This window comes from Lissotriton helveticus, chromosome 2_1 (assembly GCF_964261635.1).
Source record: "Lissotriton helveticus chromosome 2_1, aLisHel1.1, whole genome shotgun sequence".
In the NCBI taxonomy this organism is placed as follows: Eukaryota; Metazoa; Chordata; class Amphibia; order Caudata; family Salamandridae; genus Lissotriton; species Lissotriton helveticus.
This window is the reverse complement of record NC_136059.1, coordinates 251,175,760-251,319,938: the sequence shown is the minus strand read 5'-3', so window position 1 is coordinate 251,319,938 and position 144,179 is coordinate 251,175,760. Positions and strand designations below refer to the sequence as shown.

Sequence of the window (144,179 nt, the reverse complement as noted above, 5' to 3'; positions counted from 1 at the left end):
CCTGCGCGAACGCTGCTGCGCAGCGAACGCCTCCGAAACCTAAAAAGGAATTAAAATACAGTATGGTTGGCACTTTTATCCGCGCCTCTCACTCTATCGCCACCCCACTCACCCCGCCCTAACCCCAGAGACCCTGCCCAGCCCCCCCCCATGCACCCAAGATTCCTATTCCTATACTTTCATGTTTACACTTCGACCACAGGGTGTTTGCAATCCAGTGCTGGAGGTTTCACTGAGGGGGTGATAGAAAGGTTTACAATATACTTTTAAATAAAGGGTTTCCTTCATTGTCAGTCGAGAAAACGTTTAAGAATTTGTTTGAGATACCACATTTGACATGGTCTGCAGCCCAGGGCGATTCAGGGCGATGGTTCTGGAGAGTTCTGTGGAAACTTGGGGGCTGAAAGGACTTCTAAATGCTAATTCGTACACTATAGGTTTACACTGGTTAATGTGCAGTATCAACGGACTTCCTCTCCCATGTGTGCTGAACAAGCAGTTATAAACTTTCCAAATCTTCTAGTAAAAGACCTACTGCTAATACCTAGGAGTCCAGGGTAAATATCACCAGAGTTGTCCAGCTAAATGCAACCTTTACTTCTACAGAACTCAAGATTCTTCCTAAAAGCCTTGTTTTCTCCTGCAAAGTCCATCCTTAGTCAGGGGTCAGCACACCCGTCCTTCAAATCCATTCACTAATCAATACAATGAGTGATCGCAACACTAACTCACAAGTGATGCCTTCGCAAGCGCTTCAGAAGCAACTAATCTGCCCTAAAATCCAGATGGACAAGTGACTTAGAAGAGGGAAAGGAGCTGATACTTAAGGCCTGATTTAGAAGTCAGCGGAGGGAATATTCAGTCAGAAACCTGACGGATATCCCGTCCGCTTTATTACAATCCCCATAGGATAGAATATGATCATAATATGGCGGACGGGATATTCGTCACGTTTGTGACAGAGGGTTCCCCTCCGCCAACTTCTAAATCAGGTCCTTAGGGCCTCATTTAGATCTCGGCGGATGGAATACTCTGTCACAAACCTGACGGATATCCCGTCCACAGTATTATGATCTACATAGGATAGAATATGATTGTAATATGGCAGACAGGATATCCGTCACGTTTGAGACAGAGTGTTCCCCTCCACCAACTTCTAAATCAGGTCCTTAGGGCCTCATTTAGATCTCGGCGGATGGAATACTCTGTCCCAAACCTGACGGATATCCCGTCCGCAGTATTACGATCTACATAGGATAGAATATGATTGTAATATGGCAGACAGGATATCCGTCACATTTGAGACAGAGTGTTCCCCTCCACCAAATTCTAAATCATCCCCTTAGGGCATCATTTAGATCTCGGCGGATGGAATACTCCGTCACAAACCTGCCAGATATCCCGTCCGCAGTATTACGATCTCCATAGGATAGAATAGTATAGTAATATGGCGGACGGGATATCTGTCACGTTTGTGACAGAGTGTTCCCCTCCGCCAACTTCTAAATCAAGCCCGTAGGGCCTCATTTAGATCTTGGCGGATGGAATACTCAGTCACAAAACCTGACAGATATCCCGTCCGCAGTATTGCGATTTCCATAGGATAGAATTTGATCATAATATGGCGGACAGGATATCCGTTATGTTTGAGACAGAATGTTCAACTCTGCCAAGTTCTAAATCAGGTCCTTAGGGCCTCATTTAGATCTCAGCGGATGGAATACTCCGTCACAAACCTGACGTTCATCCCGCCCACAGTATTATGATCTCCGTACGATAGAATATGATCGTAATAGGGCGTATGGGATATCCGTCACATTTGTGCCAGAGTGTTCCCCTATGCCAAGTACTAAATCAGGCCCTTAGGGCCTCATTTAGATATCGCAGATGGAATACTCTGTCACAAACTTGACGGATATCTCGTCCACAGTATTACAATCTCCATAGGATTGTAATATGGGGGATGGGATATCCATCACGTTTGTGACAGAGGGTTCCCCTCCCCCAACATCTAAATCAAACATTTAGGGCCTCATTTAGACCTTGGTGGATGGAATACTCCGTGACAACCCTGGCTGACATCCCGTCCACCGTATTATGATCTCCATAGGATATTAGGGGATCGAAATACGGTGGGCGGGATCTCCGTCACATTTGTGATGGAGTAGTCCCCCCGCCAAGATCTAAATTAGGCCCTTAGTCAGAAACAGCAGTGGTAGCAGCAGAAGACAACAGCCTGCATCACCAACAGTGACACTAACTGGACCCTCCAATGACACTTGGATGCCTGTCTGTTCCAGGACATGCACAAGCTGTAGTGGTATAATGGGGTTTGTATGAGGGTGCTGAGACTCAAGAGCTATAAGCCATGTGTCCTTTTCCTTCACTCTTGATCTGAGAGGATGAAGAAACAACACAGAAAGATGTTCTGCTGAAGGTTGTCGCTAAGGTTCCTGCTTTTACCTTGGTTGTAAAATATGTGGCTCAAATGGAGAATACAGTAAAGTTAACGAAGAATGAAAGCAGATGACTAGCCAAAGTTGAAAGTAGGAGAGAAAATTATCCTACTTCAGAAGACAATCGACCTCAAAACCATATGGACTTGTAGAGGTGGAAAATGTGCCTAGATCCTGGGCAACATTTCTGAGACCTAAAGAGAGCTGATTAAGGGCTATTAACATCCATTAGAAAGGGTCCCGACACACTCTTTTTCCAAAAACTAAATCTACAGAATGAGATCATGCTCAATCAAAGAACTTCAAGATAAAGGTTATGAATTGAACAACTGCCTGAAGTGATTAATGAAATCAAAGGTAAATAAATTAGTCATTTTGAAGAGCACTATTTTGAAAGGGAAACATTTGGAGGCCATTACAGCAACCAAGCCTGTGCATCTGAAATACCTAGGCGATTCCTAATTTCATGATAATGATACACCAATGTGCAACCTCAAAAAGTGCAAGACTCTGTACATGGCATTATGCAACAAGTTTGATACAAGCTTGTTCAGACGGTGCTTCAAACAGAGTACAGATTGAATAAACAGTCACCATTGTTGGACTGGCCTCTCGGACTGTTTCATCAAATATGGGTACAGGATGCACTCCTTATTAATACATTTTTCGATATCTTTATCACATTTCATTGCTTTGCGTGCAGATTGGAAAGTGCAATGCCCAAAAAGCACTCTTTGATGATAACGCCGTAACAGAGGGGTGACATCTCACCCCAACCAATCGCACTGCTTAGTTGTGCCTACATAGGCGACATCTTCATACACATACTCCTTTTTATATTCGTTTTTTTGTTTCAACTTTATACTTGTTCATTTCTATTATTCTTTCTCTCAACTTTACTATAATTCCACACGCGGAGTGAAAATGCTTTTTCCCAAGTTTCTGATGTTCCCACTGTGTCCATCCGGACCTCCTTGAAAGAACACGAATGAGGCATACTTCATTCAGGGCAGTGTTTTATTCACTAAAAAACCCAATGCATTTCGTGCATAAATGCACTTCTTCAGGGGTCACTACAATCAATAGAGAACAATCATCAGTAAATATAATGACTATCACAACTTACATGTTATTGCTTTATGCTTAACCAGTTCGATACATTTTTTATACATTTCGGTTTAAAAATCAACATCAAAAACCCTTTCTCTTCCAAAATCAGCAAAAAATATGTCCTGTGCACATAAATATATCAGTAACAAAACCTTTATTTCCTCCTACTTCTATTACTCTCTGCCTTCAAGCTGGTGCAGATCACGCCTGTCTCTATTTCCTAACAGCCTCAATGTGGTCTATCAAATTTAACAGCTCCCCTCGTGGCCTTAGTTAACGAACCCACTTTAAAACAAACTTCGAACATTGTATAACTTCCCCTTCAAACTTGTATAATCCTCCCACATTTTTTCCATAAACAGGCTCTAGAACCCACTGTCAAGACATACGTGCGCTTTCTAGAGCCTGTTTATGGAAAAAATGTGGGAGGATTATACAAGTTTGAAGGGGAAGTTATACAATGTTCGAAGTTTGTTTTAAAGTGGGTTCGTTAACTAAGGCCACGAGGGGAGCTGTTAAATTTGATAGACCACATTGAGGCTGTTAGGAAATAGAGACAGGCGTGATCTGCACCAGCTTGAAGGCAGAGAGTAATAGAAGTAGGAGGAAATAAAGGTTTTGTTACTGATATATTTATGTGCACAGGACATATTTTTTGCTGATTTTGGAAGAGAAAGGGTTTTTGATGTTGATTTTTAAACCGAAATGTATAAAAAATGTATCGAACTGGTTAAGCATAAAGCAATAACATGTAAGTTGTGATAGTCATTATATTTACTGATGATTGTTCTCTATTGATTGTAGTGACCCCTGAAGAAGTGCATTTATGCACGAAATGCATTGGGTTTTTTAGTGAATAAAACACTGCCCTGAATGAAGTATGCCTCATTCGTGTTCTTTCAAGGAGGTCCGGATGGACACAGTGGGAACATCAGAAACTTGGGAAAAAGCATTTTCACTCCGCGTGTGGAATTATAGTAAAGTTGAGAGAAAGAATAATAGAAATGAACAAGTATAAAGTTGAAACAAAAAAACGAATATAAAAAGGAGTAGGTGTATGAAGATGTCGCCTATGTAGGCACAACTAAGCAGTGCGATTGGTTGGGGTGAGATGTCACCCCTCTGTTATGGCGCTCTCGGACTGTTTGGCAGTGACAGATTGCCAGCCTAAAAGAACCAGTGGGTGTTAGATATTTCTAGTCCCATCATCACCCATGGTACCAAGACAAATGTCACGCATACTAGCCCATTCAAGCGGGCCCATCTGGCAAGGCCTGACTGCCAGTCTGCCCAAAAGGCTAGTCCAACACTGACAACCACCAGAAACAAAGAGAGCTTAAAAAATCCAGATCATAAAACCCTCAGCAGTAAAACCTGAAGAACTAATTATTTATCAACAATCATGTCAATATAGAAATCCTTCCCTGGCTTAACAGACCAGTTGATATATTAGGAAGGCAAAAATCCATAGGTAGCTCTTGTGTGTATTGCATTGTTATTCATTCTTATGAGTTATAGGCCTCTAATCTCACAAAACAATGGAAAATTATGGAGACAGGCTTGAGACATGGTAAATTCTTAATTTATCTATGTGTTCCCTTAAAAAAACACACAGTGACCTGCTTACTACAGTCTGTTCATTTTAGACCTATCTGCCTTAAGGTGATCTTCCCCCAAACAGTTAAAAATTCAGAACAGAAAACACTTATACTTTATAATGTTTGTGAATAAGTGAGCTCCAACCTTCTTACACCACCCTCTAGATTTTGTTCTTTTGAACCACTGGGTTTTAAGATCTCTGCTGTGAGTCTCACTAACCGAGTCTCACTTACTGCAAGCATCTGTACATTTTTATTTAAGTGCAAACTATTAGTGACTGCCTTTCAAAATAAACCCGCCGCAGCACAGCTGGAGCAGGAGGCTCTGTGCTCGTTTACACACAAATGTGCACAAGTGTACGTGCTGAGAGAGTGGCACTATTATCGAATTCAGTCCGATATCAGAGCACATGTAATCTCTCACAGATGAGACTTTTAATAAATGGATTAGAGCCTGTGCAGGCCTATACTTCAATCGGATAATAAATTAGACCAATCCCTCTAATCAAGGGACAGGGTATAAAGACCACATTTAAAAAAAAGCTCCCCGAGGTATTGAGCCACACTAACCAAAAAAGTAACTTACACGCATGCACCCTTTTTTATATCATCCATCGTGTGGACATTGTGAAAACCATATGGATATCATATACATATAAGGATTAATATAAATGTATTACACTTATAATAATTGTTATATAAAAATACAATTCTTTACATCCACAACATCAAGACTTATCATGTTTTTGCTCAATACCCACATTGCCCCTCAACAGTGTTCTTCATAGTATTCCCAGATATTCACAACGTTTTTCTCCACTCTCCACCCATATCTCTCAACTCACACTTGCTGCTATGTAGAGTAGAAGCATCGGGTCTATCACAAATCACCTGACCGTGTCTGGCTTCTATCCCCCTTTTATTTAACCAAAAACATCCCTACATGGGATGTGTCCTGTTTAGAACCCGTGCAATGCTGCAGCATGCCTCTCCATCATTCAAGACTGGATCTACAATCCTTTTGAGTTCAAAATAAGTTTATTAATAGTAAAACAAGGTAATAATACAAAATATAGGTGAAGAGTTATGAGGGAAAACAATAAGGGGATGGGAAGGGAAGGGAAGGGGAATCACAAGAATGATAATCAAAAGACAATGCAAAGTGAAATGAGCAATTCGAAATATAATAAACTAATCATGGGTATCAAAAAGTAAAAAGAAAGGGTACAATAAATATACAATAAAAACAAATGCAAATATAACTATGCAATTAAACATTTTATCAGAACATGAGGAAAGAAAAAGGGTATCAAGGGGGTTTAGAAACCTCCTGCTGAGCAGGTCGTGGACGAAAGGAGCAAGTTGTACAATTATCTAAATACAGCGAAACAGGAAGCCATAAATCAGCACGCTTAGCTGCCAACTGGGCAGGAAAAACAAAAGCAGTATCAAGTCTATGATTGTGACAAACATTATACCACCATGCTTTGAAAGTAATAGTGGACGCAGACTTCCAATTTATAGTAATTTGTTGAAATGCAACAGCCAATAATAAATCAACAATACGAACATTGAGATCAATCTGGTCCCAACAAGGGGAGAGACTACCCAAAAAGATCTGGATAGGGGAGAATGGAATACTAGTGGAAAAAATAACATTAATTTGTGCCCAAACTTGTAGCCAGAAGGCGCGCACCTTCTTGCAAATGAACAACATGTGAAATAAAGTGGCATTAGGAGAGGAGCAAGACCAACATGTATCTAATGTGGTAGGGAAACGTTTGTGAAGGGTAGAAGGAGTGTGTAACAATCGATCATAGATGAAAAATATAGATTGCGTTAAAGATGCAGCCCTAGAAGTTTTACGAATCTTTATCCAAATCTTGTCCCAAAGAGAAGTTGGCCATGATACGGAAAAATCAATCTCCCAATGCTCTTCCACCTTGGATTTGGGTCTGGGAAGTGTATGTGCTTGAAGGTGTTTATAGATGACAGAGGCTTTAGGAAGGGTTTGTAAAGTAGAATGAAGTTGAGTAATAGGATCAGGTAAGATGGAAGAGGGGATAGATTTGGAAAGGTTGTTGTAAGCCTCCATGACTGACGCCTTAAGGAGGAGGTATTTGGGAGCAAAAGAGAGGGGTAAATCAAAAGAGGAAGGAAGAGTGTGGAAGGGCAAGAAGGCGGATTGTGAGAATAACTACGAAATCCAAAGTAAGCATGAGCGCAAAATCCGCTCCGATCGCGGATTTTGCGGATTTTCGGCAAATCCGCGATCCGCGAACTCTCGAGAATTTGCCGAAAATCCGCAATCCGCGATCGGAGCGGATTTTGCGGTCAAAAGTTCAAGCGAGCCTAATTAACGATGGCGCCGGCAAGCTGCCAGCGCCATCCTGCAATAGTTACTTAATTAGCTTCAACAGGAAGCTCTAATAGATAAGATACAGCAGGGGCTCGAGCGCCTGCTTTATTTTAACAGTTGGAGCTTCCTGTTGAAGCTAATTAAGTAACTATTGCAGGATGGCGCTGGCAGCTTGCCGGCGCCATCGTAAATTATTTCAACGGTGGTGTCTTTTGAATAAATATGAAGGGCAGGGTTCATTCGGGCACGACGGTCCTGGCACAAAAAAATAAACCTCAACAGGAAACACTTGCAGATATCAATAAAGCATGTGCCCTAGTTGAAGCTTAAATTCAGTGACTCATTCATCAGCCCAAAAATTAATCTGCTGCTCTGATCGGTCTCTGCCCTTTTATACACACAAGAGGCATGCTCGCATGGACGCCCCGTCCGTTTGGCCCCGCCCACACACTCGAGGTGTGCACCGTCTTCCCGCCATTTACCCACTATGATGGACATTTCACTCAAGGGACCCCTGCGCACTTCGGCGCGATTGCATAGTAACACACACTTGGCCGCTGGAACTAGTTGAAGCGCAAATGCAGTGACTCATTCATCAGCCCAAAAATTAATCTGCTGCTCTGATCGGTCTCTGCCCTTTTATACACACAAGAGGCATGCTCGCATGGACGCCCCGTCCGTTTGGCCCCGCCCACACACTCGAGGTGTGCACCGTCTTCCCGCCATTTACCCACTATGATGGACATTTCACTCAAGGGACCCCTGCGCACTTCGGCGCGATTGCATAGTAACACACACTTGGCCGCTGGAACTAGTTGAAGCGCAAATGCAGTGACTCATTCATCAGCCCAAAAAAAATCGTGAGCGTTGGGAGGCTGGGCAGATGTGCCTTCTTCCCAAATATACCATCGAAAATCCGCTGTGATGCTGCTCTGATCGGTCTCTGACCTTTTAGACACACAAGAGGCATGTGCGCTCGCGTGGAAGCCCCGTCCGTTTGGCCCCGCCCACACACTCGATGAAGCCCCGCCCCCCAATCCGCAAATCCGCTAAATCCGCGGATTTTGCGGATCCACGATCCGTGGATCCGCTAAATCCGCGAATCGTGGATCCGCAAAATCCGCCCATGCTTAATCCAAAGCAAACCTTTGGCTCTCCAAGATTTCCAGAAAATAGGCTTACCCCGGAGTAAAAGGTATTTATTGTGCCAAATAGTGGAGGAAAGGAAGTCAGCAACACATACAGGAGGAGGAGGATTAGAGGATAAGAGGAGTTTGAGAGTGAATTTATGGATAGGAGTAAGAATTGAAGAGGGCTTGCGCGAAAAAGAGATACACTCAGCAAAAGAGAAAGGGAAAAGGAAAAGGCGCTCAACCTTAGTCCACAAAGGGCAAGGGGAATCGGGATCTTGTAGCCAGAAGAAAGATTGACGCAACAAAAAAGCCTTATGATAGGCCAGGAAATCCGGAAAATTGACACCGCCTTCAGAAGCAGGACGGATGAGTTTAGCAAGAGACATTCTGGGTTTATTATTATGCCATAAAAAGGAGGATAAGACTGAATTAATTTTTTTTTAAAACTTAGCTGGAATAGAAATAGGAATATTGGAAAGGGTATAAAGAACAATAGGGGAAAGCATCATTTTGATAGTATCTAAGCGGCCCCACCAAGACAAGTAAAGAGGATGCCACTTAGCCGTAAGGTCGGATAATTTCTGGATACATTTAGTAAGGCAAAGGGAAACAGTATCAGGGATGGAAGGGGTAATATGCAATCCTAAATACTTCATATGGGAAGAGCTCCTGGTGAAATTGGAGGCGCTGAAATCAGGCTTAAAGGTGAATTTTGTCAAGGGCAAGATTTCGCATTTATCATGGTTAAGTTTATAACCAGAAATTGAGGAATAGGTCTGTACTTCCTCCAAAAAAGCAGGGACGGAAACCGCAGGGTTCGAGATGAAAAGTAAGATGTCGTCTGCATAAGCAGCGAGTTTTATGGAAAGATCCCTAGTATGAAAGCCGTGAATATTAGGATTTTGGCGTAGTCTGGACAAAAAGGGTTCTAGGGCCAACACCTCTACCAAGGTCAAAATAAGGAGAAATTTGGCCATTGGCATAAACTGCAGCTCATGGGCGAGAATATAATAACGAAATTAGGGAAGTGAATTTAGGGCCAAACCCAAACCAACTAAGAGCATGAAAGAGGTAAGGCCACTCAACCCTATCAAACGCTTTTTCAGCGTCTAGGGCTATCGCCGCGAGAGGATGTTGGAGATGGGAGGATTTTGTTAAGATGTTAAATAAAAGTCTGGTATTGTCAGTAATGTAACGACCTTTAACAAAGCCTGATTGTTCATCACCTAGAAGGTCAGGAAGCAAATGGTCCAATCTAATCGCTAATTATTTGGCAAAGATTTTATAGTCAATATTAACTAGGGAGATGGGTCTGTAGTTTTTGCAATATTGGACATCTTTCCCGGGTTTGGATATTAAACAAATGTGTGCGTCCGAAAAAGTGCCAGAGGAAGAACCTAATTCAGCAAAAGAGTGGAGAAGGGAGTGAAGTTTTGGAATCAGTAGTTTGGAAAAGGGAAGATAAAACTCAACAGTAAAACCATCCGAGCCAGGAGCTTTGTTGAGTTTAAGACGTTGGAGGGCAGTAAGCAGTTCTTTTTGTGAGATGTCAGATTCTAAGTAGGAGAGGTCAAGAGGGAAATGCGTAGGGGTTTGAATGGTGGAAAAAAGTAAGCAAGAGACTGAGGAGAAGATTGGGTGTCAGAAGTATATAAGGTCTCATAAAAATGGGAAAAAGTAGCAAGAATATCAGCATCCTTATGTTGTAGGCGTGCATTAGTGTCATAAACCGATTCAATGTTCACTTTATTGTGCTTGACCTTTAAGTAATTAGCAAGAATCTTCCCAGCTTTATTCCTACCACCATAAAATTTGGCACTGCATTTAAGCAGATACAAAGAGGCATCTTCAGTAGACTTTTCATAAAATTTAATCTAAGCAGCAACCAGAGATGTCAGACTATCTGAGGAATGTGAAGTGAAATAGGCGTGTTCCAATCTCTTAATGTCATGAAGGAGGGTTTTAGTGAATTGGCGAGCAGTTTTACGTTTCTTAGCGACAAAATTAATAATGAAGTCGCGCGCAGCTGCTTTAAAAGCATCCCAGAGAGTATGTTTTGAGACGGGAGGGACATCATTAAAAAGGAAAAATTCATCAAAAAAGGTCGAGAAGGAATTGGAAAACTTGGGATCTATAAGGAGGGCATTATTAAAACGCCACCTTTTAGGACCATCAATTTTGGGGAGAACCTCAAGACTAATTACTACATGGGCATGATCAGAGAGCAATATTGGACCAATTTCTGCCGCGGTGAGCGTTTGAGCAAGAGCATGGGAGACAAAAATATAATCAAGTCGTGATTGGGAACGGTGATGGGGTGAGTAAAAAGTAAACTCTTGCAAAGTCGGGTTACACAAACGCCAGGAATCAACAAGCTTATGTTGTGAAATAGCTTGAGTAAAGAGTTTATGTGGCTTTGTGGGAATATAAGTGGCGTCAGACTTCCTATCCAAAAAGGGATCAAGAGGGTGATTACAGTCTCCCGCAAGGATGAAATTATCATCCATGAATTGGGTAATGCGGGGAGAAAACTCAGCCCAAAAAGGGGTTCACCGTTTGTGGGACCATAGACATTAAGAAGAGAGATTGGAACACCTCTAAGTGATAGTCTGACATGAGTCCATCTGCCATTAGTATCTGATTCATGGGAAATGACTGTGAAAGGGAGCGACCTGCGACATAAAATAGCAACACCATTGCGCTTGCCATCACCTTGTAAATAGAAGACTTCACCCACCCAACCCCTCTTAAGCTTTTCAAATTCTATATCAGAGAGGTGAGTTTCTTGAAGAAATGCAATGTCAATATTTAGTTTAGCTAGGTGAGATAAAATGTGCTGTCGTTTAATTGGAGAATTAATACCCTTAACATTCCAGGAGATTATATTTAAAGACATAGTTTATACAGTAAGGCAACAGATCGGTGTAATAAGAAATCCAAGATGAAATCAATAAAAGTGAGTAAATCAGGACAGAAGAAAGAAATGATTAGAAGTACAAGAAGAAAAAAGAAAGTGAGTTGAACAAGAAGAGAGCAATATACAAAGAAAATATATGCACGAATAGGAAAAAGACCCAAGATTAAGAAGTAAGAAGTGGAAGGAAGAAAAGCAATGTAGAATAGTGAATGAGAAAGCGAAAAAAAGAAATTAGCAAGAATGAAAGAAGAGGAAATACAACCTGAAAAAAGAAAATCATCATCATTATGCAAAGAAGGAAATTGAGTCATGGGGGGAAGGGAAGAGGACAGGAACAAAAAACAAAGAAGGTACAGAAAACATGAGGGAAACATACCTACAAAAGAGGAAGACGAGAAGAAGTCAAGGGGGGAAGGGGCCAAGTAGGTAAGGCAACACAACTGAGGTCAGCCGGGCAGGGAACCAGGAATACTTCATCAGACAAAGAAGGGTTCCTGTGAAGACAAAGAAGGGGAAAAACAGTAATGTGTTACGAAACATTAATCTATAAAGAGACCGTGAAACGAACCTTTAAGAATACATCGCAAGAGAGAAAACAGTCAAACAAGTAAAAAACGCCAAAAAGGAGTAACCATGACGACAAAACGTAAGAAAAAGACAGAGGCAGGCATAACCATAAATCAGCCAGAAACGTGAAACAAACAGCAACAATGCAATGCAACAGATGGAACAGACGAACAAGCGAAAGAGCACCAGAGAAGAACAAGCATTGAAAATGCAATAGGTCTCGCAATAGAAGAGTTTGACCTTTTGGTTTTGCAAATGGATGAGTGGCGTTGCGTGGATGAGTGGCGTTGCGTGGATGAGTGGCGTTGCGTGGATGCGTTGCGTGTGTGAGTGGCGTTGCGTGTGTGGGTGGCGTTGCGTGTGTGGGTGGCGTTGTGTGGGTGAGTGGCGTTGCGTGGGTGAGTGGTGTTGCGTGGGTGAGTGGCGTTGCGTGTGTGAGTGGCGTTGCGTGTGTGAGTGGCGTTGCGTGTGTGAGTGGCGTTGCGTGTGTGAGTGGCGTTGTGTGTGTGAGTGGCGTTGCGTGTGTGGGTGGCGTTGCATGTGTGGGTGGCGTTGCGTGTGTGAGTGGCGTTGTGTGTGTGAGTGGCGTTGCGTGTGTGGGTGGCGTTGCATGTGTGGGTGGCGTTGCGTGTGTGAGTGGCGTTGCGTGTGTGAGCGGCGTTGCGTGTGTGAGTGGCGTTGCGTGTGTGAGTGGTGTTGCGTGTGTGAGTGGCATTGCGTGTGTGAGTGGCGTTGCGTGTGTGAGTGGCGTTGCGTGTGTGAGTGGCGTTGCGTCAATGAGTGGGGTTGCGTGGATGAGTGGGGTTGCGTGGATGAGTTGCGTGTGTGAGTGGCGTTGCGTGTGAAATCAGCAGTGAAAAACGTGTTTATTTGTGAGCAGCTTAAAAGAAGTAAACTTAAAACTTGTCAAACACCATACATCATAAATTAGGCAAAATAGCTATAACAAGCTGAACTTCTTGCATCCATTATCGTTGCTCGAGTGATGCGCCCAAGATCACACAGATGATTTGTAAACAGGGGGGTTGAACCCATATGCAGTCACTGGGACCTGGGTTAGATAGATACTGAGAGGAAGGGGTCCCAGTGTATAATGGAAATAGTTACATACAATTTCAATAGAATTAATCAACAACAAATAATTTGATCCACACAGTTTAATTCACAGTGGGATACCGTATATCTAATATACATCATGTGGAAAACAATCAACTGTATTTAAAGTCATACAGTGTATATACACGTTTCGACCCTCTTGTGGTTGCAGGATCGTTTAACCTTGCTGTTTGCAACTCGCGTACGGAGCCTTTCAAGTCATTTGTATCGAACTCATCTCGACAGCATATGAAGTCTGAAATTACGGATCCATGAGATTCAACACGACGCTAGTAGTCGATGCAGTACCATTCTTTCTGATTTTAACCATCTGACTTCTAAACCCGAGACCAGCAGGACGCGATCTTTCGGTCCTTTGCCCCAACCTTCCCCCCTTGGTCCTGATGAAGACCCCACAGCAAGGTTAAACGATCCTGCAACCACAAGAGGGTCGAAACGTCGACTGTTTGTTTTTATTGTGGCAACTTCACTCCAACATTTTGTATATACACTGTACCTTGTGTCGTATGCCTTTCTTTCAAAAAAATATTACTATGCGGCATGCAAGTTGTTGCTACTCCGTGGGTAGCATGAATAAGTGCTTAAAAGATTGATTTTACTGTCACTTAATCCCACCACTTCCCGAACTCCTCACTATCACGTTCCTTCTCCCTCCTCGGGGCACTGTATGACTTTAAATGCAGTTGATTGTTTTCCACATGATGTATATTAGATATATGGTATCCCACTGTGAATTAAACTGTGTGGATCAAATTATTTGTTGTTGATTAATTCTATTGAAATTGTATGTAACTATTTCCATTATACACTGGGACCCCTTCCTCTCAGTACAAGATCACACAGAGGCTAGGAGAAAGGGTCGGGTTTGTGGTTAGGATGGTCTAAGACTGCTGGAGAAGGGCACAGTGGGGAAGGATGATGTGAACTTCCAAAGCTTTCCCTAGACCTTTCCGAATGTTGTGAAAAGTAAATTTATTCGAAGCTTTAGAAAAGGAGCTGAGCTCGAGATGCGCCTAGAAGCACCCAAAGTTACTGAGGAAGCCAAGGCGCTGAGGAGGGTTGGAGGGAAGGAGAGAGGCCGAGCTCGAGAAGCGCCTAGAAGGACATTAAGTCACTGAGGAAGCCAAGGCGCTGTGAAGGGAAGGAGAGAGGCTGAGCTCGAGAAGCGCCTAGAAGACGTAAAGTTACTAAGGAAACCAAGGAACTGTGATGGGGTGCTGGAGCGAAAGGAGAGAGGTTGAGCTCGAGAAGCGCCTAGAAGGACATTAAGTCACTGAGGAAGCCAAAGCGCTGTGAAGGGAAGGAGAGAGGCTGAGCTTGAGAAGCGCTTAGAAGGACGTAAAGTCACTGAGGAAACCAAGGCGCTGCGGAGGAGTGGAAGAAAAGGGGAGAACCTGAACTCGAGAAGCGCCTAGTATTAGAGGAATGGAACACAGTGAGAGAGAATGGATGAGAGTAAAAAACAAGAAAGGAAACAAGACGGAGGGCATTGCTGTGGGGAGGGGGGGAGGAGAAATGCACACGGCGGGCAGGGGAGGGGGCGGAGCGGGGAGAGCGGCATGAGGGTGTGAAGCAGCCGGGGCCTTTGAAGTGAAGCTAAGCTTCACTTCAAAGGTGTGGGAGGAGTGCGGCTGAGGGAACAGACGGCGATTTGGTGATGTGCACGCGCATTTTAGGTCAATGCGCTTGCGCATTGACCTAAAAGCCACGGGCACAGCACCAAATCGCCACAGTTAGTTAAACTTTGTTTAAAGCCCTATAGTCTCGCTTCTCTCAATGCGCATGCGCATTGATAGGTCACGAGACCTAAAAACCATGTGATGAAAGAACGAGAACAGTACAAAGACAGGCAAAACTACAATTCAGCAGGGGAAGAGGATGAAGGACCAGAGGCATCCATGGCAGAGGTCTGATGTGCATTAATGAAGCTTTGCAGTCTCACTGGGTCCTTGTAGGCAGTCGTTTTGTTGTTATAGGTGACTTTAAACAAACAGGGATGGTATAAGCCATAACGAGCACCCATAGAGCGAAGGACCTCTCTCATGCCTAGGAAAGCCTTCCAACAATATTTGCTGTTGCTTTTGCATAGTCCTGGGCGAAAAACAACGGAGAGTCAGACCATGTCAATTTAGGAAGAGCCTTGGCAGCTGCTAGGACTTTCAAGAGATCGGTGTACTCCAAGAAGTAGAGAATGATGCCTCTTGGTCGTTGTGACATGGAAAGGGACGTAGGTACGTTGGATGTTGAGAGACATACCCTCTGGTAGGTGGAGCAACTTGGGAAGGAAAGATTTAAAGAAAGCAGGCGGGTCCGAGCCTTCAAGACCCTCCACCAAGCCATAAATGCGAAGGTTGTTACGCCTGCCTCTGTTTTCTAACTCCTCCACTTGCTTCTGAAGAGCGCCCATCTGCGAGGACAGATGTGAAACTGTGGCTTGAGTTTCCTGAAAACATGCGACAGATTGCTCAACTGAAGAAACCCTTGTCTCGATTTGTGACCAATTGTCTGTTAAAACCTGAAGTTTGGCATTGGTTTCCTCCATGAAAGGGCGCAATGTCCCAATTTCCTCAAGAAAAGGGCGAAATGATCGTATCTCTTCCAGCAAAAGTTCCATAGATACAGGTGTCGATGGCTTAGACGGTGAAGGAGGATCTTTTTTCAGTCTTTTAACGGTGGTTTTCCCTGATGTTGGCAGAGAAGACGAATCCATGGCTGCCTCCGATCCAGACGAAGCGAGAGAATCTTCTAATTGGGAGAGAGCCGAAAAAACTTTAGAGTTCTTCACAAAAGCCACCTTTGTAGGCGATTTGGACGGTAAGCGAGACATATGTTTTAGTCGTCCCATAAAAAGAAGCTGAAGAAAGAAAGGGAAAACGTGCAATAAGCGTATTGTAACAGCACGAGACAGCAGAAGAAGGAGGCACTGTTTGTGGCGAAAAAAGTTACTAGAAGGCAAGTCCAGTTACGAGGTACCAATCATGGGTGATATGAGGAAAGGGATTAAGCATGGAGGACAACAAGTACGATTGACGAAAGGAGGAGGCAGTCAAATCGAAAATGCAGACAAGGAGAATTCGCAGACGTAATATAGGTCACGCAAGGAGGACTGCTGAACCAGTAGAAGCAGAAACAGATTGGCAGGGCTCCCAGGATAAAGGCAATGTATAATTTAAATAAAGGCGTGGAAAGAAACCAGCTGAGGCAGAAAGGATACCCAAAAAAGCAAATCCTGCAAGCAAAAGGTAAATAGTTACAGTAAAATCGCCATCCAGTTGAAGAGTAGCCAAGGAGGAAGCCTCTGTGACGCTGAGGTAACTCTCAAGAAAATGCATAAACTAATAAGGACGGCAAGTAGTCTACCGCCTCTGCATTGCATGAAAACGCTGAGTTAAGATAATGAAGTCCCTCAGGATAAAGTAACAAATGAGGCATTATAAGGGTTCAGGCGAAGCCAAAAGGCGCGGGGGAAGTGAAGCAAACATGCCGGCATATAGACAAAAATATATCGAAGTGTACAAAATGGCGGCCGCGCTGGAAACAAAGGTGTGCACTCACTTGTAGACACCTCTTCTAGGGTGTTTCAGTAGGCTCAGATTTCACAAGAGCTGCGAGGGTTTTCCAAGGGTCAAGCAACCGTTAAACAAAGGAAAAGAAGCAAGACACGCTCCTCTTCAGGAGAGGGGCGCTCTGCTTCGGGTCACGCAAAATGGCGGCCGCAAGCGGCAGAGCGCCCTCAGAAGGAAGGCAGTAAAATTCCGTCGTCTCCTTCAGAGATGGAAACTCCTCAAGGGTCCCAGAGCATTGCGGAGTTGTTCCGACGGCAGGTCCGAGCTTCCAACACAGGAACCGGGGATTCTGGAAGGTGAGTCTCCCGGTGTCGCGGCAGAGCCTCACTCCGGCGCCGCCATCACCTACGGGCGCCAAGCCACGCCCCCCCTGGATCTACAATCCTAATGTCTCTCAAGCTCCACAGACGCTGAGGTATCTTGGCACTCTAGCTTATTGCTTATTGTTTGTGATACTCTCTGATGGTCATCATCATGATCCTTATGTATTTGTTTCCTCTTTACACCAGGGTTCTCTAATTGGCAGTAAGTACACCCACTTCTCGTGAAAATTAACGCTTACTCAGTATATTTACTCTCCACTGACTCCTCAGCAAGATCAGAAATGGAAATCAATGTGCCTTGTGGTACTAATCTTATACAAACAAACAAAAAATTAGACCAATAAAACACCACATGTAGCCTCCATTGCCACCAAAACTTCGTTCTTCCATTAATTAACATAATTCACACATTTTTATATTGTGCCCAATAATCACTGTGCTGCTTATCGCATTTCACATTTACTTCCTATTATTTGGGGTTTAATAGAACTTCTGCTCCAGGATGAAACCATGTATACATTTTAGTGCAGCATCATCTTCTTCTATATTTGAAGATTAAAAGGTAAATATGTGTATATATATATATATTGATAGAGCTCTGCCCACTCCGCGCAGAGCGACAAGTTCCGAAAAACGCCACCAGGTGAGGCGGAGCGGAGAGTTTTCTCTCCAATGGCTCACCGATGTTAAGTTGGCGAGCACTTATGAGAAAAAATCACGCGGCAGACCTCTTGGTGCGATTTCTCAATGTGTCCAGTCGTGGCAAATCACGACCGCTGGCGACCACTTTCGTTGAGAAATCTGCTGCTTGTGTTGCGGAGGCTGCAGCTGGCGTAGAATATCTAAGCGAACTGCAGAAAGCAGCAGCTTTCTCTGGCATGATGTGTAGTGCCATTCACACTGATTGTACAGCACAAGACACACTCCTGAAGCTAACAATCAGTGCAATCAGCAGAACTTAACAGACCCTGCAGCTGGCGGAACTCCTCGGAGCGTGGTGGAGTTTTTCTGGCACTTAGCGGAGTTTGCAGAGGCCTACTAAGGACCACGATTCCATAGGAAAAGTGGAGGCTCAGAAAAAGGGGTGTCTAAAAAAGTGCGTTTTCCAATGTTAATTCCCATAGAGTCTGTAGGCACGCCTGCAGCCCGAACCGCTGGATGGATTTGTACCAAATTTGGCAGTAAGGTAGGTTTGGTTACACAGATAGTGCTCTTTGTTATTTGGTCTAAATCTATTCAGTGGTTGTCAAGAAATTTAAGAGAATTCAGTTAGTGATAACTGTTACCGCGACGACATTGCGAAAAATAACAAACTCGTGCAGGGAAATAGAGAGCTCTGATCAGTTGGCAACTGTAGGAATTGGCCTTTTTGGCTAAAGTTCCCTTAACTTTTTTCTTTGCCCCCAGCCCGTTTTCCTAACATAGAGTTGCCAAGGCTTTTATCTCTTATAGGTCACCGTTCTAACTTCAAGGGATTTTTTGACAATTAGCTTTCCTAAAGCATGTTATCTTGTATAGTTCACAGTACTAAGTATGACACCTGTGAGATCTAAACACTCACGATCTGAAGCCCAAAAATATTTTTTAACCTCAGGAGTAGCTCATTATTCTGAAGCAGAGCATGTAACTTCTATGGAATGGGGACGATAGATTGTAGCAGAGACCTAAGCCTGCAAGACCCCTGTACCACAAAAGTAAATGCTTTGCTATCACATGTCTAAGGCTGTAAGATCTTTTTTCTGAAGTCTGAGCCTATGTGATCTGTGTAACCAGATTGATAGTTTTTCTGTCACAGTGGAAACCCTTAGCTTGTGTGATCTTTTCTTAGCCTAATGGATATATTTGCTGCCCAGAGGCTGAGCCTGTGAGATTTGTGGCTGTATGCGGTCAGTCGATTTACTGTCAAATCTGACTGTGTGTATGCATGTGTATATCTGTGTCTGTGTGTGTGTGTTTGTGTCTAACCTGAAGGATAGCTCTGCTCTCATAGCCCAGCGCCTCTGAGAGCTGTATTACACAAGGTTTGTGCTGGGATGGAAAATGGTCCCCTGCATGGCTCTGGAGTGTGTGTGGCCCTTCCTCGACTTCTTCATTGCAAGTTCTGTAGGTTCTTAACTTTTTCTCCTCGGCTCACGCAACAACCATACGTGTGCGGTGATGCCATCTGTGACAGAATGAGACACAAAGCAGAGATTATTTTACTAAACGTGACTATCGTCAGCTTATCAGGCTGCTGGGACAGGCAGTGGTGGCAGCAACGGATTATGGTGACAGGGCATGCTTTATGAACTCTCCCCTGCCAGGGAGAGTCACAGACTGATCTTTCCTGCATTTTAAAATGGGTCTAAAAGTGCCCTGCAACCAGGTCCTTCACTCCATCCAAGCGGTACATGCATAGTGTGCTGATAAGTGTTACTCCTGTGAGTTAAGAAGGCTGAGCATGGGAAGTTTCTGTTTTATGTAGGTGTGGCTACAGAGGAATCCAAACCAAAGCGGTACATAAGAAAGAGGCAGGAGAAGCACCCGGGCTGCAATGTGAATTACATGCAGCACAACCCAAGCATGGCCATTCCACAGCCGATACTGGTGATGTTGATGCTCATTTAACTGGTTACTCAAAATATTAGAGTAAGAATGGGGTGAGTATGTACAGTATTGTACTGTGTGTCTGAAGAACAGTACTTTATTTTAATAAGTAAAAGCATTGGCTGGACCTTGATTGCATTGAATGATCTATTGAGAATTGAGATTCTAACCCACACCAGATACCTGAGTAAGCCTTCGACTGATCAACTTTACAACCCTGAGGGTCACTTACTAAAGGGCTGTACTTGGTGCTCAGTAACTCAAAGCCTTGGGACTCGAGTGATAAAATCCTGTGATTTTCACAAACCCATGGCTATGGTAGGGGCTACCTGTTGTGTCCTTTCACCCCTAGAAACCACGGCCACCAGACTCCTCAGTCCTTTCGTGAACACCAACGTGGTTCGCACAGACTTTGTCAAAACCTAGGCTAGAGATCTACCCAGTCTGCCACCGCCCAAGCAACCACAGCCTCAAAGCCCCCCTAATATGAGCTTGCAAAATCATGGACAGTCAGTTGGCGGCAGAATTCAGCACCACGAAACAATAACTGCAGACAAATGGGTGCTTAAGATTGTTCAGGGGGTTATGCACTACCTTTTATGGAAACCCTGCCACCTATGCCACCATGCTCGGATATGCTGATGAAGAACCACCTTGAGATCTTGCAACAGAAAGCGCAGGCTCTTTTGGTCAAAGGAACCATAGAGAGGGTGCCGACATCAGCAATAGGTCGTGGTTGCTATTCCTGCTACTTTCTGGTGCCAAAAAAGGACGGAGGACTTTGTCCTATTTTAGATCTCAACTACTGCCTGAAAAAGGAAAAGTTCAAAATGCTCTCTATGGGTCAGGTCCTGTCTGACCTAGAACCTGGAGATTGGATGCTAGCAATGGACTGGCAGGACGCATATTTCCATATTCCCATACTGCCAGTCCACAGGCGTTACATGAGGTTTATGGTGGGTCACGACCATTTTCAAATAATTGTGCTCCCTTTCAGCCTTACCAGAACCCTCAGGTGTTCACAAAAGTGATGGCAGTACTCGCAGCCCATCCGCAGAGGTTAGGGGTTCCAGTCTTCCCCTACCTCAATGACTGGCTGTTGAAAACAAGCTCGCCTCAGGCAGTCATCACCTCAGACTACGGTGGACCTCCTGCATTTTCTGGAGTTCTATCAAAATACCCAAGTCGCATCTGATACTCCCCTTCCTCTGAGCCTTCTGAACACATTGCAGTTCTGTGCCTCCCTCCAGAGTGGCAAGTCCAGTATATGGATTTCTGCGAGACTAATTCTGAGGCTGCTGGGCCTCATACCATGATTGTGTCAGCGGTAGACTCCTCTCCCTTCTCCACTCAGAACTCAGTGGTCACAAATGTATCACTCCTGGGTTGAGGTAGCCACTTGGGCAAGGTGGAGATCAGTGTGCTCTGGCCTCCGGTGGAGCCGAAGCACCATAGCAACCTATTGGAGTTGAGAGCGAAGTGCTTGGCATTGCAAGCCTTTCTTTCATCCATCAAGAGAAGGTTAATTCAGTTTCAGGTATTCATGGGACCTGTCCCAGGAGGCGCTGCACCTCTCAACATGGCTAGAACATCAGCACATTTGCCTGGTCACACAACACCTGGCCGGATCTCTGAAGTCCAATGCAGATGAACTCAGCTGTCAATGCCTCACAGATCACGAACAGTGCCTTCACCCAGAGGTGGTGCAAGGCCTCATCCACAACTGGGGAAAACCTTGGTTCGATCTATTCGCCACCACTAAGAATGCAAAATGTCAGCACTACTATGCTTTTGAATTTCCAATGTGGCTCTCACTAAGGGACCCACATCATCTCGAGTGGAGCTCAGGACTCCTGTACGCTTTTCCACCGATACCCCTGCTACCCAAGTTCTCATGAAAGACCAGAACCACCTGGGTTCAAGTCAATTTAGCATCCACAGACTCATTACAAAGAGTATGGTATCCTGAAATCCTGAGCATAGGCTCAGTTCTCCGATCAGGTTGCCTTTTCGGGAAGATCTCCGGTCACAGTAGCAGGGCATGGTCTCTGCACCCGAACCTGCTTACTCTCCACCTGCAGTCATGAAGTTTGAGCGGTGAAAGCGAGGAGCTTTCAATCTGCCTCCTGAAGTATGTGACATCATCTCAGCAGCCAGGAGTCCCTTGACAAAGAATGTGTACACCTATAAATGGGTCCTGCCAAATTGATTGATCCTCTCTCTGCACCATTATCCAAAATGTATTTTGTTTGTATTGTCCCTGACCCGGCAAGGCCTGGCTTTGGGCCCACTTAAAGGGTAACTTTCAGCCATCTCAACTTTCTTGCAGTTGCTGGATCAGCCCTCCCTGTTCAAGTCACCCGGTGTGACATGTTTTCTGAATGGTTTACTACACGCTTCCCCTGCACCTTTCATTATGCCCCCAATGGGACTTCAATTTAGCTCTATTTTTTCTGATGTCTTCATCTTTTAAGCTCATTTACAGCTGTACTCTCAGATTGCTTACCATTAAAACAGTGTTTCCAATAGCTATTACATCAGCCAAAAGGTTTAGTGAACTGCAGATTCTCTCGCAGTCAACCCTCAGTATACCACTTTCTTTCCAGACATATTGGTCCTTCGGATCTGAGTATCATTCCTCCCCAAGTGTGTGACTCCGTTTCACATCGGCCAGAACATTACACTGTCGACCTTCTTTGCTCCACCTCACCCCTCCAAAGACATCCCGGAAGATGATCAACTTTTTGTTTGGTTTGCTGGAGCAAAGAAAAGGAAAGCAGTGCAAATCTCCAGATGGATTGTGCTCTGCATCAACATCTGCCACAACCTGGCAAGAAACAACCCCCTGACAGCTTGTGGTCTCAATCCACCAGAGCCAAAGCTGTGACCACTGCGCTAGTTTACTGAGTCCCAGTCCTGGACATCTGTCAGGCCACATGGGCATTGCTTCAAACATTTGCCAAACCTATTGTCTCAACAGTCAGGTCCAGTGTGAATGCCATTTTGTCCATTCAGCCCTCCAGGACTTTCTAGTATAACTAGTTTGCAGACCCTCCATCAGGGAAGTATTGCTTCAGTATCTATTCTAAGGTAAAGAATCTGCAGATAGAAGTCTCTATCAGCCTAACAAGTTACTTATCTTTGGTAGCACCTTATCTGGTAGAGACTCTCTCTAGCTACAGATCCCTAACTGACCCTCCCATCCTTCCCATTCTGTGAACTTTGATTTCTATAAGAAGTGGTCTATGAGAACTTCACTTTGGCACACTGGCCACAATACCTCAGATTGGCTCTGTGCTTCTGGTGTGGAAAGTAGTCATGAAACTGCGGTCAGCGTGCTAGGGTAGCACCTATATCAGCTTAGTGCATATCGCTTCCAGTGCAGATGGTGCCAATGTGGAGCTGACCTATGGTGCGCAAGGTGACAACTCATAAAAAAATTCTTGATCCAGTCAGATGCCTGTAGAATATTCTAAGATAATTACTTTGTGGCTAGATAGAGTTTCTACCAGATGAGGCATTACCGATGGTAAATAACTTGTTCTTTACAATCTCGATAACTTGAAGAATTGCTTAGCCACTGAAAGCTTGAGTGGGTATGATTTCTGTAACCAGAGTAACAGCTCTATTTTCTAAAGGTTTTACTAAGCATGTGTTCTCAATTAGAGCATGTGACATCCGTGTTGACCCCATCCAGTTCTACCTGAAAAGTGTTTTAGAATCTACCTAGGAAACTTATGAAATATACACAGTCAATATAAATAAAAAAGTTGAATTAAAACCCACATTTTGCTGCAATGAATTTACAAACACTACTTAAAATTTACCATCATTTTCCATCTAATTATGTCGACAGACATTCCAGCTTGTTTTCTATGTTCTCTATTCACGTTTGCAGCCTTTATTATCAGCAAGTTTGTGCAAATTAAAGGATTTATTCCACACCCCAAAATCAGCATGAAGGTGTCTAATTTCCACCATTTATTACAGGAGTCATTCAGTACGGAGGAAAAAAACTATTCTCTTTGCCCAGTCCTCCGTCACTGAGAATCACCAGTAACCTATATTTTAGAATGTCGCTTTGTTTGATGACCTCCAAAAGAAGAGAGTTTCCCAGACATACCAGAAAGGACTGGGTAATATCAGTAAAAACAAAGGAATTCCTTTCTGTGTTGTTCAATCTAGTTTTGACATATCAGCCTACATTCAAAAAACGACTTTCTGACCCCTATAGTGACACCATTGGTTATAGATACACAGACAATTAAATTGATAATTCCTCTCAAGACTTTTTATTCTTAAAGTTTTTTCTTTAGTTTAAAAATTGTTGGTACACATTTAATAAAACATAATACATTTGAATACTCAGATATAGGCGTGTTTTAACAGTTTTTGTTTGAAAAACATTTCATTATAGCACAAATCTCTGAGTAGCCACTCAGTATAGTGCAATAAACAATCTCAAATTAGTACACAAATTACAGTATAAAAGTATAAAAGTGGGTCCTTATGTCGACGCGTTTCGGTGCTTTATTCCTTATCGTATAAACACCTTCCTCAGGACAGAACTTTTAAAAACATGACTTCTTCATTATGAATTGCCTATCTATGGATTCCTCTCATGTAATGGTGGACCTTTCAGTTATTTCCTTGGTCCTCTTCGTGCGACTCTTTATCATGAATTCTGCACACGAGTCCTCTGTTAACAAGGTGAGGCTCTCGGTATTGCCACTTATTCTTTCTGGGTCTTAGTTCTTCTGGACCTTCGCCTTTCCTTATTAGCCCTCTGCAAGGAATTTTATTTTTCAATAGCCCTTCAATTCTTTATTGGCGGGGGTATTTGGACATTCCCTCAGCCTTCTGGGTTCAATCACCTCTTGTTACTCGCAGGTAGTTTTTCTTGGGGTATTTCAATTCTAACCCTCTCTCCAACTGAAACCTGCCTTTATTTTTTCTTGAATACCTGAGGGCGGGATGTGACCGCGGCCAAGTATGACGTCAGCTTGGGTTTTGAAACACATTGTGATATAATTTCCAATATTAGACCTATCTCAATTAACAGTGGCATGCATGCACGTGTCAGTTGTGCAGGATTTCTGGACCAGGGTGCGTGCAGAGCTCCAGCAGCTGCGGTCATGCTGGGAGACAGGACAGACTGGTATGTCATTCTGCACTTTATCAGTTGCACAGAAGGGTTCACAGCTCTGGCCACTTCCATGCTATAAAGGAGTAGGTAGTGCTGGCCCGATCCTTGTCAGTGTAGTGCCCCACTAGATGAGGTGATGAGAATACACCTTGGTGCCATAATAGAGGCACTTGCTGGCTGACTGCAACTGGGCAAAGAACCTCGAGTGCTCCCTGCCCTTTTACTCTAGCTCCACGGCCGTGCCGCGCTCGGGGTGTGTGTGACATCAGAATCACTGATGGGGGTCCCAGATGGCTCACTACAATTCTGTTCAAGTAAATGACATGCAGATTAGTAGTCACTACTAAGATTTGAACATTTTATAGCATTAGTGAGTAAGAATTTTTCAATTCTATTGAGAACACAGAGGCGATGATTGTACATTCTCTTTCGTGCTTAAATCCTACAGTAGCCGCGTTACAATAGTAAAACACTAAGTTCAAAACAAAAGCAAGAACCACAATGACCATGGTTCTTTTGTTTAGAAAAAACAACACGTTCCATCATTATGGTTAGGCATCAATAGCATTGCAGATAAACGTATTAACAGTCTTAACTCTTGTAGCTCCGCCTCTTCTTGCTGTAAGTACTTCATGAAAGTTCACCCCCCTCAGAATATTACTCTTGTTTTTGATCTTCCACTGTAACCAAAGGATAGTAATAATTAAATTGAGGTGAAATAAAGTGACAGTAAATAATAGGTCGGGTAGTAAAAGAATTCATTGCACAAGTGCATAATATATAACCCGAATCTTTAGCAAGATCATCTAATGGAACAAACTATCAAAGCGGAATTATCTTCACCTATGTGTTGTTACCAAAGTTAAAAAAATCTTATTTACAAATTCAATAACATTTTCGATTCTATGACAAGACCGAAGGTTTCAGAATATGCCCGATTAAAGCCCTAATTTCCCATGAAAACATGATTACTTAAGGGTTTATAACAAAATTGTTTGCAGAGTCTGTAGACCAGTCAGCCATTCACATAAGGTCCTGTAGTCTTGCACACCTAACAAACAGGATTTTGAGGCTGCGGCTCCTCTTAGACTGGACCCCAAAAAGGGCGGTGGCAATGCCTGCCTCTGATCAAATTCATTTTACCCACCCTGCGAACATGGGTTTTGCCACAGGAGTGTGAGGACTGACAACAGAAATTAGCAGGTAACCTGGCTGGGCTGATCTGAGATCACTTGTGCTGTTTGATAAACACAAAGACAACAACCCACAGTTTGGCTGTCTTGAAGCAGTTTTTGTTCTTTTGGACAAAAACAAAAGTCACACTATCCAGTGTGAAGAAGCTACCTGTTGGATCCAAGGCTCTAACACCAGAAATTCTCCAGTAAGGGACTGGACAAAGAAAAATGGTAGTATCGCTGACAACTGCTTGCGAGACAGAGCCATTATGTGGCCAGTTTTGCAGGACATCTCAGTACTATAGAAACGTCCTGTAAGACATTGAGGTGTTAATTGAGGAGGATGAACACCCACCTCAAGTAATAACCTCAAACCTTGTTAGGGTATGCCACCAAAGTCACTAATTATACCTGTGCTCAATCCCCAGTTAGCTATGGCATAGAGCAGACAGGCTTAACGTGGAGGCAATGTGTAAAGTATTTACGCAGTATCAAAGCAGTAGAAAAGTCAAAACAAAACACATGAAAAATACCAAACCAATTTAGAACGTTAGAGTCATTTTTAATAAATAAAATTCCCCAAATAAAGGTTGTTAGTGGGCAGGTGACCGCGTATCGTAGTTTATGTCCATCCAGTTCACTGGACTAACAACCTTTCACTTCGAGACCCCAGAGAAGCGTTTTCACCGCGGCACATAGTAAGTTCATAACTTGGCGCACGCCGCTTATACGGCCTGTTATGGCTGTATGCTTCACGGATACTTTACTGCACACCGTATCGGTGTTCGCATTTGAGCACCTTTTTTCGTTTTTCTCGTTACGATGTGCGCACGTCGTCATTAAGTCTTATCAGCAGTTGTCAGACACGCCGCCGCTATTATTGACACACAGGAATATTGGGTATATTTTTAGCGTTTTTTTGTTTCTATTCACCTCTAACGTTCATGCTTTGTTAGCGGACACATTCTGTTTATTTAACACGATACATTCTGATATGTTGCAGAGAGCTACCCGTACTTGTTAGAGTAATTACGGCGATTCTTTTGAGGCACTTCAATTCTTTTTGCATTGAGATTTTTAAGTTTGTACAGTTTTGATTTGACAGTTTCCTTAGATATAGACATATGCTTTAATAGCTTGTTTATTGGTGTGTGTATACTTTTTGGCATCATATGCTGTCTATTGTTTGCAGATTATTCCCCTGATGAAGGGCCTTCCACCCGAAATGCATAGGGAATGGATATTACTGTCAAGATGCTGTGATGACGATGCCTTGATCACTTGCATTTAAAGATTATAATTTTGATCAGCAAGATTGGAAACCATGAATAAATGCCTCTAATTTGGTTCTACCATTTCTTTGAGAAGCTTTTGATTCACTTTGGAATAAACGGATAACACACCACGTTGTGTATTCACATGCTGTGCCAAGGGGGCCGACGCTGAATCCGGTGACGCTACTTACTTATACATTGTTACTAGGATACCCCAGTCAGGGGGTGATACCCCAGGAGTACCCACCAACTCTACAAAACCTGTGTCATCAATTGGTGTGCACACCCAAACCTTTTTATACCTGCATATCTTCCCATTGGAGCAAGATAGAAAATTCAAGTATGGTATCCCTGAACTCAGAATTTAATAACACACCTTTTAGGAAAGATGGTTTTTAAATCCTGTGTTTGAAAACAGCACTTTTAGAAAGTGGCTGTTTTCTTGGCTGACCTTTCTGTGTGCCTGGGCCTGTTTGTGAATTGACTGTCTGGTTTGTGAGTGACAGGGGCTGGGATGGCTCCAAGGAGCTGAGGGAGTCAGCCCAGACTGAATAGCTGCATCTGCATCTTGAGTGGTGGGAGGGGATAGCACCTGGGCCTGAATAGGGCTGTGCCTGCCTTCCACAATGCTGACTCCACCTCCTTCTGGGCGGCTGACGACCATGCCCCTCTCTCTCAAAGGAAGGAAGAAGTCAGGAAAGCAAAGTGCTCCAGGACTGACCAGAACTGGTTTGGACGAGGCCAAGGCCTCTCTGCTCTCATAGAATAAAGAGAATTTTGGCATAAAAAGGGATGCCCAGACCTCAGAAAATTAGATCATCCTGGAATCAAGAAGGAACCTCTGCCAAGGAGAAAGCTGGAAAACTGAAGAGGAAGGACTGTCCAGCTGTGCGCTTGTGGGCTGACCTGCAGTTGCTTTGCTGCCAAGGAGAGGGGAAGGTCTTTGCTGTTGCTGTGTCCCCTTGCTTGAAGAGATCTCCAAGGGCCTGAGAAGAGCTGGCCTCCTGTTAAGAAGTCCCAGGAACAAAAGGACTTCACCCCTAGCTTCCCCCCCTGAACTCTGCTGAGTGAGTTCTGCCCTTCCTAGAAAGCTTGAGCCATTTGTGGGGCCTCTGGAAGTTGTTGCCTGCTGTGTGGGGAGCTGGAAAAGAAGAAGAAGAACAGAAGATCTACAATTTTGCACGCATCGCTGGCTTGCGGAGCGCATCGTCAACAGTGCGAGAAAATTCCCGTCGCCGCGAAGATCGTCGCAGCGCCTATTGCCGCTGCAAGAACCGGCGCATCGTTCACTTGCGGAGCACATCGCCCCGGTGCGGGAAGGTTCCTGTCGCTATGAGTATCGTCGCAGAACCTGTCATCACTGTGAGAAACCATTGCACCGCTTGCTTGCGGATCGCATCTCGTCGCAGCGAACATCATCGCAGAGCCAACGCATCGAGGGGCCACGAGAGTAGAAGATCAACGCTGCGCCGCGCATCGTCGCCGCACCAAAGATCGTCGCCGTCCCGAAGATCGTCGCATCGTACCTGTGCGAGGCGCTTCCTATCGAACCTGCGCACCGGAATCCATACAAGGTATCGCATCACTCCCCATACAGTTCAGATTCAACGCAACCCGCCCGCTGCGTGAAGCAGGGTTGTCGCATCGCCTCCCGAGGGTCTCAGGAGTGACGCATCGCTTGTTTTCCAACGCTGCAGCTTCCATCTACAGGTATTTTTGGGCTTAGAGTGACGCAACTGGATTATGTGAAGCAAACCCTTGAACTCTTTTTACAGGCTTATCTGAAACTGTGTCTGTTGGACTTTTGGCGTTTTGGTCTTGCGTAGTTTAGATAAAGATACTTTATTTTTCTAAACTGGTGTGGACCCCATTTGTGGTGCTTTCATTGTGTTACTGTGAGTGTTGGTACAAATACTTTACACATTGCCTTTGATAAGCCTGTCTGCTCGTGCCAAGCTACCAAGGGGGTGAGCAGGGGTTATCTAAAGAGTGTATCCCCCTTACCCTGACTAGAAGCAAGGGACCCTATTTGGACATTGGTACCTACCTCTGTCAACTAGAGACCCCCATATCTCACAGGTCGAATTTGCACTTTGAAAGTAACCAACCAGGCAACAAATGGTAGGCCTGCGTCATGTTTGCACTGTTACTGCAATAGGTGGCACAATGGGTGCTGCAGTCCACAAGAGACATTTAACTTACAGACCTTGGGTACACTCAGTACCATATACTACGCACTTGTAGGTAAGTTACGTATACTATAAGTTAAATATGCCAATTTGGGGTTTTCTAATTTCATTACATTGAAATGAGAGCACAGGCACTTTACCTCTGGCTAGCAGGAGTAGAGTGTATCGAGTTATACAGCCAACAAAAACAGTCAATGCTAAAATCTTGGGTACACCACACAATAGAGGGTCATTTCATAAATGTTTCTAAGGACACAATACTTGGGTTTAGGGGGAGACGTGAAATATACCCCACAGATAACTTTAATACCAGAGGGTGTTGCCCAATGGAATGTTTTGCCACTGGAATCTGGCCTGCTGAAATGGCAGATTGGTAATAATTAACTGTTTTGTACAACAGACCATTTGCCTCCTGCCTGACTAGGAAGTTGACTATAAAATTCACATCTGCCTCCACGGGATCCAGATTCTGTGAAGTGCATTAGCATTTCCACCTGCCCCAGGGTGGCATACTTCACTTGTGGTCAAAATCTGGCCAGGCTTTGCCAATTAAAAAGAGAACTTTGCTCATAGGTCCTTGCATTTGCCAATGGCCCTAAAAGATCCCATGCTACAAGTTGGAGCTGGTTGTAGTTGACTAGGGATGAGAGTGAGCTGACGGGCCCAAGTGAATATCTGGTAAAGATAGAAGATGGAGAGGCAATTGGCCAGATAGCTCCACTAGGATTGGGAACCTAGGTTGTATTCTCCATAATGGAGTGATATAAATAACTCTGCCAATTGTCCTGTTTCCTGATCTGCCACATGACTCTGGGAATCATAGCAATTTGAGGAAAGGTGTAGGTCCATTTCTAATTCTGAATGAAGGCATCCATTGCTACTGCTAACAGATTTGGCCTCCAGCTGTAAAACAAAGGAATCTGAAAGGTTACTCTGGAAGCAAAACAATCCATCTTGAGGGTCCCGATTTCGCCATCCGTTTCTTAAATAAAGAGGGGAGATGTTCCTTTTCCTTGAATTTTAAAGAAACTGGGAGTTCCAGTCCACTACTTGGTTGTACTTTCCAGGAAATTGACCTGCTAGCACTGAAATGTTATTGGATAGGGAGAACTCCCAAAACTCTCTTGCGATGTGTAGTAGACTGTGGGACCTCTTCCCCACAAATGGTTGGTATGTATGACGCCAGAGATATTGTCCATCCTGAGCAACAGACAACAAAATACAACAGTGTGAATTCCTTGCGGTCAGACATCGAATCGTGACTGACCCTTTCAGAACCTCGAGGCAGTTGATATGAAGTCTCAGTTTGTCGTAGGACCACCTGCATCCTGTAGATATCTCTCCACATCTCACCCCCCAGCTTAAGGGACTTGTGTCCCTTTCAATCACAATGTCTGGTGTTATCTCAAAGATGGCACACACATACAAAGCTTCCATGTGGCTAACCATCATTGGGGTTCTAGTCTCACTTCCAGAGATAGTGGGATCGACTGTGCACATGAGAGTCCCTTGTGACAATGCATTACCTTCAGACATTGTAATGTCATGAAATTTAAGGGCCCTGGCAAAATTGCTTGACGGGGCAGGCAATAGGCTGACCAGACGAACAATCCAAAGCAGAGTCACTTTGCCATTTGCCGGGACTCAAATTTCTTTTGTGATGACTTTGATTTTTAAATCAGAAAATGAGAGAGTTGTCATTAATAAGTCTTTCACAAAGCCCAGAAACTCTATCTGAATGGCTGGGATTTAAGAGAGGTTTGTTTGGCTTACCACAAACCACAAATCCTGGAAAAGGGAGATTGTCATCTGTTGCTGCTTTTGCAGAAGGTCTGGCTCTATTTGCCATTATTGGGATATTATTGAGCTACACTATCAGCTGGATTGCTCTCTGTCTAAGGAATTGAACCACCAGCTACATTAGATTGGTAAAATACCAAGGGGCTGATGATAGTCCATTGGAAGTGTAAGGAATGTGTGAGTTCATGGTTTCCAACTTAACTGCTGTAAACATCGATGGGGCGGGAAAAGTGGAACAGACAAATAAGTGTATTTTAGGTCCAAACATACCATAAAATCTCCTTCTCCAAGAATGTCTCACAGGAGGTGAATGCCCTTTATTTCAAAATGTTTGTAGAGAATCCAGGTATTGAATTTTCTGAGGTTGATGATAAAACAATAACCTCCCCTTTCTTTTCTACCAGGAATACTTTGTTTGTAAAGGCTCCTAGGTGGGGAAAAGTCTCTTGAATTAAGCCGTGGCCGCTGGGGCGTTGGGGCCAGCTGTGGGGGATTTCGAGAGACGACCAAGAGGGAAATTTAATTATTTAATTAATTTTCCCTCGTGGTCGTCTCTCGAATTCCCCACCCCCCCCAACCGGCCCCACCGGTCTTACCTGCCACATCTGCTTGAATTCCTTTCTTCTGATGAAGTGAGAAAATGTCTATGAAATGTTGTTTCTCCAAAGAGAAATCAATTGCTGTTGGATGAGAAGTTAGATGAGATGTGTTAAAAAAATTCCAGATGAAATCCCCTCACTTTCTGGACCACCCAAGCATCCTGAGCAATGACAGCCTAGTTTTGATGAAGTAGTCGAATCATGCCCCCAGTTCTCATGGGTAAAGGAGGAAATGAGGATCTTCCAAGGAAAGGGCACCTCTCCCCAATAGCAGTCATTTCAATGTCTTCACCTTCTGGAAAAGCCTTTATAGGAGGGCTGAAAGGAGATACTGCCAGATGAGCACCCCTGTCTCTGCTGGCCCTAGTAAAAAGGTTTTGGTGGAAAAAGTACTTTAGGGCTACCTGCGCCAGGTCCAAAGGTGAATTCACAGTGCTACAGAAATATTCTTAGACTCGCATTGCTTAATTAACAGATATCTATGTGTCCTACCGCTAAGACATCTGGATCAATCTGAGTTCCTGGTCTTTAGCTGCAACGGCTAAGTCTTTAATCTTAGAAAGAGGACCGGCAAGATCTAATAATTTATCTTGACAGGCCTGTCAGGATCTGTCAAAGCCCTTTTTTGTTTCTTAACATATTTCGTTTTAAACAATGGGAGAGTAAGGGTTTTCTATTGGGCTATACTCCGAGTCCCCTGGAGTTTGAATTCTATAAAACAAATGAAGGAGTATGCCCAGAACGCAATGTCCTAGCAATTAAATCTAAAGAGAAATGGAATGCAAGAAAAAGAAAAAAATATTTTCTTTTTAAAAATCCCTCACTCACCAACCTGGTTGGTGACATGCTTCATTATCGGGGTCCACCCGAGTAAACGAGTGCCACTCAGGTGTGTTTCGATGCCTGCGACTGCAGCGGAGCTGGTGATTTTGTGAGATGTGAAAAGTGAGTTAAAATAGTGTATTACATGTACTCCCTATATTCTTTATTTTGGAGTCATGACTCCAGAAAGAATATAGGGAGTACATGTAGTACACTATTACTCTTTAGATTTAATCACTAGGACATCGCGTCCTGGGGATACTCCTTCGTTTTTTTTCTTAACATATTTCACCAAAAATGTAGACACTTTAGGATGCATTTCTGGGGTAAATGCAATATGACCATACAAAGAAGGGCATGGGCATTCCGCTTTTAAGAGCTTTCTACCTCTTTCGGGAAGGGTGTTCTCAATCTAGCTAGGAAATAGGCTGAGATCCTAGCTGAAGTTACCCAGTCCAAGGAGCGTGGATGCACTATCTCCTCAGAATAAAAAATCATTTTAATAGGTCAGAGGGAAAACTCAAATTAGAAGGGCCTGCATCTAAATCATGGGCATCAAATCTTTGACGCTTGAGCAGCTGGCACAAGGAATGAATTACCTCCTCCTCAGAGGTCTCACCATGATCTTGACTATCTTGATCAGACTGGACATCATAAAAATGCGTCTTCATCAATATCTTGAGAGTCTTTGGGGAGGGAGTCCAAATTGGCCATTTCTACATTCTGCAACAAGACTGTCTTAGAGAGCCTCTTTCTTGGTTTTGAGGGAGGTTTATGGCCTAGAGGGGAGTTCTCCAATCCCAGGCTGGAAAGAAGGGAAGATCAAGCGCTCATAGCAAAGAGAAAAAAGTTAACTTATTGGGTCAAGGGACTCAGGGAGTTAGAAATTGATTTTTGCAGATATCTTTGGATTGTGTAATCCATTGCAAGTCTATCTCTTCCCAGAACATATTCCTCTACACCATTAGGTGTAAGATCAATGGATGGTGTAGTGGGGTAGCGTTGAGACATGTTCCCTAATGGGAAAATGTATAAATTGGCAGATTCAATTAAAGTCCCTGCCACTTCTCCCTTAAAATATTAGAGATTTGCTACTGCCCACCATGTGGTGTGATTTGGGAGGGAAGGACCCTCAGGAATTGTGTTAGATCTGGGGGTCTCTAGTTGGCAATGGTATTCACCTTTGTCCAAATAGGGACCCTTACTTCTACGTCAGGATAAGGCGATTACACTCCTTAATAACCCCTGCTCACCCCCTTGGTAGCTTGGCACGAGCAGACAGGCTTATCTCAGAGGCAGTGTGGTAAGCATTTGTTAATATACACAGTAATACAGTGATAACACTACAGATGGACACAACACAGGTTTTATAAAAAATAGGTATTCTTTATATAGACTTATACACAAGACCACAAATGACAAAATACTACACTTAAGATTACTTAAAAGATGATTAAAGTCTCTTAGTTCAAGTTGTTGATAAATGCGTCAAAGTTCTCAACAAAGTACCTGGATGCGTAACACAAAGTGAACAAAAGGCTTGCAAAAGGGGAGATGCGTCGGTTCCGTGACCCAGGGGAACGGTTGCGTCCTTCCTCAATGCTTGCGCAGAGTAGGGGACTCGTCGTGAGCCTTACTGGTGCGGGGATGATGAACAGATTCTCGGCCTGCGGGCCCGTTGCGGTGCGCAAGATGGCGCCTTGATGAGATGCGATGATCCGGTTGCGATGCGAGAAGATGGCGCCCTTGATGCGGCGATGCGATGACGATGCGAGGATGCCCTGGCAGCTTTGCGACGACTCTGTACTTTGGAGCCGCGACAGGCCCTGCGACACGCTTCTCCGGCGATGCGATGGTGACTCTCTCAATGGCGTCACGCTTCTCCAGTGATGCAACAGCAGGCAGTTTTGATGAACACGCGCTTACAGGGAGATGCGATGAAGGCACGCTTCTCCAGCTTTGCGATGATTTCAGCTGCGGCGGCGACACGCTTCTCCTCGATGCGTCACGCTCCCAGCGGCACGCAAGTGACTGGTGTCAGAATTCCCAGCAAGGGAATTCAGGAGGGAGCTGGAGGTGAAGTCTTTTGTCCCTGAGACTTCAGCAGGAGGCAAGCACAGTTCAAGCCCTTGGAGAATATTCTGTAGATGAAAGTCCTTACAAAGTTCCTTCTCCTTTCCCTTGGCAATGAAGCAACCACTGAAGGCCAACCCAGCAAACAGCACACTGGCAGAGGGGCAGTAAAATTCCTGCAGCTTCCTTGGTTCTTCTCCTTTGCAGAAAGTTTCTTGTTCCAGAAGTGATCTAATTTCTTGGGATCAGGGTTCCAATATGTATACCCCAAAATCCTTTGTTCTCTGAAGGCGGAGAGGCCTCTGCCTAGTCCAAACCAGTTCCTGAGCACTTTGTTTACATGACTCTATTCTTCCTTTCACTGTGCAGGGCAGAGACATCAGCCGCCACACAGGAGGTGGAGCCAGCACAGGGGTGGGAAGATACAGCTCTGGAGCACTCTGTTGACATGATTCCTCCTCTCCTTTCACAGTGCAGGGCAGAGACATCAGACAAGCCACAGGAGGTGGAGCCAGAATTGTAGAGGGAAGGCCCAGCCCTATTCAGGTCCAAGGTGCAACTCCTCCCTCCCATCTAGATGCAGATCTCTCTATTCACCACTGGGCTGTCCCAGCCTGTCTCCTGGAATCCCCCAGCCCTGTCACTCACAAACCCAGACAAGGAATACACAACCCAGCAGAGGTAGGCTCAAATGGTTAGGCAAGCTAATACCTACTTTCTAAAAGTGGTATTTGCAAACACAGAATATTAAAATAAACTTTACTAAAATATGTATTTTATTATTCTGAGTTCAGGCATGCTAAATTCGAATTTCTACCATGTTCCCTGAGTCATTTAGGATTATAAGAATGTAATAATCGAACTGCCCATTCTGGCCTATGAGAACAGGTAGCCTTCAATAGTGGAAAACGTAAATGGCTGTAATTCACTATTAGAACATGCTAAACTCATCAGAGCATGTCCTACCTTATACTTACAATGCACCCTGCCCTTGGGCCTACCATAGGGGTGTCTAATATGAAGGAAAGAGAAGGTTTAGGGACTGGCAAGTGTGTGCACTTGGCCAAGTCGACATGGCAGTGCTAGACTGCACATAGTCCTTGCAATGGCAGGCCTGAGACACACTTTAAAAGCTGCTACTGTGGGTGGCACAACCAGTGCTGCAAGCCAACCAGAAGCATTTGATTTACCAGCCCTGGGCACACATGGTGCACTGTACTAGGGGCTGACAGGTAAATCAAATAACCCAATCATGGAATAACCAATTAGTACATAACTTTAACATAGGGAGCACTTGCACTGTGGCACTGATTAACAGTGGCACAGTGCCCAAAGCATAAATCCAGCAAAAACATATAAAAACAGAGGAGGCAATTCGTCAAAAAAATGGAAGGGAGACTCACGACAATGATGCTAGGTCTAACAAAATGTGATCAAACACTGTGAAAAAATGACTCCCGGGTCCAAAGAACCAATAACCTCTCACATGAGACTGGCGTCAAGAGAGGTTAAATGGTTAATATTTTGTGGGCAGAATAGTGCCACCCACGCACTGCTCTGTGGGCGGGCCCAAGTTCTATGTATAAAGGACTGGACTGAGGGTGAGCGTTGACCCACTCAAGGCAGATCAGGTGAATGAGGAGGTGGTGGTAGTTTAATAAGGAAGAAGGCACTGGAAGGCACAAGGAATGCAACACGCAAGAGACCTCTAGGACGGTCTCTGGTGATCTGGAAAATGGCGCTAGCATGGAGCTAGGAAGAAACAAATCTGATGGGAGGGAGTGAAGGGGAATAAAAATGGTGCGCAGCGTGTGGGGGTCACAGGGCAGTAGGGATAAGCAAGCAGAGAGAATAGGCACCACCGGCAAACATCCACCCGGTGCCGTTCTCGGAAACTGGAATGCTAAAAACGAGAAAGACATATAAACTTACTAAAATGGTTATTGTGACAAGGTACTTATCATGGCCGCCATGTAATAAGAAAGAGGTGGAGCTATGAGTGTTAAGACTGCTTATACCTTTATCTGTAATGCTATTGGTGTTTAGGTATGTGGATGGAATTTACATTTTTGTTTTATCAAAGAACCATGATCATTATAATTCTTTGTTTTGGACTTGGTGCTTTACTATTGTAACATGGCTGTTGTTGGATGTAAGCAGGGAAAGAAAGCATAATCTACTGCAGATGTGGCGGAAGTCTGTCCTCAGTCACAACACTGGATTAGTGAGCCATAAATGAGGTCACATATGTGAGCAGTGCACAGCAATCCTTAAGCCTGGAGTGGGCTAACTCCAAAATAAAAGTATACGACTGGTGCAGAGGAAGGTGGAAAGGCAGAGGAATTTGAACCGAAAATAGCTGTGGGTGTAATAGAGAGGGGCGTGACGGCATAAGTAAACAATGAGTAGCCTAAGACCCACCCCAAACTATAAAAGGTGCCATAAAAATCACCGAGATAAGAGACCGTGCCCGGAAAGTACCAGACTCAGAGCGTCACCAGAAGAAGGAGCATGAAAGAAGAGCCATGCCAGAGCTTGGAGGAATAATGTCACCAGCAGCCACCAGGTAAGGGGGCATCAACAAGCAGCAGCACAGGGGGCATCAACAAGCAGCAGCACAGGGGGCTTCAACAACCAGCAGCACAAGGGGCCTTCAACAAGCAGCAGTACAAGGGGCCTTCAACAAGCTGCAGCACAGGGGGGGCTTCAACAAGCAGCAGTACAAGGGGGCTTCAACAAGCAGCAGCACAGGGGGGTTCAACAAGCAGCAGTACCAGGGGGCCTTAACAAGCAGCAGCACAGGGGGGCTTCAGCAAGCAGCAGCACAAGGGGGCTTCAACAAGCAGCAGCACAAGGGGGCTTCAGCAAGCAGCAGCACAAGGGGGCTTCAACAAACAGCAGCACAGGGGGGCTTCAACAAGCAGCAGCACAAGGGGGCTTCAACAAGCAGCATCACAAGGGGGCTTCAACAAGCAGCAGCGCAAGGGGGCTTCAACAAGCAGCTTCAACAAGCAGCAGCGCAGGGGGGCTTCAACAAGCAGCTTCAACAAACAGCAGCACAGGGGGCTTCAACAACCAGCAGCACAGGGGGCTCCAACAAGCAGCAGTACAAGGGGGCATCAACAAGCAGCAGCACAGGGGGGCTTCAACAAGCAGCAGCACAAGGGGGCTTCAACAAGCAGCAGCACAAGGGGGCTTCAACAAGCAGCAGCACAAGGGGGCTTCAACAAGCAGCAGCACAAGGGGGCTTCAACAAGCAGCAGCACAAGGGGGCTTCAACAAGCAGCAGTACAGGGGGGCTTCAACAAGCAGCAGCACAAGGGGGATTCAACAAGCAGCAGTACAAGGGGGCTTCAACAAGCAGCAGCACATGGGGGCTTCAGCAAGCAGCAGCACAAGGGGGCTTCAACAAGCAGCAGCACAGGGGGGCTTCAACAAGCAGCAGCACAAGGGGGCTTCAACAAACAGCAGCACAAGGGGGCTTCAACAAGCAGCAGCACAAGGGGGCTTCAACAAGCAGCTTCAACAAGCAGCAGCACAGGGGGGCTTCAACAAGCAGCAGTACAAGGGGACTTCAACAAGCAGCAGCACAGGGGGCTTCAACAAGCAGCAGCACAAGGGGGCTTCAACAAGCAGCAGTACAAGGGGGCTTCAACAAGCAGCAGTACAAGGGGGCTTCAGCAAGCAGCAGCACAAGGGGGCTTCAACAAGCAGCAGCACAGGGGGGCTTCAACAAGCAGCAGCACAAGGGGGCTTCAACAAGCAGCAGCACAGGGGGGCTTCAACAAGCAGCAGCACAGGGGGGCTTCAGCAAGCAGCAGCACAAGGGGCCTTCAACAAGCAGCAGCAGCGCTGGGGGTGGGCTTTAACAAGCAGCAGTACAAGGGGGCTTCAACAAGCAGCAGCACAAGGGGCCTTCAACAAGCAGCAGCAGCACAGGGGGCTTTAACAAGCAGCAGTACAAGGGAGCTTCAACAAGCAGCAACACACGGGGGCTTCAACGAGCAGCAGCACAAGGGGGCTTCAACACGCAGCAGGACAAGGGGGCTCCAACAAGCAGCAGCACAAGGGGGCTTCAACAACCAGCAGCACAAGGGGGCTTCAACAAGCAGCAGCACAAGGGGGCTTCAACAAGCAGCATCAAAACCATGCTCAGGACTCTTCGTGTATTATCGCATCCTTTTGATTCTTGATTCTGATTGAGTGGCACCACAAAATACAGTGCGGTGCGCATATGTGTGTGCTATCTTTTCCATTCCTTTATGGGGGCGTCAGTGCTTTTTTTTTAGATAGCAACAACATTGAAAAATATACTGTTTATGTAGTCCAAATATGCACGTTAACCTTTGATGCACTGAATCCACAAAATGAAATAGGCTAAAATAAGGCATCTTTACCAGTGAGTAATAAATAGCTCCAATCAGCTTTTTTTATTCATTTTCTTTTACAACGGCTAGCACAGTTTTGGCTCAGCAAAAATCAATCTTTCTATAGAATACAAACGCTTCTTTTTTCCTGGAGCTTAAAATAACTGACCAAATAAAGGAAACCTGCCCACTGATATCATATGATATATTATTCTAAAAAGCGCCTGAGCGCAAATTGACCACGCAAGTGCAATGTAAGTAACCCATCCCTTCTGTTGAGGCTGCATGTGTCAGAGTTCCTTTATTTCAGTTAATGCTGTAAGAACTCTTTATAATAGGTGTCACCTGAGACTTTACATAAAATCCTAAAGTGCAACCCCCAGGGGCTAAGCACCTATCTATGGAGATATGGATCAATCCAGATAGGGCTGATTCAGTCATTCATCCTTATGAGGTCTACAAGAGACACTCTTTGAGATCAGCGCCTGTTGTAATGCACATAAAGCCACGAATCTGCTTAAAAATGTACCTGGCTGCACTGATTCAAGCTTCTTTGCCTATGGTTGGTATGTATGTTACAGGAGCAGTGTGTATGCTATTAACAGGCACCAGGAGCTTTTATGCTAGAATGTGGTCCTGGGCCAATCGGACTGTAATACCGCCTTTTATATAGACCTAAAAAAATATGTACAGTTTTGGCAAGCTCCATCTAATGGCCAATTTTATTAATATTATTGATTCAATTTTAGTACACAGGTTTATGATGATGAAGAACAGTACTTCCTTGAAATCCTTTGTGTGTCTCATTTGTTATACCTTTTCTGTAATAATATAACCATCAGCAAAATACAAATATAATCAGAAACTACATTATAGTCGGTTTCAAAACTGAGCTCAGTGAACATACATTTAAGGAAAAGAAAAATGGAACTCAGTAGAGAAACCAACTGCGAACGGAAATGTGAAAAAGGAAAACAAAAAACAAAGAACATAGCATCGAGTACTTGCAAGCTTGCATGAGTTACAATGATAGGAACCTGCGGAACTCCATTGCCCAGACTACAATAATCAAACCTACATTTGATTTAATTTGTCAATTTTTACTTTCTTTCTAAGCAAAAGGTACTGCTGGTATTTTGCCAAATGTATGTGTATCTTAAGATATTTTTTGGCAAACTAAATGTTATTCTATTTCCATAGAAAAGTTGAAATGCGCATATTTGTCAATAAATTAAAAAGGAAAATAGAGAACAAACCAGCTAATTAATATGGCAAGTATATGTATACTTCTTGAAAGCATAAGGTTGTGCATAACAGCCATAACACAAAGAGGCCTCATACACACCAGACGACAAAGCATGGGACTAAAAGCCTTGTGGAATAGGAAATAAGAGCACAGGTTTGTCTCCTTGAAATCTCCCCATATCTCCTCAGAATGAACTCCAGGGCTATTACACAATGTAATCATAATGTGCGAGTAAAGTAATTTCCATAATCCAATAATCTATGCAAGGGTTAAAGAGCAGTCTGATTTTCTTATAATTACTTTATTCACTAATGCAAAAGAACATGACAGCAACCTTTCACCAACTAAAATCAAATCTAAATTACCTGCCATATAGGTACAAGCAGCAAATGATTATCAAGGAATATTTCTAACTATCCTATATATCAGCCCAAAATAGCAAGTCTGTATGGCAATTAAGGTCATATGACTAGGAATACCTCTAAGGATATTTGAAGCCCAACATTTATCAGTCCAGTAAATCAATCATCCATGGGGGCGCTGGGCGAGAAAAAACCTAAGTCTCGCTTTTTAGTGCATTTAAAAAATTACGTTTAATTCCATCCTGGCTAGTTGTGCACAAATTCCAGATATAAGATATAGAGGTATCTAGAGTCGCCTATTTCCATTAAAATGTGGGTATTCCTACACCCTCAAATCACCTTCTACAGTCTCTCAGGCATGGGTACATGGGTTAATACATCTTCTTCATAATTTTGTGTGCAAAGTGCAGATTGCAGGTCATCAGTAGCAGCCCAAGCTGCCCGCCCCAACAACCATCCACTCTCTTCAGGCAGATAAACAGGGTGGCACTGAAATTGTTACTTGCAACCCCAATTATTTACAGTGCTATTAAGTGCAAGAACATGGCATCAATCACATATGTAAACAAATTGTATGTTCAATACATTAAAGCAAATATCAGTTTGTCTAACCTTGAACCCCCTCCATACTAATAAAAAAACAATCTGTTCAACATTCACCAGTTGGATGTAGTCACCTAGTAAATGGATAGGATCAACTGGTTGCTGGTCTCCTGGTAGCATTTAGACAGAACATGGAAAACCCCCTGGTGGTATTTAGACAGAACATGGAAACACCCCCTGGTGGTATTTAGACAGAACATGGAAACACCCCCTGGTGGTATTTAGACAGAACATGGAAACACCCCTGTTGGTATTTAGATAGAACATGGAAACATCCCCTGTTGGTATTTAGATAGAACATGGAAACACCCCCTGGTGGTATTTATTTATTTACAAAGTTTTATATAGCGCAAACTTGATCTCGAAGGATATCAGAGCGCTTTACAATTTGAGGCAAAGGTAACAAATCAGAACGCAGCTGAGCCCAAACAAAAAAAAATGTTATACAGTTAATTTTTAGCATCCGCATGTTAATTTGATATCAACTGGTAGCAACTACTTAAACCTTCATCTAGATAGAACATGGAAAGATATATATGTATGTATAGGATATATGTATCTTCAAGGTATATTGATGTGGAGCTAAGAATAGTACATCTATAGTTACCAATTTGCACTTACCTGCTCGATATTTTGATCCTTGATATTTTTGACATAATATTCTCTCTACACAATATTTGTGTTTTCGATATGCTGTCAGAGATCCTCTCCTGGCTGAAGTCAAGTTTATTAACCAACGGTTTTACCTCCATTACAGATACTCAGTATTACAGCTTTATCTCATTACACCTTGATCTTATGTGCAGGGGTCTGAGCCTTATCAGCTTTTCACATTAACCACCGAGTGTGCATTGGCTCCCAAAATAGATCCATTGGGCCAAATATACAACGTTTTTTCTATCAGTAACTGCATTCTCCTCTGGTCGTAGATGCAAGTCACATTTGAATATCTAAGACCCAATCAATCAATCAGGGGGTTATAAAGTGCAGCTACTCACCTGTGAGGGTCTCAAAGGCTCTGAGGTGGGCGAGGGGGCGCTAGGGTTCAGTTGAAGAGCCAGATCTTGAGAACTGATTCAAAAAGCATTTTCTGTAAGTAGTTTCCAGAGGTAGTACACGTATCTGGGTCTGTAATCAATCGATCAGTGTTTGTTAAGCACAACTCTTCCCTGCAAGGGTCTCAAGGTGCTTGTGGGTGGGAGCTGCAGGTCCTGCTGGGCGCTGAGGTTTATTTGAAGAGCCAGGTCTTGAGATCCTTCCTGAATTGGGTCAGTGACAAATCATACTCTATGTGCTACTAGCCTACCTAGAGCTGAAGCCCTCCCCAGCCAGAGGCATCACAAAAAGCTGGGAATCCTTCCAAATAAAAGGGCAGAATTACCCTCATAATGGCTGCATTTGCTAACAATAGTATCATGCGTAATTTATTTTGTAATTGTGATCATTTTTGGAGCGATCAATATTAAATCATTGAGCTTTTGCATATGCTTAATTTACTTATACATATGTTGGATGTGAAGGGATTGAATACGGTGTAAAGGGAGAGTGAGGGTATGACAGGAGAACTTAGGGTTCAAAGGGACAGTTTGGGGTGTTGTTAGAACTGGGGGTCTCTAGTTGGCAGAGGTAGGTACCACTGTCCAAATAGGGACCTTTGCTTCTAGTCAGGGTAAGGAGGAAACACTCTTAGATAACCCCTGCTCACCCCCTTGGTAGCTTGGCACGAGCAGTCAAGGCTTATCAAAGGCAATGTGTAAAGTATTTGTACCAAAACTCATAGTAACACAGTGAAAACACCACAAACTGACTCCACAACAGTTTAGAAAAATAAAGGTATTTAATCTAAACTACACAAGACCAAACCACAAAAATCCAACATACACAGTTCAAGAATATGGTTGCAAAGTGTTCTTAAGGTTAGCGATAAAAAGATCCACTGTTGGGTCACGTTTTAGCCACAGTACCTTTGTTTGCATTAAAAGTTCCAAGCACAGAAGCTGTAGCGGTAGAAAACATACGATTTGTTACTCTTGAGACCCTGGGGAGGCGTTAGCGACAGCCCCGCTGCAGCAGCGGATGTGTTGCGACGAATCCGGTCTGTATGGGGAGGAAGGCGATGACTTATATGGATTGCGGTGCGTAGGTTCCGTAGGAAGATTTCTCTCGCAAAGGCACGATGCGACAATCTCCGGGGCTTAGCGACGATCTTCTCCTCTCGCGGCCCCTCAAAGCGATGACTTTGCAACGATGTTCGCAGCGACGTGAAACAGCTCGCAAAGCGGCGGTGCGACGATCTCACCCAGTGATGACAGGCTCTGTGACGATACTCGCAGCGACGATATTTTTCCCGCTAGCGAAGGGTGCAACGTCTCTGGCAGCCGCAACAGGTGCTGCGACCATCTCGGCCCTCACGGCGGCAGGAATTTCCTCACACTGACGGTGATGCGCTCCGCAACAGAGCGATGCGATACATTTTCTGTAGCAAAGTCTCTCAAATCTTGGTTTCCAGCTTCCCAACACAGGTACCACTTCCAGAGGCACCACGACTGGCCCAAGCACTCTAGGAAGGACAGAGCTCTCTCCGCAGAGCTCAGGGAAGCTGGGGGTGAAGTCCTTTTATTCCTGGGACTTCAAAACAGGGAGCCAGCTCACAACAGGCCCTTGGAGATTTCTTCAAGTCAGGGGACAAAGCAACAACAAAGTCCTTCCCCTCTTCTAGGCAGCAAAGCAACTGCAGGTCAGTCCAGCATTACACAGCAGGGCAGTCCTTCTTCTTCAGTCTTCCAGCTTTCTCCTTGGCAGAGGTTCCTTCTTGATTCCAGGATGATCTAATTTTCTGTAGTCAGGGGTCCTGTACTTATACCCCTAAAAGTCTTTGATCCCTTTGTGCAGGAGGGCTCTGAGCCCGGTCTGAACCAGTTCTGGGTGTTCCTTGAGCACTTTGTTTTCCTGGCCTCTCCTTTCCTTTCAGAGAGAGGGGCAGGGTCCTCAGCCACCCAGCAGGAGGTGGAGCCAGCATTGTGGAAGGCAGGCACAGCCCTATTCAGGCCCAGGTGCTATCCCCTCCCACCACTCTAGATGCAGATGGAGCTATTCAGCCCAGGGATGGCCCACTCAGACTCTGGGAGCCACCCAGCCCCTGTCACTCACAAACCAGACAGTCAATTCACAAACAGGCAAAGGCACACAGAAAGGTCAGACAAGAGAACAGCAACCTCCTAAAAGTGCTGTTCTCAAACACAGGATTTAAAAACAACCTTTCCTAAAATATGTGTTATTAAATTCTGAGTTCAGGGATTCCATGACTTTTATGTCCTATCTTGCTCCTATGGGAAGACATGCTGGTAGCCACTGTAGCCAGCATTCCCATGATAGCCTATAGGGCAAGATAACCTTACAATAGTGAAAAACGAAAATGGCTGTAATTCACTAGCAGAGCATGTCACATGCACAAGTACATGCTCTACCTTTCACATACACTGCACCCTGCCCAAGGGGGTACCTTGGGCCTTCGTAGGGGTGACCAATGTGTACAGAAAGGGAAGGGCTAGGCCTGGCCAGTGGGGACACTGACCAGGAGCACATGGCAGTTCACAGACTGCACACAGGCACTGATGTGGCAGACCTGAGACACCATTTTAGGGCTACTTGTGTGGGTGGCACAATCAGTGCTGCATTCCCACTAGTAGCATTTGCTATCACCAGCCCTGGCCCACTCAGTGCACTTTACTAGGGACTTCTTGGTGACACAAAAATGTCAATCATGGATAACTAATCATAATAACAATTTACACAGGGAGCACTTGTACTTTGACACTGAACAGCAGTGGCAAAGTGCCCAAAGTATCTAAACCAGCAAAAACGAAATCCAGCACAGCATAAAAAAATACAGGAGGTAGAGGCAAAAAGATTGGGGGAAACCATGCCAAAGATGCCCGGTCTAACACGTGTGAAGGGAGAACTTGGGATGTGAGCATTAAACGTTTGATCAGGTAGTTGGAGGAGTATTGAAAAAACAGGGAGGACTGGACAAAGAGTCTAGAGGGGGAGTAAAGAGTGTGTAGGGAGGTTGTGGGTGTGAAAAGGGAAGATATGGTCTGAAGAGATAGTGTGAGTGTTGACGCAAAGTGAAGAGTATGAAGGATGTGTGAATTTGTCAGGAGAGTACATTTAAAGAGCCATTGTCGGTTGTGCAGGTGAATCATGGGATATACTGGGAGACTATGGGGCCTGAAGGGGGTATCATTTCAGAGTGGAGTTGTGGAGAAGGAGAGACACCACGTAAACAGAGTTGGACTTGAGGGACGAGCCTGGGTTATGTACAGGGTCCATGTAAACATAGAGAGTAGGATGTGAGGGGAGAGCCCGGGTTGTGTACAGGGTCCATGTAAACAGAGAGAGTGGGATGTGAGGGGGAAGCGCAGGTTGTGCACAGGGTCCATCTAAATAGAGAGAGTGCAATATAAGGGGAGAGCCCGGATTGTGTACAGCGTCCATGTAAACAGAGAGAGTGGGATGTGAGGGGAAACCCTTGGTTGTGAACAGCATCCATGTAAACAGAGAGAGTGGGATGTGAGGCGAAAGCCTTGGTTGTGAACAGCGTCCATGTAAACAGAGAGAGTGGGATGTGAGGGGAGAGCCTAGGTTGTGTACAGTGTCCATGTAAACAGAGAGTGTAGAGTTTGAAGCAAGAGTATTAGTTGAGCGGGGTATGCATTCAAAGAAAGCGCATGGGCCGTGAAGGGAAAGCATGAGTTTTTTGGAGATTAAATAAAAAAAGGAGTATGGGATGCGAGGGGAGACCCTGGATTGCATGGAGGGTACATATAAAGACAGTTTGGAGTGTAAGGGGAAGGCCTGGATGCATAGAGAATGGATGGGTGAATCAATGTAAAGAGAGACTTCTAGGTGTGAGGGGAGAGCCTGGGTTATGTGAGAGAAGAGCCTGGGTTGCATGAATGTGCTTGGAACGAGAGTGTGGGGTGTGATGGGAGAGCCTGGGTGATGTGAGGGAAGTGCCTGGGTTGCATGGAACGTGCATGGAAAGAGAGAGTGCAGGGTGTGAGGGGAGAGCCTGGGGTGCATGGAGGGTGCAAGGTGTGAAGTGAGAGCATGAGCTGTGTACAGGATGCATTCAGAGACAGCACGTAGTGCGTCAAATGAAAGCACAAGTTGCATGAGGACACATTCAAAGACAGTGTGGAGTGTGAGGGGAGAGTCTGGCTGCATGAGAATGGATGGACGCATTGATGTAGAGAGAGCTCAGGGTGTGAGAAGAGGGGAGCAGTCGGAACAACACCAGCAGAGCCACGCATGTTCCAGCAACGCAAGCGATACCACTCTTGTCTAAACCACGCCTATGCCTTAACCATGCATATGGGTGGTTAAGGCAGTGCATGTTCTAGTTGCTTCTGAGTGGAAGCCAGAAGGATCGGGAGAGGACGCTGTGAGGTGAGTGAGGCTGGGGGCCGGGTTTTCGGGGGGTGGTGATAGTTTTTAAGGGTTGGCGTTAGTTTTCAGGTCTGGGGGGTTGGGGTTGTTTTCAGGACTGGGGATTAGGGGAAGTTTTTAGGGCTTGGGCGGCGGGTAGTTTTTAGTGCCATGGGAGGCAAGGTAGTTTTTAGGGCTATGGGGAGGGCAGGATAGTTTTAGGGCTTGGGGAGGCAGGGGAGTTATAGAGACCCAGGGGTAGGGGGTTTGTTTTCAGGAGGGAGGGGGACAGTTTTAGGTCTCAAGGCAGGGCTTGGGGCTGTTTGAGGGCTCAGGGTGGGGGGGAGGAATTATGATATTTTTTAGTATCACAATATACTTGTGTGCAAGGTAGCTTTTAGGGCTTGGGTACTTTTTAGGGCTTTGGGGAGGGTGGGGACGTTTTTAGGGCTTGGAGGACAGGGACGTTTTTAGGGCTTGGGGAGGGTGTTGGTTTCAGGAGGGAGGGGATAGTTTTAGGTCTCAGGGTGGGGGACAGGGATTGGGGGTGAGACTTACTTGGTAAGTCTTAACCACGCATATGTCTTTGACATACATGATTGAACAACACACATTTCATTTTAGAGGCATGCATGATAAGGGAATATATGTGGTTAAGACCCCGTGGAACAGGCATGTGTGGTAAAAGCCTGCGTTGTGTTCTGTCACACAACTATGAAAGGGCAGTCTGGGTTGCATAGAAGGTGCATGTAAAGAGAGAGTGCAGGATGTGAGGGGAGAGACTGGGTTGCATGAAGTGTGCATATAAAGACAAAGTACGGGGTGTGAGGAGAGAGCCTGAGTTGAGTGGAGGGTGCATTCAAAGAGTGCAGGATTTGAGGGAAGTACCCGGGCTGCATGGAGGGTGCATGTAAAGAGAGAGGACAGGGTGTGCGGGGAGAGTCTGGGTGATGTGAGTGGAGAGCCTAGGTTGCATGGAGGGTAGATGTAAAGAAAGAAAGTGGGATGTGAGGGGAGAGCCTGGGTTGAGTGGGGGATGCATTTAAAGAGAGAGCATGGGATGTGAGTGTAGTCCCCGGGTTGAATAAAGGGAGCATATAAAGAGATAGTGGAGGGAGTGAGGTGGAGCCTGGATTGCATGGAGGGTGCATGTAGTGAGAGAGGGTGGGGTGTGAGGGGAGAGCCTTGATTACATGGACGGTGAATGTAGTGAGAGAGGGTGGGGTGTGAGGGGAGAGCCTTGGTTAGATGGAGGGTGCATTTAAAGAGAGAGTGCGGGTGTGAGGGGAGAGACTGTGTTGAATGGAGGGTGCATAAAAAGAGAGAGAGCAGGGTGTGAGGGGAGAGCCTTGGTTACATGGAGGGTGCATGTAAACAGAAAGCGCTGGGTGTGTGGGGAGAGCCTTGGTTACATGGAGGATGCATGTAAAGAGAGCTGGGTGTGAGGGGAGAGCCTTGGTTACATGGAGGGTGCATGTAAAGAGAGCTGGGTGTGAGAGGAGAGCCTTGGTTACATGGAGGGTGCATGTAGAGAGAGAGGGCAGGGTGTGAGGGGAGAGCCTTGGTCACATGGAGGGTGCATGTAAAGAGAGCTGGGTGTGAGGGGAGAACCTTGGTTACATGGAGGGCGCATGTAAAGAGAGCTGGGTGTGAGGGGAGAGCCTTGGTTACATGGAGGGCGCATGTAAAGAGAGCTGGGTGTGAGGGGAGAGCCTTGGTTACATGGAGGGCGCATGTAAAGAGAGCTGGGTGTGAGGGGAGAGCCTTGGTTACATGGAGGGTGCATGTAAAGAGAGCTGGGTGTGAGGGGAGAGCCTTGGTTACATGGAGGGTGCATGTAAAGAGAGCTGGGTGTGAGGGGAGAGCCTTGGTTACATGGAGGGTGCATGTAAAGAGAGCGCAGGGTGTGAGGGGAGAACCTTGGTTACATGGAGGGTGCATGTAAAGAGAGCTGGGTGTGAGAGGAGAGCCTTGGTTACATGGAGGGTGCATGTAGAGAGAGAGGGCAGGGTGTGAGGGGAGAGCCTTGGTCACATGGAGGGTGCATGTAAAGAGAGCTGGGTGTGAGGGGAGAGCCTTGGTTACATGGAGGGTGCATGTAAAGAGAGCTGGGTGTGAGGGGAGAGCCTTGGTTACATGGAGGGTGCATGTAGAGAGAGAGGGCAGGGTGTGAGGGGAGAGCCTTGGTCACATGGAGGGTGCATGTAAAGAGAGCTGGGTGTGAGGGGAGAACCTTGGTTACATGGAGGGTGCATGTAGAGAGAGCGCAGGGGGTGAGGGGAGAGACTTTGTTGAATGGAGGGTGCATGCAAAGAGAGAGAGTGTGGGGTGTGAGAGGAGAGCCTTGGTTACATGGAGGGTGCATGTAAAGAGAGCTGGGTGTGAGGGGAGAGCCTTGGTTACATGGAGGGTGCATGTAAAGAGAGCTGGGTGTGAGAGGAGAGCCTTGGTTACATGGAAGGTGCATGTAAAGAGAGCTGGGTGTGAGGGGAGAGCCTTGGTAACATGGAGGGTGCATGTAAAGAGAGCTGGGTGTGAGGGGAGAGCCTTGGTTACATGGAGGGTGTATGTAAAGAGAGCTGGGTGTGAGGGGAGAACCTTGGTAACATGGAGGGTGCATGTAGAGAGAGCTGGGTGTGAGGGGAGAGCCTTGGTTACATGGAGGGTGCATGCAAAGAGAGAGCGCAGGGTGTGAGGGGAGAGCCTTGGTCACATGGAGGGTGCATGTAAAGAGAGCGCAGGGGGTGAGGGGAGAGCCTTGGTTACATGGAGGGTGCATGTAAAGAGAGCTGGGTGTGTGGGGAGAGCCTGGGATACATGGAGGGTGCATGTAAAGAGAGCGCAGGGGGTGAGGGGAGAGCCTTGGTTACATGGAGGGTGCATGTAAAGAGAGCTGGGTGTGAGGGGAGAGCCTTGGTCACATGGAGGGTGCATGTAAAGAGAGCTGGGTGTGAGGGGAGAGCCTTGGTTACATGGAGGGCGCATGTAAAGAGAGCTGGGTGTGAGGGGAGAGCCTTGGTTACATGGAGGGTGCATGTAAAGAGAGCTGGGTGTGAGAGGAGAGCCTTGGTTACATGGAGGGTGCATGTAAAGAGAGCTGGGTGTGAGGGGAGAGCCTTGGTTACATGGAGGGTGCATGTAAACAGAAAGCGCTGGGTGTGTGGGGAGAGCCTTGGTTACATGGAGGGTGCATGTAAAGAGAGCTGGGTGTGAGAGGAGAGCCTTGGTTACATGGAAGGTGCATGTAAAGAGAGCTGGGTGTGAGGGGAGAGCCTTGGTAACATGGAGGGTGCATGTAAAGAGAGCTGGGTGTGAGGGGAGAGCCTTGGTTACATGGAGGGTGTATGTAAAGAGAGCTGGGTGTGAGGGGAGAACCTTGGTAACATGGAGGGCACATGTAAAGAGAGCTGGGTGTGAGGGGAGAGCCTTGGTTACATGGAGGGTGCATGCAAAGAGAGAGCGCAGGGTGTGAGGGGAGAGCCTTGGTCACATGGAGGGTGCATGTAAAGAGAGCGCAGGGGGTGAGGGGAGAGCCTTGGTTACATGGAGGGTGCATGTAAAGAGAGCTGGGTGTGTGGGGAGAGCCTGGGATACATGGAGGGTGCATGTAAAGAGAGCGCAGGGGGTGAGGGGAGAGCCTTGGTTACATGGAGGGCGCATGTAAAGAGAGCTGGGTGTGAGGGGAGAGCCTTGGTTACATGGAGGGCGCATGTAAAGAGAGCTGGGTGTGAGGGGAGAGCCTTGGTTACATGGAGGGCGCATGTAAAGAGAGCTGGGTGTGAGGGGAGAGCCTTGGTTACATGGAGGGTGCATGTAAAGAGAGCTGGGTGTGAGAGGAGAGCCTTGGTTACATGGAGGGTGCATGTAGAGAGAGAGGGCAGGGTGTGAGGGGAGAGCCTTGGTCACATGGAGGGTGCATGTAAAGAGAGCTGGGTGTGAGGGGAGAACCTTGGTTACATGGAGGGTGCATGTAGAGAGAGCGCAGGGGGTGAGGGGAGAGACTTTGTTGAATGGAGGGTGCATGCAAAGAGAGAGAGTGTGGGGTGTGAGAGGAGAGCCTTGGTTACATGGAGGGTGCATGTAAAGAGAGCTGGGTGTGAGGGGAGAGCCTTGGTTACATGGAGGGTGCATGTAAACAGAAAGCGCTGGGTGTGTGGGGAGAGCCTTGGTTACATGGAGGGTGCATGTAAAGAGAGCTGGGTGTGAGAGGAGAGCCTTGGTTACATGGAAGGTGCATGTAAAGAGAGCTGGGTGTGAGGGGAGAGCCTTGGTAACATGGAGGGTGCATGTAAAGAGAGCTGGGTGTGAGGGGAGAGCCTTGGTTACATGGAGGGTGTATGTAAAGAGAGCTGGGTGTGAGGGGAGAACCTTGGTAACATGGAGGGCACATGTAAAGAGAGCTGGGTGTGAGGGGAGAGCCTTGGTTACATGGAGGGTGCATGCAAAGAGAGAGCGCAGGGTGTGAGGGGAGAGCCTTGGTCACATGGAGGGTGCATGTAAAGAGAGCGCAGGGGGTGAGGGGAGAGCCTTGGTTACATGGAGGGTGCATGTAAAGAGAGCTGGGTGTGTGGGGAGAGCCTGGGATACATGGAGGGTGCATGTAAAGAGAGCGCAGGGGGTGAGGGGAGAGCCTTGGTTACATGGAGGGTGCATGTAAAGAGAGCTGGGTGTGAGGGGAGAGCCTTGGTCACATGGAGGGTGCATGTAAAGAGAGCTGGGTGTGAGGGGAGAGCCTTGGTCACATGGAGGGTGCATGTAAAGAGAGCTGGGTGTGAGGGGAGAGCCTTGGTCACATGGAGGGTGCATGTAAAGAGAGCGCAGGGGGTGAGGGGAGAGCCTTGGTTACATGGAGGGTGCATGTAAAGAGAGCTGGGTGTGTGGGGAGAGCCTTGGTCACATGGAGGGTGCATGTAAAGAGAGCTGGGTGTGAGGGGAGAGCCTTGGTCACATGGAGGGCGCATGTAAAGAGAGCTGGGTGTGAGGGGAGAGCCTTGGTTACATGGAGGGTGCATGTAAAGAGAGCTGGGTGTGAGGGGAGAACCTTGGTAACATGGAGGGCACATGTAAAGAGTGATGGGTGTGAGGGGAGAGCCTTGGTTACATGGAGGGTGCATGTAAAGAGAGCGCAGGGTGTGAGGGGAGAACCTTGGATACATGGAGGGTGCATGTAAAGAGAGCTGGGTGTGAGAGGAGAGCCTTGGTTACATGGAGGGTGCATGTAGAGAGAGAGGGCAGGGTGTGAGGGGAGAGCCTTGGTCACATGGAGGGTGCATGTAAAGAGAGCTGGGTGTGAGGGGAGAACCTTGGTTACATGGAGGGCGCATGTAAAGAGAGCTGGGTGTGAGGGGAGAGCCTTGGTTACATGGAGGGTGCATGCAAAGAGAGAGCGCAGGGTGTGAGGGGAGAGCCTTGGTCACATGGAGGGTGCATGTAGAGAGAGAGGGCAGGGTGTGAGGGGAGAGCCTTGGTCACATGGAGGGCGCATGCAAAGAGAGAGCGCAGGGTGTGAGGGGAGAGCCTTGGTCACATGGAGGGCGCATGTAGAGAGAGCGCAGGGTGTGAGGGGAGAGCCTTGGTCACATGGAGGGCGCATGTAGAGAGAGCGCAGGGGGTGAGGGGAGAACCTTGGTTACATGGAGGATGCATGTAAAGAGAGCTGGGTGTGAGGGGAGAGCCTTGGTCACATGGAGGGTGCATGTAGAGAGAGCGCAGGGTGTGAGGGGAGAGCCTTGGTCACATGGAGGGCGCATGTAAAGAGAGCTGGGTGTGAGGGGAGAGCCTTGGTTACATGGAGGGTGCATGTAAAGAGAGCTGGGTGTGAGGGGAGAACCTTGGTAACATGGAGGGCACATGTAAAGAGAGAGCGCAGGGTGTGAGGGGAGAGCCTTGGTTACATGGAGGGCGCATGTAAAGAGTGATGGGTGTGAGGGGAGAGCCTTGGTTACATGGAGGGTGCATGTAAAGAGAGCGCAGGGTGTGAGGGGAGAACCTTGGTTACATGGAGGGTGCATGTAAAGAGAGCTGGGTGTGAGAGGAGAGCCTTGGTTACATGGAGGGTGCATGTAGAGAGAGAGGGCAGGGTGTGAGGGGAGAGCCTTGGTTACATGGAGGGTGCATGTAAAGAGAGCTGGGTGTGAGGGGAGAGCCTTGGTCACATGGAGGGTGCATGTAAAGAGAGCTGGGTGTGAGGGGAGAGCCTTGGTTACATGGAGGGCGCATGTAAAGAGAGCTGGGTGTGAGGGGAGAGCCTTGGTCACATGGAGGGCGCATGCAAAGAGAGAGCGCAGGGTGTGAGGGGAGAGCCTTGGTCACATGGAGGGCGCATGTAGAGAGAGCGCAGGGTGTGAGGGGAGAGCCTTGGTCACATGGAGGGTGCATGTAAAGAGAGCTGGGTGTGAGGGGAGAACCTTGGTTACATGGAGGGCGCATGTAAAGAGAGCTGGGTGTGAGGGGAGAGCCTTGGTCACATGGAGGGTGCATGTAAAGAGAGCGCAGGGGGTGAGGGGAGAGCCTTGGTTACATGGAGGGTGCATGTAAAGAGAGCTGGGTGTGTGGGGAGAGCCTGGGATACATGGAGGGTGCATGTAAAGAGAGCGCAGGGGGTGAGGGGAGAGCCTTGGTTACATGGAGGGTGCATGTAAAGAGAGCTGGGTGTGAGGGGAGAGCCTTGGTCACATGGAGGGTGCATGTAAAGAGAGCTGGGTGTGAGGGGAGAGCCTTGGTCACATGGAGGGTGCATGTAAAGAGAGCTGGGTGTGAGGGGAGAGCCTTGGTCACATGGAGGGTGCATGTAAAGAGAGCGCAGGGGGTGAGGGGAGAGCCTTGGTTACATGGAGGGTGCATGTAAAGAGAGCTGGGTGTGTGGGGAGAGCCTTGGTCACATGGAGGGTGCATGTAAAGAGAGCTGGGTGTGAGGGGAGAGCCTTGGTCACATGGAGGGCGCATGTAAAGAGAGCTGGGTGTGAGGGGAGAGCCTTGGTTACATGGAGGGTGCATGTAAAGAGAGCTGGGTGTGAGGGGAGAACCTTGGTAACATGGAGGGCACATGTAAAGAGTGATGGGTGTGAGGGGAGAGCCTTGGTTACATGGAGGGTGCATGTAAAGAGAGCGCAGGGTGTGAGGGGAGAACCTTGGTTACATGGAGGGTGCATGTAAAGAGAGCTGGGTGTGAGAGGAGAGCCTTGGTTACATGGAGGGTGCATGTAGAGAGAGAGGGCAGGGTGTGAGGGGAGAGCCTTGGTCACATGGAGGGTGCATGTAAAGAGAGCTGGGTGTGAGGGGAGAACCTTGGTTACATGGAGGGCGCATGTAAAGAGAGCTGGGTGTGAGGGGAGAGCCTTGGTTACATGGAGGGTGCATGCAAAGAGAGAGCGCAGGGTGTGAGGGGAGAGCCTTGGTCACATGGAGGGTGCATGTAGAGAGAGAGGGCAGGGTGTGAGGGGAGAGCCTTGGTCACATGGAGGGCGCATGCAAAGAGAGAGCGCAGGGTGTGAGGGGAGAGCCTTGGTCACATGGAGGGCGCATGTAGAGAGAGCGCAGGGTGTGAGGGGAGAGCCTTGGTCACATGGAGGGCGCATGTAGAGAGAGCGCAGGGGGTGAGGGGAGAACCTTGGTTACATGGAGGATGCATGTAAAGAGAGCTGGGTGTGAGGGGAGAGCCTTGGTCACATGGAGGGTGCATGTAGAGAGAGCGCAGGGTGTGAGGGGAGAGCCTTGGTCACATGGAGGGCGCATGTAAAGAGAGCTGGGTGTGAGGGGAGAGCCTTGGTTACATGGAGGGTGCATGTAAAGAGAGCTGGGTGTGAGGGGAGAACCTTGGTAACATGGAGGGCACATGTAAAGAGTGATGGGTGTGAGGGGAGAGCCTTGGTTACATGGAGGGTGCATGTAAAGAGAGCGCAGGGTGTGAGGGGAGAACCTTGGTTACATGGAGGGTGCATGTAAAGAGAGCTGGGTGTGAGAGGAGAGCCTTGGTTACATGGAGGGTGCATGTAGAGAGAGAGGGCAGGGTGTGAGGGGAGAGCCTTGGTTACATGGAGGGTGCATGTAAAGAGAGCTGGGTGTGAGGGGAGAGCCTTGGTCACATGGAGGGTGCATGTAAAGAGAGCTGGGTGTGAGGGGAGAGCCTTGGTTACATGGAGGGCGCATGTAAAGAGAGCTGGGTGTGAGGGGAGAGCCTTGGTCACATGGAGGGCGCATGCAAAGAGAGAGCGCAGGGTGTGAGGGGAGAGCCTTGGTCACATGGAGGGCGCATGTAGAGAGAGCGCAGGGTGTGAGGGGAGAGCCTTGGTCACATGGAGGGTGCATGTAGAGAGAGCGCAGGGGGTGAGGGGAGAACCTTGGTTACATGGAGGATGCATGTAAAGAGAGCTGGGTGTGAGGGGAGAACCTTGGTTACATGGAGGGCGCATGTAAAGAGAGCTGGGTGTGAGGGGAGAGCCTTGGTCACATGGAGGGCGCATGCAAAGAGAGAGCGCAGGGTGTGAGGGGAGAGCCTTGGTCACATGGAGGGCGCATGTAGAGAGAGCGCAGGGTGTGAGGGGAGAGCCTTGGTCACATGGAGGGCGCATGTAGAGAGAGCGCAGGGGGTGAGGGGAGAACCTTGGTCACATGGAGGGCGCATGTAAAGAGAGCTGGGTGTGAGGGGAGAGCCTTGGTTACATGGAGGGTGCATGTAAAGAGAGCGCAGGGTGTGAGGGGAGAACCTTGGTTACATGGAGGGCGCATGTAAAGAGAGCTGGGTGTGAGGGGAGAGCCTTGGTTACATGGAGGGTGCATGTAAAGAGAGCTGGGTGTGAGGGGAGAGCCTTGGTTACATGGAGGGTGCATGTAAACAGAAAGCGCTGGGTGTGTGGGGAGAGCCTTGGTTACATGGAGGGTGCATGTAAAGAGAGCTGGGTGTGAGAGGAGAGCCTTGGTTGCATGGAGGGTGCATGTAAAGAGAGCTGGGTGTGAGGGGAGAGCCTTGGTAACATGGAGGGTGCATGTAAAGAGAGCTGGGTGTGAGGGGAGAGCCTTGGTTACATGGAGGGTGTATGTAAAGAGAGCTGGGTGTGAGGGGAGAACCTTGGTAACATGGAGGGCACATGTAAAGAGAGCTGGGTGTGAGGGGAGAGCCTTGGTTACATGGAGGGTGCATGCAAAGAGAGAGCGCAGGGTGTGAGGGGAGAGCCTTGGTCACATGGAGGGTGCATGTAAAGAGAGCGCAGGGGGTGAGGGGAGAGCCTTGGTTACATGGAGGGTGCATGTAAAGAGAGCTGGGTGTGTGGGGAGAGCCTGGGATACATGGAGGGTGCATGTAAAGAGAGCGCAGGGGGTGAGGGGAGAGCCTTGGTTACATGGAGGGTGCATGTAAAGAGAGCTGGGTGTGAGGGGAGAGCCTTGGTCACATGGAGGGTGCATGTAAAGAGAGCTGGGTGTGAGGGGAGAGCCTTGGTCACATGGAGGGTGCATGTAAAGAGAGCTGGGTGTGAGGGGAGAGCCTTGGTCACATGGAGGGTGCATGTAAAGAGAGCGCAGGGGGTGAGGGGAGAGCCTTGGTTACATGGAGGGTGCATGTAAAGAGAGCTGGGTGTGTGGGGAGAGCCTTGGTCACATGGAGGGTGCATGTAAAGAGAGCTGGGTGTGAGGGGAGAGCCTTGGTCACATGGAGGGCGCATGTAAAGAGAGCTGGGTGTGAGGGGAGAGCCTTGGTTACATGGAGGGTGCATGTAAAGAGAGCTGGGTGTGAGGGGAGAACCTTGGTAACATGGAGGGCACATGTAAAGAGTGATGGGTGTGAGGGGAGAGCCTTGGTTACATGGAGGGTGCATGTAAAGAGAGCGCAGGGTGTGAGGGGAGAACCTTGGTTACATGGAGGGTGCATGTAAAGAGAGCTGGGTGTGAGAGGAGAGCCTTGGTTACATGGAGGGTGCATGTAGAGAGAGAGGGCAGGGTGTGAGGGGAGAGCCTTGGTCACATGGAGGGTGCATGTAAAGAGAGCTGGGTGTGAGGGGAGAGCCTTGGTTACATGGAGGGTGCATGCAAAGAGAGAGCGCAGGGTGTGAGGGGAGAGCCTTGGTCACATGGAGGGTGCATGTAGAGAGAGAGGGCAGGGTGTGAGGGGAGAGCCTTGGTCACATGGAGGGCGCATGCAAAGAGAGAGCGCAGGGTGTGAGGGGAGAGCCTTGGTCACATGGAGGGCGCATGTAGAGAGAGCGCAGGGTGTGAGGGGAGAGCCTTGGTCACATGGAGGGCGCATGTAGAGAGAGCGCAGGGGGTGAGGGGAGAACCTTGGTTACATGGAGGATGCATGTAAAGAGAGCTGGGTGTGAGGGGAGAGCCTTGGTCACATGGAGGGTGCATGTAGAGAGAGCGCAGGGTGTGAGGGGAGAGCCTTGGTCACATGGAGGGCGCATGTAAAGAGAGCTGGGTGTGAGGGGAGAGCCTTGGTTACATGGAGGGTGCATGTAAAGAGAGCTGGGTGTGAGGGGAGAACCTTGGTAACATGGAGGGCACATGTAAAGAGTGATGGGTGTGAGGGGAGAGCCTTGGTTACATGGAGGGTGCATGTAAAGAGAGCGCAGGGTGTGAGGGGAGAACCTTGGTTACATGGAGGGTGCATGTAAAGAGAGCTGGGTGTGAGAGGAGAGCCTTGGTTACATGGAGGGTGCATGTAGAGAGAGAGGGCAGGGTGTGAGGGGAGAGCCTTGGTTACATGGAGGGTGCATGTAAAGAGAGCTGGGTGTGAGGGGAGAGCCTTGGTCACATGGAGGGTGCATGTAAAGAGAGCTGGGTGTGAGGGGAGAGCCTTGGTCACATGGAGGGCGCATGCAAAGAGAGAGCGCAGGGTGTGAGGGGAGAGCCTTGGTCACATGGAGGGTGCATGTAGAGAGAGCGCAGGGGGTGAGGGGAGAACCTTGGTTACATGGAGGATGCATGTAAAGAGAGCTGGGTGTGAGGGGAGAACCTTGGTTACATGGAGGGCGCATGTAAAGAGAGCGCAGGGTGTGAGGGGAGAGCCTTGGTTACATGGAGGGTGCATGTAAAGAGAGCAGGGTGTGAGGGGAGAGCCTTGGTTACATGGAGGGTGCATGTAAAGAGAGCTGGGTGTGAGGGGAGAGCCTTGGTCACATGGAGGGCGCATGTAGAGAGAGCACAGGGTGTGAGGGGAGAGCCTTGGTCACATGGAGGGCGCATGTAAAGAGAGCTGGGTGTGAGGGGAGAGCCTTGGTCACATGGAGGGTGCATGTAAAGAGAGCGCAGGGGGTGAGGGGAGAGCCTTGGTTACATGGAGGGTGCATGTAAAGAGAGCTGGGTGTGTGGGGAGAGCCTTGGTCACATGGAGGGTGCATGTAAAGAGAGCTGGGTGTGAGGGGAGAGCCTTGGTCACATGGAGGGCGCATGTAAAGAGAGCTGGGTGTGAGGGGAGAGCCTTGGTTACATGGAGGGTGCATGTAAAGAGAGCTGGGTGTGAGGGGAGAACCTTGGTAACATGGAGGGCACATGTAAAGAGTGATGGGTGTGAGGGGAGAGCCTTGGTTACATGGAGGGTGCATGTAAAGAGAGCGCAGGGTGTGAGGGGAGAACCTTGGATACATGGAGGGTGCATGTAAAGAGAGCTGGGTGTGAGAGGAGAGCCTTGGTTACATGGAGGGTGCATGTAGAGAGAGAGGGCAGGGTGTGAGGGGAGAGCCTTGGTCACATGGAGGGTGCATGTAAAGAGAGCTGGGTGTGAGGGGAGAGCCTTGGTTACATGGAGGGTGCATGCAAAGAGAGAGCGCAGGGTGTGAGGGGAGAGCCTTGGTCACATGGAGGGTGCATGTAGAGAGAGAGGGCAGGGTGTGAGGGGAGAGCCTTGGTTACATGGAGGGCGCATGTAAAGAGAGCGCTGGGTGTGAGGGGAGAACCTTGGTTACATGGAGGATGCATGTAAAGAGAGCTGGGTGTGAGGGGAGAGCCTTGGTCACATGGAGGGCGCATGTAGAGAGAGCGCAGGGTGTGAGGGGAGAGCCTTGGTCACATGGAGGGCGCATGTAAAGAGAGCGCAGGGTGTGAGGGGAGAACCTTGGTTACATGGAGGGTGCATGTAAAGAGAGCTGGGTGTGAGAGGAGAGCCTTGGTTACATGGAGGGTGCATGTAGAGAGAGAGGGCAGGGTGTGAGGGGAGAGCCTTGGTTACATGGAGGGTGCATGTAAAGAGAGCTGGGTGTGAGGGGAGAGCCTTGGTTACATGGAGGGCGCATGTAAAGAGAGCTGGGTGTGAGGGGAGAGCCTTGGTCACATGGAGGGTGCATGTAAAGAGAGCTGGGTGTGAGAGGAGAGCCTTGGTTACATGGAGGGTGCATGTAGAGAGAGAGGGCAGGGTGTGAGGGGAGAGCCTTGGTTACATGGAGGGTGCATGTAAAGAGAGCTGGGTGTGAGGGGAGAGCCTTGGTCACATGGAGGGCGCATGTAGAGAGAGCGCAGGGTGTGAGGGGAGAGCCTTGGTCACATGGAGGGCGCATGTAGAGAGAGCGCAGGGGGTGAGGGGAGAACCTTGGTTACATGGAGGATGCATGTAAAGAGAGCTGGGTGTGAGGGGAGAGCCTTGGTCACATGGAGGGTGCATGTAGAGAGAGCGCAGGGTGTGAGGGGAGAGACTTTGTTGAATGGAGGGTGCATGCAAAGAGAGAGAGTGTGGGCGTGAGGGGAGAGCCTAGGTTACATGGAGGGTGCATGCAAAGAGAGCTGGGTGTGGAGCGAGAGCAGGCGATGCAATCCCGGTAGAGTGCCTGGTTCTTTGTGTGCAGTTAAGCGTCTCCCATTACATCTATAACTCCACAGTAATCCATCATGAAGTGATGAAGGCCTGGATGGGCTGTGCTGGGCTTGGGCCTGCTGACCCGAGGCTACCCATATGTATGCATCTCGTGTCAGAGACGGATGCGCTATCTTTCCAGCCCAGGGATTCATAACTTAGGAAATAAAAGCATGTACTGTATATGCAGAAACCGCGGCTCCCAGATCCTCCCCAGGAGTGGTTTTTCATTACACCTGCTGGGTTTTATGTCTCTCATTTTTTATATACTGATCTCGGTGCATCTGTTCCTGCGCTAATGTTCCTGATGCAATGTTTGCACAATGACCCAGACGGCCCCTTAAGACAAACAATAAATGAAGCAAAGAAATACAGGGCATGTATCACGGTGAGATGTGCTTAATAAATATGTTAATCAGCAGCCAGTGTCCTGAGGTGACAGAACAGTTTGAATGTAGTTAAGCTGGACTTTAAATTCTGTTCACTGTAACAGCCACCTAAGGTGAGAATGCGTTTGTGAATGGATTACGTGCACGGGAAGTGATGGAATTCCCTCTTCTGCAGGCCTCTTTCTTCTGCGAGTGCTTCAGGGCTGGGCATTGAACCAAAAATTAATGCTTGGGGCCCGGTATGTCAACAAAAAGAAACATGACTTACACCAGTCAATTTGATTTATAAAGAGCGGTTTGCAGATCTGCTGTTCTGATTCATCAAATTCTGGTTTAGGAGTCTTTTTGGGTCTGCTCCAAACCTATTGTTCCTGATTTACATAGAGTGGCCTTTTCAATATAGCCCCTGATCATGATTGGATGGCTTTGCTGTCTATCTCACCTGGGTCGGATTGGGAAGGCGGGCAATTGAGCATTGGTCAATGGGACGGTGCCTCAAAGTCACCTTGGGGCCAGTTTTTGGGCCTCTATAAGTGGGCAAAGAGACTTCCCCACTCCCTGCCAGTCCACTTTCATGTGGCGCCAGCATCACAGAGCACTCCCCTGACATGCTGTACACTGAGGCTGGGATCCAGGTGTTGCTTTAGCCTTTGGGGCAGTCTCACCTTGGAGCACTGCTGGCGTGCTCAGCCAGAGGTCACTTCTCTTACCTCAGCCTCAGGGCATTTAGCTGGCAAGGGAGGTGTCAACAAAGTAGTGTTATGCCCCACCGAGCCATCGCCTTTAGACCATGGGGGGTGCAAGGAGGGTGTGTATGCAGGGCCCTCACAGGGAAGCAGGGGATATTTGGCCATTCTCACCTAAACCTGCCTCCCCCACTTGAGCAACATCAATGTGCATTGAGGTGCCTGGTTTGCCAGCTAAATGCCCTGAGACTGTAATGAGCTGGGGAGGGGGTAATGTAATGTATGTAATGTATGTGTCTTGTAAAGCGCACTGCTGCCCTGAGGCGTCGTGGCGCTGTAGACCGCTGGGGAACCCGTCCTGGCTGTCCTGTGAGACGGTCCCTACTGGGTATCTCCTAGGTGAAACCAGGCATCCCCGGCGAATGTGAGGGGCCGTTGTAGAGATGAGGCAAGCTAATGCCCAGAGTTGCCGAGTGTGATCCCTGGTTAGAGTAGGCACCGAGGCGAGAATTATCGAGTGCGCTGACCCTGGTCCACGACCCTGCCGCGTCGGGAATTGAACCATGGTCCCGGGCCGTTCTCTGCGTCCGGGTCTGCCGCCTCTAACCAGTGAGCCACACCACTCCACAAGAAGTGGCCTCCTTAGCAGCCCCGTGCTGTCTTTTAGGCCTTGTTGGGGGTGAGGAGAAGGTTGCATATAATTGAATGTAGCGCCATGGCCAGAGCTGCAGACGTAACTGGGTTCGAGTCACAGCGTCAGTTCAACATCCTTTGATTCTGGGCACATCACTTAATCTCCATACTGAAAATGAAAATGAATTTAATCTTGTGTAATGCAACTGGTGCTCATGCCTCCAATGACTTTGGGCCGAGTTCACGCTATACAAAACTGTAACAAAAAATAACCAGCCAGATTCAAGTGAGACTAACCAGATGTGGCATGTGGGCCACGTTTTTGAGAGTGTCCGGGTCTAATTGTGATCCCAACCCGACCCTGTATCTCACTTCTCTGCTCTTGTTTCATGGCTTCCTCCCTAATCATGTGTATGTCTAGTTCAGAAGCATTTTGGATTTCATGGTGTTCTAATTGGTTGACTCGTGTCCTTCCACTGCCCCTCTGGCTTGTATTCAGGGAACTACTTGTTTCTTTTAATGTAAGCACTCCACGTGAGCTCATGTGTTTTTCAGCTCTGTCCCTTGTGCTGCTTTCCCTTTCAACCATCCTTCATCCCCCTCGATATCTCTGTTACTTTCCCCATCTCTGACCACCCCACTCATTTTTTATACCCCCCACCTTGATTCTGTTCACACTCTCTTTTCATCTTCCCACCCTGATGTTGGCCACCCGTCCTGCTTTACATCTGCCCCACCCCCGTGATTTTTTCAAAAATTTATTTTTTTACTTTAAGAGGAGCCGGGAGCTGCAAAGTGCTGCCAGGATGCTCGCAGCATTTTTTTGTGCTTTGCAAGTTTTTTTTCAATATCTTTATTTTATATTTTAAGGTACTTATTGGACATGGGTGTAAAATGTTTGATTGGTAAACTAAAAATACATGCCAGTCTCTCTATGCATATTATTATTAATATTATTATTAACAAGAATAACAACAATAATAATTATATTTCATGAAAAAAACAAAGGTTAAGTATAAGTTATAGTTAGGAAAAATTTATTTCTTCTTTGTTTAGAAACAAAACTTAAACTACACAAAAATTAGAAATTCTAAAGATATAGTTATGACCTATATTTGTGATTTACGCACCACTTTTAAATTACTATAAGTTATGGTTGTAAGTCAGTTATGTTTACACACCCGCTTCAAATTTTCTATAAATGCCGCACCTCAGTAGACAGTCTTGTCAACTCACTTCGTACACTACATTAATTATGATTCGCCACTCTACCATGCAATGTGTTCTTACAAATCATATGATTTCAGATGTCATAAGTGTTGTTATCAATGCTATGATCCCACACGTATTATCGTATGTAATATGCAAGGGTATAACTTGTGCATGTTTGTGTAGTTTAATTTGACTTTGTATACAAAGAAGAAATAAAGTTTTCTTAACTATAACTATATGGTTTTTAAAATTGTAATACTTTTTTTTGCTTACTTGTGCAGTTTACTGCTGTCGAGTGGCGTGCCATTAAGTAAAATGAGGTACAATACAGTGGAGGATATTATTGTAAAGTGTAGTGTCATATAGTATAGTGTCATAGAATGGAGTGGAGTAGTGTGGAATGAGGTACATTGGAGTGGCATAGACTAGGGTGACATAGAGAGGAGTGACATAGAGTAGAGTGGTATACAGTGGAGTGGAATAGAGTGGAAGAGCATACAGCGGAGTGTGGTTCAGTTTAGCTGCAAACAGTGGAGTAGAGTAAAGTGCTTTTGCGTACAGTGTAGTGGCATACAGTGGAGTGTCATAGACTGTGTGATGTATCGTAAAGTGACATACATTGGAACAGCATATACTGGATTGGCGTACAGTGCAGTAGGAATGTATGATGTTACAACGCATACATTCACAACGCATGTCATCACAACGCAACTTTTACAATGCAAGATCCAAAACAACGCATGCCATTACAACGCATGCCATTACAACGCAGATGCTATTACAACGCATGCCATTACAACGTAAGAATAGGTAAGTATTTCATGTTATTAATATTAATTTAATTTTAATTAAATTACAAAAATTGTTTAATAATTTATTTAAATTTATTTTTAATTTTTAAAAATATATTTTAATTTACAATTCTAACTCCTTGGGGGTGTAATAGTAGGGTAAATGTTGGATAGTGTAGGGGTTAAAATTACTATTCTAACTCCAGGGGGGTGTAAATAGTAGGGTAAGTGTTGGATAGTGTAGGGGTTAAAATTACTATTCTAACTCCAGGGGGGTGTAATAGTACGGTAAGTGTTGGATAGTGTAGGGGTTAAAATTACTATTCTAACTCCAGGGGAGTGTAATAGTAGGGTAAGTGTTGGATAGTGTAGGGGTTAACATTACTATTCAAACTCCAGGGGGGTGTATTAGTAGGGTAAGAGTTGGATAGTGTAGGGGTTAAAATTACTATTCTAACTCTGGGGGGGTGTAATAGTAGGGTAAGTGTTGGATAGTGTAGGGGTTAAAATTACTATTCTAACTCCAGGGGCTTTAATTTAAATACATTAAATTAAAATTAAATGTAATTAAAATATTAAAAATTATTTAAGTAAATTAAATTATAATTAAAAAATATTAAATGTAATTAAAATGTTATAATTATTTTAAATAAATTAATGTACATTTAAAAATCAAACAAAAAAAAATATATATATACTTACCTATACTTACGTTCTAATGGCATGCATTGTAATAGCATCTGCGTTGTAATGGCATGCGTTGTAATGGATCTTGCGTTGTAAATGTTGCGTTGTGATGGTAGTGCGTTGTGAAAGTTGCGTTGTGATGGTTGTTTCCTGTGCAGTAGCATACAGTGGAGTGCGGTATAGTGGAGTGGCATACAATGTAATAGTGTAGAGGGGAGTGGCATAGATTGGAGTGGCATACAGTTGAATGGAGTAGAGTGGAGTGGAATTGCGTAGAATGGAGTGAAGTACATTGTGGTGCCATAAAGCTGAATAACGTAGAGTGGGCTGGCGTACAGTGGAGTGCCATTCAGTGAAGTGGAGGTCAGCGGAAAAGTGTACACTGGAGTGGGGTAGAGTGGAGTGGCATAGAGTGGAGTTGAATGGAGTAGAGTGGAATAGCATAGAGTTCAGTGGGGTACAGTAGAATAGTGTATGGTAAAATGGCAGACAGTGGAGTAGCATACAGTGGAGTAGTGTTGAGAGCAATAACATTGAGTTAAGTGGTTTTAAATCTATTAACATACAGTGGCGTAGCATATAGTAGAGTAGTGTAGACTACAGTGTCGTACAGTGGAATAGCGTAGACTGTAGAAACTTAGAGTGTAGTGACGTACAATGGAGTAGTGTTTAGTTGAGTGGTATATAAAGTGGTATTGTACAGTGTTATAGCATCCAGTGGATTGTGGAGTGGCGTATACTGCAGTTGAGCACAGTGAAGTTCCATAGAGTGGAGTTGTGTACAGTGGAATAGCATAGAGTGCATTGGTGTACCATGAAGTGGCACAGACTGGAATGGCATAGAGTAGAGTAGCGCAGAGAGTAGTGTCATAGAGTGTAGTTGTGTAAAGTGGAATAGTGTACTGTAAATTAGGATACAGTGGAGGGGCATAGAGTTAAGTGGCATAGACTGAGTGTAATAGAATAGAGTGGCATACAGTATAATAGCATAGAGTAGAGGGATGTAGAGTGTAGTGGCATAGAGTGGAGTGGCGTGGACTACAGACAAGTGGCGTACAATGTAGTGGCGTATAGTGGCATTTAGCAGAGTGACAAAGTAGAGTAGCGTAGAGTGGAATAGCACAGAGTGGAGTGCTCTCATGGAGCAGAGTGGCGTAGAGTGGAGTGTTTTAATTGACACAGAAGTAGCATGAAAGTGTGTGAACGGATGTAAATGTTACATGACAAGAATATACATTATGATGTGTAAATGTTAATTTTTGGTACTATATGTTAATAATTAGTGTTAAACTTATAAGTTCTAAAGAAACGTAGTTATAAATTGTGCTTTGGCGGAACACTGCGGTGCATGGGGCTGAAAAGTGAATATGTGATTGGCTAAATGCTGTGTTTACCAATGGTAAAAGGCAGCCATTTCATTTTTTTTCACGGCTTTTCTGTGTTTTGCGGTCTGCGTTTCGATGCTTTCTGGGTTAGAGTCTTACATATAGGTAAATATTAGATTTTATTGGTGTTAACTACTTTTTACCACATTATTTAGGTGGTGATAGGCAAGGATTTTTATTTCTACATTTCTATATATTTTTATAGCAGTCTAGGCTGAACTGCACTTTTTTTTAAGTAGTGCAGTAATTTGTAGGTATTAACGCACTACTCCATAGACGTTTTGTGCATATTTAAATATGCAAAAACTAGAAAATACATTTAATTGTACTATAGTTGTAAAATGTAGTGTATTACAGTTTATTTTTAATTATTCAGCAATTTTAGGTAGTAAAGAGGTACTGTGTATTTTTTAAAATATATTCAGGCACATACATTAAGAAAAGCTTTTGCGAGTCCTTAACTGCAATTATTAAGAAATCGCAATTAAGGACTCTCAGAAGCCTATGCATGTAGGAATCTGTATTAAAATAGCAATTCATAAACATTCCTTAACTAAGGAATGGCTTCCATTCATTCCTATGGGTCTACAGGCCCACAGAAATGAATGGGAGATTGCATGAGCAATTTGCGAGTACCAATAGGTACCCGCAAATTGTGCATGCAATTTCAAGGGTGCAAAGGTGTCAAAAGGACACCCTGTTGCACCCCTAAAATTCTGATGTACACCCATGAAACTTTAAAAAATGAACTTTAGTGCATTTTTCAAAGTTTAGGCAAATTACCGACCAGTTTAGTTGCTCGGTAATTTGCGCTACATGATAGCGAAATCACTATTTAAAAGTGGTTCTTGCATTGCATTTAAGGAATCCCAAATTGAGATTCCTTAAATGCAATTGCAATAAATTGTGAATTCTTAAATTGCGAGTGCTTTACACCTTGATGCATCGCAAAAGCCGCTTTTGCGGGCGCAAACGACTGAATTTTGCGAATTTCACCGTTTGTGCTCGCAAAAAAGGTTGATGCATGTGCTTGATAGAAACATATAATTATTTTTCCCTAAATATTACCACTTTATTAAATTGGTAATAGGTAGGGAAAAAGACCAAACCTAATACTTAGCTAAATCTGAAGTAGAACACGGACAAACTATACCTAAAAACATGGCTGCCTTTAACTTTTGTAAAGGCAGTCATTAGCCAATTACTGAATGACTTGTCATCGCTATGTACCCCGGTACTGCCGCGAAATACAGCACAATTTTGAGAACATGCTGCAACAACAGATATCACTAAGTTAAAATGCCTTATAACTTAAAAATACTTTTTGAGGTCCCAAAAGAATCATCTGCGCGCCATAATCGCAAATCCTGCCAAATTTCATTCAAATCCATTCAGTCGTTTTCGCACTACCTGAAATACAAATGCTGTTAGAGACAAAAAAAAGAGCTGCTGAACATACAGTTTTTCCTTCTCGCGTATGCACATCCCCCTCAGAGACCTGAATTTGAGGTGACTGAAAATAAAGACCCATGGCGTCTCAACATTTTATACCTGGCAGAAAGGGGTGAATCCTTTTTTTTCCAAAGATCCTGCTTCCTGGATGGGGAGCGAAGCACATACGTGTTTACCCATTGTCCAATGAGGAAAATAAGACTACAGTGTTGAATGGTGAAAACTAATTTGCCGAATGTTGGCATGTACTATACCAGGAGTTTCCAGAATCTCTGACATGTCAATTAGTGTTTACTTTGTTAAATTATTAGTGCCAGTGCCCAATGCCCTGTTCAAAAGACAAAGGCCGGTGCTATTACACATCCCCACACTGAATATCAATGCTGTAAGTAAGTGACATAAGTGACATAAGTAAAGCTAGCCCAAGTCCACAAATGGAGACCTTATCTTCGGAGTTATCGGGCACACATGACTCAAGAAAATTGTGTGAAACAAATCCAAGGAAAAAACAAGGAAAAAAAAAGAGGATAAGAAGCAAACAAGAATGTAACCTCATCAACGAAGAGACAACAGACCCTGGCATTAATACTGATCATGGCAAAACTAGAACAAATCCTCCTCGAAAAAGCCCGATCGTAAAATCAATGGGAGAAACACCACGTCAGAAAAGCCGCTCGGCCGAGATAGAAGAAGGAGGTCAAAAAACAACGGTAAACAGCTGTGGATCTGGATTGACAAGCGAACCCTCACTAAGTGATGTTCTGAGCTCAATAAAAAAAATTCATAAGGACGTTAAAAAAGAGAGCCAAAGGAATCGTGCTGCCATTGACAAATTGCAAACCGCAGTTAAAAAAAGTTGAAAATATTTGTACTGAGATCTCCGAGAGAATGGCCACAGTAGAAACACGCACCGAAAATTTGGAAACAGATGTTATCAAGCTACAACAGACAGAAAAAGAACATGAGGGAATAATCAAAGATCTTATGGTGAAAGTCGAGGATCACAAGAACAGATCAAGACGGAACAACCTCAGATTTCTTGGTATCCCAGAAAATGTTGAAGGAAATGATGCTAGAGGGACAATGATTACTCTAATTAAATCTGCATTCCCGGAATTGGAGGCCTGGGATATAGATAGAGAGATTCAGCGTGCTCACGCTTTCCTTTGACTCTATCGAAACATTCTAACAAAACACGTGGGAGAAGGGGGAGGGAGCATAGGACCAAGGAATGTCAATCACATGAAGGGCAAAAAAAACTATATCATTGTAGTCACAGATAATCGTGCAATGACCAGGAAACAAAGACATGGATATGACACCAGGCTGATGGCAATAATTCTAATTTTATTATGGCTAAGTTAAAAATTGTTTCTCTAAACATCTGCGGACTCAATGATATAAAAAAAAAGACAGAAGGTGACGGTAGGATTACAATTAATGGAGGCTAATATCGTCTGCATACAAGAAACTCATATCGAAGGCTCTCAGCACCACTTATTGAAGTCACTAGGATATAATCTCATTACTGCTTCTACGCAGGGAGTCAGAACTAAGGGGGTGGCAATCTTAGCTAAAGGTGGTGGGCTCCAATGTGATAGAGTACTTTCCGATAAATGCAGAAGATGGGCAATCGCTGAATGCAAGTACAAGAAGGGCAGAAATAAATTAACAATTTGCACTATATATGGGAGTGTCTTTGATGAACCAGAGATACTAATAAAGGTTTCCAACGAGCTCGCTCATTGGCCTCTACCCCTTATAGTGTGCGGGGATTTTAACCTACATCTCCCCGGGGACTGGACCATGGGTCCGGAATTTAAATATCATGGTAGGAAACCTAGAGTCTTTCGGGCTCTAAAAGACTTATGTATGGTACATAGCCTAATAGATGGGTTGCAACATAATCACTGGGGAGATCCTGGTTTTACATTCTATTCATATCCACACGCGCGACATGCAAGACTTGATTACATGCTCATATCAAATTCTCTGAAAAATGCATGTATGATAGATAAATTACCACGCCTATTATCAGACCACAACCCACTAATTTTAACGCTTTCATACACTCCAAATAATCATTCAACTAAGAGCTGGACGTTTGAAAGGGCTCAGTTAATGAATGAAAAGTATTGCGAACATATGAAGGGGTGGATTGCCGGATTTATTGCAGACAACCTAGGAAGTACTTCCGTAGTATTTGTATGGGATGCTCTTAAAGCAGGCATAAGAGGTGAGACATTACAATTTTCTCTTAGGAGTAATAAGGAAGGGAAATCCCACCTAGCTGCACTACATTATAACTTGGGTAAAGCCGAAGAATATCTGATCGCTGCAGCTCAACAAGGTCAGGGGCTAGACAATGCATTATCTCAGGTAGCCATTGCAAAAAATCTCATCACAGAAATAATAGTGGAAAAAGCCATCATTAAAGCATCAGTAAATAAGGAAAAGATATATGAACTGAGTGAACAGGTTGGGCATCAGTTAGCGGTGCGTATTAGAGAAGAGACATCAGCAAGTACAATCAGAGAAATTCAAGACCCTAGACTAGGCTTAAAATCAGAACCAGATGAAGTAAGGGCCGCATTTCAGAGATTCTATCAAGATCTATATACAGAACCTATAAATGGATTGGGGGCTCCAGATTTGTATTTAGATGCAAATCGAGGTCCAAGATTTGAGAAGGAGGACAAGGACATGCTGGACGAACTACCCAATTGGGTTGAAATCCTGCTATCTTTAAAAACATTAAAAAGTGAGAAAGCGGCAGGAATGGACGGAATACCATCTGAGTTCTATCTGAAATTTGCTGATCAACTAAAAATAATAATGATGACTTTGTTTGTCCACATATTTCAGGGAGGTACTCCCCCACCCTCCTGGTCAGAAGCTAAAATTGTCGTCTTCTTGAAAAAAAAAAAAAATCCACTCGATTTAGGGTCATATCGACCAATTACTCTAATTAATGGGGACTCAAACATCTATTCGAAATTCCTGGCGGCCAGATTGGCACCAATAATAAATAAAATAGTATCTAAACACCAACATGGATTTATACCAGGAAGGTCAACAACTGATCATGTTCAACGGGTGATCTCGCTGTTTGACTATACAGAGTCTACAGGAGACCCTATGGCGCTTATACTTCTGGACGCAGAGAAAGCGTTTGATAGGGTCTCCTGGAGATTTTTATGGACGGCAATGTTCTATAGTGGAATTAATGACAAATTCATTATGGCTACTCGAGGACTATATAACAAACCGTGCGCTAGAGTATTAGTCAACGGGCTCCTGTCAGAGAACTTTGCGATCACGAGAGGAACCAGGCAGGGATGCCCCTGCTCACCCCTCTTATTTGCAATATATATCAATCCATTTATTCGATGGTTGGACAATTGTGTATGTATATCACCAATTAAAATACGTAGTCATAATACCAAAACTTTGGCAGATGCCGATGATATCGCGATTGTCACTAGAGACCCAAATAGAGCTATACCTCTGATTGAAGAGGAAGCACACCTATTTGGATTGGTATCTGGATATAAATTGAATTCTAACAAAACCCAGATTGTGTTAAACAACAAGATTGTGATGGGGGACTCAAGAGGTTACAATATGTGCTAAAATTCAAAATATTGTTGATATTAACCTAAAACCATTGATGTCCAGAACCAAGAAGGAGATGGTACGATTGGATAATTTACATCTAACTATAGGGGGCCGTTGTAATCTGACTAAGATGATTTTTTCCCCCCGATTTTTATATTTTTTCAGGACTATTTGCCTTGAATTCTCCCCCACAATCTTTAGGACTATAGAATCTATGCTTTCAAGCTTCATTTGGGGATATAAGAAACCCCGACGGGTTCTTAAACGATTGGTACTACCGAAGGAAAAGGGAGGTTTATCCCTACCGAATTTTAAATTGTATTACTGGTCCACCGTTCTGAAATATTGTGCCAATCTGATTTCGAATGAAAGTATTAATCAAGAGATCCAGTCCCCTCAAGAACTTTTATTAGGAGAAGATTGTGCCGGTTACTTTTGGCGACATACAAACGATAATTAATTTAAGAAAGTCAAGTTTAAGATTATTATAGGGGCTTATAAAGCATGGAGTAGCATCCGCAAGATGTTGTGGCTAGGGCGCTTTTCATTTTACACACCAATGAACAGTAATAATGATTTGCCTTTAATATTTCATGATAGCTGTATAAACAGATGGGTCTCGGCAGGTATGGTGCAACTGGGCTGCTTCTATAAACAAGGCTGTCTTAAGATGTTTGAGGATCTGCATGAGGAATATAATATTAGCCATAGGGATTTTTTTAAGTATTTGCAGGTTAGAGATTTTCTAACAAAGAAAACTGGTGGGCGGGAGAATTTCCTGAAAAATCAATTGATGGATAATATATGTAAAAAAAGGTCCCCCAGGATTGGGGAAATCTATGAAACTTTGAATTTAATGGCCCCAGATGATATGGATAAATATTGCGCAATGTGGCAGGACCAACTGGGACTATACTCGAATATCCCCCGCATAGCATATGACTTAGCTCTAAATTCATTAATGTCGATAAAGCTACAGGCACAATTTTATAAAACCTTCTTCTTCCTATATTATACCCCTAAAAAAATCGTTAAGTGGGGAACAGGGAAGGGAACAACATGTCCACGTTGTGAACTATATGGGGCCAACATTATACATATATTTGCTACATGTAACACACTTACTAAGCTGATTAATGACATTTCGGAATTTCTATCAGAAATTTGTCAAACAAGAATAGAAATCTCAACGGAGGAAATCATGCTGGGGGTAGCAAATCGGGAAGTGCAGACAAACACCCAGGGGTTAATATTTGTGGCCATGGCAATACTTTGACTTACTATTGCCTCAACCTGGTTAGATCCGGAACCACCTGTATTTCAACAATGGAGGGCTAGGCTATTAGCCACTTGTAGCCTGGAAGTTGCAATTTATAAAAACAAAGGTGCTAAAAAAAGATTAATGGGCATGCGGATTTGGTCACCTATGTTACTGTGGATCCAGAGACATACATGAGTGTATTTTGTATACATTGTATTGTTTACATGTATATATTTTTTTTGTATCCTTACGGCAAAGTACATTATACTGGACCAATTTCTGCTCTATGTATATAATAAGCTGTTTCTTATCTATTGCTTTGACATGTTCTTGGTCAGGGAAAGGGGTGGATGGGGCGGGTGGGAATGCATTTATTTTTTAAAAAATACCAATAAAAATATTTATTTTTTTAAATGAATATCAATGCTGCGTAGTCCAGAATCCACCCCAAGCCCTATTCAAAAGACAGCGACCGGTGCTATTAAATGTCCCCACACTGAATATGATTACTGCGTAGACCAGAATCCACCTCAGCCCTCTTTAATCCACTGCTGGACACTTCCTGACCCTTTATCTCATTCTTGCGGCCTCCTGCTTTCTACCTTGTTGCTGTGTTTTTCGTCTTCGCTTCCTTCTTCTTTCCCCTTTGTGAGTTTTCCCCTCTGTTGCTCTCGGGAAATGTCTGATAAGGAAAATGAAGTGCCTGTGGGCCCCAGTGGCAACCACTGTCTCAAATTAAGCTCTGCTTATCATTGACAATAGGAAGATATTAGCATACATGCCAACATTTTCGGACAAGGGAGATAAAATAAAGTTACCTCCTCTGGACTGAATACACTGAACTGGCTACAGTAGACAGTATTCAGCACTAGCTACCAAAGTATGCCCCTCAGTTCCCTAGTCGAGCCTTGTCTTAAGAGCAACATCTTTAAATACTGCTGTAATATACAAATCTGGGACACTTCATTTCTGATTTAGATCAGGGCACTTGTGGCACCCTCAACAGTCCCTCACAGCTACCACAAATCCACACAGCACCACTACACTGACAACACATAGCTGTACCTTCAACACTGCAAACCACTGTAATCTAGTTCCAACAGGAATATTCGCTGTACCCCGGTGAAAAACCTGTTGTGGAGGCTGAGTACCTTTACCAAGGAACAAAATTCCGTAAACACAAAAAGTTACTGTCTCAATTAACTTGTGGAAGTATGCTCATTTTGATCTGCTAAGTGTGCATTTTTGCCAAGCTGCTATCAGTTTTTCCTATTTTTGAAGTATGTTTGAATCAAATTATTAAAGTGACACACTACCCAGAGCGCTGTGAAGTCTGCTGCTGTTTTTAACAGTTGACACACGCCACTGGGGCAGACTAGAATGCAGACCCAGGCACCACCTGAAGACATTTCAGACCACTCCTGTTTTTGTGGAAATGCTTTTTGGATCCTGTTTATAACACATTCACCCTCCAGGAGTTGAAGGTTTTAATAAAGCAGCGTAGACCAATAGCTACTGACGTGGCAGAGATATGGGGTATTAACAATGGTAATTCAATCCAAGTGGAAGAAATAGGTTCTGCAGAAGAGTTTTAGGGGCCCCCATCTCTACCTCTAATTTAATTTCCCATAATGTATTGAATATCCCTTTCATTGAAGACTATATCTACATGCGTTCACCGCTACTATGGCTAGCACTATGGAGGTACACGGAGGGCAAGTCTCACTAGAGACATTATTTTAGATTGCCTCACCTGTGAAAAAGGCAAGAGTATTCCATGGCTGGCGACCATGAAATCTTGTTTACAGAAAGTAGGGTGGCAATATCTTTTTGAAAACCCGTAAGGACCACCCACCATTAGTTAGAAAGAGTTCCAAGGAGCCCTATATAAATCCCTACAGGCTGATAGATTGGCAGCTGAGGGTTTAAAGCCAAGATTAGCGGCTTATATGAAACTAGCAGTGGACATATCAATCACTATGTATTTAACAACACCTATGGGGTAATGAGAGAGATGTTTGCTGTTTTGTTTTACGGCAGGCACGGTTAAATACGTGTTGTGTTTCCCCCTAGGATTTCAGGAACACATGTACACCATTCTTTGCCCATGTAGTGGAAGCTTAGGCCAAACGCTGCTACCTTTTTTATTCTTTAGTGGGTTTTATTGTATTTATACTAAAAGGTTTTTACTTCCTTTAACTAAGAAGTTTGCCATTAGTGATTTTAGAGAAGCATATTGCAGACTGCTTCAACTTAGAAATGATGAGAGCATTTTTGCTGTGGGTACATTTTTGAAAGTGGCTGTTCAGGCTCGTGTGGCAATGAACACAACTTACTAGTGACTCATAGCTGGACTAAAGCCCGTGGCCATATATTTCAAATGTAATTAATATCTTATATGTAATGTCATTTTTAATATTTATCTACGTTTTTAAAATATACTTTTATGGTACTTTTGTTTCCGAATAAAGATAATTGGATTGAAATTGAATTGACACATCCATCTGTTTATAGACAGTCAAGATATTTCATTGCTATGATTTTATCATTGCTCTATTTCTAGTTTGGGGCAGCCTCTTATGAATTGTCTTGGGAAATTTACTTTAAACATTCATTTAATTTCACAAAATGTTATTGTCAGTAAACTCAGATTGTACTTGCAGTCCAGATTATACCAATTGAGGATCAATGACATTGTCTGTTTGAACACATTGTGCTATTTCTGAGCAGATCGGGTCATCTTACTGTGCCACAGTTACTTTGTTAACTTTAATTGCAAGCATATACCAAGCTCTGTAATCAAGGACCGGACATTTATTCTTTACAATCAGATAAACTCTGCAAAATCGTATCAGAGTTAAAATGTGGGCTATTCTATGCATGTTAGTTCGACTTACATGTGCAAATGTTGTTTCTTGCACTCATAAAAGGATTCACTTTTATGAAGATTTTCATAAGCAGTTCTAATCACAGGGCAAGAAGTGGGCCAGAGGTCGATGGCACTTAAATGTTGGTGTCACCCACAACTTATTTGATTAAATGCCTTCACAAACACATCTTAAAATCCTTCCTGCCCTGGAAAAGTTCAGAAATGTAACCCTGACAAGTGTAGTAGTAAAACTGTATCCAGGGTGTGTAGTGAACCTCTTCTCCTACAGCCCTAAAACAAAGGCAGGAGTGTAATGAAAGATGTTTCCTCGTGGGAGAAAAAGAAACAAGAGTTTGTTAGGAGTATGTCTGGGACCTTGGAACTGTTGTAACTTTTTAGTTCTACTTCTGAAAACACTTGTGCATTCCCCAAAGTCATACTTTTGCATCTATGCCAGGTCGCAGACCTGCTGGTGCACTTGTGTGCTCTTCTTAAGAACATGACCCCTAAGTGTGCTTGTATTTACAAATGGCACACAACAATGTTCTACTTTATTTGTTAAAATATTGCATCAAACATGTTTTATTGAACGATGCTTTGGTGAAATGCTATTTAAGAATTTGTTAAACACTGCACAATGGTTGGAAATATTTTTTGAGCACGTTTTATTCTGAAAGCAAGCAAATTGCACAGTAGTTTAGCTAACCAGTCTGCAACTCTCAACCTTTTGATTGCAAGATTTTTGGGGCTGCATTGTTTGCTTTCAAAATAAAATCACCAACCTTGCTTTCATTCTTCTGCACGTGTTTGCAAATACTAAAGGTGCATAACCACACATTTTTACATTTTGCAAATATCTGTATACATGTTAACATTACAACCAGCATTAGTAATGCAAACAGACATACCGCTCATTTTTAATTCCTTAGAGAGAGCACACTAACAGTAAGGGCTTTGTGTAAAGAACACTATATACACATTTGAACATCAATACATATAAAGCTATGTATCTTGCCTTAGCAGCAAAGGGTCCTCTTCCTTTCATCATTTTGTGAGACTGTAAACAGGTAGCCAAAGAAGTTATGGTCTAGAGAAAGATTTGTGTTACACGGGGTTGAGCCTAATCGCCCATGTGTAAAAACAAACATAAAACATTGCTGATCTTGTCACCAAACAATATGTCTTGAGTATCGGACCATATGCATTCTCCACACCTGAATCATTAGCTATTGAAACTAGCTACTGCCTTTGCCAATTATTGTTTTGCTTGGAGTTTTTTTTATTTCTATATTCTTTTTATTCACAAAACAACACATCTGGAGCTCAGTGGGTCACATGAACATCCAATCCTATCAATCTTTATTTATTATATTTCTTTCAGCTTCATGTTCTCTCTCTGAGAATTTGGAAGGGGGACTCCTGATATTGGTACACCCATATCCCTCACAAACATACCCTGATGGTCCCTTCATCATGTGCCTGGCATTCCTAGGCTGTTTTGGGAATGAACCTTATGCACCCTAGGTTAAGGCAGTGATACTGCTGGAAGTAAAAAGAGCACAAAGTCAACTGAGTGAGTTTGCACAAAACATGGCTCTATAGCAGAGTATTTCTCAAGATCAAAGGCATGAACTCAGAGGTATCTGGTGTCTTGAAGTAGACAGTAGGATTCAACACTCACCAGATATTGTTGGCAGCAGTCCACCACTCACCTCTCTAAAGTTAATGTGTTCCTTGTCTGCAACAAAATTAACTTCCTCCTCACGTACACTTTATCTTGCATCCTTTTATAGTCCCACATGTCGAATAGGTTGTTGACGCATTGAATTGAAAAGCATCACTAGGTATAGGAAGCAGAAGGTATAGGAACTTGCAGGTTCTTCTTATTATTGTTCTTATTTCTGGGCAACTGTAGATAGGGAAATAGCAACAAGTGTACAACCTTAGTGCAATCCAGTGGATGACCTGCAACTGTCGCCACCTTTCATTGCAGCTCAAGGTGGACAATATCTTGGCATAAATAAGGCGCTGAGTCAGCTTTCAAGTTAGTGCACTTGTTGAGTTTTTAGCACAGACTAAATTGCAATGTAGAATGTGTTCAAATTAAATGAGTGAAAGCTGACATCTCAAATTTAAAACAAAAGTACCCATGTAGTTGGCAATATGTACTTCATCATACTGCAAAAATGTTTTGGTGGACTCCACACTCATCTGATGTAGAAGTTTAGGAGTTTGACTTTGGTCCACTAAAACATCTTTATCCATTTATAGTCTTCAATAGACTAATTGTTTCTAATACACTAGCTAGGAAGGGTTCAGTTTAAGTACAAATAGTGAGGCTCATCCTAGTCATCAAAGAGACTTAAATATTGAGAACAAATACTTTTAACAAAGAGACTGGTTTTAAAGTTATTATAAAATAATGTAATCATACAAAACAATTGATGCCAAAACCATGCAAGCTATCTAAGTAAGCATTGCCACTTTACAAGATTAACAGCTTTTCAGCATGTTTATCAGTTACTGCCAGGGAAGTCTTATAAACAGACACATTTTTTTTTTAAATTTATTTTATTATCGCAAGAATATAGATATTCAATATCAACAACTGTACATATTGATGCCCACAACCCTGAGGCCGGCTTAAAAGGTGTCGTATGCATGTTCTTCAAGAAAACATTCTGCCCCACTCAGGTGTCTTTTATATAAATGGACAGTTAGGTTGTGGAATCCCTATGGATACGTTAGACACATGCATATTGAAAACTTCCCGTTTGTGTTTTATGCAGAACTAACAAACAACTCAGAACGTGATTCAGTTGTAACTCACAGAACTTACACTTTGCAGATCAACCTCGACACTACGCTAATGCAAGTCATGCCCGCAAGCCAAAGAAAATTAGACCCCCCTCCCAACCACTCCCCCGCCTGCTCCTATGGTATCAGACAAGGTCTGTAGCTATTGTGCATGCCCTCAGCCGTCACTCAATTTCCTCCTCATCCTCTGAACTGTCAATATCCTCCTCCGGCAATGGGTCGCAAATGTCCCCTCTGTATGTGTTCCAGGGTCGCCAAATTCCATTCCATTTACGCGGACTGGCTCTCGTTTTGTATACCGCCCTCTCTGTTAGCATGAGCATGTCCATATTTCTGTTCCATTGTGTTAAGGTGGGGAGCTCGGCCGTCCCCCATTTTTGTGCAATGTCCCGTTTAGCTGTCATGAGGCCTATCGTGACCCACAACCTACCGTAAAATGTTAAATCAGTAGGCCCCCATATATTGAGCAAGCACACACCTCGGTCCAGTGTTAATGAGGTGTCAAGTGTTTGTGCGATGGTGCGGAGCACCCGCTGCCAATAACACACGATGCTAGTGCAGCTCCAGAGTGTGTGTATGAAAGTACCTTCCTCACCGCAACCCCTAAGACCATAAGGGTGTTCCGCCCTTTGCAATTTATGTAGAGTAGTTCTCGTGTAGTAGATCCTATGCAGGATTTTTAACTGTACCAGGCGGAACCTAGCTGATATGCCAGCCTCACGTGGGGAGGCAATAGCAGCGTTCCATTCAGAGTCGTCGAAATCGCCGACATCCTCCACCCATTTATCTTTTAGTTTCCCCAGTGGGTCAGGCATGTTATTAAGCAGCTTGCGGTAAGTTAATGATGTTGCACCCTCTTGCATAAAGTCTGTGAGCAGACGGTCTTCAAGCGGGGAAGACTCCGGTAGTGTGGTATTCGGTGGGATCACTGCCTGGAGGGCATGCCTAATTTGAGCGTATCTAAACAGTTCATTGTCCCCTAGTTCGTATTGTTCCTGAAGGGACGCAAAAGGAATCACCCCTTCTCTGGACCACATGTCTCCCACTGTCGAGATCCCAATGTTGTCCCACTGGGTAAAGCCCTTAGTGTGCCTCAAGAGTCCCAATGCTTTGGTGTCCCACAGTGGTGTGAATTTCGTAATGATCCCCTCCCAGTGTAGTTTTGTTTGCGCCTTGTGCCATAGCTGTACGGTATGCTTAGTGGGTCCTATCAGTTTCGCTGCAGCACCCTTGTGATACAGAGGCGCCAATAGGGTATGTGTGCCTAATTGTGCTCTGTCAGCCGGAAATGCCGGGTCGTCCTGTGGGGCATGCATCCATTGGTTTAGAACCTTGAGCTGGGCCGCCCAGTAGTACAGTTGCACGTTAGGCAGTGCAATCCCGCCATCGTACCAGGTCCTGTTGAGCTTCACGTGGGCTATTTGGGCCTGGCGATTCCCCCATAATAGACTCGACATCAGTGCTGTCACCCTCTGAAAGAAGCTGGTGGGTATAAGCGTTGGAGTGTTTTCAAGTATGTACAAAAAGCGCGGTAGTGCCATCATTTTGAATAAGGCTGCTCTGCCTAGCAGTGTTAATGGAAGCTCCTTCCAGTGTTGTACGTCATTGCGCAGCCGTACGAGAGGGGGTTGAAGATTAAGAGTAATGAAGTCTGTGGCTTCTCGGGTAACATGTATGCCTAGGTATTTAAAGGAAGTACCAGCCATCTCCAGTGGGCAATGCTCCGGAAGGGCCGGGAGCGGTCCCCTAAGCTCATAAAGTGTCGATTTCGACCAATTGATAGTGTATCCGGACAGCCGCCCATGTGAGTTGCATATTGTGAGGAGATTCGGAAGACTACTTCCCAGGTCCGTGAGGTAAATCAACATATCGTCCGCGTACAAGGACACTCTATCTTCCCAGCTACCATCCCATTTAATCCCCTTCAATAGCGGCGTCTTTCGAATAGTCACTGCCAGCGGCTCTAGGACCAACGCGAAAAGGAGGGGTGAGAGCGGGCATCCCTGTCTAGTTCCCCGCGCCAGACGTATGTCACGCGATATGTGTCCATTTGCCACTACTCTTGCCACGGGTCTTTGTATAGCAATCTGATCCATGCGATAAATGTGGGCCCAAATCCCATGCGGGCGAGTACTGCGAATTCCACCATATCGAACGCCATTTTGGCATCCAAGGACAGTATCGCAGCCGGTTCTGTCAACCGTGAGGTTCTCGCCAATACTCCCTGCACTCTACGAAGATTCAACGCCGTGCTTCTGTGCGGCATAAATCCAGACTGGTCCGGATGGATCAGCTGGGTTAAGCACGGCATGAGTCTGTTTGCCAATAGTTTCGCTAGAATTTTCGCTTCAGGGTTCAGGAGAGAGATAGGCCTATATGACTTACATTCGTTAGGCGGTTTACCCGGTTTTGGAATGGCCACAATGGTCGCCATTTGTTGGTCTGGGGGCAACATACCCTTCCCTCTACTCTCCTCGAACATTTGAAGAAGGGGGGCACTCAGGGATTCCGACATCGTTTTAAACCATTCAATGGGCATCCCGTTTGGGCCTAGAGCCTTGCCTGAGTGGAGCGCATTAATAGCCAACTGAATTTCGTCAGTCGTCAAAGCGGCATCAAGGTCTTTTGCCGCCTCTTCCGTCAGCGTTGGCATGGATATATGATTAAGAGCCTCCCGAGCCTCTTCTTCGGTCACAACCACCGCCGGGGTGTATACCCCAGTAAAGTAGTCGGCCAACACGTCGACAATGTCTTCCGGCCTGGTATGCCCTATCCCATGTGAGTCTGTAAGTTGTAATATATTCCTGTTACCCCCCTGTTTTCTATCGAGCCATGCCAAGAGTTTGCTAGCTTTGTCCCCAATGTCATATACCTTGTGTTTGGTGGCTGCAATATCCGCCAAGGTTACTCGCCTCAGGTGGTCGTCGAGGCGACGCTGATGCAATTGTAGTGTGTGTAGTGTGTCGTCCGACGGATTCGCCATATGGGCGGTGTTGGCCCTTTCTAGGTCCAATTCCAGTTCTAAAGCTTCCCTCCCTTGCGTTCTCTTGTGGTGCGTTATCGCTGCAATGGCTTGTCCTCTGAACACTGTTTTATAAGCCTCCCATAGTATTGAAGGTGATTGCACCGAAGACCGATTTTCTTCAAAATAATAGCGGGTTGCTTTCTTTAAGTCCTTACTAATAGATGGAATCTTAAGATACCCTGGAAAGACTGGATAGATCCTCTTGGCGTTTTCCCTAAACTAGACATAGTCAAAGTAATCGATGAATGATCCGAAATACCCCTCGGTTGTATCCGTGCTTGGTTTATGGTAAGGAGACCGTTTCCTAATGTGAGGAGGTAATCTATCCTTGAGAGGCTATTGTGTGTAGCTGAGTAATAGGTGTATTGCTGTTGTTCTGGGTGTAATAGGCGCCACACATCCACCAACCCTTGCGCTTCCAGAAAACTATGAAGCTTACTGGGACCTTCTGCGTGCGTTCGTATCGGGAATCGATCAAGAGTGTTATGTAGTGTTGTGTTAAAGTCTCCCCTAATGATTAAGTCCCCATCAGGGAGACTCAAGAGGAATTTGCCGAGGTCTGGCAGTGCCACGGCATGCAGCGCCGGTGGATGTAGACCGACACCACAGTCAATGGTTTGCCTTCCCACTGGCCATGAACCGCCGCGAAGCGGCCCTTATCGTCTGTCTTGGTGGACTTCACAATGTATTGGGAGGATTTTCGTAGCAGTATGCCAGTACCGCGGGATCCTGAGGTGAATTCCGCGTGTGCAATCATGCGGTAGCCCGTTCTATCCATCGCCCGTGTGGCCGCACCCACTAAGTGTGTCTCCTGTACCAGAACCAGGGCAGGACCTAACCTCTTAATTCCTTGCATAACCAGGCCCCTTTTGATCTTGTCGCCCAGTCCCCTAACGTTCCATGACATGATTTGTAGCGGGGCTATCGGGTGAGGCTATCTATCCTGGCCATGGCGGTGGCTTGTCATGGGGCCCAATTAGTGTCTCCGGAGTCATTCCCTCCTGCATCCCGTGGGAAGCATTGTTGTGGGAGCTAGCCCATCGCCTCGTGCATTGGGCTTTGTGTCTGTTAAGGAGCAAAGCAGGTATATCTCAAGCATGCCTACTGTCTTGTGCCTGTATGCGAGTCATGTGACGTTGCGTGTTGATAGTGTCATAATGTATAGTGTGGTTGTGAGTCAAGCCCTGAACCTTTAGGACCAACTGGTCCCGAACATGAACCATTCCCCTTCCCTTAAACGCCCCCTCCCTACCCCCCTGCTACACGGACTCAAAACTGCCCGCCCCCCCCAACTTAGCAGAGTGCATGCCCCATTCCCACAACAGTTTACTTGCGCGCTGGGGTAATGGACTCTCCGAAGTCAGCGGCCCCTCAGTCTCTTCCCCGGAGGTCCAGCGCCCAGTGTCCAGTGGCGGGCCTTAGGCGTTCTGTAAAATGAGACCGACCAAATGTAGAACCTGGGAGTCATTGTTCTTCGATGTCTTCCTCGCCCACGTCTTCTCTCAACGGTGTGCCCCTTTCCGTTCCTCCACCTGACGCCTGGGATTCCTGAAGACGTCCGGCGGCACGACCCGTCTGGTGCCGGTTAGATCTCCGAGGGTGTGTGTCCGTTCGCCATCCCTCCAGCCATTCTTGCGCGGATTCCGGGGTATCAAAGAACCATGTTTTATTGTTCGCAACAACCCGCAACCTTGCCGGGAAGAGCATTGAATATGGGAGTTCTCGTGCCCTAAGTTCTTTCTTTACTTCGAAAAAGGTTCTTCTCCTGCGTGCGACATCCGCCGTGTAGTCTGGGAAGAAAGCCACAGTGGAGTTCTGGAGTCTAATAGGGGGGGACGACCGTGCTGCCTGCAGGATGGCATCCCGGTCCCGGAAATTGAACAGTCGGGCAACAATTGGTCGTGGGGTCGCCCCCAGTTTAGGTTGGCCACCCGGCACGCGGTGCGCCCTCTCCACAGAAAAGAAGGTGGACAGTCCCCTTGGTTTAAGTTCGGTCGTAATCAGGCTTTCAACGTACAAGTCCATGGCTCTCGTGCCTTCCGACTCCGGCACGCCAATAATGCGGATGTTATTCCGTCTAGAGCACCCCTCCTGGTCGTCGAGTTTCTCACGCAGTACCCTGTTGTCTGCCGCCAACTTCTCCACCACTTGCTGAAGGTCAGACACGTCCTCCACCAGGGATTTTGTTACCACTTCCATAGCGTTCACCTTCTCCGTCATTTTATGGAAGTCTGCCCTGAGCAGTGTTACATCGGTGGAGATCGAGCCCACTGTAGTTTGTAAATGTGCCAAGGCCTGCATCACATCGTCCAGTGTCGCCTTCTTGCCCCCTGATGCATCCGTGGTTTTTCCGGCCGTCCCCGTCCCGGTGATCGGGGAGGTGGTTGGTTTGTCGCAAGCGTAGCGGTCTATTCGGGTCTGCGTGGTGCCAGTCTTTTGTCCCCTCCCCGCCATGCCTGCGGTCTACGCGGTCGTCAAATACTCCTGACCCAAAGGAGCGCCTCCTCCTGCAATCGTTATCGTGTGTTGACGTCGTCTCCCGAGTTCGCGGTCGGGCAGGGCACCTCACAACCGTCAATGGGGGCCAGCGACCAAAGGTCTGCAGATCCACAAAGCCTCTTTTTTGTGCCAGGCGAGGTCCATAGGATGAGACCCGGTCCGCAGTGGTGAATGTACCCTGCCCAGCTCAGCAGGAAGCGTGCAGCCGACCAGTTTCAGCGCGGGGCTGGATTGACTCGTATGGGGATGTCTGCGTGTGACGCCGTGCAGGGGGCACTAAACGAGCCTTCGCCGCCTAAGTTTCAAAGGACTTGTGTAGGCAACGGGCGGGCGGATCCATTCGCCGGGCAAAGCAATGCCGCGCGCGGCGTCGTGCTCCTCGATTCCAAGGCCAGGGCGCACCGCCCCTCGAGTGGTGGATCTCGGCATGTTGCTGTGGCAATGGTTCCCCCCGTGTCGCCGTGCGGGACCAGTGCCTGAGGTGCGTCACATGCCCCTATGTTACTTTCAAAGCCCAGCCCCGTGTAGTCGAACTAGGGTCCCGCCGGTTGGTGGTAGATTCGGGGGGGGGTGTCTGCCTCTCCAGCGCCACGCGGTCTGAGTTGTTGTCCCCACCGGTGGGCCGGAGTAGGATATGAGAGGCTATCAAACACGTCCACCGAGCCTTTTATCTTGGAGGGCTCAATGCGTCCTGCGCCCTTCCGGCGTGCACCCCGTCCAGCCCGTGCATAAGTGTTCGCCCTCCGCAGTCACCGCTTCTCACCACGCCTGGGCCAGAGCTCTCAGTCAGTGTTCAAGTGGCGCCTGGCGAGTATCAACCCCCGTTGTGTGAAATGGCTGCTCCCCTCCACGTTGTGCAATCTGCCCTCTTACCGGGCCGCAGCGCCTGACGCGGCCACCGGGGTGAAGGGAGAGGAGGGTAGACACCATTTCTGCTTGTCCGATGCCGATCCGAGTGGTATTGCTCGGGGCACAGCTCCGGATCTCCGCTCTCCCTCGATGCGTAGGGGCACTTCCGGCGAGGGTCCCCCCGGAGTATCTTCACTTCCTGTCGGGCACGGCCGTCAGGACAGTCCCCGGTCTGCGTAGTCCCTGTGGGCCTGTCCGCAACTGCAACGGCAGTCAGTTTCCAGACTTCGGATTCAGACTCCGCTCGCCGCCGTTTGCGTCGCCCGGTCCTGGGCTCTGGTTCCCTCCTGCAGGGATGTAAAATTGTGTCGGATCGCTTGCCGGATCGTCGGAGAGGCCGCCTCAACCACGGAGCCTGTCCCTTATGCTGCCGCCATCATCGGCTGCTAGCCACGCCCCCTAAACAGACACATTTGAATAATATTTATTAATGTTTTATCATTATTGGAAGTTCACATATATTTAATAAAATACAAATGACACAATTTCATTAGGAGTTTTGATCCAAAAGCTAAGACTCTCATATATGTTTTACAATCATTATTTTTGGCCTATCTGGGTCTAGAATTCTTGAATAAACATAAATCCTTAGTTTGGTTAAGAATTAATGTTATTCAAAGAGGAACCCTTAAACTTTTTGAAAATATCAATTCATTGAAACAGTTCTAAAAGCCTTGGTAAAACAATATTGCCAAAATTGAGCCAAGGAATGCTCCTTAAAGATGTTTGGACCTCAGTTAGGGAACTGTTAAAGACTAGACAGTCAAAATCTAATAGCTTTTTGTCTGCTGTAAAGGGAGTTGGAAATAAGTATCCAATTTTCTGTAAGAAATAACTTGTTCCACAAATAAAGATTCCGGTTAATTTCTCCAAAATAGTGGCATTATTTAAATCAGAAACAATAACAGAATGATCACATCCACTTTTACATAGTTAGCTAACATTTTGTCAGCTTTATTCTAATCCCTGTAATAATTGACAGCAATCTCTTATAACATACCACAAACCCTTATTGTTAACAAATGTATTTATATCAATTGTAACTATATATGAATTGCGTTTAGAAACCATTTGTGGATTTATTTATGCAAATAGGCCTTGCTCAAAGTGATATCTGAATTTTGAAATAGATGTTAATGATTTGAAATGTTGGACATAAGGTTATAGTCCCAGTTTTTTCACAATAACACATTTCCTACATGAAATGTTTTGAGGATTAGCAGTTAAATCCAGCAAGTGGATTTGTAACTTGGTGTAGGGCCTGGTACTTTAGAATTAGTGCCCATTTGGTTAATGGACAAGCGGAAACAAACTTCTGAAACCCCTTGTTGGCCTAATATTCTGGTGTTCACCAACTGAAGCCGTAGGAAATTGAGGAATAAGTCATTGAATTTCAGTGCAAGTGCAAACAATGTTTGTTTTGTATATGACATGGGAACACTTGTCTCCCATAAGTATGGGAAGGGTGGCTTTGATAATGATGTGTAAACAGCTCTTTCCACCATAATCAGTATTTACAATTGATATAACTGGTTTAAAGGGCAAGGAAAGAGATTAGGGATGGCATTGTGCTAATCATTCAGATAATAGTAAAGGTATTCATTAGACACAATAATTGTTATTTCCAGGTGGTGGAGATGTGAGGCCAAATTGTGGCATTAGGATTCGAATGAAGTTGTGTAGATGGTCTTCTAGCACACTTTCTCCGATTTTGGGTCCGATTTACAAAAGACCTCCACATTTGTGGTGGAGGACCCACAGTCATGGGGGAGTCTCAGCACTCGGGTGGAATCTTCACAATAAAAATTCTCACTGCGGGGATCGGCCCCACATGTGGAGACCTCCCCACGACTGTTGGGCCGTTGTAAATCGGGCCCATTGATTTTTGTGTTAAACTAAATGCCAAGTGTCAATATTTATATTTTTATGTTGACTGCTAAGATGATGGTGAAATTGGCAGGATTATTTGGGCATCACAGATCTTCGTTGTAGGAGGGAAGTGAGTGAGTAAATTCCTCTACATGCCCACTTGAACTGAACCTGAGTAGGAAGATGTTTCTAGGTTTTCACTGTTGTTCATTAATGGTGACACTCACCATTGAAGAGATTGTTGCATAGCAATATATGTATACCATAAATATGAGCTATAAGGATTACTTACTATAGATTTGTTCATCTGTGATTTCTGTTGACACAAATAGATACGTGTAGATCTTGCTGGAAAATTCCATGATCAATCGAGGAGATTTGCTGTTTAAGCATCTAAAGTAAGACAATAGAACACTTGATCTGCAGTTGCCCCTTTCCTAAAAGGTGACACAGGCAGCTGTTAAAAGCATTCATTAATTGAAAACTCGAACTTGGAAGGGTTGCAGCACAGCACTGTTTAATTTGTAGCTGCCTCCAAGTCTTGACGGGGTGGGGGTTGATAGATACCTGGATACATTGCTGTCTTGCTTACCTCTAGAAAATTGTTAGAATATTCTAGAATGACCAGATTATGTTTAGGATTAGTATATAATAATATTTAGTAAAACCAGAATTGACAGTCTATTGTTCCTCTGCAATATCATTAGTGAGGTTCACTGTTCACCGCTCACGCTTAAAAATTGTTTTAATGATGGTATTATGTTTGGGTATGTAAAATTATATAGTTCATACTGGTGATGGTCCTTTGAATAATGAACTTATTTCTGCTTCCATAAAGACATCTAGAACCAACACTGAAGACAACATATTTCTTCTTTTAAACTTTCCATGATCTGAATAACATTCTAGGGTAGGTCTAAAAAGTGTTTAAGTTCTGTAAAGGGAGCCAGTACCATCACCACTCAAACAGATGTTGTTTTTCTGTATTTTTATCGTGATTGTATTGACGTTTATTATTGTAATTGTAATTATTTTAATTAATCACTGTGAGAAATTGGCTTGTTGGTTGAATGGGGTATGAGCGCTGGTCAAGGAACTGCTATAATCCCTTGCAGGGTGAACCACAAGTCACTAAACCCAGTCTGACTCTAAAATGGCTGGAACTGAAATATCAACAACAGCACTTTTCAGAATTGATGTTGTTTTTTGTACTTTACAAATGCAACCTGCTGCACTGTTTTTAGATCCAGGAACATATGTCGACTTAAAATGATAACTTTGAAGGTCTAAGACCCATTTAGAGATCCTGGGTGTAGTTTGCTCTATTTCCTTCTTGGATAATATTAGCACGAGGGGTTTGTGGTCTGTTCTTAATTCGATGGGTAGTCCTCAGAAGTAAAATTTAAAGTGAATGATAGCCCATTAGCATGCAGATGCCTCTTTCTCCACTGTGAGAGTAATTCACCTCTGAGACGACCAACGTTATAGAAGAAATCACCACTGATCTTTCACGGCTCTCAATAATCTGAGAAAGGGTGGCATCTAGTCCTCCGTTACGTGCATCCGTGGTCAAAAGGGTTTCTTGATTCACCTCGAAAATCCCTATATGTGGGGCACTGACAATGGATTTTTATGTTGGTGAAGGTAGTGGTGGGCTTCTCCTTGCAGATAAAATGTGCAACTTTTTTTAACAAATCCTTGAGGGGGTTGGACCAAATCCACAAAATTCCCAATATATCTGGACATGTTCTTGGCCAGACTAAAAAATGTTTAATTTCATCTTTATTAAGCAGAGTGGGAGGCCTGCAAACAGATTCCACCAAATTAACCCTGGGTTTGCTGCCTTAGAGATGGTGTACCCAAGGTAATCCACCGAAGTGACTCCTATTTAGCATTTGCTTTCTTTTATGGTGAAACCTACATTTCTCAATTTTTCTAAGACTTCCCTCAACCTTTCATAATGTTCATCATTTATTAGATTCATATATAAGAATGTCTTCTTGAAAACATGGAGTTTTCTGAGAATCTTTCAGAATGTGTTGCTTTATCCTGTGAAATGCTGCGACTGCTGAAGCTAAGCTAAACGGCATTCTGAGAAATTAACATTTTTTGAATGGTGTAGTAAAGGCAGTTAAAACTTGTGAATTGGGGTGGAGAGTCAACTGGTAGTAATCTGAGGATAGATCTAAGACACTGAAATACTTGAATTCATGTACGGTACTTAACATTTCATGTATCCTGGGTAAAGAATGTCTGTCCACCCATATGGTTGCATTCAAATCTCTTAAATTCACACACAGGTGAATATTTGCCTGTCTGTCTTTAGTTGTGTTGAAAATAGGAGCTAACCATTCAGCACTTTCTATTTCTTAAGTAACCCTGGCTTCACTAACTTCTGCCACTCTAGTTTCAAAGGTTCTCTCATCATTAAGGGTACTGATCCTGTCTTATGCACCACAGGAATTGCATTTGCTTTTAGTATTATTTCATATATGTAGTTGTTCAGCAATCCCAACTTGTCCGTGAATACCTCTGGATATTCTTCATAAATGTTTTTACCCACTAAAGATTGGTCGACTAGGAGAACTTGCTCCTTATTGTTGGGATCCAGAGTTATTCCCAAATCCTTCTGATGTTTCCATCCGAATAAGTTTAACCCTTGTTTTGTAACATATATTTTTCCTACCATGTGCCTATCTTTGAAAGAAATGTGTATTCTTACCATTCTCTCTAGTGGAACTGGTCCCTTGTTGTACCCTCCTGGATGAATGTCAGGGACCTCTAGTTTGTATTCCTCTGTTAAAAATGTTTTCTGAAAAGTGTCCTTATCAATCGGTGTGGTAGGGGATCATGAATCTGCATAGGCTTTGATATTTACCCCATCTAGTTGAATGTCACATGTAGGATAATGATTTTTCTCTTCTTTAACTGTGGGGTTGATCTAGAAGATGAATTATTTTTTCTTTCTGCAGCAGTGACCACATTGTCTCATCAATGTTACTTTTTGGATCAGTGACCACATGTATATTTTCACCTGTTATCTCTTTTACCCAGAAGGTAAAAGAGATAACACCTTCTCGCTCTCTCCCAAAAGATCATTATAACTCACACAATGAGACGGACAAAAATTAAATTAAACAGCACATACACAAAGGGGTGACATAAACTAATCAACACCCTCAAGTCAATTAGGTAAAACCCTATGGGTTTTTTGATTGCCCTCACCCACTAGATAGTGGCATGCTTCATCATATGGCCCACTGACACCCTGGTGCAGTCCAACGCTCAGGGTGGAGCGCTATTATTAACATAAAGGGATTATGAAACGCAATAATTTCAAACTAGGGATCCCAAATGCAGAGAACAGATAGAATTAAAACTGCCTAAGGGGGCACCCGCCTGTATATTTATCATGGGTCCCTCTTGGCAGAGTGAAAAATTCATTATAAATGGATGGATGTGGGATCATATGACTCTATTACCCTATCTGCCTTCCTCAGGATACAGATCCCTTCAACTTTGTAATGCTCCCTCCTAGTTATTCACTATATGTTAGGGAGTGTGTCTGTGGCCATTCTTGCCCTTTTGAGACACCTTAGTAGACACACTTCAAATGGCATACCCGAGTTTCATTGATCGCATTCCAAACCCGGGAATAAAATGGGAACATTGCCCTCTAGTCACACCACTCTGCTCACTCCGTCCAAAGCAGATTTATATACTTTGGCAAATTGCCCCCTTTTATTTCATTTTCTATATATAACTCCCTGTGCAGGGCACTTTGTACTACTGGCTAAATGATTGTGGTTACCACATCTGAACCACGTTCAATGAATAAATCAATCCAGGTTTATAGAGCGTGGCTACTCACCAGTGAGGGGCTCAAGGCCCTGAAAGGGGGTGGCTGCTGATCTGTCCGGGTTCTGGGGTTAAGCTGCAGAGCAAGGTCTTGAGCTCCTTCCTGAATTGGGTCAGGGGCAGGTCTTGGCTGAGGTGGAGAGGCAGGATGTTCCAGGTCTTTGTGGTGAGCTAGGAGAAGGATATTTCTCCAGCTCTAGTCTTGTGGATCTGTGGTACAGTGACCATGGCCAGTTGGGTGGAGCGAAGGTGTCTGGAGAAGCCATGGTTCAGGTATGCTGGTCCCGCATCATGGAGGGCTTTGTAGGCATGTGTGAGGCGCTTGGAGGTGATTCTTTTGTTGACTGGGAGCCAGAGGAGTTCTCTAAGGTGTTCAGTGATGAGGACCAGTCTGGCTGAGGCGTATTCAATGTTCTATAGTTTCCTGAGGAGTTTCTGGGTGACACCAGTATAGAGTGTCTTGCCGTAGTCGTTGGTGAGGGAGAGGATCCACTGGGTGTCATCGGCATGGAAGAAGGTGTTGAGTCTATTGTTCCTGACAGTCACAGCGAGGGGGACCATGATGACGTTGAAGAGGGTAGGGCTCACGTTTAAAAATGTTAACCATCTGTCCCACGGTATGTCAGGATCACCTGAGTTTTTCGGAAAAGGAGGTTTATTCACACTCCCCACTGCCATGGCGGAGTGTTGTGAATGAGTACTACCATTTCCAATTCTAGTAATAACTAGTTTAACTATGAGATTGCTAGAGAACAGCACACACTGGAGGTTACACTCTGCACACTACTATCAACTGAATGGCTTCCCAGAATTTCTCCTTGCGCACCCCCTTATGCACAGAAAATTTATTGCACACAATATATGTATCTTACACGAAATGGGTATGAGATAGTACAACAGTAAACGTTTGTTTTCAACAGTAAAAGTTAGAACCCTTTGTTTAAATGCAAATGTTGGATAGTGGGTTATTAGCACTGATAAATATGCATCTACCACTGGCAATAAGGACACTAACACAGTCTATGGCTCAGAATAGGTCTCAGTAAATTATTCCCATGCTCAACCCTTGGTAGCTTGGCTGTGAGCAGGCAGGCTTTACTCAAGAGACTGGTATGTAAAGCATTTAAAAACACCAATTCAGTGATTAATTAAGACACAACACACAATAAAAATCCAACACCAACTTATGAAAGTAAGAAATATTTTTATCTTTCAACTGGCACCAAAATGACAAAATTTCAAAATGTAGGGAACCAGAGATATGAATATTTAAAGATTTAGCACTATTTAGCACTTACAAACCTATAACGCCATCTTGGGACATCAGGTCACGCTTGACCGGGACAAAGCCAATTGGCCTTATTTATGGCCTTTTGCCGTGGGGCAGCGCTGCATGCCTCCCTGCTGCTCTGCCCTACAGCAAAAGAAAAGGGTAGGAATGCACTGTATTTATGTGATACAGCACATTCCTATCCTTTTCCCCTGCACCGGCACACAATGGGCTGCCGTGCTCCAGCGCAGGCACCTTTGGACCATGGTGCAAGGGTGCCTGCGTTGCCAGGATGATTGATTTTGTGCAGGAAGGGACACCTTTCTGCACAAAATCTATCCATTCAGGCGCATTCCTTTTCCTATGTGTGCTGCATTATGCAGCACACATAGAAAAATGAAAGCACGAGGAGAAATGTTTTCATTTCTCTTCGTTGCGCCTCCCTAATGCCACTCATAGAATGGCAATAGGTTCTGACGCCTTCCCAGCTTTACGATTGCTCATAAATCTGGGAAGGTGTCAGGTTCCAAGGGTTCCATGGGTGTTGCGTGGAAACACCCTCATCAACGCCCATGGAAACTGCGTGAAAGGGGCATATATTTATAAGACCATGATATGCGGTGGCACATTGCGCCACCGGAACGTCAAAAAAGTGAGGTTCCGGGGGCGCAAAGTGCTGGTAGAGCCTCATAAATGAGGCCCAAAGTTTCCGTCCGATCGCAATGGAGTCCTGCTCAGATCTCCCGCGCGGTAGGCCTCAGTCAATATTTTAGCTTCTGACTTAGAAACTTTTCTGGAGCTTTTTCTGCCGGGGTCCCTTGATGCTCGTTGGGATTCTTGATGAGATTCAGCCTGCACAGGCGAGGAAGTTGTATATCCAGTTCCGGTTTTGGACCCTGCGGGCACATGCATTCACTGCTGGCTGGGCTGGCCCAATAAGAAAGACGCATATGACTTGACCGGCATGTGCAAAATGGCTGATTGCTATATGTCGTAATTTGGGAACTAGGCGCTACTGGAAGCTTTTAGGATTCTCCAATTTGACTCAAGCCGGCTCACATTCTTAGCTGTTTCTAGATTTTTATATTGCATGTGGCTATTCCTGGTAAAGTATTTTCCAAAACATCGGAACTAATAACTTCATATATTTTATCGATTATTAGGCAATGTGTGAGAGCTGCTTCCTGCTTTTCATGCAGTTACTTATTCAACCTTGTAAATTACTGGTACTAATGCATTGTATATTTTATTATTCATATTTAAATTCTTTTTATTATTAACATTGATTAATGTTCTAATAATTGTTTTAAGTGAAGGTCTTTTAGTATGTCATTAATCATTTTAACTTTTTCTTGTCAATTGGATATTTTAATCCTTTGTTTTATGGCTGATATGTCGAACTAAAAATTGTGATGATGGTAACAAGAAATTAATAAATATAGGGGCATATTACCAAGGGCCATTATCGCCGCTTTAGCGGGACTTTTTCCCGCTAAAGCGGCGATAATTTTATCGCCCTATTACCAAGCTGTCGCTAACACCAGTTAGCGACAGCTTGTAGGCGATAGCGGTCATTTTGGGGCCGCTTTGCATGTCAGCGATAATTATCGCTAATGACATGCAAAGTGGGCGTGCCAAAATGTCAGCGACTGAAAACAGTCGCTAACATCGCTATCGCCTATGATCAACACAGGCGTTGTTTTGGAAATATTAGCGCTAAGCGCGAATATCTCCAAAAGCTAACGCCTGCCCTGACCAGTTCTTAGCCGTGTTATCCAATGAGAGGTGGATAACATGGCTAAGAGCATTGTCACGGTAATGCCTGAATATCGCTGTATTGACAGCGATATTCACGCATTTCGCCTGTTTATTATCGCTCCTGAGATAAACCTTGCTAATAGCAAGGTATCTCAGCGATAAAAACAGGTAAAGGGCGGCGATAGTAATATTCCCGCTAAGCCAACACAGCGATAATTATCGCTAGTTGTTGGTAATATGCCCCATAGTTTTTTTGCACATTTTAACGACACATGTTCCTGCAGATTGTCTACCATTTCACAAGCCCCCAGTGTATAATAGTGGACCATAAGCATGTATTGGAATATATTTTTTAATTGCTGCCGATGCAATTGTCTAGGCAAAGTGTAGGCATTAGTCTCTGTGTGGATGTATACTTTTCTGTGAGCCCATCCCATTCTGGCGTTAAATATTCCATTGATGTAAATAAATGGAGAATCCGATGCGCCTACCAGCTAAACTATACTTTATTCCATACATTTATGGATTCTCGACAATTTTGTTTGCCACATAAGCCTTCTTGTGCTATATATTATCACACAAAATGTAATTGATGTTCAGTGGGTTTTATAACATTCATAAAGTCTTTAAATATTCCAGCAAAATTTCAATTTTGTTTCTTCTGCAGCATGTACACAACTGAAGATCGGACCAGGAAAGAAGGTAATGATAAACCATAAAGTAGAAATAATTGGAGTTTGTTGCATGTAAGACGTTACACCGAACACATAAGCAAACGATTATGTTAATGTTATTAATCCAATCCACAGTATTCATTAATGGGAACTGCCAAGCTGAATTTGTGTGTGAATCATTAATAATGATCAATTATTTGGTCTTTTGGTTAACTGATGATATAAATGGAAGGGGTTAATTGTGCTATGCAGGAGACATGCACCTTAGACGGTTCGCTCTATGACACTGTTAATTATTATTGTTTTCTTATTAGAATTAGAATATTATTTGTAGAGTTCACTAGCACCATGAATGTTTCCTGGCACTGGGAGAAGCAAGGGAACTGCAGAATGGCAACTAAGGAGAAAAGAAAATTACCCAAAGCAGCCTGCAAAGCTTGTCTGCAAGCTAAGTGTTTGGCCAAGAGATCAATCCTAAATAGAATGGCATTCCAAAGTTTGTGGGTCAGGTGGCAGAGAGAGTGGCCACCAAGACACACTTTCATCAAGCAAAGTACAATGAATAGGAGGGGATGTGATAACGGTGGGAACGGTGGGGGGTTACAAGGCACGTTTTCCTGTGGGCAGGGCAGAGGCCGGTAAATCAAACACTTTGCTCAACTGGTGCCCGGTAGTGGGAGCGCTATGCCTCCAAAATATAGTCAAATTGTGTAGCTCGCAAATAGCCCACATGACTAACTCCTGAATTTTGCTGCTCTTTCTTAATAAAGTAGCCAGGAAGACCAAATTACAGGCTGTCCAACCATGGCAAAATTACCACCTGCACTACAATGAACGTTTTATCGGCCAGCAGGAAAAAGACGACCTTCGTAAGGAGGTAAAGAGCCAAGGAGCATGAGTATATAACAGAATTGACAAGTATTAAAAGAGAGGAGTCGCAGTTGATGGTAACTCCTAGAACCTTAACTTTAATGGCTGTAGTTGGCTGGGATCCCACACCAGAAGGCTATAACATAGTGTCCAAGTAAGCATGAGTGCTGCACAGAAGCAAAAGCTCTGTCTTGGAGACATTATGTTTTAAAAAGTTATGGTTCATCCACTGTTGCATAGCAATCAGACAGTCCTTCAGCATGATCACAGATTTTAAAGAACAGCTCCTCTAACCTCATGATAGTCATCATAGTGAGCCCGAAGGACCTAATGACAAGAAGTGAGGCATGGACATAGATGTTGAAAAGCGTCGATGATAATGATGAGCCCCGCAGGACTTTGCAGTGAATAACAGCCTTACAAGACATGAAGGGGGTAATGATAAAAGCTGGGCTTAGTTAGGTTGAAAGTCATTAAACCAGGCTAGGACTCTAAACTGGATCCTAATTTTAGCCATATGAGTAAACAAGGTCCCTTTTTTAAAATAGTTTCATAGAGGGATAAGGCCTGCTTTGCTGTCTTCTTTTTTACACTTTGTAGTTTGCAGTCTTGTGGCATCATGATTGTGAGTGTCCTGAAAGGCATCAGAGGTTTTGAGCTACAAGTTAAGTGGGGGATTTGGTTGTGATTGTAAATGATATAGATTGTTTTGAAGATGTTGCAGACTAAAGGGGAGCCACTGAGTTCCATCATGATGGGGGTTGACGTAATCATATTTCTTCAATCCAGATAAGACATTCTGCAGCATGTAATCAATCTAGAATCAGCCATGTTACCCCGCTTCTGAGGAAATTACAATGGCTCCCTATCGCTCAGTGCTGCACCTTCAAGGTTTGCTGCCTCATTTTCAAATCTCTTAATGGAAGAAGCCCCACATTTTTGAACAGCTTGATTATAAGACACGTACCCAGAAGCAATTTGTGTTCAGCAAATCAGCAATTCCTGTCTACTCCCTCATTCAAATTAAAGCGTATAGGAGGACTGAGGTTTGCCATTCTGGCCCCTGAACTTTGGAACTCTCTTCCTTCTGAAATCCACTTTTGCACCGACCTCTTAGCTTTCAGAAAACTTCTCAAGCCCTGGCTATTTCCGTGGGCGTCTGAGTAACTCCTTAGGGTACAGGTATCCGTCAGGACAGCACCATGAAACCACCCTGGTGTACGCGCGCTATATACATTTCTTTTAACATAACATAACTTAGGGTGCCCATAAGTCGTGCCAGTGTAAAGTCTGGGATGCCATGGAGCAGGGTATTACCACCATCCAGATGCGACGGTATGATGGCTTGAACAGCACTTCTGAAGTCACTTTCTGGCAGAAACAGTTTGATTTTCTTTAGAAGAGGGAGTGGAGAGAGCTTGTATGAGGCTGCCTTTGTTTTTTGGCAATGTGTTCCTTGAGGGGGAGGTTGGTGTCCCACATGAATCCAAGTGACTTGTCATTTGGTGAAAGTTGCGGTTCAAAGCCATGAAGGTTAATGTCATCGTGCTAGGTTTGTACTGATTCTTATTTGTTGCTATAGGCTAAAAACAGGAATTCTTTCTTGGTTGCGTTCGGATTCAGGCAGGTGCAGGACATCCAGGTCTGACTGATGTGCAGGCAGTGTTAGAGGCATTGGATGTCTGAAGCAGAGATGGTATGCTAGTATGGAGTTAAAGTTACTCTTTTTCACCAGCCTAGAAAGGAAGCAAGTCTGAGCCCTGATGTAACTGAATCCTGTGACATGGAAGTTACTTATGAATCATTACAGGTGGGTAAAACTGGAGAAATGTCCTTGCTCCAGAAGCACTTGAAGCCTGGAGAGACCTGTAAATTATCTTTCAGTCAGACCACACTCCCAAACCAGGATGCGCTTTATCTTATGAAGTTAGTACACACAAACAAATTGAAAGTGTCTAGTTTTGAAAGCAGGCAAATGGCTAGTCCTCTCGCCTAGGATTCTGTCTCACCTCTAGTTATCTCAGTAAAGCCAGTACAGAAAGATCTCCAAAACCCCACATGAAGTCCCACTGGATCATTTTAGAGCACTGAAAAGTGCTACCTTCAGGTCCTGCAGATTTAAGCTTGAACAATGAAGTCCATCATCAATTCCACATCTTCTGGAGGGAAATGGAGAGATGGGTTTGATTCAAGGGAGAATCTCATCTTCGTACCCCGCCAGGGATACCCCAATGTTTAGGTCTTAGAGCATGAAAAGGAAGAAATTATGCCCAGGACTCTTTTCTGTGTCAGCAAGGTTGGAAGTATCATGCAATCTAAAGTTGAGAATTAAGCTGTCTGGACAAAGTGTGGATGCATACCCACCACTTCCCCAATTGCAGATTGCTTCTGCAATTCTTTTCCTGATCTTACCCAGTATTGCACATTGCAAATGTCACAGCCATTAATTATTGCTACCAGTCTGAACCCCATACAGTGATCACTTATGCAAAGAAATGTCACAAATGATGTAACCTGAGACATAAATTAAACATGTCTATGTTAATGTAAAGGGAAGAAAAAGAAAGCGTCGTCTTAATACATGGTATGTTTTTGCATCTATTTATAAATGCAATAAGTATGATAAATGCATCTAGTCTTGGGTACTGCACACTTTTTTGCTCTGATGACTAAAATGTACTCGGATATATATGTATGACCTGGGGTGCAGACCTATCTGAGACTCACATAATTGTGGCTCCCTGGTACCAGGAGCCCTACCCCAGTTTATTCCTACATTTTGAGTGTATACGTGTTGGAAAGCAATTCATGCAACAACACAGATCGTTCGCAAACTTAGCAGGCCACTCTAACAGTACAAAAGTGCCGTTCATCTAATTAGCAGTGTATGATGTTTAGGGAGGGGGGTGTCACAAAAATAACTGCAAACTACTCCCTGTGATTTACAAACATTCTACTTTCGTAGGTGAAATTGATCGGACGTATGAGATCGTCATGGTGTCAATCGGCGGCTTCTTCATACTGGTGGCTGTGATTATTTTTGGTCTGTTGATTAAAAACAAGTGAGTAGAACATGTATATAAAATACCATGGGCCAATTCATTAAATCATTCATGAGAAGAAGGTACTACTATCGGAGTCCTCTTTCCCGTACTCGAAAAGGTCCTTGTGAAGCAGCACAAAAATTAGAAAAAGAGCAAAGAGGGCACCGTCCTTTCTATTTATTATTATTATATATGAATATTCGCTTAATATACCTATGCTGTTACCATTATCATTTTAGATGTGTTGAAGCCCATTCATAAAGGCATGTAAGCGTATGTGAAAAGCTACTAGGGAGAGGTGTGGCGCAGCGGCCAGAGTGGCCGAAGCATCATGTAGCTGGGCAATAGCTCACATAACCTCACCGACAGCCCCCAGCGCCTAGATACCCTTTGGGGTGATAAGTCACATTTTACAAATATGGAATTTAGATTTTTTACTATTGGAGTAATACTTCTCATACTCATAAATGCTTTTGTGATTAGGCCCCTTTAAATGTGGTTAGGCATGAAATGGAGTTCCAGGATGACAATTTCACTTGCTTAATTAATACTCTGTTGTGCAAGTGTTGCATAAACTCTTCTACAAATCATGTGTACACCGAGATCCAGCATAAAAAATGAAATATATATCTAACTGTGTAGGATAGACAAGAATAACCAATGGCAGACTGTGGTGATGTTACATTAAGAAGTAGCTGGTTGGCTCTGAGGTCAAAATAGAATGGGGGACTGTGAAGGTTCCTAAATAAGCTGTTGAAGTTCAGATGATGCTGGGGGTTACTGGTGAAGATGTTACGAAGAAGAAGAAAATAAGAAATCAAACTGGACCTCAGAGTACGTTACTACACAGACATTGTAAACACAAAAGGTGAATCATGGACAAGGAAGGAGTGAGAATAAATATTTTGCAATTCTGTTTGCTTCAGTGACGTCATCCTGACAAATAAGGAAGTTAAACCACGACATAAAACAAAGTAAATCATATCTTATTTGTGCTGTTGTGAAATGTTTCAAAAAGCCTGTTTATTTACATTTACTGAATAAAGTCAAAAATTCCAAGGCTGGGAACACAAGTTAAGTTTATTCAATTCAAGCGTTTTGCAACAAATGTGACTAAGCATTATGCTATTTACACCTACTTTCAAGAAAGTAACACATTCCTACCCGCCTGCCTGGGATGCAGAAATGTGAGTGCCTCACAGATCCACTTCTCCACCCGCTCTAGCACCCTGCCCCTCCCCCCAGCCATCCCCTTTATGGGATCCTGCTTTGCAGTCCCTCCCAGTTTGATGAGTCCATCAGTGGGAGAGGTGTGGCGCAGCGGCCAGGGCGACTGACGCTCGAATCTGGGGACCGCGGTTCGATCCCCGGCTCCGGCGGCAGGTTAGCCCAGCACCATGTGACTCTGGGCTCGCTTAATCTTCCCGACGGCCCCCAGCGCCTTACAAATGTGGACTTTACTTTTACTTTACACCTTAAAAGCAAGTCTTAGCTCATTGTCATGATAACTGATCGGGTTTGGGAGGGTGGCTGAGATCTATGCCTTAGTGGCAATCTCAAGGTCAGCTCATCCTATTTTCATTTCCCATCATGCCACAGATATGGCACATATATATTCTAATAAACAACAAACACAATCGCTGGTGCAGTGTTTCAAAAGTAAGGGTGGACACAGCATGCCTAGCAATTTAAGTTATGCTTCATACTCGGATGCCTATGTTCTTATTATGAAAATGATGTCATCACTGATGTCATTCATGTTACACATGATGTCATATTATCTGCAAAGATAATCACCCTAAGAAAGTTGCACCTAACTTTTCATTTTGTGAAGTTTTGCTATTGTCGGTAGAGTTGTGGTGTGGAAGTGTTGCTATATTTGGTAGCATCTCATCCCAAAGGCACACTCTACGTTATGAAAAATATATTTTATTTGTTGGTTATGGTAATGTGAGATTGTTATCATGTGATGAAAATCCCCAATATTAAATATTATTCTCTAGAATGAGAGATCGAAGAGACAGACATAGGGGGATTCCTATTTTCAATTTCTGAAATATGCGAAAGTCCAAATACTTTCTTTTGCAAATGTTAAAGGTGTATTAAACTTTCATATAGTATTTTAACTGCGGTTGAAGATAGACTAACTAAGCTGATGAATAGTCCAGGACGTTTCATGCAGCCTCAATCTCTTAAATATTAGGATATCCATGTTTGGTTATAGGGGAGAGCTTTCTTACACACCCTCTCCACTTTCAGGTACAAAGGGAATGATTGCTTTAATAAATACCCCTAAGGTATTAATATATGTTACTTACATTGTACTATGTTCAAGCAGCATTTACAACTATCATTTTATTTCTAATAATATATCATTTTAAATGGCATTCACCATGGCCTCTGATGTATAGAAGTAAAATGCAAAGTTAACCTGTCGCACATGATCTCCACAACAAAGGAGTACATTGTAAATATACATTCTATACATTTTTGTACAATTTTCGCAAGGAAAAATTACCAATCCTTTTTTTTTAAATATAGTTGCTAAACAACCATGCAACGATATTCAAAAAGGCAAGAGAGGTTAGTATGTCCCACGGACAATTGAATAATCGTTTCTTAGCAGGCTGAGAGATCACAGTTTTTGTTATGAATGTCATAAACAGTTAAAATTTCCCACATTTGACAAAGAAAAATATAGACCATGGTTGTTCTATGAGTAAAGTAAACTTTTTAACAGTGAATAGTGTAAAATAACAAGGGAGGATAACAGCTTTTGCTTATTTTCTAAATGTTTTAGTGCTCCTATGTTCAATTCATCTCCATAAAAACAAAAATTGTGAGGGTAAGGTCCTACGCATTACTGATGGACAGAATCAGGAGCGGACTTCACTATATAAAAAATACTTTCCTCTAGGACAAGCAAAGGCAAAAAGGCTAGAGCTACATTTACATTCACGCTCAGTTTACACATGTGAGGATGGACAGCTGTCACCATTTCAAATGCAGAAATGTTTACACATTTGACTAGTCATGGAAAGCTACAACAATCATAAAAATGTACCTAGGATCAATCAATTGTAATGCCTCCTTTGCGAGGAATAATTATCAATACTGTATCATTAGGAAGAATTGTGTAGCTGCCAGCTCTCTGCTCCTATGGAGAGCACGGTTATGTCTGAGTCATAAATGAGATGCACCCTTTATAATATCTTCCTCATCATTCAGACTTCAGACTTCAGCTTATCGTAGACCCATCACTGTTCAGAGGGGCAATTCCAGAACGCTGTGTCCAAAAGAAGTTTTAAGTAGTTCGGTGTAGCTCTCGCTCACTCTCCCACAGCTTAGACCCATAATTGTGAGAGCAGGTAAATAACGCATGTTATTGAGCACAAATTAGATTTATAACAATTATAACTCAGGGTGCTTTTCCATTATAAACCCTCACTCAATAAATCAGGTTTCTTGTAAAGCGCGACTACTCACCCATGAGGGTCTCAAGGGGCTGAACAGGACAGACTGTTCAGGAGAGAATTAAACATAAGAGGTAACAGGTTTATATTTCCCAGCAAATATTCCCCTCCTATTTATAGCAAAAATTTAACATTTTCCCTCAAACCAGCGAAATCTTACAAAGTCAATTTCTTATTTTTCTAGATTTCAGAAGATGAGCAAAACAGCCAGCTATCACCATACAAGAGAAAGCACAATTAGCGTGGATCACAATAGCTGTGATGGAGTTTTAACAGCCGAGTTCAGTGGTCCAGCCACCATCTTTTACATTCCAGACCCAAAGATCCCTCGCGGAGGAGAAGATGCGGTCCCTAAACTGAAGCTCTCCAGAGAAGCTCTGCTCTACATCTCATTGATGACCTGCATCAATCTACCTGACATCCACGAGGAACCTTCAGAAATCTGATTGTATTTTTTACTAAATCCGTAATCAATGCAAAGATAACAGGATTTTTCAACAGGAAATGTGTTGCTACAATCCATTCTTATTAACTCCAAGTGTATCTCCTTAGAACCTTACGATTTGTGAACAAGCAACAAACTTGTAAACACAGACACAATAGAAAAGAGACTACTTGTAAAAACAGACACTTGGATCTTGGGAGTGAAGTCATTACCTATGGTCCCAAATGGGTTTAGCAATAACCAGTGAAAATCTAGCCTACTTATTTACTAGAACCAATATGTACACAATTTACTATCTACATGATACAGAAAGGGTTATACAGTCAACGGAAAGGTGTAAAAAACACCTACGGACAGGTTACCTGAACTGCGTAAATGGGCGACAGTTCTGCGCCTTTTACATTCCCTTTTGTGGAACCATCTGGTGTTTTTGCTTGTTTTTGCTGGTAGTCTTGTTTCTGTACATTCCAGCGGCTCCTGAAACTGAGGCTTTCTATCTGTTTCTTTGGCATTGATTCACGGATCACAGGAAAAGACATGGATGGAAGCCCTTAATGGGAAATGTTGACCTTGTGAACTCAAAGCCATGAATCCATTGGTGGGGGTCTTTCATTTCAGAAGACCTCATGAAGTTCTGCACGTAAAATGGAGACTCCACCGACTGTTAACTGTATGGACATAGAATATTGCTTTAGGACATGTAGTACTCGAAGTGTTATATAATGTATTTGTAAATAAAATATTTATAGTGCGGGAAAACTGTTTTTTTCCGTTTGCTCATTCACTGGTAACAGAATCTAAACTAAATAATGTTTATATACGAATTGCTCTCTGTCAAGTAGTTTTTTTTCTAGAATCAACCACATGGATATGCCATATTTGCTAACTAATGAATCAAAGTCTAGGCTTAGGTGTTCTGCAAGGTCTACACAATGCCTGACATCTGCATTTTTCATAGAGGGACTTTACTTATAAGAGGGTCCATGGGCCAGATGTACGACCATTGATGTCTGCAACTAGCAAATTGCATTAAATTGCGACTGCAAATGCAGTCGCAAAACATTCTCACATAGGGTTCAGAGTCGTTATTTAGAAGGAACGCCCTTGGAGCACCCCTTCCTAATAGTGTGTCGCTAACCCTATTTTGCGAGTCGCTATTACATTAGCGACTTGCAAAATAGGTTTGGTACCATGTGCTACTGTTTTTTGCAGTCGCAAAAGGTCAAAATGCCCCTCTTCGACTGCAAAAAACGGTCATCTGGCCCCATGTGTGTAATGTGTTGAAAAGCTGGCACCCTCACTCAGTTTGTGGAGCATGCAGTGTTAAAATGCGGTCCCTACATAGCTCAATGCTTTTAGTGCTTTCAAGCTCCCCTTGTGATTCCGATTTTTATGCTTCTGACTGGTATCGGTTTAGCTGGATGCATTCTAGGCGCTGGGCCCTTCCTCTTCAACGTGAGAGCAAAGGGACTGGTGTGGGAGAGTTTATCTACAGGCTTTCTACGGCCTCACTATTGGCTTGGAAATGGATCTTCTCCAGGTCTCGTTCTACCAACCCTAGGACAGATAGTGCAGCCCACTCTAGTTCCAAGACCTGAACACTTTCTCAGCATTCTGACTTCCAGAAGCAAGTTCTCAGCAGGCAGGGTTCCAGCAGATGAATGTCTAGATATGCATTGGGAACAAACTCTGGCTCCCCTGGTCTGGAAGCAGAGATTCAAGTCAGAGGAAGGAATAGCCTTCCCAGAGCTCCGATCACAAGCAGAGGAAATGCATCTAGCATCAAGGAGGGAATCCGCCTTCCAGATGAAGGTGCAGGCTGGTCCAGAAGTGCCAATGCTTGTGCATTTTAGAAACGAGAAGTTTGCTGCCATTGTTAGGCGATAATAATACAAGCACCTAGAAAGTTCCTAGATTGCATACTTGCTTTCATTTCTTGGGTTGTAGATCCTGTACTGAGCGAGGGACTTGTAGCACAGGCATTCTCCAGGAACACTTTGTGAGTGAAAATGAGACATGGCCGCGGACACGTCTCTTCTGACCTTTAATCACACCAAGCATTAACCTATCCAATCAACTCCAAATGCATCTCAGTAGCGTCTGCTGGCCCAACCCAGGACATTCCAGAGAGCAGTGGAGAGAGAAGTGAGGTGTGCACTTTTCCTGGGAGGGTGGTATGGCTAGAAATTATACTTACTAACAAATGTAACAATATTAATCCTCCAATCAGTTGAAAAGTGTGTGCATTCCCTTGGTAGCACAGAGCAGGCAGGTGGCTTGTGCAGGACTGTTTTGAGGTGTGAATAAGAATGGCCTCTTCAGTCAAAACAAGGTGATTGTGTAGGCTAAAAATTAAAAGGTAAGGACATCTTTTTATCCCTCTTTGCTTAGTTTTGGCACACATTTTCCTTTTCTCATATGTGATGAAGGTAGTTTAGCACCTTAAACGTGACTACACTGTGGGAATTCATTATTCTGCTCCATAGTGTCAATAAATTACACTAGGCAACACCAGACGGTATCCCTTGCTCTTATGGTTCATAATTAATGTCTTTTCTGTTCTCAGTGACAGTTTGGTGCCCAGTCAATGAGCCTGGCCAGGCCTACAGCAGGAAGTCAAGCCATCGATCTAAATTGTGCAGATGGTTTGTTCAGCATTCCTGAGTCAATCAAAACAAAATTTAAAAATAAAATTGGAAACATTTCAAAAAATGTTCACATTTTCAAAGTTTTTTTTTTTTCAAAAGGAACAACAGGGCCACTACAGATTAATTTTCTCACATGTTTAGAACAGCAAAGGAAGGGCAGATGGAAAGCCACTTACCCCTTTGAAGCTTTCACCAACTAACATGAGGAATCAGTCTTTTCGTAGTCTATGCGGGCCTACAATTTCAACATGAATTCCATCATCTGTCAGGAAATTGACCACCGTAACTGTTTATGATTATTCTTTCCCATCAGTATTATCCACTGTTAGGGCATGTGGTCAGTGGGTACAGTTAAATGAGTTCTAAACAGACATGCTCTCTGCTTCTTTGAAGACAAAGGTGAAACAAATGTTTTGCATTCAATTGTAGGCCCCTGTGAAGCTAATATCTACTACTGAATGCCACAGATTGTTCCTACTTAATGTACATTGTCTCTTTTTGTGAATATTGTAAAGTGTTGGTTCCGTAGCTGGTGGCGTGAATGGTCTTGTGTGTAACACACGACAGGTGTGTGAATGGCCTGTAAAGAGGTTGGGGCCTTGACGCAGCTTTACAGCTCACGAGCTGTGAGTCACTGGTTCAGTTTTTTGACCTTTCAATTATTAACACTGCATTTAATTTTTGTGAAATCTCTTATTAATAAATGTTATATATTGAGCCATCGCTTACCCTTGTGCCAAATCCAACCAGCATGTGTGTATACTTGAGGTATAGATGGTTGTGTAGTAATATTTGCCTTTCTGTCTTTCTCTGCCATGGTGTACATTGTCTCTAGGGAAAATCTACCAACTCTAGATACTTTCATAAACTAAACACCCAGGGTATTATACAGTGATGTCTTGCTCTTGTGTATCCCAACAAGTTTTCTTACTCACAATGCCCTGAAAACCTCAAAATGTGACTAAAGTCACACATTTTCCTTGCATTACTTTGCCCTTATCTTCCAGCATTCCCCCAGGTCTCCTGATAAAAATAGTACCTCACTTGTGACAGAGATGGGACCAACACTTATTGTGGAAACGTCAAAATTATCTATCTCAAAATGACCTTGTTTTGCAAGGGGGTCACCTGCGTTGTTGGTTCTGCGTTCAGTGGTCATTTAGGGGAACCTACCAAACCCAGACATTCCTGAAAACTAGACACCAAGGTAAGTCCAGGGAGGTGTTGCTTGCATGGATCCCCAAACCTTTTCCTATCCAGAATCCCCTCCAAACCTAAAATTTAGCTAGAAAATCACATGTTCCTCACATTTCTGTATGGGAAAGTTGTGGGATAACTGGGCCAACACAAATGTCCTACTACCCAGCGTTCCCCCAGGTATCCTGATAAAAATTATACCTCACTTGTGTGGGTGGGCCAAGAACCCAGGGAAGCGCCCAAAACGTACTGTGGAGACATCAAAATGATCTATCACGAAACAACCTGGTTTTCCAAGGGGGTCACCTGCGTTTTTGAACTTGGGCTTGGTGGCCATCTAGGGAAACCCACCAAATCCAGACAGTTCTGAAAACTAGAAACCTGGGGGAAGTCCAGGGAGGTGTGCTTTGCATTGATCCTCCAACATTTTCTCACTCTGAATCCCCTGTAAACCTCAAATTTGGCTAAAAAATCTACTTTTCCTCACATTTCTGTCTTGGATCACTGCACAGGCACAAATTTGCTACCACCCAGCATTCCCCTCAGTCTCTCAAGTAAAATGATACCTCACTTGAGTGTGTGGGCCAAGTGTCTGCGACTGGGGAGGGCCACAAATTAGAGATTGAGGGGATAGCACAGCGAGCTCTAAGTGCTATATTTATTTTTTTACATACTTTTTTAGGCTGAATCTGCACTGGACACCAACACAAGTGAGGTATCATTTTGTCTTGTCCTGGTGCACTGTAAGGTTATCATTTACAATGCTTTAAAAGCTAATGTAATTGAATATATAATGAGAAATGTATTGTAGAATGCACCATTTTTGCCATTTCTTCTGAAGTTTCTTGAGGGGAGAGCTCCCCCAAACACCCCCTTGTAGTGGCCAGGCTCACTAGATGTACAGCATAGGCGGCTGGTCAAACAAAATTTGCGAGGGCTGCTTTGGGTTCCCAGCCCTACCCTGGATCCCACGGTTGTGTGTCTTTTCCCAGCTGGAGATTCTTGGAGATTGGTCCTCTTGTCGCAGCGCAGAAAGAAGGACAACCATGGGCTTTTCACACCTCCAGTACCTGCTCGTTCCCCAAGTCTAGGTACCTGCAATGTACAAGGTCACGCTGAGCTTTCACTGCAATAAATGCATTAAAATTATGACCGATTCTTATCTCAAACTATGATTATCTTCTCCAGGAATCATAGTCCTGCCCATAATGGCTAAACTCAGATAAAGGAGCACTGTCAATATAGAGGCCCTCTTGCTGGCTGTAAAAGCAGAGACCTTGCTTTGCTTTATAGAGCATTCAGTGGGTTTAATGTTTAATGCATGCCTCAGAAAATATGTGGAGAAATAAAGGCGTGTATGATGAGCGGAGATCTACCTTAACGTTCGTGTTTCAAATAATGAGTCTTACGTTCTTGGGCTAAAAGGTACTATGTGCATAGTGGCTTGCAGAAATCCACATTAAAGCTAGACTTATTGGCTTTGCCAATGACTGGGACCAGTAGTGGTGAAGGTGGTGTGTTACTCGTGGCAGTGATACTTTTGGTGTGGTTTTGTGGTGGGGATGGTAATGGTGGCAGGGGTACTTAGGTATTGAAATGATGTTAGAAGGGCAGTGGCGGTATGGTATTGGAGGCAATCAGTGCTTAATTTGTATTATAATATGTGCCGGCGTACAAAGTTTTGCTCAGAAGTGCTATTGCAGGTCAGGGTGCCGAATACCAAGGTTGCATAGTTTTTATTCCATCATGACTCCTTCATCATCCAAGGCACTCTCTTCTGCTTTATCTCACTCTTTCAGGTTGTTTTTCATCCCTACTTTCACTCTTTGTTACAGTTTTTCTTGTCCTCCTACTTTCCTCCTTGCATGTTTTTCTCTCTTGCTCTGGGTGAAAGTCTTATGAGGAAAAATAAAGACTGGTTCCAAGAATTAAGTGCTGGTGTGCTCCAACTACAAAACACTGGCTCACATTAAGTACAGGAGTGGTAGTATTGGTAGTATTAGAGGTAGAGGTGGTGGTATTGGTGAGGGCGTTGCTGGTCGTATCCTTGGTGGATGGTGGTTTTAGCTGTGATGGTGGTGGTATGGGTATTGGTGATATCAATGCTGCCATTAGTGTTATTGTTATTTTCATCACCCAGCACTGGTCACTGGTGGTGTAATCCAAATTTAAAGCATGTCTTGGATTTTGGTTAATTTAAATGGCCCATCACTCTGGATCTCACATAATCCCTTTATATATATTTTAAGTCTTTTGTTGAATAATTGTATTATCAACAGGATCCTAGAATGAGGCAGAGAACATTCGTAGGTAATGAATCTAGTCATAGAAAAGCTCCCAAATACTACAGACAATAGACGGATTGCAGAAGCGCTGATTTAGATGAGGCAGAAACAGGAATTCTGCAGTTGTTTTTTGCAGTGACGAAGCCCCTACTGGCTGTGCCTTTAAGAAGGTCATATGGGCAGTTTTGACATTGCCAACAACAGCAATGAGCCTGCCCCAGTGAAATATGAGTTTCATCATCATAATGACAGCTCCCAATCTACTCCACCATTGTCAGGGCTACTGCAATGTGGTCTGGTGGGCAGACCCAGGCGTTTTGTCCTACTGTCACCAGGAACAATACTAGAAAGAATATTAGGTGAGAACTCAGTGAAACTGATTGTCACTGTTTGCAGTGCTGTAACCTCACATGGGATGGTGATATGATTCAAACTGGCGATTGGTACTTTTGGACCGCTTTGCATCATGAATGTAATATGATTGCATTTCCATGTCTTCTTTTTCCTTTCCCCATGCCACCGCATGAGAATGCCTGTTGCTTTCTCTTACCTTCGCACTAAGTAGAACTTAGGGAAGTTAAGAAGGGTGATTAAGTGACGGGTGAAAGCATATGTACACGTTAAATACAGATTCAGGGCTGACACTTGTTGACCACTGAAGAATAGTGGGGGAAGAGCTTTAGTACTCACCTTATACCCCACTCCTTTTCCTGTTTTTAGTCTTGATAAATTCAAATATAGCAACATGATATTTCCTATGGTAAATGTTTAAATAAATTAAGTGACCACATGCTCACAATCAATCAATAAAAATATGAACAAATTTACATGAGCAGATTTGCTGCTAACAGTAATAAACATTACTCTTTCCCTCACCATTTACATTACCAACATTAAATTCTCTCTGATCTGGAATACATTTTGCAAAATACAATGCAATAGATCCAGTAATTGGTCTTTTGGGTTCAGGTTTATATCAGGCATGAAGTAAGTCCACCGGACACAAGTTTACATGAGCATTTGTTACACGACAATTTTACCAGATTTTTGTTTTTTACACTTTATTTCTAAAAATTAGAAACTTATCTACAACCCAAGTCTAGGAAAATGCTTTATTAAAATATATCTGTTGCAGCCTCTGGGCCCAATTCTTTCAAGCACAATAAACACATTCCACCTAGGCGTGATTCAACCACACACTTTCCCAGACATCCATGCATTCATGGGCTTGCATCCAATTAGACCACACCTTGGTAGAAACTCATTATACAAAGGTCAATGATAATAACAGTAATATAATATCCAGCTCTGTAGTCAGCTAGAAGCTGTCCATAGCAAAAACATTATTTGAAGTTTACCATCATTAATATCATAATCAAGTAGAGTTATTCGTGATTTTATTAATCCCCAATGGAAAGGAGGAGCCTCATATAAGATTATGATAAATTAAAGTAATATGTATTCTTCAAACGTTAATGAGGAAGAACATTTCAAAATTAAATAAGAAAATAATCCTGCACAATGATATTGAAACTGAGCTTAAAGGAGTCATCCGGTGAATGTATTTATATGGTATTTCTATAGCAAGAACCTAGTCAAAAGACAACTGTGTTGTAGATAGTTAATGCATTGTGATTTGGTGCTCTTAAAGAGGTGTTTCTTTAACTCTTTCCTTAATTGGAGCAGCATTGGAGCGGTCCTGAGGAATACGGGGATATTGTTCCAAATCCTAGGTACATTAGTGGAATAGGCCCCCTGCCTTTATTTTCTTTTTACCACTTCCGAGTCTGCAGTCAGATGATGTCCTAGTTGCAGATGTGCCAAAAATCACAAGAGATGGCGAGCTTCTCTGCAAAAAAAAGGAGGTGCTGGTTGTGATGGCTTTGAAATGAAGCAGCTGGTTTTGAAGATGGTGCAAGTCAGCAAGAGAAGCCAGTGGGTTCCATCAGGATGTAGCTGATGGGATTATATTTCTTCAGACCCTGGATGATGTAGCATCCTCCCCAGCCTTGGAATAGGTAAATGATTATATCCCGCACGGATCTTGGTATCACATGTCTTTATTCCTCAGAGTGTAACTGTTAACTGAACATTATACATCATGAATTCTATCAACCACACCCAATCACTTCTATCACTGCTCTTTGGAGTCCATCAGGAACCAAAAAGGACCCGTCATCTCTAAATCACAAGACACTACAGATGAGACATGCTGTGGCATGTAGGATGCCCTGAAGGGGTGTAAGTGTGGAGTTTGGGAGGCCATGGAGCATGGCTTAACCACCATCTAGATCCATAAGTATGAGGGATTCAACGGCAGTTCTGAAGTCACTGTCTGGAAGAAAGGGTTTAAATTTCCTTACCAGTCAGTTTTTGTTTTTGGCAATGTGTTCTTTGAGGATGAGGTTGGTCTCCCAGGTGAATCCAAGTGACTTGGCATTTGGTCAAAGCTGGGGTTCAGAGTCATCAAGGTTCCTGTCATTGAGCCAGGTTTGTACTGTTTTTTTGTTTGTTGTTCTTGGCAGATAACGGGAATTCTGTCTTGGGTGGGTTCAGCCACAGGTAAATGCTGGGCACCCAAGTCTGAATGATGTAAGGCAGAGCAGAGTTTGCAGTGTTGGATGTTGAAGTACTGGGTTTTTCAGAACCCAGCGGTGCCAGGGAACACACCCTAAGACTTCGAGTTCTTCCTGTTTCAGACTACCGAAACACAGAGTCTTCTTGGTGAAGTCAAAGATCGAATTTATTGGCTGCAGCCAGTAACAGATATCCTAGAAGTACTACACGGTGTATATTCCCAGGAGACTGCTCAAAATTACAAAGCCAGCCTTCCCTTTTTATACAAAATATTATGCTTTAGGCAAACATTCCTTATTTTACAGTTGACCATTCACATATTTTCACTACAAAGAAAAAGCAGAATCATGATGACAAGCTTATTTTCAGTTTGTCCAGCCCACAATAAATTATCCGGCAAGGCCCAACATTTTCCATCAGATATCGGCGGACCCCTAATAAAAACGGGCACCTCCTCCTCGTAAAGTAAGTCATAAAGTAAGAAACAGAGACAGGTGTGTGTAAGATTAGGCAGGGTTTGTATGCAATGAAGGGTTTTATAATATGTTGTGCCTTGATTCTAATCTCGTTCGGCCACTGGGAAAGGAACTGGCCGAACAGGTTTGGCTTCAGGCAGTGGAGTCAGCTTGCCCAGGTCACAGAGGAGTCAGCAAAGGTGTACGTGTCCTTCAGACTCGTTTTTGGCCTTAGTCATTGGCCTTTGTGAGGGCAATCACAAAATGGCTGCCGTTCACAAAATGGAAGCCGAGGGTTCAGGACGGAAACTCTGATTCCAGGGTGTTTTCGTCACTCGAATATGACGAAAAATGCTTGTGCATAGTATTCTAATCATTCTCGGTCTGCTGATACCAAAATCGTCATGATACGACGATGTTTATAACAGGGGTCCAGAATTTTCAGTACCACAGCCCCTCCTTTTGCCCTTACATAGGCAATAACCTATACTCACGCTAATCTGAGTCCAGGTCTATATTCATAAAGTCATTGAGATGTTGCTGTAGCATCATCCTATTACTTAGCTCGTCTCTTGATACAGGTTTCCTTACACACGATGTAGCACAGAGGCCACATATTGCAGGAGCACACTGTACACACAGACAGAACAGGAAAAGAATGGCTAAGATCATCCCAATGACTATCAGAATCTTCCATCCCCAGGCAGATATCAGTTCCCAGAACCACCCCATCAATGACCAATCTCTTTTATCCACATGAATAGATTCAGAGATCTTATGCAGTTTGGAAATGGCCTGGTAGACTGTCGGAGCGTTATCTGGAATGAAAACGCAGCAACTTGATTGGATGACTTTACATACCCCACCTCGGTCTGCAAGTATGACGTCTAATGCGACCCTGTTCTGAAGAGTCATAAGGCGATCCGACTGGAGCTCAGCAGTCAAATTACTAAGGGCACTGGCGGTTTCAACTACAGTAGATTCAACCACCCTTGTCAATTGCCTTATGTTCCTGCTGTTAACCTTAGGCCCCCAAAACGGCAGAAAAACCCTTTACGAAATCTCCAAATTCTTGTTCTGCAGTGTCTTCTTTATTGATGACACTTCTAACTATCCTTGTCTTATGGTAATCTGCCGCGGCCGTGTAGGTGGGAGGTAACAGGAATGAAACAAAACATGTGCCCGTGAAGTCAGGGGGCAAACATGTATAGGCTCTATCATGGCAGATGAAATAGGTACCCTTAGCTGCTAGGAACGAAGGGGAAGTCTGAGACGCAAAAACATATGTTTCAGTGCAGATACTTTTCCCTAACTGAGCTCTGGGATTCTTGCCATTACCTTGCAGACATAGGTGACCCTGATGGGGTACAAAACAAATCGGGGAGGATCTCCTTGCTCGCTGGTTCTCACTCAGAGTAACTCCATATCTGGTCACGTTCCATCCAATATATGCTAGTGTCTCATCTCTCGGGATAGTCTCATAGGAAATAGCTTCCCTAATCATATCTACTATACCCTTAACTAGAGCACTATTCTTAGGATTATCTTTCACAGAACGTAGGGGGTTGACTTCATGTGCGTAGATGAACATCGTTCTGTATGCCCACACAGAACCATTATGGCTGAAAGGCAGGACCAGATAAGGGATACCTTTATCAGTAGTATGAGGCATAAGACCACACACCCAACAGTTAGTTGTGTTCACTACTAATTGGTGTTGGTGTAGAAGCTGAACGAATGAATTATTGACAAATTCTAATCTTCTAGCGGACTCATGTTCAGGCAGAGGGTGAAAAGTATGCAAGGAAATAGTAGAAGGAGGTATGGGCTGTGTAGTGGGTGCAAATGTCACTTGAAAAGAGAATAAAGCATATCCTATTAAAAACGTCATTACACTAAGCAACATGAAAATACATAATATCAAAAATCGTTTCTTTGTCATCATTATACACATTCTGGCTTTAAAGTCCATCTGTTTGGCAGGTCTCTCCATCTCGAAAAACTCCATCCTCTCTAATTGCTGCTCGCGGTGGTAGGGTGTTCTATGCTAAGGAATGCTTCTGTCAGTCCAGGGCAACTCCCTTAGACCAACCAGAACTGTCGACCTAACGTCTTCAGCTGCACTCCAAAGACTTGGGCAACCACGACCCTACAGCTGAACCCGGATGGCGGTTCGAAAAACAAAAATAAGAAAGTTTCTCAGATGAGAGAGCTGCACTTTCAAAAATAGCAAAGAAAAATAATTTTTTTATTTGTCCGTAGTTCTCGGCCTCAAATTATAACGGCTTTTTCCAGGTATTGTCTGGTTCTGGAACAAGAGTTCAGGTTCGGTAGTGTCCAATCGAATTGACGGTGGCACAGCTTCTTGCAAAAGATTGTCACTTTCTCGTTCAGAAATTGTTCCTTTTACACGTGCATCGCTAAAAGGCAGAAAACGAGGCACAGTCTCAGTCTCAGAGTCAGTGATCCCCTCCTGGACCCACCGGTCGTACGGTAGAGGCAAAGGGACCCTCTTGCAGTGTACGCCGTGGATCCAGTTCTTTTTCCCTTCCACTCGAACGGCTGATCTTGTTGAGAGAAGGACGAGGTGGGGGCCGATCCAACGGGGCTGGTCATTCTTTGTCCGCTGGAAGTTCTTGACCAGCACCCATGATCCAGGATCGATAGGATGTCCTGGAGCTTCAGAGACCTGAGGCAGAGTATCGTGAACCTGTTGGTGTAAAACACGCAATTTAGCCGTCAATTCATACAAATAATCAAGCAGTAGAGGGTGTTCAATTTCACTGAATTTTGTCGGCCTTGGCACTCCCCATATGTTGGCCGGGCGGCCGAACACAATTTCATAGGGACTAAGTCCCACTCGCGAATGCACAGTCATTCTTGTTGAAAGGAGTGCTAAAGGCAGAGCGTCAGGCCATTTAAGACCAGAGCTCGCATGGATCTTGGCCAATTTCAGTTTTAGTGTGCCATTATAGCACTCTACTAGTCCAGCTGATTGGGGGTGATTTGCAGTGTGGAATTTTTGTTGGATACCTAGCCCCTCACATACTTTTTTCATCACTCGACCCACAAATTCACTCCCATTATCACTCCAGACCATTCTCGGCATTCCAAACCTAGGGAAGAATTCTTTGACAAGGGCTTTAGCTGTGGACAAGGCAGTGTTGTCTTTCAGGGGATATGCTTCTACCCATCTGGAAAAGGCACAAACAACAACGAGTACGTATTTCAAATTGTTGCACCTTTCCATGTGGATGAAATCTAGCTGCAAAACCTCGAACGGATACATTGGAGGCGCAAAATGACCAGCTGGAGTTGGGGTTCCCTTACCAGGACTGTATTTCAGACACACCATGCAATTCTTGACCACATTCTCTGCACACTTAAAAATTCCAGCATTTTGCCATACTGGAGCTAACAACTTACAAATCCCTTTCACACTGATATGAGCCATTCCATGGGCCATTGTCACCACTGCAAGCACATACGCATCGGGTAACAACCATCGTTGATGTTCCGACAATTCAACCCAACAACCATTTGCATCCAATTTACCCGTACTTTCTCTCCACATGCTCAACTCTTTCTCTGTAGCTTCAGCTTGAATAGATTTCACACTTTCAATCGTATCTTCACACATTCCAACGTCACCAACCCATCTTGCAGGGCCTGCAACATACATTCGATTCATCACATCTTTTGCTGTTTCTTTTGCGATTTCGTCAGCAAATGCATTTCCACGACCAACATCATCAGTAACCTTCTTGTGTGCACTGCATTTCACAATCGCAACTTGTAACGGCAAGGTCAGTGACTCAAGAAGCTCATTCACCAACTGACCATGCTGTATCGTAGCTCCATGCAAAGTCAGGAACCCACGTTCTTTCCACAATCGTCCAAAACTATGAGCCACACCAAAAGCATACTGGCTGTCAGTGTATATGGTCACTTTCATTCCTTTTGACAACACACATGCTCTCGTAAGTGCAATCAACTCCGCTGCTTGAGCTGAATTATGTGGAATACGTGCAGTTTCAATAATCGTATGCAAAGTCGTGACAGCATATGCCGCAGTCGTATCACCATTCGGAAGCTTGAAGCATGAACCATCCACCCATAAGGTTCCATCACACTTCACAAGAGGAGTATCTTTTAGATCTACTCTCCCTTTTGTTTCTTCTTCTGTCCTGAGAAAACAATCATGCTGTTCAACATCATCTGTCTCTACTGAAATTGGCAATAACGTGGCTGGATTCAACGTATTGCACCTCTTTATGTGCACATGACTCGCAAACAGTGTCAACTCGTAACCTGACAATCGAGCACTAGTTAAGTGCTGTGTCTTGGTCCTGTTTAACAAAGTGTCCACTGCATGTGGAACCATCACAATCAACATATTATTCATCACTAAACCAGCAGACTGTCGAATAGAAACAGCTGCTTCTGCCGTGGCTCTCAAGCAACTCGGCAACGCCTTAGCTACCGGATCCAAAGTCGATGAAAAATACGCGCATGGACGCTGCTTGTCTCGAAAAGACTGTGTCAGCACTGACAATGCACAACCTTCTTTCTCATGGACATACAGTGTAAAGGGCTTACTGTAGTCGGGGGTACCCAACACAGGAGCTGAACACAATGCATCACGCATTTCGGAAAAACTTTTCTGACAATCTTCAGACCACGGAATGGGATTCGGTGTATCTTTACAAGTTAATGCCACCAAAGGTTTGGCCAACAAAGAAAAATTCGGTATCCATTGTCTGCAATATGATGTAATACCCAAGAAAGCATGCACTTCTCTCTGTGTCCTTGGCACACTCAATTTTGCAATTGCCTGAATTCTTTCTGGCAGTCAGTTTCCTTCCCTCCTTCGATAAGAGATGACCTAAGTAGGTCACTTCTTGTCGACAATATTGCAACTTCGAAAGAGACACTTTGTGATGCAAATCAGACAAATGAAGCAACAACGACAACGTGGCTTCTTTACAAATCTCCTCAGTATCTGCAGCGACAAGCAAATCGTCAACGTACTGAATAAGGGTAGCGCCATCAGGTAAAACAATCGTATCAAGCTGTGTTTTTAAAGCTTGACTATATATCGATGGACTTTCACAGTAGCCTTGGGGAGCGCATTTAAAACGGAAGCTTCGGCCTCCTAAACAGAATCCGAAAATATCCCTGCTCTCCTCGGCAATCGGGATGCTGAAGAAAGCATTCTTCAAGTCAATCACCGAGAACCAAGTGGCTGAAGCTGGAATCATAGTCAATAGGGCAGTGATATCAGGAACAACTGGAAATTGTGGCACAACAATTTTATTGACCTCTCTAAGATCGATCACAAACCTGTAAACAGGTGGCTGAGAAGGGTCAGTACACTTCAAAACAGGCAGAACAGGACTATTGCAAACGTTGCCTCTTGTCTCTTCAATTACATCTTTTTCAATCAGATCATAAATGATCGCTAACAACGCCTTTTCACCTTCGCTAGAGATCTTGTATTGGGGAATGCGCGGCATTCTAACATTGGCTTTCAATGTCACAAGATATGGCGGTATTTCCAAAAGACCCACATCATTAGGACCAGTAGCCCAAAGAATATCAGGAAGAAACGACAATTCGGTCGGAAGTTTATCTTTCGACAAATACATTGGAGAGACCACTTTCTTACCCAATGTAAGTTGTACTCCCGAAGGAGAACAATATAATATTGCATACAATCTTTTCAACAAATCCAATCCTAACAAGTTTTCACCTCAACCTGTCGTCAGAATAAGGGGTGCTTCCAATTCACAAGGTCCAACAGAAAGGGACATAGAACTAGAAATCAGGTTCCTAACCGGGGCGCCAGAAAAACCTACTGAAACATTCATTTCGCCAGACAAAGGTGCGCCAGGGGGTTTTGAGTGCATAATAGAACTCTTTGTAGCACCAGTATCCAACAGAAAAGGCTCTGACACACCTGATGTAGTCACTTCAACATAAGGTCCACTCTGATCTACTGGAACTGAAACAACTCCCTCTCTTTGTCTATGGCTGTCCTAGCAATCATTACCTTCCATATTCTCATCTTCTGCATAGTAGTCATCATCATAGTACTGAGCCGTCCTACCAGATGCGTTATTCTGCTGATCAAAACTATTCATCGAATTCTGAGGCGGAAAGGAGCGCGCGTTCTGGGGGAAATTTCCACGTCCCCTACCTCTAGGAGCTTGTTGAACACCTCGACCTCTTGCGCCAGAAGCACCATTCGTACGCTGTAACAAAATAGGACAACTATACTTCAAATGACCCTCTTCTTTACAATATGAACACTGATTGGGGCCTACAGGAACACGTGGTTGAGAAAACTCGAACCTTTGCGAGTTTCTCTGAAACTGTTGAGGTTGCTGATAGTTACTCTGACCACCATGTGGTGGATACGCCTGTTGTAAAAGAATCTTCGTCTTTAATTCTTTAGTTTCTTGTCTGCTCTATCCTTCTCATCTTTATCCCTATTTTCGTAGTACTGTGCAGTAGCCAATATTTGTGCTGAAGAGGAAACGGCCCAAGAACTTTCTGAATCTTTCAATTTCTTACGCAACTTGGGAAGCAAATTGTGCACAAATTTGTCAACGAACAACCGTTGACCACCTTCTGTACTCATATCTTGACCACTGTGGTTGATAAACGTTTCTTCAAACCTGGTGAAGAAATCAGACACTGTTTCATCTTTCTTCTGCTTACACGCAGATAATTTATCCCAATTCACATGCATCGCAGGCATTAAAGTTTTCATGTAAGTAATGATCCTATCAGGAATTTCTTCTACCAAGGGCTCGGGTTTAGCACCACCAACTTGTCTGCCATCAGCAGCACTAATATTAGCCCATGTATCACCTAACTCCTGATCATGATCCGTATGACGAATCTTTCCCCATAAAGGCTGTGGAACAACATTTCCAAACAACATGTCTATATCAGCTAAATTCATAATGCATGAGCCTGCAGTCTGTGATAATTCCTTGTAATACCCTGCAGGATTTTTACGGGGATCAGGCAATGTCTGTTTAAGAGCCAGAACTTCAGCTCGCTTCCATGGAACATGTACCCACACACGCTGAAAATGTGGCGGAATGGCTGGATTAGCATTTGGGTCCCCTTCTCTCCAAACTGGGGGAACTTCTCTCATGGGATATTGTCTCGCCTTCTTCTTAACAGAAAAATCAGACTCAAACAACGACGGCGAAATACCCTCCTTCCTAAACGACAACAATGTCGCAACTGCTTTCTGAACATCAGAACCTACAATCGTGCCTTTTGAAAACTCGAACCGTACACAACACAACTCAGGCGGATTGGATTCCAAATCATTTTCCTCCAATTCCTCACAAAGAAAAGCACACATTTTCTCAAAAACGTATCTCTGTTTCGATGCTTCCCATTGATGGAAGACAACCATAACAGATTCTAGCTCATATCTTATCGGGTCTGTAACACATTTATGTGCCAAATGATCCAATATCTCCTGCTCTCTAGAATCAGGCAATTGACTACGCAACTGTTTGCGCGTTGAAACAGGGGTCATACTTTCTGCTCCAAAGAAAGGAGATAGAAGGTTAACAACGGTATCAGTCATTCTCTGTCGAACAGAAGGAGAAGTCGACGAAAGAACAGGAGGAAAAACAGAGGCAGACGCAGAGGCAGTATCAGAAGGAATACCAGAAGAGGTAGTCGATGCAGTAGGCAAAGTCGTAGGAAGTACAGATGGAGCTGGTAGCAAAGTCGGCGGCCCTTGAGGGGGCTGCGCCATAGGAGTAGGAGCCAACTGAAGAGGAGCTGGCGGCTGTGGAAGAACCTGAGGCACAATAACCGGAGGTTGCACAACTAAAGGTTGCGGAGGTGCTGTAGCACTCTGCGCATAAGGGGGTGGCGAACTCAATAAGTGTGACATTAAAGGATCTTTTTCAAGTTCTTTTGCTGCATCTTGCTGAAGAGGCGACAAAACTGGGTAACATTTATCAATCGCCATTTTACGTTGCCTGTGCAACTGCTCACTTGCCTGTTCTTCTTCGTTATCTTTAAACTGCGTAGCAGCTTGCATTATCGAGATACCCCTTTCTCTCTTATTTCTCTTTGCTAATTTAATTTCCTTCTGTTTGGCTTCCTTACGCCATAGGCGGAAAGAGTCAAACATCGCCGGCCGGGCTTTCTTTTTAAAGAGTCTAACCTCCAGATTATCTAGTATCTCCGTGTCAAAACTACCATAATGGGGCCATTTTAGAACACCATCTTTTCTGGTGTATCGAATCCATACTTCATTATATGTGATGGGGCCTACGCCATGTTTCACATAAAGTTCATAGGTCGGAGTTCCAATCGGAGGAACCGGACACGAGTCCTCCAATCGGGAATCCCTATTACAACCAAGACAAAACAAATGTCCAAGTCTGCTAAGATCAGGCATCTTCGCTCTCTAGTCTAGCTTCAAACTTCAAAGGATTATCGAATACGATAGTCTCGTGAATACACGAGTCCCTCGGCTTTGGTACTTGCAAGTTCCAAATCAAAGATCCCAAGGGGATACCCAAACTAAGAACCAAACTAAGGACTGGGAGACGCTCCACTCATACTTAACTGAGGTATCGATGACGTCACCAGAAGTCTCGTCTATCGTTTCGCTCTACCAATCATCAAGGGTCCAAAACAGGGCGATAGTCAGGGCAGCAGTCCTTCGTAGCCGTTGGGAAGCGGGGAACCTTGCAGCAAAGACTTTCGGACCACGACGACATACAGGGGTCGATGAAGTGGTTGGCCTTCCTCCAGAATTTCACACGAAGCTCCTCACGAACCTCAGGCTTGGACCGGTACCACTGAAATCGCCCCACGTTGGGTGCCAACTGAAGTACTGGGTTTTTCTGAACCCAGCGGTGCCAGGGAACACACCCTAAGACTTCGAGTCCTTCCTGTTTCAGACTACAGAAACACAGAGTCTTCTTGGTGAAGTCAAAGATCGAATTTATTGGCTGCAGCCAGTAACAGATATCCTAGAAGTACAACACGGTGTATATTCTCAGGAGACTGCTCAAAATTACAAAGCCAGCCTTCCCTTTTTATACAAAATATTATGCTTTAGGCAAACATTCCTTATTTTACAGTTGACCATTCACACATTTTCACTACAAAGAAAAAGCAGAATCATGATGAAAAGCTTATTTTCAGTTTGTCCATCCCACAATAAATTATCCGGCAAGGCCCAACATTTTCCATCAGATATCGGCGGACCCCTAATAAAAACAGGCACCTCCTCCTCGTAAAGTAAGTCATAAAGTAAGAAACAGAGACAGGTGTGTGTAAGATGAGGCAGGGTTTGTATGCAATGAAGGGTTTTATGATATGTTGTGCCTTGATTCTAATCTCGTTCGGCCACTGGGAAAGGAACTGGCCGAACAGGTTTGGCTTCAGGCAGTGGAGTCAGCTTGCCCAGGTCACAGAGGAGTCAGCAAAGGTGTACGTGTCCTTCAGACTCGTTTTTGGCCTTAGTCATTGGCCTATATGAGGGCAATCACAAAATGGCTGCCGTTCACAAAATGGAAGCCGAGGGTTCAGGACGGAAACTCTGATTCCAGGGTGTTTTCGTCACTCGAATATGACGAAAAATGCTTGTGCATAGTATTCTTATCATTTTCGGTCTGCTGATACCAAAATCGTCATGATACGACGATGTTTATAACAGGGGTCCAGAATTTTCAGTACCACAATGTCTCAAGAGGAAACTTTCAAGTAGAGTTGTATATTATCAGTATATTGGTGAATCTTGACACTGTTATCTGTGAGTAGAGCACCAAGCAGCTCCATGTAGTGGTGGAAGATGACAGGGAGCAGCATAGAACCCCGGGGGACTATGCTGGTGATTGAGATCTTTTGGAACCTGGAGGTGCCCATGTGAACAAACTGGTGCTGTTTGGAAAGGTAGGAGAAGAGCAAGTGTAGGAAATTTCCAGGGAATCTCATTCAAGACTACAGGGTGCATATAAAGGTTGTATGGTATACTGTGTGGAAGGCAGCTGAGAGGTGAAGCAATATCTAGAGGCCCGTCAGTGGTCGTAGCGGCAAACACTGAGGTAATCCCGCGGTGCCTGGCTCTATGCCGAATGTGTGACTACAAGACGGCACCATCCGTATGAACGGCATGACCCTTGGAATAGCATACTAGAAGAACATCCTCTGGGGAGAAGATCAAGACAGGTGCGAGCACTGGGCCTCACGTGTGTGCATGGTGTGCATGCACAAGAGAGAGCAGGGATAGACGATACACAGCCCTGACGAATGTCCCAGACCCGATCGGGCTCCTAGAGTGGGCCTAAACAGGTTGGTGCAAAGGGTATAATTGAATAATTTGATTAAAAAAAGACTCACATTTTATCCATACCCCAGGTACTTTATTTATTTTATTTATTTTAATTAATTTAATGCATTCTTATAAAGCGCAGACTTTACCCGAAGGTGTCAGAGCACTGTACAATAGAACCAGTTATGTTACATGAGAGAACTGTTACAGGAATGGAACAAATAAAAATAGCATGCCATAGAATCAAAGCGATGTAAGCATAAGGCACACAATCTCAGGCACAGAAAGCACAGACTGTACAAGCAAAAATATGAATATAAATGACAAATTTTACAATGAATAAAGAACTTCCTGGCGAAAAATAGCAGGCCATAGAATCAAAACAACTCCGGCAAACAGAACACAAAATCAAACGCAGCAAGCACAGGATGTACAAATAAAAATAAAAATATATGTGACACATTTACAATGAATAAAGAACTTCCTGGCGAGGTCTGAGAAGGGGGGAATTAGTTCCGAAAGTGTCTTTGAAATAAAAGAGATTTGAGGTCCGCTTTGAAGATCTGGATGGAGGTGATGGCACGGAGCGAAGGAGGAAGTGAGTTCCAGATTCTCACCGCATTACCTGAGAACGATTGTGCCATCAATTTTTCCCTTTTGAAGGAGGGGGGCTCAAGAAGGAACTTTTCCACATTCCGAGACGGTCTTGAGCCTCCAGACAATTTCAGTTTATTCGCCAGATAGCGAGGGGAGGAAGAGTGCAAAGCTTTGTGTGTGATGCACGCCGTTTTGTAGATAGCTCTAGCCTCGATGGAAAGCCATCGGAGAGAAGACAGGATAGGGGTGATGTGGTCACTTCGTTTGGACCCTGAAATGAAGCGAGCTGCTGAATGGAGGACGGATTTGAGGGGAGAGAGGTGAGATTTGGGAAGGCCAGTCAGAAGAGAATTACAATAGTCCAATCTAGAGAGAACTAGCGATTGAACCAATTTTTGGGTACACCTCAAGGTATTTTTAAAACAATCACTCTTCTGGATCCCTGCTTACTCAACTTGGTTTTATCTAAGAATTCCCATTCCATCTATGGTTGAGTCCGCCCTGGTAGTACCATCTTACCAGGGTGTGAATAGGCACTGATGATGATGCATGTCACGATAAGTGAGTGAGGCGTCCACTCCAATATCTTTGCATATCCTAAAGTTCTGGGGACACTGCAGAGGTAAAATCTAACATCCTGACAGAATAGGAAACAATATGAATGATACCACAATAATTCTCAAAACCCAAGTTAACATCATCAAACAATGGAACATTCTGAAATGCCTATTGTTGGTGATTATTATCCATGCAGGACTGGGTACACAGAACTATCTTCTTTTCTTTGCACTTGGTGGCCTCTTTATATCACACAGAATTGGATCTTATTGGTGGGTGGCACAAATTATTCTTGAATGTTAATATAGAGCCTGTGCAATAAGGGAATGCTAGAGGTAATCTCCTAAATCGTTTTTAAATGACCAGTTACACGTTTACTTTCTTATAAACGTTAGTGAATCGGTTGCTGACAAGTGGTTAAATAAACTCTCAAATTTCTAAAATAGCCCATTGGCATCATGCAACCATGTAAAGGTTATGATGACTTGGTACGTAAAAATGCTAAATAAGTAGTGTCGTTTGTAATGGGATGTGTATTTGAAATGTTTACAAAAAACACTACGAAATAAAATAAAAATACAACGGTGAATGATTCTAGACAGACACACCTGTATAGTCTCTTGAGCATCAAATATGCATTACATCAAGAACAGGAATGGAGCTGCATCAATATTTCCCTGCACCTCCCGCTGCATCTATTAATTAAAATTGCCTGGATGGTATTGATTGACAGCTGTCATTTAAATACACCCTCGCATCACAAAGGGGCCTCGGCACCATAAAGCATCGCGCGTATTATTAAAAAGCTATCGAAGTGTCAAGAGATCAACAGGCTCATGTATGCACCATTTAAAACACCAAATTACATTTTAGCGCAAGACGTGTGAAGGAGACACGTTCCCACCGAGTGCACCCCCTGCGCTGAATATTATCTAAACACGAAAAAGAAAAAAACGCTTAACCCCCAAGGACAGGGAAATATAGCACGCGCAGCAATGTTCATGCACCGCTTCCGGGTGCTGAGGCGAGAGGCCGCTGTCCCCCGGGGGCACCTGATAATTTAGATGTTATGGTCTCGTAAGCAGGGCGGTTATTTGTGCATTCCTTTTGTGACGGGGGTGTCCTGGGCACGAGGTGTTCACCAGACGAGAAAACGATGCCAATAGCATGCCGGTTGACTTCTTGTACCTGTTTTTCCCCATGGGCCCTACAACTGTTTTTGGAACTTGCTATCCAAATTGCCAATCATGCTGCTTGCATCGTATCTGTCTAAGGAATACTGTGGCAGCGTGGCACAATAATTTACTTGCTAGCCATTGGCTACAAACGTAATGCAATCTCTTACCCCCTAAAATAGCCTTCTTTGATTGAAGAATATTTCAAAAAAGATTCCCGTCGAAAAGTAGTAATTAGCCAAAGATTGACCTGACCAGGACATGAATCTGAAGTTATTATAAAATAGGAAGCATTAAGCCACCTCACTTAGCCATGGGGCATCTCATCTCTGAAAATGCCTGCCTCACGCCTTGCTTGGGGTACCCAAAGGGGGCGGATGCTGCTGGAGAAATAGGCAGAATGCTATAGCTTGGAATGCTGATGCTGTCTCTGAATTGCGTGATATGTTAAACTCGAATACATTTATTGTGTTGTGTTCTGCACTGGTGTAGAATTTGATCGTCTTTGTGAATGGGTAGTTGAAATGTATTAAATGTCAACTTTATTTATGATTTGTGGTGGTTAATGTGGAATGCTTAAGATGATGTTATCTACCTGGGTCTCTAAAGTGCGATGGTGTGGGGTGTGTTTTGACAACTTACTAAAGTAATCTGCAACTTGCTGAGAAACCTGAATATACTATTACTATTAGTAGTGTTGTAGGTCCTGGGCCCACATGCTTCTAAAATCACGACACCGACACTGAGTTATTAGCTAACTGGCCACAAGCACGTGCACCCGGCCCTTTTATTTTCAGGGTCATGTGACGCGTGTGATGGATGGGGTTTGGGGTGCAAGTGTGTTCAGCCCTCTAAGGGAGTGGGTGGTAAAACAAGTGCCTGCTGACAAGAACGTGTCCAGCAGGACACTACAGTCCTCTTAAACTTTATTGGAAAACAAAACAAACAAACACCAGTCCAACCTGTGGGTTTAAACAACAAGAAAATAAACCCCACAGGGTCTATCAGCCCCTAGAATCATGCAGCGGGAAAACAGCGGACATGGGGCCGATGACTCGGACTGCAGCAGGACATCTTCGCTTGCACTCATAATTTAACCTGAGTGGTTCAGGACATGAATGCTGGCTTGGAGACGTCAGCCGCACTCTAGCAGCCTACCAGTGGAAACCTGTCCGTTGGGTTGAAGGTGCTCCACTCCGTTGACGATGATCTGTGGTGGGTTCTAACAGTTCATAAAGCAGGGAGGGTCATGAACGTGGTTGGAGTCCATGGTGAGCGTTCACAAATGTGTTGCCTGATCAACTGAATTCTCCATTAGACGACCTTGCTGCATCCTGGAATCTGTCGATGGGGCAGTATCAAGTGCAAATCTCCCGCCTGGGGGAGGCCCCTTGTCTGGGTTGTTACGGGACTGCTTGTGGGCTGCGCAGGGCTGCGTGTGTGCCTTCGTGGAGGCAGCGACAAGACCACCGAGGAGGCAGTGCCTAGTCGCCTGCCTAAACCTCAGGGGTGGATGGGTCTTGGTCAAGACGTGCTCTCGCTGCCGGAATTCGGATGCAAGCCAGTTTAGTGAGTAGTCTCTGGTTCTTCTTGTCAGCTGGTATGGCAACAGTATGGGATTCCAGTCCACGTGCTTAGTACTCTCGGATGGTCGTGTTTGACACACTTGACAAGGACTGGCGTGATGGCATTGCCAGCCATGTGCTGAATCTAGCTGACATTTGATGATGACGTTCTCTGATGGTTGTAGGCCTTCGTTCTTGAGTCAATCACCTGGAGTGGGGGTGGCCAGGCGCTTCCGTTTCCTTTGGGGAGTCATCTGTATCCTTAAGCTTGGATGTCTTGGGTTACTGAGCTGTCAGTGACAGTGGCGTGATGGACACGCTTTGAAGCAAGAGGCAGAGACTCTGTTGTGCCTGCTTGTGGTTTGCTCTCGGTCTCCCGCTGGGCAGTCGCCAGGTCGCGCTTGTGTTTTGTCACCAAGTTAGTTTGCTGTTTGTGTGTCTGGATCCGCTCCCCGCAGCTTGAGAGTTCTTCAGCTTTAGGCCTGGTCTCCCACAACTTTCCCCCCTGAACTTTGTCGGTCGTCAGGTTATCAGCCGGGTCTGGTGGCTCAGTGGACTAATGCGTCCACTGCAGGGGCCTGTGTTTGACTTCATGGTCACAGGTTCAAATCCCGGCGGGTCCACTCAGCCTTTCATCCAACTGAGGTCGATAAAATGAGTACCATTGAGTTGGGTAACAATAAACATCTGTTATTCAGCGCCAAGAGACCTAAGGGTGAACGCGCGCTTTACAAATACACATGTTTATGTTTATGTTTATGTTATGTTTCTAGTGTTGACCAGCCGATCACACTTCCATATCTTCTGCTGGGTGCGGTGGTATGCACTTGTCAATGATGAAGTGGTTGCCATTAGACCTGGACGACAGGTAGTGAGGATTCACTTGGAGTAAGGATGATGAGAGGGACTTCGCAACAACGTGTTTTTGCTGGTGCGGTTCTTCTCCTGTGGCATCTGCAGTTGCGAGAAAGTATTCCATTTGACTCAAACTGACGACTCCCGGGAACTGACAGTCGCATTGGGAAGCGTAGGGGGAGAGACACAGGTTGCATTTGCTTTTGGCTTGCATGTGGTACTCCCATTGAGCTGTCTCCAGGTTCATCGTTCCGCCTTGGTGGGTGTCTTGTCTCTGAGGGTGTACTCTTCGCTTGTAGTGATGCAAGTCCTCGTGGTGAACAGCCATCACAACGCATGCGTTACATCGCATGCGTTTACCTCGCAAGCGTTACAACGCAAGCGACGTTACAACGCGGACCATTACTACGTGTCCCTTAACATTGCATGCTCTTTTAAAATGCCTGCTTTTAAAACGCATGTGATGTAATGGGCGGGCTCCGGGACGGACGTTCGCCGGGACAGAGACGAGGAAGACACGACGCTGGTAGCGGAACCAGGAGAGAGGGCCCACGACGAGAGAGAGGTAAGAGGGATTGTGCTTAGAGTAGTAGTGTGGGGTAGTGTTTCAGGCGTTGTGTATGGTACTATTTTAGGCTTCAGGGTTTAGGGTTTAGTGTTGTGCAGGGTACTGTTTTAAGCTTTAGGGTTTAGGGTTTAGTATTGTGTGGGGTACTGTTTTAGGCTTTAAGACTTAGGGTTTGGTCTTGTGTAGGATACTGTTTTAGGGTTTAGGGTCGTGTCAGGGGGTCGTAGGGCAGGGTAGTGATTAAGGGTTTAGGTTTTAGGCATTAGGGTACAGTATTGTTTTGTCCTGTAGGGTACTGTTGTGGAGCGTGTGTTATGTAGGTAGTGTATTAGAGTTGGGGGTTTAGCTCGGGAAATAAATTGCAATGTAAGAGCATACGGGGGATTGGTGTGCATTGTAAGGGTGTTTTGTATGCTTTTTAAAGGAAATGCGATGTAATGTTTTGCGAAGTTATGACTTGCGTTGTGATGGTGCACGCAAACTAACAACTGCGATGTAAAGCAATGCATTGTTTTAGTTTGCGATGTATCGTCATACATCCGTCCTCGTACTTCTCCCCTTGTTATTCTCTCCAGTGCACCTGTGTTCGTACGGTTCTTCCTGGTGACGGGATTGTCACTCTTCTTTTCAGTTCTTCCTCAGGGTGCAGTGGCATGCACCATCTTCAAAACAGACCAACAGGCCTATAAACGTTTAATGGTCTCTGGACCATACAGGCGAAACTTCAGTCGCTCTCCTCTCTTCTCCCTCCTGGGTGCTGGGGTGCCATCCAGCCATTTGTCTCATATGTTAACTCTTTCAGGGAGCTTCTTGAAACTCATACTCCGGGTGTTCCTCTTCTGGGAATGGCTTCCAGGGGCAGTAAGGAGCTGTGGTAGTGGCTTGCCACTTGGAGTGTGTAACTATCCCCTTGCCTGTATTGGGCCACTGGCGACGCCATCTTGAGGCAGTGTGGAGTAGGACACACTTCTCTTTCATGATATGGTGTTGTGCCACATTCTAGTCTCTGTGTTAGGGTAGTTACAGCTTGCCACTTGGGGACATGAGGCTCACCTCCTGCTTGTAATGGACCGATGTATGACGTAGTCTTACGGCAGTGTTGGGGCACTCCCTTGATGGTCTCTGGCCCACTGTGGCGTCGAGCTGGTGCAGTGGAGGTGTAGAGGCTCTCCCTCCTGCATTTTGGCAATGCTAGTCCTTCACTCTCCTCTCTTCTCTGGGGGAATGCTGGGTGCCTGGCAACCAACCAGGTTCTCTCTGTACATAATATAGTCTCTTAGAGGGTGCTCTTGGCTGGCTCCCTACATTGCTGTTCTTCTTTCCTTGCGGAGGCAACAGGCAGCCTCTAGGGGATGGGTGGCGCTTTCTTTACGAGCGCTGTGGCAGAAGACAGCCGCTAGGGGTAATGCATGCTGCGCACAGTGGTCCTGGTGGCATGCTAGATATCTAGCAGGGCTTTCTTTGCTGTGTCACTCGGTACTTCTCCTCATTAGGAATTAGGCAGTCCACTTGGCCAGTCTCTCTTACAGTTGTGGGCTACTGGCTGCAGTTGCAGCATGCACCAAAGTCTTTTCTGGCTAGTTGTGGCTGTAGATGGCCACCCAGGGTTGCTCTATACAATGACACGTGTCCTAGCTTCTCATTCTTTCTTGTTAGTAATGGACAGTTCTGTACGGATGTTAAGGGAGGCACAGCAGTTGTAGGCACACTGAGGCTTGTTCTCTGTGTTTTATTGTGTATGGGGCTTTGTTCCCTTGTTTGACATCTCAGGGTGTTGTATGACACTGTGGCCACAAGGTGGCGCTGTGGGTGGTTTTAGAGAGTCCACAGCAGCTTTCCTCATGCTGAGGTCCCATTTAGCTCTCTCAGGCGCTGCTAGGCTGTACGTGCAGGTGTTAGACGTTGTCCAGGTGCGGTGCGATCATGTGGCACTGCCTTAATTGCTGCGTGGACCCTGGGGATCCCGGTGAGAATAGAGGCATGCACATGCTGGTGCGATGAAACAGCCACTAGACTGAGCTGCAGCTATCCCTCTTTGAGGCCAACGGCCAGCGGCACTGAGGCTGGGGACCCATGCGGGTGGCTATGCAGAAGATTGCTGGGGGCATTTGGTGCAGTTGCAGCCTCAGGATGCCTGCGCTCCATTCAGGACCAGTCCCACTGCTGATGGAGTGTTGCATCACCAGTCAGTAGCCCACGCAGATGGCTGAGCACCACCCGACAGGCTGGGCTGACTCTTTACGGCACCGCACAGTTCACCGCCTCACATCAGGTAGGTGCAACCTCAGGACGTCTGCTACAGGGGCTGGTAGTGTCCCACTGCGGTGCATGATATGCAGGCACACTTCACCAGCCTCCGATCTCCTGCTTGGACACCTTTAGCCCACCACTCTCCTGGTCAAGCATGCCGCTTCCCCTCATCCACATCAGGCGGAAAGGTGACCGGCAGCATCAGCAGTCACCTCTGCAGGCAGCAGTGAAACCTCACTAGCATACCGGCTTGCAGGAGACATCGGTTTGCAGTCGCTTCACTCTCCTTTTCCTACTGGGCAGATGGCAGCTGATGGAGTCGCTGACGGGTGTTCTGCAGGTGGGGGAGCACTACAGGTACCTGATATGTCTCTGGGAGTATGGGTTCTCTGCAGACCGCTTGCAGCTGAGGAGGCGGGGTGATTGTAGGAGCTCCACTGGGGCACGAGGTGCTCGCTGGGGGTTTTCATGTGCCTTACTGGGAGGTTGCTCCTCTTCTTGCCGTAATGAATGACAGCAGGCTCTGGCAACTCGCGGACATCGCACCAGGTTGGGGCATGTTTCACATGGACCCTGTCCTGCATCGGGTCGCTGCATGTAGTCTGCCGACTGCAAGATTTTGAAGACGGGCCATTTTCATTCACTCTTTCTTCCGGCAAGGCCGCAGTTCACCCCCTTTGTTGGGACAACGTGCCCACTATAACAGGCAAACAGCAGCGGCCATGGTTGTGAAGCTCTACCACTACCTTCACAGCTGAGAAAGGTAGGTGGCATGGCATGGGATCAGAACCCCTTGTCACCATTGTAGTGTTGCGCCCTGGGCCCAAATGCTACGTGTTGGAACTGGCCCTTCTTACAGGGTCATCCCCAAACTTTTTGCTTCTTCCTCCCTTATTTTTCCTGACCCATGGCTGTTGGCAATAGGACTCTTTTTACTTTACTACTGCTGATCAGTGCTAAAGTGCAAATGCTCTCTGTGTAAATTGTTATTGTGATTGGAAATACATGATTGGCACATTTGTATCACCAAGAAGTCCCTACTAAAGTGCACTGGATGTGCCAGGGCTGGTGTTGACAAATGCTACTAGTGGGCCTGCAGCACTGAGTGTGCCACCCACATGAGTAGTCCTAAAATGGTGTCTCAGGCCTGCCACCGCAGTGCCTGTGTGCAGTCTGTGAACTGCCATGTCCTCCTGGTCAGTGTCCCACTGACCAGGCCTAACCCTTCCCTTTTTCTGCGCATTGGTCACCCCTATGGAAGGCCCATGGTACCCCCTGGGCAGGGTGCAGTGTATGTGAAAGGTAGAGCATGTACTGGTGCAGGTGACATGCTCTGGTAGTGAATTACAGCCATTTTCGTTTTTCACTATTGTAAGGCTATCTTGCTCCATAGGCTAACATAGGGGTTGCTGCCTACAGTGGCTACCAGCATATCGTCCCATAGGAACAACATAGGACATACAAGTCTGGTATCCCTGAACTCAGAATTTAATAACACATCTTTTAGGAATGGTTGTTTTTAAGTCCTGTGTTTGAGAACAGCACTTTTAGAAAGTTGCTGTTCTCTTGTCTGACCTTTCTGTGTGCCTTGGCCTGTTTGTGTATTGACTGTCTGGTTTGAGAGTGACAGGGCTGGGGATTCCCCAGGAGGCTGGCTGAGTCAGCCCTAGGCTGAATGACTGCATTTGCAACTTGAGTGGTGGGAGGAGATAGCACCTGGGCCTGAATAGGGCTGTGCCTGCCTTCCACAATGCTGGCTCGACCTCCTGGCGGGCGGCTGATGACCCTGCCCCTCACACTGAAAGGAAAGGAAAAGCCAGGAAAACAAAGTGCTCAAGAAACACCCAGAACTGGTTTGGACTGGGCTCAGGGCCCACTTGCACAAAGAGAACAAAGACTTTTAGGGGTATAAGTACAGGACCCGTGACAACAGAAAATTAGATCATCCTGGAATCAAGAAGGAACCTCTGCCAAGGAGACAGCTGAAACTGAAGAAGGAAGATTGTCCAGCTGTTGCTCTGCAGGATTGAGAAATGATCAGTGGAAGGCAGGCACTCCTCTTTATACGCGGTCAACCAAAGTATTATCTATGTAATCAGTAGATAACTGTTCTGGGTGCCTTCGGGTTTAAATCCCCTCTGACCCTCAGGGATTGAATCGTGAAAAGTCCTCAGAGCAGTACCGGCCGACCGGCACTGTGCCCAGCAGGCACTCCTAATGAGACTCGGTCTCTGAATGTAATCGAAAGGTCCTTCAATATAAATCAAATATTGTACTCAAAATCCATGGGTAGTACTCCAAAAGATAATGTCTTTATTTTTCAAATATTCATTTCATAATCTCCGTTTTTTTAAATTCAAAAATACACTTCAAGTGATCAATTGATAGATGAACATAAATATCGCTCCCTCAATTGATTCAACCTCAAATTGCGATGTCTGTATCCCTATGCATTTCGGGACTCGTGCCCTTCATCAGGGGATAATCATACAATCTGTAAGTGAAAAGATATCTGTTGTAGTGTGCTGGTACAAGGGTGGTATATCTTCCACATTAACAATTACAAGTGGTGTGTGCAGACGTGAACTAATACTGTGAATCAAACAGCGGTAAAACGTGCAAATTTAAACAAGTTAAAGTGTGTCTAAACCGTGAAAATAAATATAAAAACGAACTGGTTTCTGTGAAGTTAAAAACGAGGTGCATGGCCTGCTGGATTGCCCTGCTGTTGCTTTGCTGCCAAGGAGAGGGGAAGGACTTTGCTTTTTGCTGTGTCCCCTTGCTTGAAGGAAACTCCAAGGGCCTGAGAAAGAGCTGGCTCCCTGTTCTGAGGTCCCAGGAACAAAAGGACTTCACCCCCAGCTTCCCCTGAGCTCTACTGAGAGAGTTCTGTCCTTCCTGGAGTGCATGGCCCATGTGTGGTGCCTCTGGAAGTTGTACCTGTGCTGGGAAGCTGGAAACCAAGATTTAAAGACTTTGCTACAGAAAAGTTATCGCATTGCTTGCTGCGGAGCGCATCCCCTACAGTGCGAGGAAATTCCCGCCGCTACGAAGGCCGAGATCGTCGCAGCGACTGTTGCCGCTGTCAGAGCCGTCGCATCCTTCGTTTGCGGGACGCACACGATCGGTGCGGGAAGTCTAACATCGCTGTGAGTGTCGTCGCAGAGCCTGTCGTCGTTGGGTGAGATCGCCGCACCGCCTGCTTGTGGACCGCATCACGCCGCTGCGAGTGTCATCGCCGAAGCCATCGCATCGAGGAGCTGCCTTGAGAGAAGATCACCGCTGGTCCGCACATCGTCGCCCCGGAGATCGTCGCAACTCCAAAGATCGTCGCGTCGTGCCTTTGCAAGAACAAACTTCCTACGGAACCTACGCACCGGAATCCAGACAAGTGGCCTTCCTCCCCATACAGACCGGATTCGTCGCGACACGCCCGCTGCTGCAGCGGGGCTGTCGCAAACGCCTCCCCAAGGTCTCAGAAGCAACGCATCGCTTGTTTTCCACCGCACCAGCTTCTGCTTTTGGAACTTTGACTCAACTAAAGGTACTGTTGGCTAAACGTGATGCAACTGTGAACTTTTCACGCAACTGTGGATTATTTTATCGCAACCATATCCTTGAACTGTGTATGTTGGATTTTTGTCGTTTTGGTCTTGTGTAGTTTAGATTAAATACCTTTATTTTTCTAAACTGTTGTGGAGTCAGTTTGTGGTGTTTTCACTGTGTTACTGTGAGTGTTGGTTCAAATACTTTACACATTGCCTTCTGATTAGCCTTGACTGCTCGTGCCAAGCTACCTAGAGGGGTTATCTCAGAGGGTTTCCTCCTCACCCTGACTAGAAGCAAGGGTCCCTATTTGGACAGTGGTACCTACCTCTGCCAACTAGAGACCCCCAGTTCTAACACTACTAAAATCACGACCCTGGGTATTTACTTAGCTAACTGGCTACAAGCATGTGGACCCGGGCCCTTTTATTTGCTGGGACTCATCACTAGTCACACCTGTGACGGATTGGTGTAGGGTGCAAGTGTGTCCAGCCCTCAAGGGAGTAGCTGGTAAAGCAAGTTCCTGCTGAGACACTAGAATGTGTCCAGCAGGACATTACACTATTGTAAAAAAAAAATCTGAAACTGTTTTCAAGCTATGAAATTTGTTCAGACTCAGTAATGCACCAGAGAACAGATGGAAGTGGATATAACGTTGGCTGATCTGCTAATTTTACTCCTAATTAAGTTAGTGCATTATGTGCTGATAGTCACTGGAAAATACACAATCATGGGGTGCTGGAAAAGCTGTTTTCCAGAAGCCCGACTTGGAAAAAAAAGAAAGAAAATCCCTCAGGTGCGAGCACAAGAGGAATTTGTACCGGGGGATTCCCTGTCTTCGGTGCTAGGATGTGCTGGAGACGTCCTTAGTGTTATTTTGTGAAGCCCAGGGCATGGGCTCATGCACTAAATGTAAAAATGTAAATTGATACTTGTATAGAGCACTACTCACCCGCAAGGGTCTCAAGGCGCTTGTACGAATACCGCTGTGGAACCCATCCCGGCTTTCCCTGTGAGGAGTCCACTCCTGGGCACCCCCAAGGTGGAGGCCAGGCATCCTTAGCGTTGTGGGGGCCGTTGTGGAGATTAAGCAAGCTATTGGCCAGAGTTGCAGAGTGTGCCTCCATGATTGGAATAGGCACCAAGGCGAGAATTATCAGGTCCGTGGAATTTTTGAGCCCAAGACCCGCAGAGGCGGGGAATTGAACCCTGGTCCCGGGCTAGACCTCTGCATCAGGGTCTGCCGCTCTAACCATTGCGCCACACTTCTCCACTGCACTGAGAATCACACAGACACAGTGTGGTCCTAATACTGTACTTTTTTAAATTAATCAACTTACCCGGCTTCATCCCTGTAAATAAATACCCTCCCGTATGTCACTGGTAGGGTTGCCGCATGACTGGTGCAAACATTTGAAAAATCACCTTAAGCCAGTGTTTTTTCCACATATTAGTATATACTTTAAACAGTTAATGTAAGAAGAAAACAATTTAAAATGTTTTCTAAAACTGTCCTAATGACCCCTGACTGATAATTAAAGTAAACAAAGTCAGAAAGGAGATTTATTTTTCATAAATAGACAGTTTCATATAAAGTTCTACTTTAGCATATTTTCCAGGCCGTTGCAGAATGTTTGGATGGTCCATATTATTCTATAAGAAAGGTGGCAACCCTAGTCATGGGCCATCAGCTGCTCTAGCCTAACAAATGTGAAACCAAAAAGAGGGTTTGGGCTCAATGCAGTAAGTTCATTCCTTCAATGCAAACATCCAAGGATTCCCCAATTCTATATCCTTCCAAAAATCCATAAGAATCAATCAACGCCACCAGGTAGACCGATAGTATCGGCCTGTGACTCCTTGCTAGAACCGATTTCTAAATTTGTGGATCATTTCCTTAAACCGTTCCTCCCCCAAGTCAAATCTTATTTAAGGGATACCTCAGATTTCATCAATAAGCTTGAATCCATAGATTTTAATGAGGACTCACATTTTTTGGTTACACTAGATGTGACTTCATTATATACTCAGATACCGCAAACTGAAGGTCTGGAGGTAATTGCATCGTTCTTGGAGACTAGAGAAAAACCAGTTAGAATTCCAACAGAATTCATTATAGAGCTGGCTTCATTCGCCCTAAGGAAAAATTACTTTAACTTCAATGGCGAATTTTTCTTCCAAACAGGGGGTGTAGCGATGGGCTGCCCCTTTGCTTCGGAATTGGCTATTCTTTTTATGTCCAAATTTGAGGATAAGTTCATTTACCAAGACAATCCGTTCGCACAATACATCTTGCACTGGAGTCGTTTCATTGACGACGTGTTCGCCGTCTGGACAGGAGGCGAAGATGAACTATTACAATTTCATGAATGGCTCAATAATCGTACTTATGAAATCAAATTCAGTCTAAACTATTCTCGAACAAAATTGGCCTTCTTGGACGTAGAGGTCTATCCATCGGACAAAAAATTGGTCACCACACTATACAAAAAACCGACCGATCGTAACAAAGCGTTACACTTTGAAAGCAACCACCCCAGAAACCTAAAAGAAAACCTACCATTCGGTCAGTATTTGCGAATAAAAAGGAATTGTCATTTCAGAGATGAATATGAGATTCATGCTAATCATCTAACACAAAATCTGTTAGAACGAGGGTATCCTAAAAAACTACTGAGGCGCTCTATGAAGAGAGCTTGGTGGACACCAAGAGAGGAACTTTTAAAGAAAAAAGAAAAAATGCCACTGGAAAGAATCGTGTGTGTTTCGACTTTCTGTCCTAATTCGAATCTCCTCAAAAAGGTGATAAATCAAAACTGGCACTTGGTCGAAAATTTGAACGTGTCACTAAAAGAAAAACCCTTGTTTGCTTTCAGAAAAGATCAGAATATTGCGAACCATTTGGTCCGTGCAGCTCTTCCTCAAAAGAAACAAACATCCATAAGATCAATGTTGAGCTTACCTCCAGTTCAAGGCCACCACAAATGTGGCACTTGTGTATGCTGTTCCACCACTGAGGAAGGAACACTCTTCAAGCACAAACAAACCTTCTGGAAACATGACGTATTTACAAATTGTAAATCGCGCTATGTAATTTACGGAATTCGTTGTCCATGTGACATGGTTTATATTGGGAAAACGAACAAAGAAGTAAGAAGCAGAATCACCCAACATAAATCTCGAATCAAAAACAATGTGCAGACAGCACCTTTAGTAAACCATTGGAAAACAAAAAACCACAGTGAATCAGAGATTAAATGGACAGTTTTATCAAAGATTGAATCAGACCCCAGAGGAGGGGACATGGAAGAGAAACTTGCTAGACGAGAAGCCATGCTCATCATAAAATTCAATACAGCAGTTGATGGCCTTAACGAAATCTCTGAAATATACAGGCTATCATAACCACTCGAGATAGTGTCCAGTATAAGAGTCCGTATTGCCAATTAAGTTTTTACACACCCTCCTAAAAGATTGCCAATAGATCATGACCGACTTGCATAACTCTCTCTATATCAACTTAGCAATAGCTCAATCGCATTCATTGTTTTTTACACCACAAGATTCGGTTTAAATATAAATTGCAGCAACCATAATTTTCAGGAGCACATAATCACTTCAGGACTTACGAGAATAACTTTAAAATGAAACTACAATTCCCATAAGCCTTAGGAGTGGTCGCCGTAGTTCCACGTCGGCTAAGCTCTGACTATCTTAAAACCGGATATCCGCCAGAGAAAATGAAATCGAGTCGGACTGAAAATAGAGGACGCGAACGCCGATCTATACGGTAAGAAATGCAACGGCTTAGTTATATTTCCGCTAGGCACCGAAACAAATGCGACCTGGCCCCTAACATTACTCTTCGTATTCTCCGTTTCTTGTAGAATACAGATTTAATGAGTCGGAACTGAAAGAGCACAAATACCTGTGCATGACCATCTTCGCATACAAGTAAGCCCTCAGCTAGGTAATCCCCCCCTTTCTCATTACGAATAAAAGAGAATAGTTACACCTGACGCTTTGCCCCTCCATTTTTCACGCTACAGGTACAACTTAAAATATTCAACACATCCCATTGAATGCAGCATACAAGAAACTAAGAATGTGAGTATGAATGTATGCACTGTTAAGCGACGGTCACGGTTGTACTATTGGTAGATGCTACAAACTAATTGGTGTTGATTATGGCAAACTTAGCCCGCTTTTTTCCGTTTGATTACTTGCAGATTTCTCCTCTCACCTCATTTTTGTCACAAGTCAGAGGTAAGAATAGTGTTTGGCGCTTATGCTATTTCAAGGACGTGCTTCTAGCTTTGACCCTAAAACACCTACCCTATGTCTTTCAGATATGTGGTCCTGACGAGAGCACCCCCTATTAAGGGTGTTCGAAACGTGTAGACCAGCCTTTTGCGACCTTAGGAAGCCCTAAAAAGTACCAAACGTTCTAAAAATTGGAATTTATTCCAAGGTTGCTCTTGATTTGAAAGTATTGATCATTGTTATAACGGTTGTAAAAATGTACATTGTGTAAATAATAAGTATGAGTGGCTCTAGTGAGTCTGGGTGAATGAGTGTGTGGAAGGTGTGATTGGAGACTGTTACTGTATATTTGCGATTTTTGTAATGTATATGTTATATTCAACAAATTGAGTTGTTTTTTGTATTCTTTGTGCTGATGCGATAAAAAATGAAAAATGTGTTTTTTTGAAAAAATTATAAACATAAAGATTTAATTCAGACAGAAAAAGCAGTCTTGTCAATATGGTGTTTTGTTTCACTATGTGAAGTTCATTTACCCCAGAGTAAATTTGCAGTACTAGCCTAACAAAGGCACACCCCGGATGTGATTACCCAAATAATACTACATATCATTCCTTCAAACAATACAACAGTCAAAACAAACAATACTGAGTATAAGAGTTGTTATTTGTTAATCCAGTTACCAGTTGACTGGGGGTGAGTGCTTGCAATGTTCAACACTCCGTCCATCATTCCCTTTGGTTTTGCTTTGTTTGCTCTAAGTTGGCCGGGTATGCACAGACGTGGGTCCCTTGCTCACTTAGCCATTGGATTCAAGCTAGCCTGGCTGATGACGGCTGATTAGCCAGAAACTTTTCGCCAGCAAAAGGAGAAGAGGTGGAGTCCCCCAGTGAGGATCGAGAGGAAGACCTATACATCACCCTGGAGGAGGCAGACCTCAAGCCCAGCCAAGAGCGGGGAGCGGCCATTGTGCAACAGCAAGCAACAGCTGCCAAGCAGGAAGGCCCAGCACTGGAGACCCAACAGAAGGCTGAACCAGCCCTGTTAGTAGCTTTGTCAACTGTATTTGTAACCAATTGCTTTGACTTGATAATTAGTCTTTAAGTGTTAAGTTTACTCTTAAAAACTAATTATTTATGGCTATTTCATTATTTTCCGTAAATGTCAGAAGTATTAGAGACAGGCACAGATGTGCTAGTACTTTGAGTTTACTTGCCAGCCAGGAGTGTGATGTTTACATGATTCAGGAATGCTCCATCCCCTTTGCAACATCATACACACACCTAGAACAGCAGTGGACACTAGGGCCTTCCTTTTGGTCTGGGGAAACAGCAGTAGGTCTGTTGGAGTAGCTACCTTAGTCAGAGGAAGGCGTTTCACGATGGACTCAGTCACCGAACTGGAGGGCGGCAGGGCTCATGTCGTCAACGGTTCATGGGCAGGAGAGCCAGTTAGACTCATCAACATGTACGCCCCTTCTGACTTAGGCGAGCGACGGGAGCTGTTTCAGTGCCTCAGGCCACAGCTGGTCACCTCCAGAACAATTTTGATTGTTGGGGACTTCAACTGTATTCTAGAAGCAGGTGGAGAATGTGGGGCCAGGGCTGGGGAAGGATGGATGGATGATGCTGCGAAACTACTGGTGGAGATGGTGGGTGAGGCCTCCCTGACAGATGTCATTGGGACCCACGCCAGGAACTTCACCTGGAGTCGCCCTGATGGTTCCTTGTGCTCCAGGATAGACTTCATCTTCACCTCTCAATCAGTGAAGCTCAAGCGACATTCAATGGTGACAGTGCATTTCTCTGACCACAGAGCTATCCACTTCCAAGGGGAACTGACGGGCAAGTTCCTGACAGGTCCAGGCACTTGGAAACTGAATAGCTGTCTGCTGGAGAAAGAGGGAGGTGGGCGGAGGAACTGAGGGTGATATACACCCAGTGGCAGGCCATGAAAGACACTTTCCAGTCCACAGGGGAATGGTTGGAATGGGTCAAAGGCAGGATCCAGTATTTCTTCAAGAATGTGGGTAGGCAGTTTGCAAGGGGGAGGAAGAGGGAGTTCAGTAGACTACAGCAAGAGCTGCAAGAACTGCACGACCTCCAACCCCGGGGATGGGAAGTCATGAGCCCTCTGGAAGAGGCAAGAAAGAGGTAAGCGAGCACTTTCATGACGAATCCAGGATGATCATTTTCCGTTCCAAGGTGGAGAACTTGGAAAAGGGGGAGAAAAGCAACTCCTTTTTTAAGAAAATCCAGTCTGCGCTCACCCCTCTGGTTCAACTGTGCAATAAGGAGGGAACCCTCTGTGACACAAGAGAGGACATTAGGAAGGTTGTGACAGACTTCTACGGGGACCTCTACTCAGAGAAGAGGTCAGAGGGAGATCAAGCAGAAAAGTTTCTGTCTTGTATCCCAAGAACTGTTTCCCCAACAGTGAGAGAAGCCCTTAATGCCCCCCTCACTTTGGAGGTGCTGCACCTTGCAGTTAAATCCTTCAAGTCAGAAAAGACACCTGGTAGTGACTGTTTCTCAGTCAAATTCTATGCCTCACTGTGGGAGCTAGTGGGAACAGTTCTCCTGCAGGTGTATGAGGAGATGGAGAGGGAGGGAATCATGCTTCACACTCTAAGGGAAGGAATGATTGTGCTTTTGCATAAACATAAGTGGGAGAGATGTGACCTAAAGAACTGGCGCCCCATCTCTCTCCTGAATGTAGACTACAAGATCCTGGCAAAGACATTAGTAAATAGACTGAAGGGCGCCATGGGAGAGTTAGTTCACCCAGACCAAACCTGCAGGGTTCCGGGGCGCAGAGTCGCAGATAGCCTGGCACTGATTAGGGACACAATCCAGTACATCACGGACTGCAAGATCCGGGCTGCCCTGGTCTGGCTAGATCAGGAGAAGGCATTCGACAGCCTCGCCCATGAGTTCATGGAGAGGGTACTGCACGGTTTTGGCCTGGGGGAGCACTTCTGCGGTTACGTCAAAGTAATGTATAAACACATCTTCAGCTCAGTCATTGTAAATGGGAAACATCCTTTACAACGCAACTTTTACCACGCAGTGCTTTTACATCGCAACTTTTACAACGCAAACCATTACAACGCATTGCGCTGGGGGCGCTCTAGGATAGGGAATAGATTTAATTTACTATCCAACACCTTCCCTAGTATCCACAGGGACTGGAGTTGGAATAGTAAATTAAACTATTCACTATCCAGCACCCCAAAGCGCTATGCGTTGTAACAGCATGCGTTGTAAAAACTGCGATGTAAAAGCATGCGATGTAAAAGCATGCGTTGTAATGTCATACATCCATTGTAAATGGCTGTAAAACAGACCCCTTTCCTATCAGGTCTGGGGTAAGACAAGGCTGCCCGCTCTCGCCACCTGTTTGTTTCCGTTATAGAGCTACTCGTTGAGAACATCAGGAAGAACCCAAACATCAGAGGGATCCTGACGCGAAGAAGGAGGTCAAGTGTTCACTGTACATGGAAAACGTCACCCTCTTCTGTGCGGATGGGAAATCGGTCAAATCCCTGTTGGAGGCATGCACGGACTTTGGCAAGGCATCAGGGACAAGTCACAGGTGTCTTCGGCGAAGGGACCTCTGCAACGAGCCTCTCCCCTTACCCATCGAGGCAGGACTGATGAAGATCCTTGGCGTCTGGTGTGGAGGACCAGGGGCAGCAGCGAAGAGCAGGAATGAACGCCTGGCCAAGGTGAGGCAAAAACTGGGCCTCTGGAGCCTGAGAATCCTGAGCATTGAATGGAAGGCTCTAGTGCTCAGGAACGATGCACAGCCCGTGCTGCAGTATGTGACACAGGTGGGAAGGCAGTCCCCGACATCTCAACGATCCTCAGGGCCTTCTTTGTGTGTGGCTACATCCAAATAACCCTGTCAAATGTGAACAAGGACCACTCCGCCTACAAGGTGTTCCGCTTTTTCCTCCTCCTGGTGTGGATATGGCTGGGATGGGATAAGTGGGAGAACCCTGTTACTTTCAACTGGGACCTCCCATAGTACTACAGGGAGATAGAAAAGTTTGTGTAGGAATTTGGGCTGAACTGTGTGACTCCTAGCCTTTGGAAGCCCAGGACAATCCACAAACTGATCAGGACCAGGGACACCACTGAACCAGTGAGCGTCCTGCCACCAGCAATGGCAATGCACGTGTGGGGTAATGAACCCTCCCCGACTCTGACCAACAGACACAAGGACATTGCATAGATGACCGTGAAGGGGGACCTGCCAGTAAGGTCGTTGATGCACAGCAGAGGCCTGTGCCCGCACAGGAACTACCCAAGGGGATGCCCGCAAAAGAATCTGCACACCATCTTTCTGGGCCTGCCCCTTTGCCCAGAGACTATGGGCTGCCTTACAACAAGAACTGGTAGCCCTCATCCCCTACAAGAACATTACGGACCAGTCCATGCTGTATGGGCTGTTTCCAGGGACACACACAGAGGAAGCTATCCAGGAGTGCTGGAGACTCATCTTGTATAAAGGGCATTCTCCTGTATGCCAGGACCCGCCTGGTGACGAATGGCGAGGTGGTAAACAGAGAAGGGTGCCGCAGGATGGTGCTCAGCCTGCTAAGAGATTATGCAGCGACGGACAAGAAGGAAAGTGAAGAAGAAGAACTGTAACAAAACCCTCCTTCCCCACTGTACTCTTTAAAAGTGGCAGTCCCGTTTAAACCGTAAACGCTATTTGCGAATATTTGTGAACCCCAAAATGATGGAATGTAAATGTTAAAACACATTGATTGAAAAGTTAAAGTGGACTGCCGTCCCAAAGTGTAGAGGTACCACTTCCTTATAAACTGTGTATCGCAACTTTTAAGCACTTAATAAAAGTTTTTGACCCAAAACTAAAAAATAAACGGTCCCAGGATGCTTGTTTCCTGTCCAGGGAAGACATGGCTTAGCAGTTTGGGCTGGACTGTTCCCATGAGGCACAGGGCCAGACTGATTTGCATATGGCCATGTCTGAACTGGGGTGGCGGAGTGAGCTAAAGAATGATTATGGATTAAACCCAGATCAGTTGACTGGGGGTAAGTGCTTGCAATGTTCAACACTCCGTCCATCATCCCCTTTGGTTTTGCTTTGTTCACCCTAAGTTGGCAGAGTATGCCCAGGCGTGGGTCCCTTGCTCACTTTGCCACTGGATTCAAGCTAGCCTGGCTGAAGATGGCTGATTAGCCAGAAACCGGTCCCAGGATGCTTGTTTCCGGTCCAGGGAAGACATGGCTTGGCAGTTCGGGCTGGACTGTTCCCATAAGGCACAGGGTCAGACTGATTTGCATATGGCCATGTCTGAACTGGGGTGGCAGAGTCGGCTAAAGAACAGTGATGGATTAAACCCAGATCTGTTGACTGGGTGTGAGTGTTTGATTGGTTCAGATGCTCCGTCCATCACCACCCCCTTTTGTACGGCTTTGAAATGAAGCAGCTGGTTTTGAAGATGGTGCAAGTCAGCAAGAGAAGCCAGTGGGTTCCATCAGGATATAGCGGATGGGATTATATTTCTTCAGACCCTGGATGATGTAGCATCCTCTCCAGCCTTGGAATAGGTAAATGATTATATCACGCACGGATCTTGGTATCACATGTCTTTATTCCTCAGAGTGTAACTGTTAACTGAACATTCTATTCCATGAGGCACAGGGTCAGACTGATTTGCATATGGTCATGTCTGAAGTGGGGTGGCGGAGTGAGCTAAAGAATGATGATGGATTTAACTCAGATCAGTTGACTGGGGGTGAGTGCTTGCAATGTTCAACACTCGTCCATCATCCCCTTTGGTTAATGCAATCCCTCTCTGACATAGTCTTGGTATTTGGTTAAGGGCTTGGGGTGTGCCCTAAAATGATATCACAGTGTTATTGTCTTCCAGCTGTCAATAGGGTTCCAGGTTTTCCAAGTTCATCCCTTCTCTGGGTGCTGTCTAGGCACAATGGTTTGAAGCGAGGCCCAGACAACTAAAGCACTGGGATCACGGCTGGCACAGGCTCACAGTCCTGGGACTGACCTACACTCCATCATCCACAACTGATAACCCACAGCAGAACTCCATCCCATTCCTTAACACTTTCCCCGCCGCTTGAATTTTCACACAGTGCGGGCGTTTTATTGCATGGGCGGAGTTCAGAAGGGCCCCCGCCCGTCCTCCACACACGCCCCTTGACGTCGGCCGTCCGGGGGCAGTCCGACACACACAAGGGGTTAAACATGGACAGATTGCGAATGACCTCTTTCTAGCCCTGAAAGGGCATGACAATGGTGCCCTGAACCTGGATGACTCTCCACAGGACAAGCTGAAATGACAGATGTAACGTACTACCTGGATTTTGAACCCAAACTAGCACCAGGTCTCCAAATTACAACTGCACTACTCTTGCTATTCGACATTGCCTTGTGTTGTAATTACTACGTTTCCGCTGGGCTGTAAGCACAGCCCTATCCATGTCTTTCTGAGTCCACAGGGGGTGATGTGGAAGAGCACCATGCACTGATCTCCCCTTGAATGCCTGGTTTGGGGACCGGCCAGTCATGGTTTGGGGAGTGTGTCGGTACTTGTGTACAAATTAACACATGGCCCAATCCAGATGCTGATGTTGGGCATGGGTAATGTGGATAGCTTTTTTGATGTTCATCATAGAACATCCCACCTCTCCATTGGCCTGCAGCCAAATGTTAGATACCTATGAATTTCAAATACTCAGCTTTTTCGTGTCTATGGAATGGGGGTCCATTGTTGGTGCGCAGTTCTCGCACGATCATATAGATAGCCTGGGTTTTCTCCAGCTTCAGATTGACTTAATTGGCAGACATGCTGGCAAACACTTCCTCTTCAGGGTACTTTGAGAAGTCATCAGTGACCAGAAACATGTGCCTTCCATCTGGTAGGCTTCTGATATCAGCACTGACCCTCTCCCAAAACTGCTGCGGAATGTCTAGCATGATCAAATGATGCAATGTATCTGTGGTATGCCGCATTGAATCACTCGCTCAACCCCCACATCCAACAGAAGGATTCACACCTCACTGTGTAGCCAACTTTTGGTTCTCACCATCACCTAAAGACCCCTTGAGCTGACTTGTGACACCAGGCTTTTAGGGATTACTAGCAAGACACCCATTGTTGGATGATACTAGTTCATTCCTTGTGTTGTGTAGGAATGTCAAAATTTGCTACGTTTCTGGAGTTTGTAGAAAAAGGTTTCTCATCAACGTGTTCCAGTTTCCTAACTGCACTGTTTGGAGTGCCAAGTAGAGCATTTATCCTGGGCCAATGTACTCACAATGTCCTCCCGGGATATTTGGAGCAGTCTGGACCTGACCTCTCATTGGGCAGTCTTACTTATTCTTCCTTCTCCAGTGCTTTTCCTAACACCTCGGGTGCCGCTGGGTCAGAATGAGAAGACATAATCCACAAGGTTCTAGGCCCCCAGTTTGTACCCTAGAGTAAAGTAGCACTTCTGTAACGGCAACACCTATTTTTCAATTTTCAGTGGAGGCTGATTTTTGGAACAGGGCTTGTGGTCAGTGTGCACAGTGAAATGGTGTCCATAGACATGCAAAAGGAGCTGCTTACTACCTCAATGGACCGCAATAGACTGCTGTTCAATTTGGGAGTAGTGTTGAGCAAGGCTGGCATAGGCTACCAGAGCCCACTCTCCACACCGTTGTCACTGTTCGAGCACAGCACCCATGCCTGTGTGACTGGCATCCCCAGCGACCTCAACTTCCTTGGCAGGAACAAAGTATGCCAGCATTATGTCAATGAACCACGTATCTTCAGTTTTTATGAAGGCTTCCTCGTAAGATATTTCCAATGACCACATTTTCGAGGACTTAATCAGCTTTCACAGAGGGGTGGTGAGAGACATCAAGTTCCAGATAAATCATCCACAATAATTCACCATCCCCAAAAATCTCTGACCTCAGTGACTGAGGACAGGGCACAGACCACTTTAATAGCCTCACCTTCTCTGGGTTCGGCGTGAATCCCTCAGCCGAGAATCGGTGGCCAAAATACTGATAAACTCACATTTAGCTTCATATAGGGTCAAACCACCATCTTGTAGTGGCTGCTGCACTTCTCTCAGCCACCAATAGCTTTCTTCCAGTAAAAAGGCATATATCAACCTCCCTTGCATCCCTGATTAAACTTCTCGTTTTGCATTTCAGACCACCTCCATAGCACTAGAAA

General features: G+C 45.1%; 1 protein-coding gene across 1 annotated transcript; it reads left to right on the top strand.

Moving 5' to 3' along the window:
* Window positions 1–37,240: 37,240 nt before the first annotated feature.
* LOC144819301 (uncharacterized) lies at window positions 37,241–101,848 on the top strand. Its single transcript, XM_078677256.1, has 4 exons — window positions 37,241–37,375; window positions 93,251–93,285; window positions 97,093–97,189; window positions 100,829–101,848. Exons 1-4 carry the CDS (start codon window positions 37,335–37,337, stop codon window positions 101,088–101,090), a joined length of 435 nt encoding a protein of 144 aa, XP_078533382.1. The 5' UTR covers window positions 37,241–37,334; the 3' UTR covers window positions 101,091–101,848.
* Window positions 101,849–144,179: the final 42,331 nt, after the last annotated feature.

Coding starts and splice junctions, on each gene's coding strand:
- LOC144819301 (XM_078677256.1), top strand. CDS start 37,335: ATGCCAGAGCTTGGAGGAATAATGTCACCAGCAGCCACCAG. Junction 37,376..93,250: donor ATGTCACCAGCAGCCACCAG/GTAAGGGGGCAT, acceptor TTTCTTCTGCAG/CATGTACACAACTGAAGATC. Junction 97,190..100,828: donor GGTCTGTTGATTAAAAACAA/GTGAGTAGAACA, acceptor TTATTTTTCTAG/ATTTCAGAAGATGAGCAAAA.